This window comes from Emys orbicularis, chromosome 2 (assembly GCF_028017835.1).
Source record: "Emys orbicularis isolate rEmyOrb1 chromosome 2, rEmyOrb1.hap1, whole genome shotgun sequence".
NCBI classification, from domain to species: Eukaryota; Metazoa; Chordata; order Testudines; family Emydidae; genus Emys; species Emys orbicularis.
In genome coordinates, this window is record NC_088684.1 from 266,030,680 (window position 1) to 266,147,640 (window position 116,961).

The 116,961-nt window shown below is 42.1% G+C and overlaps 1 protein-coding gene across 1 annotated transcript; it reads right to left on the reverse strand.

The window, feature by feature from the left end:
- Positions 1-35,235: 35,235 nt before the first annotated feature.
- Positions 35,236-92,444, reverse strand: MKX (mohawk homeobox). Its single transcript, XM_065399976.1, has 7 exons — positions 92,383-92,444; positions 92,013-92,299; positions 89,130-89,289; positions 77,650-77,803; positions 76,051-76,386; positions 35,539-35,572; positions 35,236-35,422 (listed from the first exon to the last, which is right to left on the reverse strand). Exons 2-7 carry the CDS (start codon positions 92,192-92,194, stop codon positions 35,236-35,238), a joined length of 1,053 nt encoding a protein of 350 aa, XP_065256048.1. The 5' UTR covers positions 92,195-92,299; positions 92,383-92,444.
- Positions 92,445-116,961: the final 24,517 nt, after the last annotated feature.

Sequence of the window (116,961 nt, forward strand, 5' to 3'; positions counted from 1 at the left end):
GGTATTCTCCATGCAGGAAGCAATGTAGAAAGACACCCGGAGACAGACAGGGGAGAAGGAGACAAATGGAGTATTGTATTCCGAAACATGCCTCCGAAATGAGCTCATTTTGTTTACAATGAAGTTTAATTGTAAACAGTGTTTGCACAGAATGCCCAGGGTTTACATTATTGGTGACAGCAGTTGTTAAAGTTTACGGCACTGAAAGTATTTGATATTTGTCAGAATTCACATCCTGCTCCAATACGCCTGAAAGTATTTCAGAAATCACATCAAAGCTGGCTTTTGATTTGTTTTTTTCTGGAAAGGTAGTAAATATCTGACAGGCTGGCCTGGAAACAACTTCAGCTTCATAATTAAACTTTCAATGGCAATGATATTTTCTACACTTATGCATTATTTCAGATCTGTAAAGTATAATGTCCTCTCTAGCCTTTCTGTGAGGAGCTGAAACTTATCAAAAAAATTCAACTAGTTCGCTATCTAAGAGCTGGTTATTATTTCGACACTTGTTATAAGTTTCTGAATGGCAGTAAAGCGCTAACATCAATGAACTACAGAACTAGAAGGGACTTTGAGAGGTCATTTAGTCCAGTCCGCTGCTCTCAAGGCAGAACTAAGTATTATCTAGACCATCCCTGACAGGTGTTTGTCCAACCTGCTCTTAAAAATCCCCAATTATGGAGATTCCACAACCTCCCTAGGCAATTTATTCCAGTGCTTAACCACTCTGACAGGAAGTTTTTCCTAATGTCCAACCTAATCCTCCCTTGCTGCAAATTAAGCCCATTGCTTCTTGTCCTATCCTCAGAGGTTAAGAAGAACAATTTTCTCCCTCCTCCTTGTAACAACCTTTTATGTACTTGAAAACTGTTATCATGTCCCCCCTCAGTCTTCTCTTCTCCAGACTAAACAAACCCAATTATTTCAATCTTCCCTCATAGGTCATGTTTTCTAGACCTTTAATCATTTTTGTTGTTCTTCTCTGGACTTTCTCAGGTTTGTCCACATCTTTCCTGAAATGTGGTGCCCAGAACTGGACACAATAGTCCAGCTGAGGCCTAATAAGCATGGAGTAGAGCAGAAGAATTACTTCTTGTATCTTGCTTACAACACTCCTGCTAATACATCCCAGAATGATGTTTGCTATTTTTGCAACAGTGTTACACTGTTGACTCATATTTAGCTTATGATCCACTATGACCCCCAGATCCCTTTCTGCAGTACTCCTTCCTAGGCAGTCATTTCCCATTTTGTATGTGTGCAACTTCTTGTTCCTTCCTAAGTACTTTGCATTTGTCCTTATTGAATTTCATCCTATTTACTTCAGACCATTTCTCCAGTTTGTCCAGATCATTTTGAATTTTAATCCTATCTTCCAAAGCACTTGCAACCCTTCCCAGCTTGGTATTGTCCGCAAACTTTATAAGTGTGCTCTCTATGCCATTATCAATAACCTTAGAAAGTGAAATAATGTTACCTCAGCATTCACAGTATTGCCCATAGAGCCTCTTTTCTAAGTAGTGAATATAGACACTGAGCAGGGGCTGCGGATTCCCATTTGAGGTGGGAGGGGCTATGGAGTCCCCCTCACCTGACCTTCCTCCCCCTCCCAGGCACACCCCCTAGAGTAACCTGACTCCCCTGACCCATGAGCCCCCACACTCACCCTGCCCAAACCTAAGTGAGAGATGGTGTGACCTGGCTCATGGGGTCACAGCGTCAGACAGGTTTGGCCCAGCCCAAAAGTGGGCAGGTCATTGCCCTGATGCTCCCTATACCCCTGTTCAGCTCAGAAGCCTATGCTGAAGTAATATTACTCAAGGCAAAACTGGAAAGTGTGTAAGCACAAGCACTGTTTGCATCAGGGTTAATCTAACAATAGAAACCCTTGTCTGTATCTTAAAGCCTGAATTACCTTCACTGGGTTTAATTAGCGCTGGAACTTTCTGATACTGGTTTCTTCAGACTAATTATCTGTGGAAGGACTGATTCATCAAAGGATTTAGAAGTGGTACCAGGAGCCTAGAGATGACAGTCACGCCTGGGCAGGGGGCCAGTATGAATTCTATACACTGCTTAAGTCCCAATTTGAGCCAATTGGAGGGTTATTCTGAGGGCTCACAGAGTGCAGCCTTCTGTTGGCCCTCTGAGCAGGGGTAAATTTTACCCAGGTGTGAAATCACCCATTGTAAGTTCTTTGGAGCAGGGGCCTTGGATTCTGATCTCACATCAGTTTCACATATATTGACTTGATTGGAGTTACTCCAGATTGACACCAGTGTGAGAATAGAATCAGGCTCCTGCTCCTTCATTTGTATAAAATACACAGGACACTGCTCGCACTATATGCATAAGAATTAATAACCTTCCAGATAAATATAACGTTGCCGTACAGTTCTGTCAGACTTGTAGATCACAAAAGCTAACTTCTTATCGTAACTTGGGCTTCCAAATTTAATAAACAGGAAACAGGGTTCAGCATTATTACAGAAAATAAACATTTGTAATTAGCCTCAGCAGCCACTGGATGTCAGTAATTGCTTCAGCTTTAAGAGTATTTTTTTGAAATATGAAGGGATACGCTTTCAAAGCTAGTGCACCCCACACCGAACTGGAAATGGGAACTGCAAGTGCGAACAGATGGTTAGACAGAAAAGCACAGAACCAGATGTTCAGATTTGTTTCAAACTGGGTGCAAATTCACATGCATGTAAGTTTGTATGCAGTAATTTACAAAAAGAAGGGGGGGAAATCAAATACATTTCTGATTGACTCAAGCATGCATAAAAAAATGTATAATTGCACTGGGTTTCATTTGCTCAATTTAGGATTTAAAAGGCAGATAAAAGCTTGTGCCGCTGGAAAAAATGTTGCTGTAGTATTGGATATATGGAAGGAACAGAGCTGAGAAGTAAGCAGTCATTTTTATTTGATTGATTTATTTATTACTATAGTCACCTGTCAGAGCAGAATGGAATTTTAAATGCAAAGCAAAAAAAAAAAAAATAGAACCACATAGCAAAACAAAGCAGTACAAAAAGTAAAACAAGCTTTCTCCGATCTTTACCTATCCAGTACTCTTAGATATCAGACCAAATCCTGCTCAGCAGTATGAAGCCTACATGCATGAAGCCTGTGTGCTTCCAACAATGGATTGATGGACAAATTGCGCCAGGTGGCACTGGGAGAGCTAGTGAACACTATAAGATTTCCCAATGTCTTGTACACTATAAAGCCCCTAAGTAACTGTTGGATGATTCACTAAGAAAATCAAAATTCACAGCACTCAATAGCTCTCAGAATTCCTCATTGCCTTGTACAGGGAGCCTCGCCTATGGGTATGTCCATGCTGCACCTGAGGGCAAGCTCACCAGCCCAGCTCCAGAGACTTGCACTAGGACACTAAAAATAAACATTGCAGCTTGGGCTAGGGCTAGAGCCCGCTCCTCTGCTTAGGCTTCAGAACCCAAGTTCCAGCCCGAGCCGCAGTGTCTACACAGCTGTCCTTAGCACATAGTACGAGTCTGTGGACCCAGGCTAGGAGGTTCATTCCCAAAAGTCAGGCATTGCAGCGCCTATGTCCCTTTGTGGATCTGGGCTCACGTGACCAGGAAGTGCAGTACAGTAGCAACTGTGAATCATTAGATGGCCACAGATTTGTTACAGCAGATTAGTGTTTTAAATGATACAGATTCATATAAAGTACGAGATAAACAAGAAAGAGATTAACCTAACTTTGACTCTCTGGAGTCCCCCACATTGCAGTCAGCCACCTGCTTTGCTAATAAGCCACAGGTTTGTATCACATGAGCAAGAGTCTGACTGGGAGGAATGCAAGGGAATTCAATGGTAGCCTTGCACATCTGTTATAAGTGTAGGCATTTCATTTACTTGTAGTTTTAGCAAACTAGAAGCATACTGTAAGAGATACTGTCTTAAAGGCCTTCTTTGTATAACTCTTAACAAAGGGTCCATGAAATAACATGCTAATTCTCCTTAAAATGGCTTCAGATAGTAAGGGCTATATAGATTATTGGGAGTACAAGAGTGGATAGCAAGAGACCTCCTTTACTGAAAATAAAGATTCCATTCATTTTACCATTACCCTTAGGGTGACCAGACAGCAAGTGTGAAAAATCGGGACAGGGGGTGGGGGGTAATAGGAGCCTATATAAGAAAAAAGACTCAAAAATCGGGACTGTCCCTATAAAATCAGGACATCTGGTCACCCTAATTACCCTATGTGTATTAAGACAGTATACAGCCTTTAGAACAAATGATGCAGGCCATAAAACCCAACAAAGATCATCACCATGCTGTGACGGGTTACCCCCCTGCCCCTGAGATGCAACCTGATGTACTGGAGTTTAACATAGGCTATGTCTACACTACAAAATTAGGTCGAATTTATAGAAGCCGGTTTTATAGAAACCGGTTGTATGCAGCCGATTGTGTGTGTCCCCACATAAAATGCTCTAAGTGCATGAAGTCGGCGGACCGCGTCCACAGTACCGAGGCTAGCGTCGACTTCCGGCGCATTGCACTATGGGTACCTATCCCACAGTTCCCGCAGTCTCCGGCGCCCATTGGAATTATGGGTTGAGATCGCAATGCCCGAATGATGCAAAACAGTGCCGCGGGGGGTTCTGGGTACATTGCGTCAGGCCCCTCCCCCGCCGTCACAGCAACGGCAGACAATAGATTCGCGCCTTTTTACCTGGGTTACCTGTGCAGACAACATACCACGCCAAGCATGGAGCCCGCTCAGCTCAGCTCACCGTCACCATATGTCTTCCGGGTGCCGGCAGACGTGGGACTGCATTGCTACACAGCAGCAGCAGCTAACTGCCTTTTGGCGGTAGACGGTGCAGCATGAGTGGTAGCCTTCATCGGCGATCGGGATGCTGGTAGCTGTGGGGCTGGCAGCCGTAGGGCTGCATTGCACCAGCCCCTTGCCTTTTGGCAGTAGATGGTTTATTACGACTGGTAACCGTCCTCGTCGGACAATCATGGATATCAGTCATAGTATATTATTTTCTGCCAAGTATTGTCTGCTGAGCACCCAGAAGAGGCTGAGGGCGATCTGGGTGCTGGCAGACATATGGCTGGCACACGTGGGGCTACATTGCTACACAGCAGCAACCCCTTGCCTTTAACCGTCCTCGTCGGACAATGATGGCTATCCGTCGTAGTATACTATTTTCTGCCAAGTATTGTCTGCTAAGCACCCAGAAAAGGCCGAGGGCAATCTGGGTGCTGGCAGACATGTGGCTGGCACACGTAGGGCTACATTGCTACACAGCAGCAACCCCTTGCCTTTTGGCAATAAATAGTATATTATGATTGGTATCCGTCATCGTCATACTGGTAAGCGCCCAGTATTTACTGCCAAGCACCCAGAAAATGCCGAGGGCTATCAGTCATGCTACACTGTCGTCTTAAGATGTAAAAAATAGATTTGTTCTGTATTCATTTCCTTCCCCCCTCCCTCCGTCAAATCAACGGCCCGCTAAACCCAGGCTTAGGAGTTCAATCTCAGGGGGGGGGGGGTGCATTCTGTGTGACAGTTGTTTGTATTTCTCCCTGATGCACAGCCACCTTTCTTGATTTTAATTCCCTGTACCTGTACGCCATGTCGTCACTCGCCCCTCCCTCCCTCCCTCCCTCCTTCCCCTGGTCTTTAGATACTAGTTTCGCGCCTTTTTTCAGACCAGACGCCATAGCTATCACTGGGATCATGGATCCCGCTCAGATCACCGCGGCAATTATGAGCACTATGAACACCACGCGCATTGTCCTGGAGTATATGCAGAGCCTGGACATGCCAAAGCAAAACCGGGACCAGCCGTGGAGGAGGCGATTGCAGCGCGGCGACGACAGTGATGAGGAAATTGACATGGACATAGACCTCTCACAAGGCACAGGCCCCAGCAATGTGGAAATCATGGTGTTACTGGGCAGGTTCATGCCGTGGAACGCCGATTCTGGGCCCGGGAAACAAGCACAGACTGGTGGGACCGCATCGTGTTGCAGGTCTGGGACGATGCCCAGTGGCTGCGAAACTTTCGCATGCGTAAGGGCACTTTCATGGAACTTTGTGACTTGCTTTCCCCTGCCCTGAAGCGCCAGAATACCAGGATGAGAGCAGCCCTCACAGTTGAGAAGCGAGTGGCGATAGCCCTGTGGAAGCTTGCAACGCCAGACAGCTACCGGTCAGTCGGGAATCAATTTGGAGTGGGCAAATCTACTGTGGGGGCTGCTGTGATCCAAGTTGCCAGGGCAATGAGAGACCTGGTGATATCAAGGGTAGTGACTCTGGGAAACGTGCAGGACATAGTGGATGGCTTTGCTGCAATGGGATTCCCAAACTGTGGTGGGGCAATAGACGGAACCCATATCCCTATCTTGGCACCGGCGCATCAAGCAACCGAGTACATAAACCGCAAGGGGTACTTTTCAATGCTGCTGCAAGCCCTGGTGGATCACAAGGGACGTTTCCCTGACATCAACGTGGGCTGGCCGGGAAGGGTACATGATGCTCGCGTCTTCAGGCACTCTGTTCTGTTTCGAAAGCTGGAGGAAGGGACTTTCTTCCCGGACCAGAAAATAACCATTGGGGATGTTGAAATGCCTATCGTGATCCTTGGGGACCCAGCCTACCCCTTAATGCCATGGCTCATGAAGCCGTACACAGGCAGCCCGGACAGGAGTCAGGACCTGTTCAACTAAAGGCTGAGCAAGTGCCGAATGGTGGTGGAATGTGCATTTGGGCGTTTAAAAGCGCGCTGGCGCAGCTTACTGACTCGCTCAGACCTTAGCGAAAAGAATATCCCCATTGTTATTGTTACTGTCAGCATGGGAGGCAGTCTGTAGTTCAGTGAACATTTCGTCACGCGTCCTTTGCTTCCGTTTTCGAATATTCACTAGCCTCTGTGAAGGTGAAACATTTGCAGCTGGTGGAGGAGAAAGGAGAGGTGGTTAAAAAAGATACATTTTAGAGAACAATGGGTACAGTCTTTCACGTTAGATTTTGCTGTTCACATCACACAGCACATGTGCTTTCGTTACAAGGTCGCATTTTTCCTCTTATATTGAGAGCCTGCAGGTTTGGTGTGAGAGATCACTCATGCAGTGCCAGGCCACAGATTTCAGCTTGCAGGCAGCCATGGTAAGACACAGTCTTTTGGCTTTTTTAACCTTGTTAACAAGTGGGGATGGTTTAAAACAGTACTGCTCTCATTAACCATACCAAGCACCCGTTGGGCTGGCCATTTAAAATGGGTTTGCAATGTAAAAGGAGGGGCTGCGGTTTCAGGTTTAACATGCAGCACAAACCCAACTAACTCCCCTCCCTCACACACCCAATTCTCTGGGATGGTCACTTCACCCCTCCCCCCCACCGCATGGCTAACAGCGGGGAATATTTCTGTTCAGCAGAGCAGGAAGGGGCACCTCTGAATGTCCCCTTAATAAAATCGCCCCATTTCAACCAGGTGACCGTGAATGATATCACTCTCCTGAGGATAACAAAGAGCGATAAGGAATGGATGTTGTCTGCATGCCAGCAAACACCGGGACCATACGCTGCCATGCTTTGTTATGCAATGATTCCAGACTATGTGCTACTGGCCTGGCGTGGTAAAGTGTCCTACCATGGCGGACGGGATAAGGCAGCCCTCCCCAGAAACCTTTTGCAAAGGCTTTGGGAGTACATGAAGGAGAGCTTTCTGGAGATGTCCCTGGAGGATTTCCGCTCCATCCCCATACACGTTAACAGACTTTTCCAGTAGCTGTACTGGCCGCGATTGCCAGGGCAAATTAATCATTAATCATTAAACACGCTTGCTTTTAAACCATGTGTAATATTTACAAAGGTACACTCACCAGAGGTCCCCTGTGTGCCCACAGGGTCTTGGGTGAGTTCGGGGGTTACTGGTTCCAGGTCCAGGGTGATAAACATATCCTGGCTGTTGGGGAAACCGGTTTCTCCGCTTCCTTGACTCCATCACGGTTACCTGTGCTGATGAGCTCTGCATGGTCACCTGTGCTCTCCACGCTGGGCAAACAGGAAATGAAATTCAAACGTTCGCGGGGCTTTTCCTGTCTACCTGGCCAGTGCATCTGAGTTGAGAGTGCTGTCCAGAGCGGTCACAATGAAGCACTGTGGGATAGCTCCCGGAGGCCAATAACGTCGAATTCCGTCCACACTAACCCAATTCCGACCCCCTAAGGCCGATTTTATCGCTAATCCCCTCGTCGGAGGTGGTGTAAAGAAACCGGTTTAAAGGGCCCTTAAAGTCGAAAGAAAGGGCTTCGTCGTGTAAACGTGTCCAGGCTTAATTCGATTTAACGCGGCTAAAGTCGACCTAAACTCGTAGTGTAGACCAGGCCTGAGTCACTCCTGCTCTACTAGCCTAGATTCCCTCTCCCTGTTGTGCTGAATTAGGCTCTCTGGCCTCTTGCAGTGCACACACACTGGTAGAGCCACGCCCAACTGCAGACACAGACTGAAGTCACCTCTGTGTGAGAGGACTCACCCACCACTCACGTGCACACTCCTTTTGGGAGATAAACCCAAAATAATACTGTCTTGCACTGTATAGAAAAATCTATACAACATAAGCTCATAAACTTTCGCCATCTTTCTCAATGTGAAGAGAGATATGCACCACTTCTCCCCCCCCCCCATTAGAAATTATATAAACTGGGTTTAATAATAAACAACACAAATTTTATTAACTATAAAAGGCAGATTTTAAGTAGTTAAAGGGAAAGCAAACAGAACAGAACAGATTACTAAGCAAATAAAACAAAACAGCAAATTAAGCTTGATTCACTAAAGAAACAGGTTATAAAATGTAATTTATCACCCTAAATGTTGAATTAGGCAGGATGCAGAGTTTCTGTAGCTCAGAGTTCCAGTTATTTCTTCTTACAGACTGGACCCTTGTCTCAGTCTGGACTCTCCCTGCCTTTCCCTTCAGGTTAGTTCCTCTGTCCCTTCAGGTTCTTTCAGCAGTCCTTCTTCTTGAGTAGGCAATGGAGGAGAGTCCCATTTGCTTTCCTCCCCATCCTTAAATAAGATTTACATAAGGCGGGAATCTTTTGTTTCCCAAACTTGACACCCCCACTTCCCCTTTTTGTGGAAAGTTACAAGAAGTCTAAGATAATGTTTAGTATCAGGTGACGAGACCACCTGACCTAGTAGTGTCCCCGTTATGTCCCAAGACGCCTCTCAAGAAGGAGAGAGATTAGTTCCTTCACAGTCTTGTTGTTTCTTCATAATGGCCATCAAATCTGATGGCCTGTCGTCTGGTGGGCGTCTTCCAAATACACACCCTGTTGTAATTGTTACATAGTCCATATTCCTAATTTTAGATACAGAAATGATACATGCATACAAATTGGATAATCACATTCAGTAAATCATAATCTTTCCAATGATATCTTACATGAGCCATCTTGCATAAAGTATATCTCAGTTGTCATATCCATATCATAAGCATATTTTCATAAAGAATATGGAGTGTAACATCACACATGCTTCATCTCTGACACTGACTCTTTGATGCTATTATTTGTATACACTGTTCTAAGATTAAAGTTCTGGTTGGATTATTTGCCACAGTCACATGTCTAATTGCTTGTGCTACAAGTACTAAAGATCTTTTGTCCTAATGGTCATCATTCTATTTGTGGATCAGATTCAGTCTGACTGTCACGGGTTAGAAATGAATATGTTGGCTCTGTTTTCCATAGTGGCTATAAATAATACCATAATTATGACATAGTGTCTCACTTAGTAGTAGTGGCCAGTTCTTTCCCATGTACTATGGACATGACAAATATAGACAATCAGAGCTGGTAAAAAACCATTCACTTCACTGAGAGTTGAAGACACTCAGCAGCTCACAGGATTAGACCTTAATGCATTTCCTTTAGCTAATGACTCTAAGGAATGGGCTAATGAACTTTCACTGCTGTGGAGAATGTGTTCTGCTTTGATATTTATGAATAACTTATATGTCTAGAGGCACATTTAAAAAAAACTGATAAATAAAATACATGTACTGTTTATGTTATTCTATGCAGAAAACTTCAATAGCTTATAAGAGCCATATTTTTCTTGATGTATTTACTGGAATTACTAAGCATCTAATGAGGGTAAGGGAAGGGGTGAGGAAAGCTGGCAGGTGTAGAAATAAGATGAAAGATTTTCTGCAGGTCCTTTTTTTATACTACCAAAAAATAGCTCCCAAACTGTATAAATCCACTTCTTTAGTCAAAAACTCAACAAGATAAATAGTTCTCTCTCTTTTTTTAATGGGGCTCTGTGGTAATTATTACCTCTAACCTTTTGGTCTGGTAGCTTTGACAAAGGCCAGCAGATTTATGTTTTAGAGCAAACTACTCTGTTATGTTCAGCAGTTCATAAAAAGTAAAGTTCCCTTGAAAAGTTCTCATATGTACCAGCTCCCAGGTGCCTTTGAGAAGTAATATAATGTAAAGAACAAGTAGTGCCTGGAATATTTCAGTGATGGCTAAGGCAGGTTTTAGGATAATTTACTTAACTAACAACAAGAAATAATCTTTAAAGTAAACACAGCTCTGATGCTGCTGTAACCTAGCCTGGCAGTGTTCTTTGCCTCCGTCTATGCAAGTAGCTCCTGTTTCTCAGGTTGAGTTTGTGAGCCCACAATAGTGTGACACTGCATAGTGTCTTCTAGGATGGGAGCAACTTTAAGCTTCATGCAGAAGCTTAGCCCCATATAACCCAGTACCAGGCAAAATTCAGAATACTCATGCTTAACATATTCACATATGTACTGTTCTCTCGATGCACATACATGGCTTCCATTACTGGTAATGGAAGCTACACGCATGGAGTAAGGGATGAATTTACTCCTAGGCAATTGCTGACATGCAGGTACTTTCTGATCATTCTATCCCAGGTGCCTCCATTGCTCTACATCCCCACCTGCTTAAGTGCTTTACAATCATTCTCCACTGCTTTTCACCTTGAGTAGTCATTTGCACCTGCGCAAAGTACGTGCAAAGTGAGTTGACACTTACTTTTTACAGATGCAAATGATTACACAAGGCAGTCCAGGCTCACTGAAGCTGCCCTGGACAGAAGTTGCACTGTCTGTTGAAGCATGAAGAATACGTTGAAGGTAGTTGATGGAAATTCTCTACATGAAGGGATAATGGATATGCCATGAATTGAGAGAGAGAGAGAGAGAGAGATTTCATTTATTTTAGTAAAGGTTTGATATTTCTTGGATCATGGGGTAACAATTATCAAATAAATAATGGGGAAGTGTCTGCCTTATATCTGATTTTTTTAAAACAACTTTATATTTAGTATTGTGTTACAATGAAGGGAAGGGAAGTTGAAAATAAAATACCAAATCCAAAGGAGGTTATTCACTTGGAAAAACCCACAGACAATGCAATTATTCCTAGCAGCCAGATGTGTAATAGTTCATTTTTGGAAAAGATCATATCCCTCCCCCTGCCAAATATTAGTGGCATGGAGAAATAAAGTCTGGGAAATCACTCCAACGGGAAAAATTAAAGACAGTCTTACATCAAGATCAAGTTGGTATTATAATGTATGGGTACCATTTGGGGAATTTCTACAAAGTAAATACACAAATAGTAATAAGGGGTTAACTAAATACAAATGGGTCTGTAATGGTAACAAATACAGGTTATTTATGAATAAGATTTAATACTTATATGGAAAGTTCATGCATGTTAATGATAAATTTAAAAATACTAATGCCTGCATTGTTGTATTGAAAATTTTCTGCTCTATTCATAACATCACTTTAAAGAACAGGGAGGCTGCATCGTTACAGGTTACTAATGGCAATGGAGTCTCTTTTATTAAGGTCTTTGATTTGAATTAGCACAGGCTGATAGAGACTGAAATTGCTACCATCTCATGGGCCTTCGTGGTGGCTTCAATCCAGTTCCCAGTACAGGGATATCCACACACAACAAACCATGACCAGCACAACTGGGACTCATGCCGGCAACCTCAGCAGAGAGTAGGGTGACCAGATAGAAAGTGTGAAAAATTGAGACTTTTTTTTCTGGAGGCAGGGGGAATAGTTGCATATATAAGATTTTTGTAAAAAATTTAAAATAGAATATGCACATAGGCGCCTACCTTGTACTGTAGGACTCCCTGAAGGAGCCCTGCTGTGCAGCATTGAAGAAGCCTCCTTCAACTCCACGTGGCATGGTGCGGCTTGGGCTCCTTCAGCCCTGCCAAAAATCGGGACAAACGACATTCCAACTGTACTTTGATCGGGACACGGGACAAAGTCCCTAAGATCATGAGAATCCTGATTTTTATCAGGACATCTGGTCACCCTGCCAGACAGGCAATTAAATGAATGGGCCTGAACTAACTTTCCCACCCATATAGGTAGGAGCTGAGATAGACTAGCAAGGCAGCGTAGGAATGATTGCACTGCACTACCTGTGTTGTACTTGTTCTGTGGATAATAAACAAAGAGCTTCAGTCTCAAAAGTAACCAGTCAGGCATTCTCACCAGCATTAAATTCAATAATTAGGAAAACAATCACTGGAGGGTTAGCTGAAACTGATGCAAAGCAGCTTGGGTGGGGGAAGAGAGGTGGAGATCAGGAGCTGGCCCAAAGCTTTTACTTTGTAACTCCCCTGGAATGAGCGCCTTTTAAGATTATCCATTTAAAAACACGCTCGCTAGTTTTTCCCTAACAATTTACTTACAGATTAGTTTTTATAAGCTTTCCATGGGGGGAAAAATGATAATGTGACCTAAAATATTTCTCTTGCAAAAATGGCCAAGCTACAGTGGAAAAAACCACTTCAGCCACATAAAGATGTGATAGCTATAAAAACAATCCTAGCAACTTGCACAGCTCTCCACCTGCAGCAGCTAATTAGGAGAGAGGCTCCAGAGCCAGCTCCTGCAGCATTAAACCCTAGGAAAGGAACGCTTCCTGTCTGTATGCAGGACGGGATTTAGGGTCCAGTCCTGGAATCATCTGCTGCAACAGGCCTGGGGTGAAAGGCAGCTGAAATCACACTTCCTGCTTGCAACTGGATGAGAAGTAGAAGAGCTCCCATATACAAAAGCAGTTTTAGAAAATGGCTAGTCATTTATGTGGTCAAGTGAAACAAAACTCAGGGATATCATAGAGGCCTCTTAAAAAGTAGGGGGGTCCATTTCCTTTGGAGTCTGAGGGAATATACAGGATTCCTAGCCCTCAGCTGAAGCTTACATATATTCAGAGGGTGCTTCCTAGCAGTTCTTTTTTCTTTCACTATAGACAGATCTTACATTTCAGGTTATTCTCTGTCTAGAACATGGGGGTGGATTTTGTGGGCATGCAGAGCCACTGCAGACTACCACAGCTCAGGTGATACCTCCTCTTCAACATTTAAGCTTTCATTTAACACAAAAGTTGAACTTGTATCCCTGCTGGTTGTAAGGAAACTCCTTCAACCACACCCCTAACACAGTGGTGGGTCGCAGTTACTGGCCTTGCTTTTTCTCTCATTTATTCTGGGTTTACACCAGTAAAACTCTGCTGACTGCAGAGAAGTGAGTCTTGGCTTTCATTGGTGTAATTGAGTAGAAAATCTGGCCTACTGATTATTTCTGTTTGTTTGCAATCAACGGTGCATTAGGTGCTGTAGGAACAGGACCCCTGCCTTAAAGCATTCAATCAGGGAGTGAAAGATGCCTAAGGTCTTGTCTATATTCAGCTGTTCAGAAAAGTTACTGTGAATTAAGTAAAGGTGTAAATGTAAATTGGAAATTAATTAAACTGCATTAAATCCCTCTGTGGACATTCTTATTCGAGACAGATGTGCCCTTAATTCAGTTTAACTTAATTCACTTTCTAGCCATAAGTGATAGAAAATCACCTGCAATTATTTACACCTTCAACATTGCAGGAACAAAATGAGAGGCTGCTTTTCAAATTCAGACCCATTATGTGCCTGACAAGTACATAATCTTCACATAGTTCATCAGCACCTCTAATCTAAACTCCTATGTATTGTGTTCAATAGGGTATGCATTTTTCATGTGTGCAGCGTACCAAACAAACTAGTATTTTACTTATCAGAATGTAATTAAAACTTCCACTAATTATTTCAGTCTGAAGTCTACCGTACCAATGGTTCTTCATATAATCACTCAAAAAGCTTTTATTGGGGAGCTAAACAGTTCAGTCACACTAATTAATTGTGTTTTTTGGACAACTGCAACCACATAAGTGGAAAGATGGTTCTGGTACATTTCCCACTGCATCGCTTTCCACATATCTGGAACACATTTCCCCATAATACTCATTAGTGTGCAGAGAAAAGAGCTGGAAAGGCACAGTACAAGGATGGCATTCCTGAAATATGATTTGAGATTTCTACTGGATCTGCGCTGTTTGCCAGAAATTCAAATTCTGGCAAATAACTTAGCCCTTCTAGGCTGTTTGCCCAATAGGCCGAAAGAAAAAAAAATACAGCAAGCCTAAAAATCTGCTAATATTTATGTACCAGTGTGTGACTCAGTTGTTTTATTACAGAGTGAGAGTGACATGAGAAAGAGGGATGGAAATTTTGTGAGTCTAGAGGGAAAAAAATTAAGCATTTGAGTGTTACTGTTAGAGTTTTAAGGACTTTAATTAAACCACCCTGAGACTTACAAGTTTGAAGAGGCCAAAAGCAAAAGTGAGCACGATTGCTCTCTAGGGGTTTTCAAAGCTCTACTTTCTACTCAAGTCCACAAAGAGGTACAAAGAAAGTGTTTTTCCCACTTGAGCACTGTTGTTTGGTGATTCATGAAGCTTGCTCCCCTGACTGAAGTGGACATCTCTCAGTTACGTACCCCAGGGCTGCACAGCTCCGAAGGGAAAGATAGCAGACTGAAAGGGGTATTACAAATTTAAAGGGCTTGGGGGGCCCTTAAACTTTTTAGATCAGCAGGACATTACTCAAAATATAATAAGAAAATATTCTTGTGAGTAAATAGATTGTTATACTCTATGGCATGGAAAAGTAAATAAAAAAGGCTGTCTTGGCTAGAATCCCTACTGATGGTTGTAGGCTCACGTTCCTGTTTCAAGGTTTCCATGCTGTCTCTACATTTTCAGGCCCTCAGCATCTCCCTGTCTTTCCTTATTAAGTTACATATAATAAGAGGAATTAAACCTGTGCTTAAAAACCCACAATCTGCTCTTCCGGTTTTGTCTTATTCTTCCTCTCCTGCACCTGTGACCCCTGTGCTCAGCTGCCAAGTTTCTGGTCCTAACTATCCTGCTGGTAGCATGCCACAGAAGGGAGTGAAAAGATAGTTGTGCCATATGGTTCAACCTGTTGGGGGAAGGGATAGCTCAGTGGTTCGAGCATTGGCCTGTTAAACCCAGGGTTGTGAGTTCAATGATTGAGGGGGCCACTTAGGGATCTGGGGCAAAAATCAGTACTTGGTCCTGCTAGTGAAGGCAGGGGGCTGGACTCAATGGGTCCCTTCCAGTTCTATGAGATAGGTACATCTCATTATTAACCTGTTTATGTTCCAAACTTATTTCTCAAATGAAGACAGACTACAAGAGCTAGAGGTCAGCAACAAACACATTTCTCATTTATTCTTTGATGGGCATCACATGGGATTAGATCCTTAGTTGGTGTTAATCAGCAGAGGTCCATTGACACCAATAGAGTTATGCCAGTTTACACCAGCTAAGGATCTGCACCTTAGTTTTTATATACAGTGTTAATGTGAAATATTCACTCTATGCAAAATTATGCAGTCACTATATGTAACATATTCCTCCCCCCCCCCCCCAGGGAATGCTCTAATATTTGAATATTATTAACAAGAAAATGGGGGTTGACTACTATGAATTCTATCCTAGACCAGGAAGTATGATGTACCCAAATGTCTGTAGAGGAACTGGAACTTTAACTGTGGCATGAAGTATTCAAAGCAAATATCACATGAAAGTATCAGTTACTTTTGAAAACATATTGACAAAGGGCCATCTGCTGACACTGATACTAGAGATGTCTCTGGAATGGAAGAACTGATAAACACGTATCTAAAACCTGAGCAACATGTCTCTGGCATGTGAGGCCATTTGTGTGCTCATTGTGCATGATACTGGTCCCCGTCTTGCTAAGGGATAACCAGGAACCCATTTAAGCTGTATAACATAGTTGTGAGCTATTACTTGTCCTGGTGTTGACTTGTATCTCCCAAGGTCAATCTGCACCCGTTGTTCTTGTGCCTTATGAATCATCCCCAATAGTTTCAGTAAATTGAAAGACATATGCAAATATTCTCTAACTAGAAGTACTGGGGACTCCATTGTTGTGGTGTGAGCTGGTGTTTCAGTAGCATAACAAGTTAGCTAAGCCTTTATGCATAAATTGGGTTTTTCTCAATGAAGAGGTAGCTGCATGGTGCGATGCTGATTTAATATGACCTTCTTCCCCATTAAACTGCAAAAGAGTTTTGAACTCAGAAGATAGAAATAAAATTCCTTTGTCACTTTGTGGTTGTCCTGGCAGACTGACTGAACATTTCACATACATCTTGGTAGTACACTCAATAGACATGAAGGCCATTACACAGATCTCTGGCCACTTTGAATAAGCATCAATGACCACCAAGAACATATGTCCTCCAAAAACCCCAGCAAAATCCACCTGAATATCCTGCCATGGATTCTCAGGCCATGATCACATATGTGGTGGTGCCAGTTTCAGCATATTCTTTATAATCTGATTCACAAGGAAGAAGGTTTTTGCCCTTTCTTCAATGGAGTGATCCAAATGAGGACATCAAAAGTGACATCAGGCAGTTTCTTTCAGATGCATCCTTTCAGTATGTCCAGCACGAAGCTGACCCAGCATCTGTTGTTTTAAGAGTGGTGGAATAATAACTCAAATATACTGCAGTAAGTATGTGCTGACTAAACTAGAATCTAGAATAACAGGGCATTTGTTTTTCTGATCTTCTAGTGTGTTCCCTTGCAAAACCAGTTATGCAACTGGAGAGTATTGGCTCATTCTGAGTGCTTTCTTACTTATGAATCTGTCTTTCTAATGTGCCCATCACCATGAAAGCTGAGTGACTGCAAAATTACATAAACCAACTCTAATGGGGGCATTCATCTCTTGAGCACCTCCTCGAGGTCCTTTTTTCACCCTGGTACCCCCTGCAGGTTGCCAGCTGACTTTGGCGGCTCTTCAGCATCTTGGCCCTCTGGCCAAATCACAAAGGGGTGGACAGGTAATAAGGAGTCCATCTTTGCATTCTACAGGCAGCTAGAGATGTAATAGTTTGTGAAGCTCAAATACAGACATGAAAAGATGGTGATCTCAGAAGCACAATTCTTTGTCCATACAAATATTGACACCATTTCTACACTCTACGTAGAAGTTCTAAATCTTCCCATCCAATTTGTTCAGAGTTGCTTCCTGTCTTGTGTCCTTGAAGTTCTCTCCCAGTTCCACTCTGTGTGGGGATATATTACACACCAGTCATATTGGTAAACTGAGATCAAAACGTGTTTAATAAAATTACTATTTTAGGATTTGTGTTATTTAAAATTTATATTACAGTAGCACATAGAGGGCTGATCTGTATCAAGGGCCCTATTGAATGAAGTTCTGTAAATGCACAAAGAAAGAGAGAGAAAGGGAGACCTTCTGACATTTAAAACTACAAGTTCAAAAACAGTTGCCCATCCCAAACAGTACAAAGTGCATTTCCAACTGCCCAGCACTGAATAAATTGATCCAGATTGCTTATAAGAGTATAATATCTAAACTCCAAATGAAGGCAAAAAAACACTAAAAATCTAAAAACCTGAAGAACATGGTAAATATCACTTGTCAAACAATTTGTCAAAAAATCACCCAGGCACCGAAAACACCACACCCTGTCTTTCCCTACAGTAGGAGCATAAACATTAATTTAAAAAATGATAGTGCTCAAAAGAAGCTTGAATAAATGTCCTGGAACAACTTCCTGCACAACTACTGAATCAGGCTTTACCATGTCCACAATGAGAATGGCAATCCCAGTGCTTGCAGTGGTACCATGACTCAGAAAAACCTCCTATCTCCTACACAGCAAACCAAGAACGTATGTCTCTCTCTTGAAAAAATGAAATGTCCACTTTTTTGGGGGACAGGTACTCAAAGAAAGCCATACTCTTTTTTAATGTCCCTATACCTATTCACATTCAGAGAGCCGCATACAAAATTATTCACCAGACCAATACTCAACAGAAAAAATAAGATGGACAAAGAAAAAAAAACCCCCAAACCTCAAACAAAAACATCAAATTCTCCTATATCCATTAATCCTCAACATTTCCATTGGTCAAAGAGACATACCCTTTGGTCACCAGTTTTTTCATCTGTACTGTTTCTGTTTGTCAAACTCACACACACAGAGACATGTCTCATCGCCTACTGAGCAGATAACAAAAACAGATTAAGGCCAGGAAACCAATCAACCACCTCTACTCCACATTTCCCCTTAGTCTCATCCAGAAACTTACCTACCAATAATATCCAGGGTATGTCCCCCCTCAGGCAGTTCAGGACCCAAAGACTCTGTGAGTTTGTCAGCCCCGCAGTTTGAGTCACCACTGACCTCAAGCGGGGAACCTCAGAGAGACCAGAGGTGAAGGGGCTGCTGGGACTGAGGTGGCAAAACTAATACCTGAGAATTTTCCATGCTCCCAACCAAAGGGCAACCCTCAGCAGCACGCTTCCCAACTACACTGAACAAACTAGCCCACTTTGCAGCACTCTAAAAAACTAGAGCCCCCTCTGCCTTCAACAGCCATTTTTTTGCTTCGGGGCTTCACCTGCAAGCCAGAATCCTCAGTCCAGGCCCTGGATTCCATAGCAACAGGCTCAGCCTCCATTTTGAAGTCAGTCTCAAGCCAGGCCGCTGAGTCAGGAGCCACAGAACCAGTAATGCCATCTCCCCCGGGACCAACATCCCCAGAGACATCTGGCGCCTGTTGCGATCCAGTTTCTGCCAGAGCCACCTCACCCTATGTTTTACTCTCAGAAACCCCCACATTCCCAGGGTCACTATGCTCATGGGCAGCCTATCTCTTCTTAGGGCACTGATTGACCAAATGTGTCAGACTCCCAAAACAGGCCCTGTCCTCAGTGGCAACAAACACAGTGTAATTACACTCCCGAATCCTATAATTCAGGGAAACTTTTAACACTTTGGAAGCATTGTTTAATACCACATAAACCTGCCTATGAAAGGAGAAGACATGCCAAACCTCTGGGGTTTTACAGCCCAAAGGAATCCTCGTGATAGGGCTAGTGATCTTACCATAACTCACCAGATCTCTAGCCAGCTCCTCATTTCCTAAGAAAGGAGGCACATTAGAGATAGAGACTTTAACAGCAGGTGTTGAGAGGGGCACTAAATGGACAAAAGCACCCCACCCAACAATCCCCTCCACAACCGCCTGCTCAACCAGCCTAAGTGTGGCAGCACACACAATAACAGCCTCTCTCATGTGGGAGGCATACCTCACATGTTTAAACCCAGTCACTTTCCCCATAGCTAGAACCCACTCCTCCACAGAGGCAGAGTCTGGAAGCAAACTCTGCAGTTCATGGCCACAGGTTAAACCCTCAGACACCACACAAACTGAGGTCTCTGTCCCCCTGGGCTGGCCATGACAGCCCAAAGGGGTGACAAAAGGCTGCTAAAACAAAAGAAAACTGAAATTAACCCCACAACAACCACAAAACTAAACACACACACCATAAAACAAAACCCCATTTCTGCAGCAGAAAAAGCACAGCGAGAACAGCAAAGCACACCCACTCCCACAATCCTTAGAGCATTAGGTACACAGATACTGTGACTGTGTAGGATGCAGCTGGAACATCAGAGGAACAGAAACTTAGACTATGTCTTCACTAAAAATGCTGCAGCTGCACCACTGTCTGTCCCAAAGAGCTTGCATTATAAAATGATGTACAACATACTTGGAGTGCAGTGGTTGGAGATAGGGCCTTAGGTTTTTCTTTGATCTAGAAGAGTATTTAGAACTGTAGGTAGATGAGGAATGAAGAATCTATAGTAATTCAATAATCCCAGAAAGGAACTAAATATATTCATAATTTTCAAGAACGGGAACATCCACCATGGTCTTAACCTTTGTGGGTACCTTGTGAAAACCATTAGAATCACCCATATGGCCCACATATTAGGGAATGCTGGAAAACTTTGCATTTGCCATTATGAACTTTCAGACTATAATGCTCAGCAAGATTATGTACAGATTCTTGGCATGTTAACTTTCATTCTGACCAATGACTAGCCAGCTAGTAGTGTATCCCCAACTTTCCTCTCCAAAGCCCTCTGAAACAAAGCTGGTTCCAGAAGATAAACAATAGTGCCAGGGTATCACTGTAAACCCTGAGATTTTCCCATCATTTGCATTTATAAGTAATTTTGGCACAGGCCAGATATGCTAAGCTTTTCACCTACAGCAAAAGAAGCAGAGATCAGAGGAAGTGGATTTTAGTCTGAACAAAATACTAGCTTTATAGTCACAATGGTGTCGCCACAGATTGGAATGATGGCATAATGGGGAGTTGCCCATTTTCTCAGCGAGTAAAGAATTCATGCCTTGATCAGATGTTTAAGATCTGTTTCAACATTTGGTCTGATGACCTATGGGTCTATTCTCACCTTGCATCACCTGGTTAGTTGTCTGACTTAATGTTCAGCTCTACAGAGATGCCTTTCATGTTCCCCAATTCCCTCTTAAAAGTAGCAAATGTTTCTGCAGCACTGTGGTTGGACCTTGTAACTGACTCACTGTCCTGAAGCGCCCCCTTCTGGCATTATGCAGCATTTCCACAACTCTGCCTCAGCTCTCCGTTGAGATTTCAGTTGGCCAGCATTGAGATGACTTGGCCCCCTGGCCATGGCCCACTCTAGTCCCAACCTTCTGCTACACTCTCTCCAGGTGTAGCCAGGCTCTCTGACTCTAATTAACCGCTTCTTCTCCTGTGTGCAGTTTAGAAACCCCGTCACAGACCTGTTTCACCTTTCATCATTTTCATGCAATGTTCTAGCCAATTGGTATGGTTCTTTTGGACCAGGAAGGATGGATCACCCTTCATTACAAAGAATGGAAATCTAGTTGTTTGTGACTGTTGAACATGAGAGGCAATTTGTTTTGCAAATGATGTAGATCACAGAGGAAGGTGACTGACTTTGCTATAACCACTGCATCGGATAATAGAATTACTCACTGCCAGCCCATCAAGTCTTTGCAACATGCCAGGTCCCTGATTCTGATTTGACCCATCTTGTCACATCAATAACATTCTGAAGTAGTTATATGTGACGTGAAAATTCTGCTAACTTGTGGACTTTGTTAGATACATTCACCACTTGGGATTCTCTTGCAGCAATGTCCATGACCTTATGGCATGACATACCACGCTCAGACAATAGGCACTTGTTTCTGTATTGCTTAACTACATAGCCCAGCCTGTCATGAAGGGCATCAGTTAACACTGCGTCCACCATGTTTAAAACTGCAATAAACTGTGAACTTTTTCCTTCCTTTTCTTGGTTTCTTTTATGTAACCAGAATCCCTCAGCAATCACCAGTGGCTCCGGAGCTTTATAGGATCTCTGCATGTGCTTTTGTTCCTGATGTGTCTGTCTGCATCAGACTCCATAATAGAGTGAAAGTTTTTATTTCCTATGCTGTTCAGCACAGTGAATACAATCTGGTCCTTCAGTAAAGCATGTGCAGCTACATAATATTCAAAAATATAGGCGCTCCACATTCTCATCAACAGATACCTGCCACTATGGTGACTTATGTTCAAATCAATACACTTTATGGGGCCAAAGAGCATGTACCAAACATCTCTGTGTCTCATGATCTGCTCAGTTGCACCTAAATGAAAGGTTTCCTTGCTTCTGGAAATTTAATATTTCGCTTTAAATATGCCTCTCTCTCTCTGTCTTTCTCTCTCTGTGCCTCCTTCCCTCTTCTTCAAGTACTTTGTTTTCCATCAAGGAGCACGTCTTATTTCTTACTTGGAGTCTGGGAGGCTGGAGAAACAGAGAGCTTTGCAGTACTAACTCTCCTGCAGGTAGATTTGCCCAGGTAGTGATGTAACAAATTGTTGTCCTCCTTAGTAGAGCTGGGTGAATAATGTATTTTTCAGTTTTCTTGCAATTCTAAAGAATCAAGAACAGTCTCCTTTCAGGTTGTCCTGAAAATGAAAAATTTCCAATTTTTGGCAAACCTAAAAATAAATTCATTCTGGGTTGAACGAAAAGTTTTGTTCAAATCAAAATGAAATGTTTCAGGTTCAATTTTGACCATTTAAAAACAGTTTTGATTTTTTTTAAATAAAATTAAAGAAAATATGAAAATGTCACAATGAAATGTTCTTTTTCAGATTATTGTATAACTAAACGGTTCAATTAAACCAGCACAATTCATGAAACAGGTCAGTGTTGCCAAATCTGCATTTTTTCAATGAAAAATGTCTCCGCCAAAAAAATTCACCTTCCTTCTTAACACTGTTAACTTTGGAAAGGAAATGTTCTCCAATAAATGAATACACCAGCTATGAGTTATCAATGCATTCGTCTAATAGTCTATTGAGCAACAGACATTAGATGGTTGCTGCCATCCCACAGTTTTAAGGTAGACTGTTAGGGTGGACTATCCATGTTGTGACTACCAATACATAATGCAACCTCAACCAAAAGTGGGGCTTGGCTATCTACCCCAAGAGATCAGAGTAAGGGTGTGGGTGTAGATGTATGTAACTCTCTGACCAGTGCATATTATGCAGTCTGACCCACAGTGCCCAGGTGCAGTGCCAGGCTGTTTAGCTCAAGCTGTAGAGACTCAGGCTTTTAGCTCTGGTTGTTTCTGGTTCAATCTTCAGTGTGTTGGTCAAAGAGGTTAGAGCCCAGGTGAAGGGGCCATGGCTGCATCTTAAAGCACTATGCCTTATGGTTTTCACCCACCCGCCATGTGGCATTCTGAAAAGGTGAAATTCACCTCTGTGCAGAGGGCCATCATAAAGTTTGTGCACCACTTACATCCATCTCTAACATTGTAATAGGCTATATATGTCTAAACTGCAGCCATCTTGAGATAAAGTTCCTACGTGAGCAATGAGGGGGTCATCATAGTGGACTATGGAAGACAAGAAGCCCAGAGGATTAAAAAATTGTTCCAAAGATTCTTAGTAATGTATTTTAAAAATAATAATCCCAGAGCTTGTTTTTGCTAAAAATTGAAATTGATGGGAAATTTCCATTGAGTTCAGTAGAAGCAGAATCTGGCTACATTTAAGACTTCACAACAGAAAAAGAAGTTTTTATGCTAACTTTTTATTTGTGTAACTGCACACGCCATGTTTGTTCAAGACCTTTAAGACATGGCCTTGAATTTTAGTCAATTAAGAAAAAAAGAATGAATACTAGACCACTTCCAGTTTAAAAAATGTAACTAATTGTCCTTGATCCGCAGAAGACTTTTTTCTTTTTGTTCTTGTAAAACAAGTTTAAAAAATTACACTTGGCGTTTAGTTTCTGTGCTACCATTTTGTTGCTTTGAGGAAATGTAGCAAAAAGTAGCTAAGTATTAGTTTACATAATAATGTTTCCACATGCCCATATTTAATGTCCAGTTGTAAATCCATGTTCCACTAAATCCCACACTCATGCTGGTACATGTCCTTGTGAAACAGATACAGGGGATATTTCATGTTATAAATTGGGTATAGAATTCCCACCACAGTTGCCCATGAGGAAATTGCAAAAAGGTTTCAACTGCCCTCCCTGAATTTTTGTTTCTAAAGGGGGCCCTGAGTAATGCTCCTCAGACTATATTTAATGTAGTGATTTATTCATAGTAGTTTGCACAGCAAATGCTTTTATTTTAAGTTGCTTTGGTTAAGATAGCATTTGTGGAAATGTATTTTTATAAGAAACAGGTTTGTTTTTTATATAAAAGGGGGTAGAGTGCATATAAATATGTATCTAACATTGTACCATGCTACACATTTCAAACAAAGTGACAAACACTTTGACCATTTTCAGTAAGAGCATAACTTAGACATAGTTATATGGATCTTCCTATGCCATAGAGCCAGCCTTGTTCAATCTTCTCTGATTAAAGTCTTTATACTACTCATTCACAGACAACCTACTAAGCTGATATCTGTTCCAAGAATATAGCCAATGATTTATAAAACTTTGACATTTCCAAGTTTTTCTTTACAGGATATTTTTAAAGGTTTTGGTCACTTTCAACCATGTTTTCTGAATTGACAGTTTATGTTGGTTTCACTACCAATAAAATATTGCAACAAATCTATGGCCACCTGGAACTTTATGGGTACCATTTTGCTGCTCACCATGACCATTCAGAAATTCACATACTAATTTGGTGGCGGTGGTTAGCATTTTAAGTGCAGGCAATACCCACCTCTTTGATCTGTTGTCTTGTGCTTTCTCCTGCTTCCTCCTTTGCTCAAAGTGATCTTGACCCTTACCTTCCGGTCTGGAAGGAGAAATGCATGATCTCCTGGCATTAAACAACAAGCCCTGTAGTTAAGGGTGGGCAGTATTAGAGACTTCTGTGCTTGCCTTCTTCATCTTCAAACTAATCATGCCTACTTTTCATGAACCCAGGGAGCAGCAGGAGCCCTGAGTTTGCTCCCAAATCCTTGTCTCTCTGAAGGCAGCGCAACAGTGCTACAAAGCTACCATTCAACTCTAGTAACATTGTGCTTGGTGAATTTGTTAAACACAAAAACCTAAGTTTTTGAAAAATAGGTGTGCAAAGTTAGGCTCCCAAGTGCACATTTTGGCACCTAAATAGGTGGCCTGGTTTTAAAAAATGCTGAACAACTAGAAGTTTCCAGTGACAACCGTGCAAGCTGTGGAGTATTCAGGACTTTCAAAAATCAGACCATTTATTTAGATGTCAAGTTGTGTGTCACAGTTGAGGGCAACTGCACCTGTATTGCCCTTGTATAGTCCAGAAAAGGCACCCACCCTTAGGCTTCCAGTTCCCCAGCCATCCCCTCTCTTGGGCGGGGACACATGTCTCTCTCCCTCCTGACCAGGGTATTGCCAGGCTGCACAGCTCCCTGCCTTCATGGTGAATTCTCTAGCAAAGTCAGACTGTCTAAACAGGACTACCTTACTTTTTTCCACAGAAAGGGCACAATCGGCATACTTTGACTAGTATATTGGGTTGGGGGGGGGCAGCTCCAGCCAAGTCAACAGGGCCATGCATGGGGGACAAATTCCACACCTGCCCAAGGCTCGCAGGGCTGGGCCTGACATGGGGGTCACCGTTGGCCTGTGGGGCTGGGCACCTGCCCTGGTGTTTGTTTGGGTCTCACACAGGTATACTGGGGGGGATTTAACCAGGACCATAGGGTGGCTAATGTGCAGGAGCCCCAGCCAGGTGGGGGGGTAGGGAAAGGAGGTGCGTGTGTACTGGGAGGAGTATTTGGGGGGTGCTGGAGGGGATACTTGTGGGGTGCTGGAGGGGGTACCTGCGGCCTCACACTCGAGGCAAGGTGGCAGTGTTGCGCTCCCTGTTATAGTGGCAGGGTGGCTGGTGGAGGCCCCGGATGCAGCACCAGTCCATCAGTCAGCACCTCCCTGCAGGCCTCTCCCCCTCCCCCGGGGGAGGCAGAGACCTGGCCCCGTCACCCCTCCTGGCCAGGCTCTGAGGCCCTGCATTGGTGCAGGCGTCCCGGCCGAGAGGCACTTGCTGTCTCCACTTACCTGGCAGGCTGGGCCAGGCCAAGGTAGGCGGGATTCGACATCTGCGGTTGCGGGGCGTGGGGGGGGGAATCAGCTGCGGCTGCAAAGGTGGGACCAATCAGGCAAGGAGACAGCTCTTTCTGAGCTGCAACATCTGCTCTCAAGGAAAAATCCCAGACATTGCCTCTTATTTGAAAAGTTTGGATGCACAGAGAGCGGACTACCAAAAAAGAGGCAATGCTCGGGAAAACCCTAATTGCCACAGTTAAGTTACCACATGGCTCTTTCTATGTGAGCACATTCTTTAGGGATTACAGAGAAAACATATTGACACATGCTAACAAGCTTACCAGAGATCACCCCTACTCCAACCAGGGCTCTGGATGGTGAATAGTCCTTCAAACCCCACCAGGGCTTGGTCTGTGGTTAGGCGTTCATAACCCCTTTTGCTCAGAACAAGAACCCTTGTGACTGTGAGTTATCCCTTTATGCTGTTTGGGCCTTTTGATCCTGGGAATAGATTACTGGTGGCCAAAGGTCCCTTCTTAAAGGCAAAGTTTCAAAAGAGCAGGGCTGGAAGTGGGCATTTGCATTTCCCTCCTCTCAAGGGATCTAGGGGTTATAGTGGACCACAAGCTAAATATGAGCCAACAGTGTGATGCTGTTGCAAAAAAAGCAAACATGATTCTGGGATGCATTAACAGGTGTGTTGTGAGCAAGACACGAGAAGTCATTCTTCCGCTCTACTCTGTGCTGGTTAGGCCTCAACTGGAGTATTGTGTCCAGTTCTAGGCACCGCATTTCAAGAAAGATGTGGAGAAACTGGAGAGGGTCCAGAGAAGAGCAACAAGAATGATTAAAGGTCTTGAGAACATGACCTATGAAGGAAGGCTGAAAGAATTGGGTTTGTTTAGTTTGGAAAAGAGAAGACTGAGAGGGGACATGATAGCAGTTTTCAGGTATCAAAAAGGGTGTCATAAGGAGGAGGGAGAAAACTTGTTCACCTTAGCCTCTAAGGATAGACAAGAAGCAATGGGCTTAAACTGCAGCAAGGGAGGTTTAGGTTGGACATTAGGAAAAAGTTCCTAACTGTCAGGGTGGTTAAACACTGGAATAAATTGCCTAGGGAGGTTGTGAAATCTCCATCTCTGGAGATATTTAAGAGTAGGTTAGATAAATGTCTGTCAGGGATGGTCTAGACAGTATTTGGTCCTGCCATGAGGGCAGGGGACTGGACTCGATGACCTCTCGAGGTCCCTTCCAGTCCTAGAATCTATGAATCTATGAAAGTATTTCCTAGGTTACCTACTCAACTAACCGTACATTCTTGTCTTGGCCCACTGTTTAAAAGAGTCATATGAAGCTCATAACACTTCCCAAGGGTTACATCAATCATGTCTCCTAGACAATTTACATACAATAACACACAAACATTTGCATTTTTAATACAATGCACTCCTACAATACTTAAACTTATTTCAGCAAGGTTTGGCCAGGAAATTGCCTTAGCTGTCACACTACGCACTTAGGAGACTAACTTTAGGCACCTATATTTTAAATATTGGCCAAAAAAACTTAACTAAACTCTTTTATTTGGGTAATGGCCCTCATCAGCAATCACCTTCATCTCACCAACAACCAGTGGACCAAATTCTAAACCACTGTTTTGCTGCCTCCAGGCTCAGCAGTCATGAAAGGGAAATGTAATCTTGAGGGGGAACCCACAAGGACAATGCAGTCTCTCTGCTCCACAGGTTGGGGCATCTATGAATCTGCTTTCCATGGCTATATATGTTGTTCCTCATCTATCATCCCAGCGCAGGGTAAGGGTTATCTCTGGCTGAGTGACATCTGGATAGCTCATGAATGTGCCATATGCACCCCATAGTTTACAAACCTACAAACAATTCCTATATGAGGCTGCCAAGTAGGGAGAACAGGATCATTAAGGATGAAGATTCCCTCCCTCAGGGCAACTGGGAAGCGGGAAGGAGATAATACAGCTTCCCTAGACTCCCCAAGTGACTCACACACAAAGCATAATTTCGTCCCATCTTCAGGCTCCTCTCTCACCTCCACAGCAGCTTTGTGAATCCCAGGATTGCAACAGACTTCAGAGAGAAAATGGAAAGATCCATAAGGGCTGATTGGCAGGGGCAGGCAGTTCAAGTGCATGAGCTCCTCACCCGCTTCACCTGCTGTGTGTCCCCCAACTGCAGAATGATATCACACCTGTGGCAGACATTAAGGTCAGAGTGCTCCCTAGCTAGTGCAATATATGAGGGGTCTTTTTGAGCTGTAAGTCCCAGCTTCTCAGGAACCAACATTCCCCCCCTTCAGTGTTAAAACTTCTCCTTTATTTACTAAGTGTACAAGGAAAACATGGTTTCCAGAATCAGCTTTGTCTCTCATACTTTTCTTCATGGCTGATGTAAATATATTAATGCGGTTACTTACCAAGCTATAACTTTCCCCAAGCAAACACAGACAGACAGACAAGCACAGATAACAGAGAAGACGGCAGAAGATGGAAAAGGACAAAAAGCTCAGCTGTGGCTGAACTAAAATAGTGTTATCATGTCAAAGGTGGCACCTGTCTTGGATTGGAGGAAGTCTGGTCCATGGACATTCGGGTCATCCTGGAGTTGGAGGTGAAGTCCTGTTGTCAGGAGAAATTGCCACCTCTCTCCCAATAACAGGAACCAGTGGAGCAGGCAATGACCAAATTCAGGACAGGCTAGGTCATATTGAGAAACAACGTGGTCTGGTGAGTCTCAGGGTCCGTAGGTCCTTCTAGAGCAGGGGTTCTTAGGACAAATTTTTTGGTGGCCTCAGAATACGGCCACCAACTCTTGCTGGTGGCCGCACTCACACTTTTTCATAAAATACTTAAATAGCTTTAGGAAAACCAAATAAATATGCACAAATTACAATGATTTGGACATGTATATATTTATTGCTAGCTAGTAAGTCTGTTGTGAAAAGTGATATTAACAAACATACAAGTATCACTTTTAACAGCAGTCTTACTCAGCCCTGGCAAGCCTGGAGACAAATTAAGCCCTGGATGGAGAGTTGGGGGAGGCATTGGGAGCCAGCGGAGATGGGGGTTGGGGGAGGTAGCAGGGGACTGGAGCCTGAAGCCCTGCTACCAGAGCCTGAAGCCTCGCAGCTGGAGGACGGGGCCCAGGGCTGGAGCCCGAAGCCACGTGGCTGGAGCCTGGGGCCTGCTGTCGCACAGCCAGAGTCCAGGGCTGGAGCCCAAAGCCCCATGTCCAGAGCCTGCCACCCCACTACCCCAGGGCTGAAGCCCAAAGCCTGAGCCCCACCACCCCTGGGAAGGCAGGGAACTCACTGGCTGCCTGGTCCTCCAGCGTTGTGCCCCAGGTGACTCCAGAGGGGGGCAGGGCCCAATCCCTGCTAGTAGCCCCAGCAACCAACATCAAGGCAGTGCATCCAGGTGCAACAGGGAGGGGGCCCTCCCCCGCCCCCATCACAGCCCAGGAGGCTGTGGCCGCGAGAAAAGCCCCTGGTGGCTGCATGCAGCCACGGTGGACGCATCCGAGAAATGCTATATAGAGGCCCTCAGGATGCTTCTGGCATATGCCAATCTGCTGCTTCACAATGCCTGGCAGACTGCCTTAATTCCATGGTGTGGAGGGCTACACAATACATACCTTTCCCAATGGACAACAGACAACCAGAAAACATTCAGGGATCCCACAAGATAGCTGACTTTCCATCACAGCAAAGCATGATGGAAGGCACACACATGCCCCTAAATCGTCTTAGTGTGGGACATGCTCCCTAAAAAAGCAGAAAGCACACACTCATGAATATGGTTTTTGTGTTCAAACATCAGCTGCAGTTTACAGAGGTTGTGGCCATAGTCCCCATTTTATGCCATGACTCCTGGGTGTTAAACAAAGTATCCCTCTCTGCACTGTTTGACAGTTGAGCCAGCAAGTCTATGGTCATCCTGAATGAGCAAGCAAATACTATGCACACCACACAGACTCCCACGAGAACACACTGATGGAAAAGTCATTCTGTGTGCTACTTTAGCTCCTTCCTTCCCTCAGGAGACTGAGAGTTTTCCTTGAGAACATGGCTCCTGAACCCCATAGTGAATTTCCAACAGGGTCAACACAAAGAAGTGCAGTGTTCCCAGCTCCACCTAAGTGGCCATAGAGAGGTCACTTGACCTTGTCAAAATGAGAACAAGGCATCGGCATCAGACTGGTACCCCATTAAAATAACCCCTTGCAAATGTTAACAGGGTTTTCCTGATCTGTTCTATGCTACATAATACTGCTGTGAGACCTGGACTACCCTGGCCTGGGGGGGCAGACATAAATGACTTAATGACCTCTGCTGAACAGGGAACAATACGAGAGAAGCTACAGTACTTACAGCACCCTCACCTTTTGTGGGAGAATATGCAACAGTTGCCCCTAGCCTCATGAACGTGCCATTTCTCCGGCATGTATTCTAGACAGCCATACTATTATTGATGTGAATTTTCCATATACACCTGCCCATTATACACATTTCTGATGTCTTGTATGTTTCCAAGTTCTGTGTTTGTTCTTTTCGTTACCCAGTGCTCACTGCATAGCCCCTGGTTGGCTGCCAGCTGGGGTCCAAGAGTAGACGAGGAACACTTTTGCATTTTGCAGCTTGCAGGCCCAATAGGACAGATGATCCTCTACTGCATACCCTATTATGATAGTGGCATTTTGAAAACCCATTAGGCTGTGAGTGCTCACCTAGATTCAGAGCATCCGGGCAGTGTGGGCAGCCAGAGCAAGGGCTACATTTTCAGAACTTCTGGATCATTCTGGACTACAGCTTTGAAAATTCTTGTTTTTAAAAGCATCCATAACAGAGAGCTCCAGTCCCCTGATGTTTACCCCATGGCTTCCTTTGGAACTCATGCTACATAGGCCTTACTCAAATTCACACAGGAAGGCTGTGATAGACCTGGGAATAGACTCCAGGTCTTCACCTGCAAACCATCTTTCTGCCTCTCCAGATAATGTGCCTTTACCGTAAAGGAAAGAAATGCCCCTAATTTGTGGTTATTTACAGCACTGTAAATCAAGCATTTGCCATGAAGTACCAATAAAAATTGTTTAATATCAGACTTAAATAACTAAACTCTCAACAGCAGCTCATAAAATGAGACTTGGCAGTTCTTATGCAGTTATGGTTAAATTGACAGTCCTTTAGGGAGTTAAGATAGCCAAAAGCAGTAATAGTTAAGAACAAAGTGATAGATAGTGCAGTTTGTTGGTTGGACAGTCTTTATAGCACACTGTTGAGCCCTTCACATGTTGAGAACTGTTAATTAGCACTGGGATGGGAGAATGAAGATATCAGTTAATGGGAGACTGTGTCATTCAGTACTATCCTACTGAACTCATATAGCCTTCACCCATATGGGCCTAGACAGAAGAATGAGCTTTGCCATAAAGGGTCCAGTTGCCATCTGTATGTAATAGGATACTTTTCAAGCAGGAAGAAAGATGAAAGGGTAAGCAAGTCCAAAAGAGGCTGAAAGGGAAAGTCAAAATCTGAAGACCCAGAGCACAAATGTAAAAAGAACATCCATTAAGAATCCACATCTCAATTCCCTTTAAAAAGTCAGGTGTGAGAGTTAAATTAGCCTTGAGCAAGGTCCAAGTTCCACTGCCAATAACCACTTCCACTGCCAATAGCCCAAGCTGACATAACAGAAGCATTTGGGGACTTTTCTGTAGCATTAGGCATTCATGTCTCTTTTCCACTTATTTTTTAAAAAATGTATTTGTATTGTGGCCAACTATTTCGCTCTTTGTTAAACAAGGTGAGTTTAGAAATGGGGCCCAAATCAGATCCACAACCCTACATTTTGGGGGACTTTAAACTCTGTCCCCAGACCTGGATCTGAATTTTGCAATCTCTCATATCCTGGAGCAAAACATGCTGAAACTTTGGCATGTTCAAAATCGGGATCCAAATTTTGCAGCATGATCCCACCTCTGGGCTACATTTCTATTACAGTTGTGAAAGCAAGGCAATGCTGCAGTGCAGTACAGGCCTGTGATCCACACCTAGTCACACTCCCCACCCCTACAAGAACGCTGAAGCAACTTTCAAAACTAAATGCCAGAGGGCACTAGGAGTGTTCAGTGTCTTTCAGTCTGCCAGGTGATTAAATCGATTTTCCTGATATTAACTTGTGAAACTCAAGACTGTGTCCTTCATGCCCGTGCATGAGTGTGTCCAGTGGCACAGAACGGCATCAGCCCAGAACAGCTCAGGCTTTATGCCACAAAAAACTGGCATATATGCCGGGGGTGGAAAGTCTGCAATGGTGAAAGTCAGCCACAAACTTCCTTTTGCCACGTGATTCAGAGGCATCCTGGGCAGCCCAAAAAAGTGGCAGCACTGGCTGGGGACGGTGTCTTGTCAGTGTGGCCAAAGAAATGTGCTGACTCAGTACATCTCTGCTACAACCTTCACAAGCTGGACCCCCAGACAGAGTTAATACTAGCTACCCTCCCACAGGGGGACTCCTCCAACAGGCACAGTTACTTTCACTGACACATAGAGGTTAGAATTGCCTTCCTGTGCCAGCTTTGGAGAATAAGGCCTAGCATCTGTCAGAGCATAAGAAATGGCAGCATCAGAGCCATCAGCATGAGCATGAGACTGTTCAGGGGAAATTCCCATGTGAGACTCTGAAATCAGATTCTGTGTACTCTCCTCTCTCTAGCCCAGCACACTATGCCAGGAGGATCAGTCAGTAGCCATGACCTCGCTGGGATGCAGTGAGCTGCTACATTCAGTCACTCATCAAGGTGGCTACTAACAGACAGGCTACAATTCCCCTCCTCCCTCTGCTTATCACATGCTGCCCCCATTCTAACAACCCCATAGTACTACATGAAAACAGAGAGAACATGGAAAGAGAAATGACCATTTATTTCAAAAACAGCAAGATGTGGTTTGCAGTTATTTATTTTATTAAAATGGTTACAATATGTTGAAACAAAAAAGAGCAATACTTAATAATGTTTGTTTTTCCTACATCATAAATAATTATTGAGTCTCCATTAGCTGTTGGCTCAGCATTGATCATGATCCTTGTTATTTAAAAAAAAAACACACACACACATACAACCTATTAGCATTTATGTTTTTAGAAAACATTTAAGCAGCAACAGAAAAAAATAAATTAAAGAAAATTGTAACAAGAAATGATGCAAGTATTTGTTAATTGTAAAACCTACTTGATATGTTTTTTGCAGGCTATTCTTTGTGCTTTGATCGTTTAAAAAAAGACAGACATGTTTCTAAAATGGCTTGTCTTCTCCAGTTTATCCCAGAGAAGTCACTGAAAGTACTTTTCATTTTTAACAATATGACAAATATTGTTGTCATTTACTCAAATAAAAACACTGAGAATATATCTAACAGAATAGTTTGACAAGACAATCAATTTATTGTCACAAAATATTTAATACCAGAATAACTTATAATAGTATGAACAAGAGTGAAGTATTTACTTTCTGTTCTTAGTTACAAACTCACATTATTATGACAAAAATCCAAAAATTCAGGTATCAAAAATTATTGTCATGGAATTCTAAACACATAATGATGCAAGTTAATAAGAGGTATACTTCAACTGTTCATACAGTCATGACATATGTTTCCTGCTTGGCACTTTATGTCAATGCAAATCAGCAATTTAGAAAACAAAGTAAAAATATATATGTACAAAATATTTCCATATCGATCATTTCCACTGTACCCTAAATAAACCCAACATAATAGTATGTTACATCAGGAAGTGTCCTAGAAGTCACAAAAAGGATATTTGCTATATATCTTGACTATTTTAGTGCAACTGGAACAGACTATGCTTGTAGGGGAGTTTCATTATTGGCCCAATCCTGCTTCCACTGAAGTATACGGGAGTTTTGCTGTCAACGTCAACATTGCAGGATCAAAGAGCTAGCAATAACCACTGATAGGTTACCCACAGGAAAAAATATCCAAACCCTAGGAACAATCAGCTCTTTTCCAGTTTTCTATAACCGATTCAGTACAAATTATATTTGGCTTCACCACTGTTTATTCAGCACTGGTTAGGATATTGTTGTATGATTCAAGAAAACCTAGCACACCAAAAACAAATTTCTGCTTTTACATTGATTATATCACTCAATAGCAGTCAAGTTTAGAGACTTAAAATGTTATTTTTAAGGCATGATTTAGCATTGACTTTAAACCCTCCTAAGATACATGCTGATATTTTTCAATGTTTCATGTCCCAGATGTTTTTAATTTGGGGTTTAACTTGGAGTATATATAGTTTTGATTATGTCTTTTTTTCCATTGAAATGTGAATTGTCGATCAACTGTCCTTATTTGATACAGTATGTACAAAATAAAAGCATTTGGACATATTAAAGTAATAAGAGTTTCCATTGTGGAAAGTTATTGAGCTCCAGTACAAATAACAAACTGTACTGTAGGTTTAGTTTGGTACCAGAAGAGATTGGTTTTGTTTATGTATATAATTACTTCAATAAGTCAATAGCAAAGCTTTAGAAGGATGAAATCCAAATTGACTGAACAGACGGTCTTGCTGCAACCTTCACTATAAATCTCTAATTATCACAATGTCTGTGTGTACGTGTGCATTCAGATTAATTTGAATGACTGAAATATTCCTAAACCTGTATGTTTTCTACAGTATTGCACTTTTCAAATGAGTTATTTTGGTATTTTAACACACTGCAGATACAGGTAAGAAACATGCACAACAACCTCATGGTCACTTTGACAAAACACACTGTACAATTTTTAATAATACTGTGGATTTTTTAAAAAAAGATTTAACATTTTCATTAAGATTCACCAGTCATCAATTTGTATAAGTCAAATACACAACAATTCTCTCAAGGGCTTCCAGCATAATATGTTCAGCCCATGACTGCTAGGCTCACTTGAAATAATATACAAAGATTAAGGTTAATGGCATTGTCATTTTGAGGCATAACTGTGTTGTACTATGCCCACGTTATAGCTTATTTTTTGAAAGCAAGGCACTTATTGTTATAGCAATGCAGACATTTTATGCGCACTTTGATTAACATAAAATAAGTTAATATTTTGATAAAAATGGACTTTATTTTATAATTTACATGCCTTTTATAGAAGCAATTGAACATTTTATTTAATACAATGAAAAAGTCTGGGTCTGAGAGTGCATTTTAATTTTTTAACTGACATAGTGTAAAAAGGATCTATTTTCAATATTTGCTTCATACCTGTGGATAGGATTTTAGTGAAAACCAATGCTGTGAGGAATGTCCATTTGACCAAAAAATGTAACAATTTCTCAAAACTGCTGAACTAATGGCACTTTAACAGTCTTTATTTCTGATATATGTGATGACTTTTGAATGATGCAGCTGGTAGTTCCCTGCAGTTTATCTTTTCCTTGGGCAAGGTTTGTTAGGGCCATCGCTGCATTGATCTCCTTCCAGTATGTTTCATCTTTGCTTGTTCCTTTTCTGTTAGCTGCGCTAGATTCAAGCAACAACAAACATTTACATGTACAGATTACATTTCTACCATGACATGTGACCAGGGTACAAATTGCACAGAAAAATTCAAATGGCAAAGACAGCCCCTCACTCACCTTTCACACTTGTTGGGTCCATTTTCCAAAGTTTCTGAAAGCAGAGAGAAAATCCTATTATTGTCCATTTTGTGCACAGGATTTCCCAAAACATATCCCAGACCCAGCATTAACTTGGCTCAGGTGGAAATAAGACTACTTTTGAAATGGAGATTAGTCTTTGATGAAAGTAGTTGTATAGATATCCAACAAGAGAGCCTGAAATACTGTGGACCAGATTCACTCAAGGGTCTTAGCCAGGAGGAACTAGCATAGACCCTGAGCAAGGCACCAGGTGACAAAAAGTCCACTTTGAGAGGCTGTGGCCAGGTAAAGACACAGGGGTATCATAACTAGCAAGTCCCCCAAAGTAGGTAACTTTAATGGGGAGGGATCTGCTCTCTAGGGATGAATTCCTCCTGGAGCACAGTGTACCAGGGTTGGGCAGTAGATGTAATTCTCCCAGCTTCAACAAAGGTGACTCTGGCCCTGGAAACTTACTTATAGGTTCTGGTGGGATGGAGCTAGATGTTAAAAAAAATAATCCTGAGGACATCAGGGATGATAAGAAACATGAAAAAGCAGAACCACAGTCCTGTACAAATCTAAGGGTAAATTTTCTACAAAACAAAATTTCCACTGACAAGACAGTATGTGGTTTTAAATGTGACCCTGACCCAGTCTGCAACTAAACCACAAACAGCGATTTAAGAAGGACACATATTTACATAACTAACAAACACACATGATCAGTAGCATTTAGTGATTTTGTTGCATCACAGGCATTTTCTCCTTCGCCCCATCCAGGGGATTCTTTTCAGAAAAATTCTGAGAGGGGAGGGGAAAGTTGCATCAGCATATAGAACATTATACGTGATTATGCTATATCCTGCAAAATTTCTGGGGTGCAACAAGTGGCACATATAGACCTATGAAACATCTGCCAGGCAAACCAAGCTTTGGGGGGCAACTTGCCCCTTAGCAAATGACACCCTTGCCCACTCAAGAATGACAATTGTTCATTCAAGGAAGTTCTCCACAGTAACAGACAGAGGTGGATTTCCAATTAGGCACAGTAGGCACATGCCTAACAGTGCCGGCGTTCCCTGTCTGTATGTCTGGATTCCACAGAAGACATAATGTGACCCTGACCCAGTCTGCAACTAAACCACAAACAGGGATTTATATATTTGGGAATCAGGCTGATCACTGGTTGCCAGCCACCATGATAATTCCAAGGATGATCTTTTCTTTAAATAGAGCTTCCATCTGAAGGGATCCCAAAACACTTTACAAACTTTACTAGGTAATTGTGCAAACTATATATAAAGGATCACTTCATCCGCCACTGGAATGCAGCCACTTCTGTCATGAAACCCGGCATATGTTTATCAGCATAACACAGCACACAGCACATAACAAAAAAAAGTTCAGGATGGGAAGTGAAGAATATGATATCTAGCTGACATTGCAGGAGAAAAGTAAGCTGTCAGGAAATAATTAAATGAGTTAGAATTTGGCTAGTGTGCCAAACTTAACAAATACCCTCTCCTCTTCCAAAGTGCCATGAGTTTCATAAATCTTCCCAAGTGGTCAGGGACCTGAGTTTTCTATGTCTTTCCAAGATGAAATGTCCAAAAGCACAGTGCCCCCTAGCAGTATTTTAGGGTATTGCTTCAGTACTGGACTCAGCAGGGAAAATGTGTGATCTGTACAGAGGGAGAGAGTCACAGAGAGAAGAAGAAACATTTGATTTGGTGGGATGTATTGAATCATCCCAGTATAACAAAGGCAACCTTCTTAACCCTTTTCAGAGTGGTAGCCGTGTTAGTCTGTATCAGCAAAAACAACGAGGAGTCCTTGTGGCACCTTAGAGACTAACAAATTTATTTGGGCATAAGCTTTCGTGGGCTAGAACCCACTTCATCAGATGCATGAAGTGAAAAATACAGGAGCAGGTATAAATACATGAAAGGATGGGGGTTGCTTTACCAAATGGGAGGTCAGTCTAACCAGATAAATCAATTAACAGCAGGATACCAAGGGAGAAAAAATAACTTTTGAAGTGGTAAGAGAGTGGCCCATTACAGACAGTTGACAAAAAGGTGTGAGTAATAGTAGGGGGGAATTAGTATTGGGGAAATTAAGTTTAGGTTTTGTAATGACCCAACCACTCCCAGTCTTTATTCAGGCCTAATCTGATGGTATCCAGTTTGCAAATTAATTCCAGTTCTGCAGCTTCATGTTGGAGTCTGTTTTTGAATTTTTTTTTGTTGAAGAATTGCCACTTTTAGGTCTGTTATTGAGTGACCAGAGAGATTGAAGTGTTCTCCTACTGGTTTTTGAATGTTATGATTCCTGATGTCAGATTTGTGTCCATTTATTCTTTTGCGTAGAGATTGTCCAGTTAGGCCAATGTACATGGCAGAGGGGCATTGCTGGCACATGATGGCATATATCACACTGGTAGATGTGCAGGTGAACGAGCCCTGGATTATGTGGCTGATGTGGTTAGGTCCTATGATGGTGTCCCTTGAATAGATATGTGGACAGTAATTCTTTTCTTCTTATTCATTTATTTTCTTTCATTTTAAGAGAATAGGATGGGGGTGAATATGCCCCGCCTTGTAATAAAAAAACCTATGTGGGTAGGTGTACAAATAGAAATGGGAAAAAATAACGAATGTCACTGTCATAAGAACACACACTCACTCAAGCATCTGTGAGACTTTTACTTTAGGAAAACATTCTTGTGAACAAAAAAATTGCTTGTACAAACATTTGAGGAACGTGGCCATGAATGGTGATCAGTATTCCAATTCCACTGTTGATTTCAATGAGTATTTGCAAATCTTTTTTAGGAGTGTTCATCTAGATATAAATGAAAGTGACTTGCCCAAGGTCATACCAAAACAGTACCACAGCCAAAAAATAGAATCTAAGGGCTTGTCTACATGAGAAGTTTAAATTGCACTAATTTTAGCTAGAATACACTCAAATAACCTGAGTATATACAATGCAATTCTAGTCCTCACTCACCGACACTTACCATTATATGATGCTATTGTTTTAAATAAAAATAACTTTTTAACTCAGTCAGGGTTTGTTTTCAAAAACAAATAGATTTATTTAAAATATTTGCCTCTAAAATTGGACTCTAATAGAAATATCATTGATTATTTTGCAAAGTTCTTGCTAAAAATTGATAAAAGAGAAAGATTGTATAATGAACTCCAAAAACCTTTAATTTCTAGTGTTGTGGCCCTTTTTGCTGCCAAAATTTCTTTGCTTCTACTCCAAGTTTCTACTGCACTTCTTGTCTTGCACTTCTATAGTAGCCAAGAATCTCAAAGCACTTTAGAAAAAGTATTAATTAAGCCTCACAACAATCCATTGAGGTTGGTAAACATTGTCTCCATTTTATAGATGGGGACAATGCAGCACCAAAAGGCTAATGAGCCCGTTCAGCCAGGTGATGAGTGCGTTTACCTCCCCCTGATGTCAAGGGGAATTGAGGGTCTCTAGGACTGCTCAGCACCTTGGAAGATCAAGTCTTTAAAATGACTGGACCAAATTCACAAAGCAAAGTTACATTTTGTTTGTTGTTCACCTCTCATAATTTGTCCCATAATTTGAGTATTGGACATAATGTCTTTTGACATTCTATGTATCTGAATACCAACTAATCAGAATATTTTAACTGCAAAGGCAACACATTGGTGAAAACAACTTCTGAATGTAAAAAAATACCCACAGAACGCTGTATTTCTGAACAACAAAGGAGATGGTGATCTTGAATGCTGAAAGCCAGAATATACAATGTATTCCTGAAACTGGTGCCTTTTCCAAAGAGACAGATCCTTTTCAGTCGCAATGGTAAAAATGGCATGACACTGGCACGGAATACTATCCTTGACAATGGTATTTGCAAGGAATGAATTAATAATGCCAAACATACGAAATCCCATTGACCATACTGAGGTGAGCACTTGGTCACCAGCAATGTACAGACTGAGCATTTTAATCTTGACCCATAACTACTATAAAATAAACTTGAACTGCAGATCCCAAATATGACCAGTACTTTATTCCTAATAGCAGGGATACCCCAGATTTACCCTATTCAGTAGCCATAAGCATAGGAGCTATCTTAATTTGCATAAAGTAGATCTGATTGCAGACATCTTTCTCTTTACTATAGAGGCATGACTCTCCTTTTGGTTTGATCAGGATGGAGCAATACATACTGGGATCTTAAGCCTCAATGAGCCAAGCTTATTTACTAAAAAATAATACAACTACAGGCTGCATTGTAGAGGTCTCTGGTCCACATTTGGCTTTGGTATAATATTTTGGTTACCAACCCTGTGTAGCTTGATAAAAGAACAAGCCAATATCATGTCATGCACTATGTACAGTATTACCAAATTATAGGACCTCCATAGCACTTTACATATGAAAAGCACTGTATAAACAACTATGTCTTGAAGAAGAACTCCAAAGTTTGTCTCTCTCACCAACAGAAGTTGGTCCCATAAAAGACATTACCTTACCTACCAGGTCTCTCTAATATCCTGGGACCAACACGGCTATAACAACACTGCATATGTAAAGATAAATGTATAGCAATACATACTACATGACAGGCACCTGCAGTCATTATCAACTGCATAACACTTTCTATTGAATTCCAAATATCACATTGTCTAAATGTCCTCCCATTTCAACTACATACAATATTCTTCTTCTGTGTGCTACTGAAAAGGTACTGGGTTAAGTCTCAGAGAGTGATGCACTTCAGTGATGGGAGGAGTGATTTCTGTGTACACTTTGGAAAATACTTCAGGGTCCTTGGGGTGAAAGACAATTAAACAGCAACAGTCAGAAATGCCTTTTTATTATGTGTTTGTACTGTGTCTAGTACAGGGTACGCTGGCCTACAACTGGGGTCTCTAAGAGCTACCACAACATAAATAATAAATAATTATGAATGTTGTTGTTGTTGTTGTTGTTGTACCTTCCTTTCTGCTGTTCCTTTCTGCTCCCAACTGCACAAGCACTCAAGAGGGTTAGATTCTGATTGGCCAGGAATGCTTCATTGTGTTCCCACCATGTACCCAAAGAGACTAGCTAGGCTGAATATTTGTTCCCTGTTGTTTATAGCAGGAAGTACCAATAAATCTCCTACCAATGGGATCCTATATACCTTTCCATTAATAGAAGTGTTCAGTATAGAGTAAGCATTAAAACTCATAGCATTCAGTGCCAAGATTATAGTTACTGGACAATAATAGCTCTGTAATGCAGTATGGTGTTTTTCAGGAGTCACATAATTATCACTATTAATACATCACACATATAGTCTATTCTGTTTTTTATATTAAAAGTTCTGTAAAAGTATTAACTCATTAATAATCCTGACAACACTCTCGTGAGGTAACTGTTATTATCTTCATTTGAACAGATGGGGAAAATGAGACGCAACGTACTGAAAGTGACACTATTCACTTGAAACTTCGTCAACTGCAAAAGAAAAGTTAAAAGTCATTTATTTTGGTTACTGTGCCTGCCCTGAGCCCTCCTACCAGTTTTAGTACTTTCATCAGCACAGTTGCCTATTTTAAAAATATTTTTTCTCTCCCTTGCTACAGTGTGAAAGACCCACACAAATTGAATAACTCATTACACAAGAGAAACAGGGAAACTGGCTAGACAGAACAGGCTGTCAGGTGCACTAAGTCAAACTGAGGAAAGAGCAAGGTTTTTTTTCTCCAGTGTCTTTCCATTACATTTATCTTAGCTGTTACTTGTAACAGCATAACAGGCAAAACTTTTACAAACAGAAATGTGGTTTTTTAAGTTGACAGTGTCCCTTTACATGACTTGTCCAATGCCCCAGAAGGAATTGGTGTAAAAGCCAGGACAGGCATACAGGAGCAGTCCGTGCAACTAGGACAGACCCCAGCAAACTAAGGTCTCCTTATTTTGACATGCTTGCAGCAGTTTCGGTTATTTTAGAAACACTCATAGGCCTGTCTAGTTATTTCAGTCTAGCCCCAGTATGGAAAGAGGCTGGAATTTAAGAACAATGCTTTCAATAATATAAATTACAGCTACAGCTTAGTCTTCATTTTGATCTGACAATATTATTCTTACAGCACGTACTTGTGAAATTATGAACAGCTTCACCAAAGTTCCCTCTAGTGAACAGCTAAAGAAAAAACTATCAATTATGCTGCGTCCTGCTTAAGAGACGCACATCCACCTTCCCTCCTATTTTATGTGCCTTTGTGTGCCAAACCCTGCTTTTTTGTTATCATTTAGAATATGCAGAGCAAATGGAGCTTGCAATTCAAAGGGGAAGGGGCGTGTATTAGAGGATGGAAGAGAGAAAAAGAGAAGGTTACAGATTATTATATAGTGAAAACAAACCAACATGGAAATTGAGACACAGGAAGTCAATCTCATGTGACTGAAACATATTTAGAATGTATAGATTCCTTATGAATTATACATTCTCTATTCCAGAAATAAAGACATCTCTGATCAAAAGGGTCTCTTTGGCCCTAAATCGTGAATACTGCAAAATATTTGCTGGGTTGACAAAAGGCCATGTATAACGATCTTCATTTTAAAATTGGCAGCAGCACTCAACTGTTTCTCTTTCCTCCTCTTGTGCACTGTCTTTTGTTGGTTTGGGAGACCCTGGTTTCACGTGTGTTGACCAGCATTTTCAAAACAAGCAAAAGAAAGAAACAGAAGGAGGAAGAGGGATGAGGAATAATAGGAGTCAGCTGAATGAAAAATAAAGTTTACATGTGTATGTAAATTAGTGGTGATGTGATATAATTCTCTGGGTTACAGACATATCTTGATTGTATAATGCTTTTCGAACCACAGTTTAATGGTACATGACTTAAACAGCAGTGTGAGAAAGCAGAGGGGAAAGCTGGGTTAAGTGGAGTTAATATTATTATATTAATTTACATTGATATAGCTCCTTTCCTCCCAGTGGATCCCAAAGTAAACCATAAACCATTCAACATCACTAAAATTGAGCCACCTTTGGAGCACGAAGGTAGCAAGCAATCAACGTAGAGCATGCTACGCCACAGAATGGAGAGACAATTGTAATCATGAACACTAGGCCATTCTCCTACTCTTACAAAGAGTGTCATTTAATATCCATGCAGAGCAGGTAGTACCTTCTGAAAGACCCAAACTCAATAAACAGCAGTTCATCTGGCATGAGTGGAGGAAATGTGAGTTGACCCGCCTCTGTGCTCAATCAATGGAGACTAGGTGTTACTGTTCTGATCCTTCAACCAAGAAATATACTTTTTTCTGGAGGACTAATTCTGTTCAGCTAATGGGCCATTCTATCAAACTGCTTTGTAGAGCATTTCTGATCATCTTCTGACCCCAGAAACTGGTGCAAAGGCTTCAAAAAGCCTTTTCCCTTTGTGCTCCCCTGCTCCATGTCTCGTTGTTCTACAGAAGCCCCATGACAGATAAATTACAGAGGGAGGAGGGTAGAATGGAAATCTCACTCTGAATCTGACTGCTTGTATATAGCTTGTTTTTGTTTTTTGCAGTGAAGAAAGTCCCCCCTCACCATCTCCCCATCATAAGCATCTGCAAATTTGTAATCAGCAGAACTACAAGGAACAAGGAGTAATGGTCTCAAGTTGCAGTGGGGGAGGTTTAGGTTGGATATTAGGAAAAACTTTTTCACTAGGAGGGTGGTGAAGCACTGGAATGGGTTACCTAGGGAGGTGGTGGAATCTCCTTCCTTAGAGGTTTTTAAGGTCTGGCTTGACAAAGCCTTGGCTGGGATGATTTAGTTGGGAATTGGTCCTGCTTTGAGCAGAGGGTTGGACTAGATGACCTCCTGAGGTCCCTTCCAACCCTGATATTCTATGATTCTATGACTGCTCAAGGCAGTTTACAGCCTAGAGAATCTGGCCTGTCTCCACCTGGAATCAGAATTAAATGTTTCTCCCATGGGGAATTTTCTATCTGCTTTTTGGACAGGGTTGATCAGATTTTGAACAGACTGGCTGCCGCTGACAGAATTATTTATGTTAGGTCAGGGGAGAAGCGCTGGTTGATTTACAGCCAATTTGCACTGCCAGAGGAATATCAGGCTATGACCTGTGAACTGGACCCACGTCCATCATACTGGTATAATCTCCTGAGCATATACTGGGTTCACACTTGGCAGAAATTTGTCAATGCCTTATTTTGTGGAGCTGGAGGAGGAAAGATGCCAGAAACTCTCAAATGAATGACCTCTAGCCCCATGCTCAGGAGACCAATTCCTTAAATTGATGTTTTCACTGATGATTAACCTCTCTGTATGCTAGAGAGTTATTGAGAAGGCTGTGATGAAGTAGCTCCAGCAACACCTTGCCTCAACCCCCTTTCAATCTGATTTTAGAACTGGCTACAATATAGAGACTGGACTGGTCTTCCTGGCTAATAATCTCTTTCTGTCACCAGACAAAGATACAGATACCTGTACTGTCCTTCTTAGATCTGTCAGCTGCTCTCAGATTTATCTTTGGACACGGGCAGGTGGAAGAGAGTTGTGTTTGAATGGCCCCATTACCGCTTTATGGAGAGATTCCAGAGAGTGGTATTGGGACATTTAAACATAGATTTGTATTTATTTATAGAGATTTTTTTGCTGTGAGGAGTTGCTCATCTGCTCTGATAGTTCTCTCATGTAGGGTACCACAGTATCGAAATCTGTCAGTCCCCCTCTCTTGATTCAAATGTATATGAGGCCACTGGAAGAGAGTGAGACAGTGTGGGCTGCAGTGCCACCAATATGCTGATGACAGTGGGTATGGAGATTATTGGATATAGGCCTTACTAGTTATTCATATATTTGCCAACTCAAGACTGAATAACTGCAATGTTCTGTGCATGGGAGTACCTTTGTAGACCACTTAAACTTCAGCTAGTGCAGAAACATTTTTTCACATGGATCATATTATACCTATTCTCCACAGACTGCATAAGCTACCAGTTTGTTTCAGGGTGCAAACCCAGGTGTTGGTATTGATCGATTCTATAAAGCCCTACATGGTTCGAGTCTTGCCTGTTTCAGAAATCACCTCCTTTTGTGCACCCAACTGACAGCTGGGAACAGTGCTGCTCTGAATTATCATCCCTAGATTTGAATGGCTGGGACAAGGCATTCTCTGAAACCTTCACCTCTGGAATTCGCTTCCGGCTCTGGAACATCAGACCCAAGTATGTTAACCTTCAGGGATTGGTACAAGGCCTATCTACTCACTCAAGTCACTGGAGACACAAGAGCACGAAGTTTTCTCTGTGGAGTTTATAACAGAGAATGGGAAGTGTTGATCTTGGTGGGGAGCTGTCAGCAAACTGAGGGTTGTAAGGAGATTTTAAAATGGGGAGTGGGGAGAGAGTGAGAGTCCATGAGGAGAAAGGGAGTAAGAGGTAAGAAGAGAGGATATTTTCTGGATGTATTTATTTTCTTTATTTTTAATATTAAAATATCCCCTTCCCAGCCAAGATCCTCATAGTACTGCAGACAGACATGTTCAGATTTTCACTCTATTTGAAAACTGTAACTAGGAGTTCTTAAAGATTAAAATAAAGCTTTTAAAATAAAAATGTTAAAGTTAAATGCAGCCAGGGTAAGCTCTATTATACTCCATGGCAAGCCCCAATTGTTTTTCATTAAAAGTGAGGGATAAAGGAGTGGGTTTCAAAGTCATTTTTCAACACTATGTTGACACTACGGCAGTAAAATATGATTTTGTTATGCTAGTTGGCTGTGGGTTTGGGAGCAGACCCTATATACACGGTATAATATTATGATATAAATGCATACACACAGGATGTTTTCAGACTCCTGCCACAGAATTCACAAAAATGTTGCACAGAATTCCAGGGCCCCTGCTCATAACCATTCCCCTGAGCTGTTCAGTTCTCTCACATCCCCAGTCAGCCCTCCCCAACAACAACAAAACATGCTTATACAATGTACAAAAGTCATTTAAGCTGCAAGTTACCCTATTATCAGTCCATGCATCAGAATTTCTAACCCAGTGCCAGAACTGATTCCACGGTGTACTTATCCAGCGTTACAGAGTGAAACATGCAAGTCAGAAGAGGGAAAGGAGTTAATTGTTTCTCTCTCTTGCATACACCTGATTGAAGAAAAGATAAAGGAGCACTTGACATGATCTTTCTAAATATAAATCCACAAAAAATGTCCATTTCAAAGGACAATGGGATGTCAGTAATAGTTTTTACAGCCAAATGTTCAAAACTGTCACCTAAGTTGTGCCTAGACATACATGCTACCTATGCAATCACATAGGAAAGGCTTAAAATAGGGCTTCAGTGGTGCATAAACAGTGCAAGGGCAAATTTCACCCATATACAGAGAACCTTCACATGCACACATTGACCCACCCATCACAGCACTTTTGAACCAGTTTCAAGAGGGGAAAGAGCTTAATGGGGCCCAACAACTTGTTTCAGATCAGAGAAGGGCAAACAACAGATTTCTCAATTCACTGGGAGTCCCAAAACACAAGAAATAATTGTTTTGAGTTGACCTGAAAGGAAATTTTTTTGAAATTTCTGGTGAACCAAAAAGTTGGAAAAAATCTGTTTTGGGCTGAACTAAATGGTTCATTTGGTCCAAAACAAAAGGTTTCAGTTTGATGGAAATTCATACATGAAAAGACATTTTGAATTAAAAAAAATCAAAATGCTTCATTGCACACATTTCACAACAAAATGTTTTGATTTTTTCAGAATTTTGTTTTGTTTTGTTTTTAGCAGAGACAATTTGGCAAATTCAAGGAGGTAGTTCAGTGCCTTAGTCCCCCTGGGATCTAGCTCAGAGTTCCTGTGTGACGCTGGGCAAGTCACTTAAACCAACATCTCACAGGGGGTCACTGATTGTGTGTTCCTCATTTTCTAAGCATCTGACTTGGGACCCTGGGATCTGATTTACAGAAGTGCTGAGCACTCACAGCTGCAACTAAAGTGAATGAGAGCTGTGCTTTGAGCATATAAAATGCTATATAATGCTAAGTACTCTGAAAAATCAGGTCCTGGGCATCTCAAACTGGGCACCCAATATTAGGAGATCTCTCTATGCCTCAGATCCCCATCTGTAAAATGGGGATAATACCACACCCATTGCCTCACAGGGGTGTGGTGAAAATAAATTCATTAATGTTTGTGAAGCACTCAGATACTATAGCAATAGGCACCATAGAAAACCCATGAGGAAACCAATCATTCTGTTTTCAGAGCAGGGTTTGAATAGCATGCAATAAATAAGGCCTAGGGCCACACATGATGAGGAGAAACAAAATATTGAACAGCTCTTCATTAAATGAGCACCATCCATCCTATGCACTGAATGAGGAAGGACTCCTGTGGAAAAAACGGTATGGTTTTGAATAACGGTTTGAATGAGTAGCGATGGACCTGGTCGGACCCTTCCCAAAATGTCAGGCGGGCTACCAATATATCCTTGTCTTGATGGACTACGCCACCCGCTTCCCCGAGGCTGTCCCCTTAAGAAGTATCACTGCCCGCACTATTGCAGCGGAGCTCGTGAAGATCTTCGCCAGGGTAGGCCTCCCTCGGGAGATACTCACTGACCAAGGGACCAACTTCACCTCTAAGTTGTTCTGTCAGGTGTGTGCCCTGCTAGGGATTAAAAAACTGCAGACCTCGGTCTACCATCCCCAGACTGATGGGTTAGTCGAACGTTTTAATCGGACCCTGAAGGGAATGTTGCGACGCTTCCCCACCCAGGACCTCCGCCAGTGGGAACAACTACTCCCCCCTTTACTACTGGCGGTTCGGGAAGTTCCGCAGGCTTTCACGAAGTTCTCTCCGTTTGAGCTCCTCTATGGGCGACGACTCCGTGGAGTGATGGACCTCCTGAGAGAAACTTGGGAACGTACACCATCCTCAACGCAGGGCCTCTTACAATATGTCTTACAGCTGCAGGGGCAGCTGGCCCAGGCGGGTGAGCTCGCGTGGGAGAACTTAAACACAGCCCAGAGGGCCCAGAAGCAGCAATATAATCGGGGCACCCAGGCCCGATTATTTGCCCCAGGGGACCGAGTCCTCCTCCTGCTCCCCTCAGAGGAATCAAAACTTTTTGCCCACTGGCAGGGCCCGTATGAAGTCCTTCGCCAAGTGGGGCCTGTCACTTACGAAATCCGGCAACCTGATCACCGGAAGGAAAAGCAGATTTATTATGTAAATCTTTTAAAACCCTGGCAGGAACGGGAAGGACTACTAATTGCCCCGTACCCGCCTGAACCAGACCTTGGGCCACAACCCCCCAAAGAGTCCGATAATGGTGAACCCCAGCTAGCTGAGACGCTCACCGCCGAGCAGCGAGAACAGGCCCTCTGCCTAGTGAAGGTGTTCCCCAGGACCTTCACCATGAAGCCCGGACGGACAACGCTCGCCTACCATGCAATCCAGACCGACCCCGGGGTAGTGGTCCGAGAGACAACCCGGCCATTGCCTAGGCGAATGCGGGAGGCCGTGGAGGAGGAAGTCCAGGCCATGTTGGGGCTGGGTGTTATTGAGCATTGTAAGAGTGAATGGCGGAGCCCCGTCGTCCTCGTCCCGAAGCCAGATGGGAGCCAGCGGTTTTGCACTGACTTTCGGAGAGTCAACGCCATTTCAAAGTTTGACGCATATCCAATGCCCCGCGTCGATGAGCTCCTTGACCGGCTTGGAGAAGCCTGTTATATCACCACGTTAGATCTCACCAAGGGGTACTGGCAGATCCCCTTGGAACCTCGATCCAAGGAGAAGACCGTGTTTGCCATCCCTTCAGGGCTGTACCAGTTTACCCGGATGCCTTTCGGCCTCCATGGGGACCCAGCAACCTACCAGCGCTTGATGGATCGGATTTTGCAACCACAGACCAAGTATGCCACCGCCTACCTGGATGAGGTGGTCATCTATGGCAGCAACTGGGTGGAACACCTCAACCAAGTAGCGGCTGTCCTCCGGGACCTCCGCACCGCCGGCCTCACAGCCAATCCAAAAAAACGCCGAATCGGGAGGGGAAGAAACCACTTATCTGGGGTACACCCTGGGGCGGGGACAGGTAAGCCCCCTCATCGGGAAGGTCCAAGCACTCCAGGAATGTCAGGTGCCGACCACGAAGAGGCAGGTGCGTCAATTCTTGGGCCTGGCTGGTTATTACCGGCGGTTCGTACCCCACTTTGCAACCATTACAGCCCCTCTGACAGACCTCCTGACCAAAGATAGCCCTCGCAGAGTGTGCTGGTCCGACGACTGTGAGGAGGCCTTTCAAACTGTCAAAGACCGCCTGTGTAGCGAGCCAGTACTCTTCAGCCCAGACTTTCATCGTGATTTCATTGTTCAGACTGATGCCTCCGGCGTGGGGCTTGGGGCGGTCCTCTCACAGGAGGTGGATGGGGAGGAACACCCTGTTGTTTACATCAGTCGGAAGCTGTTCCCCCGGGAGCGGAACTACTCCGTCCTTGAGAAAGAGGCCCTAGCTGTGAAGTGGGCGGTTGATGCCCTCCGCTACTACCTCCTCGGGGTCCCCTTTATACTGGTTACAGATCATGCACCCCTGAAGTGGCTCAATAAGATGAAGGACGTGAATGCCCGCCTTCAGCGATGGTATCTTACTCTACAACCCTACGCCTTCACGATTCGCCATCGGGCGGGACGGGACAACGCCAATGCAGACTTTCTCTCCCGCCTGGGGGAGGCTGAGGATGCCAGCTCCGAGGTTAGGGAGCTGGATTTGAGGGGTGGGGTATGTAGGGACCCAGGGTGGCTGCCCTCCGAACCTGAGGGTAAAGGGCCGCTCTCTCAGCCTGAGTGGGCGGGGCCAGGCCAAGGGGAGGGGTGGAACAGGAAGTATAAAGGGCGGGGCCCTTAGCTCAGTCAGGGCAGCACCAGGGAGGGAGGCAGACGCAGACTGCGGGCTGCTCCCTTCAGACCCTGCTGCCATGCCAGGGGAGGCCCTGGACCAGCGGAAACCTCACCTGGAGGAAGGACTGGGGCTGCCAGGACTGCCCGCTGCCGAGTACCCCGAGGGACTGGAGGAGCCGGAGGGGGAGCTGGAGCTGCCAGCAGCCGAGGACCGGGAGGAGCTGGAGGAGCCTGAGCCACAGGGGGAGCTGGAGCTACCAACCGCTGACTACCCCGATGAACTGGCGGGATCAGAGGGATTCGGATGAGCAATCGGGTAGGAAGTAGCCCAGGGACAAAACTGCACCGTGGTGAGTCTATATAGCGGAAGGACCCCACGGACTCAGTGGCGGGACCCTCGTCCTGACACTGTCAGGGCCCTGGGCTGGAACGCAGTGGTGTAGGGTGGGCCTGCGTTCCCCTACCCGGCCGACCCACATCGGGACCATAACCCCGACAGGGCTTCCCTGCCTGAGGGGCGCTACTGACCTTTGCCGGCGCTCCCCTGCCTGAGGGACGCGCCACTGACCTTTGCCGGCGCTCCCTTGCCTGAGGGGGGCGCCACTGACATTTGCCGGCGCTCCCTTGCCTGAGGGGCACGCTACGGACCTTTGCCGGCGCTCCCCTGCCTGAGGGGCGCGCTACTGACCTTTGCCAGTGCTCCTCTGCCTGAGGGGCGCTACAGACCGTTGCCGGCGCTCCCCTGCCTGAGGGGCGCGCTACTGACCTTTGCCAGCGCTCCTCTGCCTGAGGGGCGCGCTACGGACCGTTGCCGGCGCTCCCCTGCCTGAGGGGCGTGCTACTGACCTTTGCCGGCGCTCCCCTGCCTGAGGGGCGTGCTACTGACCTTTGCCGGCGCTCCCCTGCCTGAGGGGCGTGCTACGGACCTTTGTCGGCGCTCCCCTGCCTGAGGGGCGCGCTACTGACCATTGCTGGCGCTCCCCTGCCTGAGGGGCGCGCTACGGACCTTTGCCAGCGCTCCCCTGCCTGAGGGGCGCGCTACGGACCTTTGCCGGCGCTCCCCTGCCTGAGGGGCGCGCTACGGACCTTTGTCGGCGCTCCCCTGCCCGAGGGGCGCGTGCCGGACGCTGGCTGGCGCTCTTCCCGCCACTAATTCCCCAGTGGCAGAGGCGTAACTCAGGCCGGCCAGTGACGTTGTAGCTCTCCACCGCCCCCTAGCGGGTCGGTGGACCGACCAACATCAATCACAGGACCCTTACTAACAGGCAGTGCTACCAGCCCCGCCTATAAGTCCCCAGTACATTATATTGTCTGGGTATGTTTTTAACCTAGGAGAGAGCCTAGGATACAATATAACCAGCTAACACAATTTAGAAGATCCTAAGTTGTGTTTTATCTTCTTTGTCTCCTCCGCTCACCACAACTTTTACCTTTATCTTTTCTATTAGACGTTTCTTCCCAAATCCAAATATTCCCAGACACCTTCCAAACAACGGGTCCTTGGAGAATTCCACAAACTGGAATGTTTGTCGATGTAGATGCTATGCTTTTGGATGAGCCCATTCTTCCCATTAAATGAGTGAATGAAAAAGAATACAGCAAACAAGGTAAACTAGAGAAGGATATTGCAGCAAAAAGGAGTTTACAAATTTTGTCCAGAGTTCACGAGAAGCAGAAATACCTCTGCTCCTCAAGGTCTCCAACCACTTGCTTGAATGCAAAGGAAGGTTTGGGTCTGTCTTTGTACCAGGAGATTCCCTCCCTTCAGATGTGAGAAGATGGAATCCCCATGTGGAGTCTAGCATGGTGCAATTTCAGTGTGCCATCAAGAAAGTGATCTTTGAAAGAGCTCTCAAACCCAGCTATGGTGGTGGGTGTGGTATCAGGAGATAGATAGCTTAGCTTGTGTTCTTGAGGAGCAGAGGAATCTTTACATTTTAAATGTTAACTTATTGGAAGTTGTAAAACAGATGAGGCCATTTTACTCCAGAATAGTGTCTAATGTGTAGGAGGCCTTAAAACAGTAGTAGATAGATTTGTATATGACACTGTGAAGGCTTTGGATCTGAAGAGCTCTAAGGAGAACTGAATGGTTCTTTCGGCAAAACATTTGAAACTCTCTGTGATGAGGTGAATGAGAGTAAGGAGGACTAAACAAATATTTGTACTGAATGCCTTGTCAGAACTATGGGAATTCCTTCTGATAGGATCTATACTTCTAATGTTATTGTTTCTGACAGGCTTACAGACTTTGCAGATGTTTGTTGGCTACTAAATCATTCTTTAAGAATGTTGGCACCATTCCTAAGCCTGACTGGTCTAAATGAGAAGAGGTTTGTTACACAGTAGATACTGCTGCTTTGAGAGAAAGTGATCTTGAAGAAACTAGCTTTCAGAGGAGGGTGGAGGGTGTGAGCTAGCGGTAAGAGCACTGGTCTGGGAGTCGGGATTCCTGGGTTCAGGTCTGAATTATGCTCCTGACTGTGACCTGGGTAGCCTCCCAGTGGCTCAGCTGACCTATTTGTACAACGGGTATAGTAACTGCGGATATTCAAACCCAATGGCATTTGGGGGTTTGCAAGAGACTTGCATTACTTTAAAATGAGTTTGAGGAAAAGTTGCAAAGAGTTTTGTCTGTTAACATTGACATAAGACATGTACGGACAGATTCTCCCTCTGCTGAGATCTGCACAGAACAGGAAAAGAGTGGGAAAGGGCCATTAGGCAGCAGCTTCTGACTTCAGCTGGTCAGAAAGTTTTCATCAAAATCTTTTTTCAGTGACAAATGCTGTTTTTATCAAAATTCAAACATTTAAAAATGTGTTGATTTCAATGAAAACTCCTGGAAAAAAATATATTTCAAACTGGACAAAAAAATTGCTTCACAAAATTTTGCAAAACTTGAATTTTTCAGAAACTCCATTTTATGGGAAATTTTAAAAATATTTGATTTTGTTTTGAACCAAACTGAAAACAAATTATGAAATGTTAAAATTTCCCACCAAACAGAAATTCAGACCAGCTCTGTTATGACTCCTTCATTTTCAAGCTCCCCTGGCCCTGGTCTAGGAACTGCTCTAAGCTATGGTCCCTAAAATGAATTACACACCTCTCATACCCTTCCTCACTCAACTCCTCACTCTCCCCCAGCATGCTCTCAGAAACAAGAAGAGGGGCAGTTGTACAGGAGCCAGCTCCATCATCCCTACGTTATCAGAGAGTCCCCACTACTATCCAGTGCAAAGGGGCTGGCTATCCACTGTACAAATTTAAAATGTCTCTATGGACAATTGTTCACAAGAACAGGACTTTTTACAAAGTCAAACACCGAACAGAACAACAGAGGCTCCTAACTTGCAAAACTCAAACAAAAACATAAAATCATTTTCAAACAAAGAAATGAAAAAAACCCAACTTCTAAAACAATAGGGTTATTAATGGGATGTTGTTCTGATTAGCTCTGGGACTGTCTGTGCTCTAAATAAAAATCACTCTCCTGATTGTGTGAGATCACTCAAAAAAAATATTTCATTTGAAGAAACTGTATTGCCCATTTGAAATTGAACCTAAATTATAATAATAATAATTATTATTAATTATTACCTAGGTCTTAGATAGCAGGTGATAAAACAATAGTACATAGATTGTACATACATACATAGATGAGGCTGTGCTGGTACATGGAAAACCATAGTAACAAGGTTTTCCATATACCAGCACAGCCTCATCTACCTGACAGGAAGACTGTATCAATCATATTTATTATTAAGTATGGTTCTCAGCAAGCTGCTCATTGCCCTGCCCAGTGCAAACTAGTCCACAACTGAGTCTGAAGAGCGATGCACATCCGTGATTCCCACTGAAGTCTAGCTCCGTGACTGGGGGTCATCGCCCCTTCGAATCAAGCACTGTGTTATCAAAAGCAGCACCTAACAACAATTTCTTGAAACTAGACCTAAAAACTGGATATGATTTAAAGTCTTTGAAAGAATTGGCACTTAGTTGCCATAGTGATCAGTGCCTCACAAACATGAGATAAGGAGACTGATGATAATAATAATGTAACATTTCTTATATCTTTGTATTACATTATCACCCAAAGGCTCTATCAAAGGCAACGGGGTTACACATGGGTGCAGGGGTCTGCCAATATGTAACAATTTGGCAGATCGGGGCCTTACACTGCACATGCATTTTTGCTGCAAAATCAGCTAATATTATTTTTAAATGTATGATCTAGGGCAAAACGAAAGCTTTATAGAACCAAAAATGCTTAAAAATCATTACAATCACTCCTCCTGTTGTATAAATCAGAAATCTTTGTCTAAGTAATCAGAAATTAGCAGAAATCAGAATATCTATTTATTTTTCAGCTAAGCTTCTACTACTTCATTTTTTTCAAGACTCTTTGAACTGATAAATAATGTGACTTTTAAAATCAGATTTGTAACAGCAATTCTAATTAAGCACTTGATAATATAAAAGTGGCAAATTACCATATGAATACATTTTTAAATTGTGCCACTCTCTCTACGAGAAGATCAAGCTATATTTTCTTTTTGTACCTTGAGGCAAAACAGGAGTTGTGGAAAATGTTTATCAAGAAAGGTAGTCTTAGAAACCCAGCCAAAAAATTTTCTTCGAGTTTTCATGTTATTTTAAGAATGCTAAAAAGTGTGTGTGTCACACACATATATAATTTCATACGGAATCTTAAACATGTTTAAGTTCTACAGAAACAGTAGAAAGTTTTCTTTCACATACATTGAATTTTAAATTAGTGTGTAACTATGTCTTTAGCTATGTTATTGTTCCTTGTTTCAGCAGGTTATTCAAGATGCAGTCCACTATGAAACCACTCTGATTCCTAACAATAGAAAGGATGCCCTCCACCAGGTACATGCATATTGTTCATTTCTGCTGCAAAGAAAAATTTAAACAAACCAAATTTCCAATCAACACTTACTCATTTGAAACAAAAAAAATTCTCTCTCATTGAAAGCAGATTGTAGTGAAGAAGCAGCAGTCTTCAAGGTCGTATGATGTTGGCAAAACTAAAAAATGCTTGTAGTCCAACTTGCCTATGTTCAGCTGTGTTTACTTAGTCTTAACTCGACAAAGTCTGCCTCTAATTATACATAGCAGTCATCGGCCCACAGATAAATAGATATTACACAAACGTTTGGAGGGAATGATATTTGGCCACTATAATTTTTGGAATAATTTACTCTGTATCCTGAACTTAAAGCACCAAAATGTTTCATAACGTTTTTGGGATCCAAACATAAATATTTCCACTTAACAAAGTGATTGATCTCTATGACCTTTATGAATTTACATGACATGTTACTCACAAACAATAATTCTATAGTTAGGAATCCTGCATGTTTGTAAAAGGTGATTTTAGGTAGAGGTAGGGACTGATCCTAACTGAAGTCAATGGCAAGACTCCCATTGGCTTCAATGGGCTGCAGCCCAGAATTTGCAATGCAAACTGAAAAGAATGTCGCAAGAGAGATTACTTTAACTCAGTTTTAAAAGACATCTCTGTAACATAACAACATGCATGCAAGTATATATTGCTCAGTTATCTCCAGAGAATAAACCCCTGATTAAAGCTTATGTTAGTGGTAAGAAGCAAAACCTCATTGCAGTGCCTAAGTTACATATGTGTACTGCATATTAAATATATATTATTTACTTTGCTGGCTGTTATTTATACAATGAAAAATTAGCATACATTGCTCACACTCTTGGATGCTATAATCCAAACTAAATTTTCTCTTTAGACCAGGCAGATTTTGGTTTGATGACATTTACATATAATGCTTGTAGTTAAGTAGCCCTGGTTCTTCTTTGAAGTCAACAGGAATTTTGCAATATTAAAGACATTATTTGGTCCATGTATTTTGTATTATAAATTAGTTATTTGAATAAATAAATACATTATAATCCTTAGCACTCATTTCCCCACTGATACCCTCTGCTATTGCTAAACCTGTACCAATCCGTACAAACATACCTGAAGAAGAGTTTTAACCTCAAAAAGTGAGACATGCCAGAGACTCCTTGAAGTCCACTAGGGACTTCAATATTGCTATTGATTTTACGTGCAAGGGGTTCAGACACTAGGGTGATGGGTAGGAGGATAAACTGTAGATAGGGTGGGGGAGGGGTGGGAAGCGAGAGAGAGAGATTATTGGATTTTATAAAAATTAACATGCTTTTGAAAAATTATCTTTTTGATCAGAATATTAAATAAAGAGACAGCCACTGATGCAATAAAAAGCATATGGTATTGATATAACCAGCTTGTCTACCTCTGACATCTAAAATATTCAGTTTAAAGAAAATTAAGACACTTGTTTACACAGTTCTAGCTCTGTGTTTACAGGACTAAAATGAATGTTTCTAGATGGGACGATTATACCCCAGTCATTTCCTCTCATTATGCCTTGATTCACAAATGAAAATTGTTATAGAAAATGGAATGTGTTTTTGGATGTGGGTAGCTGCAGAGACAGAAAACAGATTTTTATCATGTGGAACAGCACAATGAATTCTTTCTTTTGAGGCTATTTTCTTACAGAGACTTTATATTAAGACCTTATTAGGTTGTGATGCAAATCTGCATGCGTTCAAGAGTGTGCCAATTACTCAGAACTGAAAAAGACTCAAAGACCAACTGAATCCAGGAAAATGAAGCAGCACAGAAATCTCATCATCAGCCCAACCACATGACAAAAACAGAGGCATCTCCAAAGCCACTGATAGAAATGCCTGCCAAAAAGAGAACGACTGCTGCAAGAAAAATAACTTTCACAGCTTGGTATCTAGGTCTTGTGACTGCTGTCCAAACAAGGAGTAGAAGTGGTACTATATAATGTGGCAGAATAAACAGAACCACCCACTCACCACCACAGATTGCATTTTTAATTCAGATAATTTATTTCTTTTAAAAGTGATATTTTGGAGCCAGGGAAGAGGGAAGGGAGAACAAAGGTTTCTGTGGATGTTCCATTTAAGTTTAAAATTATGTCATCAGGAGGTCCTCCACACTGAACATGTTGTGCTGGTTTCACTCACTGCTGTGCCACGAGAAAGCTCTCTCCAGCAGGATCCATCACTGAAAGAGGGAACAGAAGGCTGCAGAATTGCATATACACGTAAAATGAATTATATGGGAATGTAGGATTTGCCATGCCAGATCAGGCTATTGGACCATCTTGTGTGCCAATAGCCAATACTTGATGTTTCAGAGGAAGGCTAAGATCCTGTAATGCTCCTTACCAACTGTCCAAAGCCTGTGGAATAGGGTAGGTGAATTTTCTTCCTGGGCCTCATAGATGGCGGTCTGAAATGTCTTAAAACAAGAAATTCGATTTGCAGAGGTGACAGAGAGAAAAGGAAGTATGGGGTAAAGTTCAAAATATTTGGAATATTGGGTCAGAGGTGCATCCAAACATGTCCAAACCACCTTACAGTAGGCTGAAAATCAGGCTAAAATTTTTAAGACATGCCACTGTGAGAGATTTCCAGTATCTCCAGGTTTGGGTTCGGTTAGGCCAAGAACACTGTGAGTACAGCATTTATCATAGTATTTCAGCACTTCCACTTCCTGCCAAAATCAGGAAGTACAGACGTACTGGAAAATTAAAAGAAAAAAAAAGAAGTCAACAGAGCCTTTTCCAAACGCCAAATAAGATCAGGTTTGTTTTAAATGTTTGAGCAAAGATTTGTATCTATTCTTATTGTATCCTGACCAGGTCATACCATCTTTAGAGAAAAAGTGTGCTTACTTTGATCCCGTGTTACATGTAAAAACAGTGCAGATATGCAGTGAGTGGACTCAGATTCCTGCTAGAGGCTGGGTGGTGAAATACATTTCTTAAATGCATGTCCTTTCATGGAAAGTGCTGTGTAAAGAATGAGGCTACCTTTGCATTTACCCCATAGGAAGGTTGACATTTTCTATACTTGCCTAGATTTCTTGCCTAGATTTGCCCCAGTGAATCCCCAGGCCTTCCCCAACACTTCTACCAGCTCTCTGCCCTCTCCAGCATTTTCTCTTCCTGTCTCCCTCCCCCAACACTTCCCTTTCCTTTTCCTCCTTTTTTTCTCTCCTTCCCAGTGCTTATTTCCCATTCCTTTCTTCCTTTTCCCAGTCTCTATCCTTCCCCACCAGCTTCTCACTATTCTATATTATCCATTCCTTATCTGCCTCCTGGCCACAATGCCTTTTTCTCCCCCTCTGTTCTTTCATCCTTCTCGTCCTTCTTCCCCCACTTCATGATATCATAGAGATGAACTGACACAGCAGGAGGCCCAAACAACATGCTACCTGAAGAGTGAGGGTAAATCCTGTAAGTCCACAGTCAGTGCTGGAAGGAAGAGGTAATAGGAAGCTGCTGTTTGCAGGGTCCCTGGGCCGGGGCCCGGAGTAGTGGGCAGGCTTCCCCCCCCCACTAGCTGCTGAAGGAGCGGCCCGGCTGTGGACTGCCAAGCTGCTGTGAGGAGTGGCTGGACTCTTGCTGGAGGAGTCCCCAGGAAGGGGGGGAAACCGGATGGTGGCATGGCCGGAGGGCTGTGCCACGAAGCAGATGCCGAGCGAAAGGAGCCATAATGGGTCTGCAAGCGGAGGTGAGGACGGGAGAGCCACCATCACCCGAGAGCGCACCCGCTAGGACTGAGCTAATTCACGTAATGCCCACCAGGAGGTGCCAGAGTGGTGAGTGACCCTGTGACACCTTTCCATAACACAAGAACAAGAGGTCACCTAATGAAATAATAGGTAGCAGGTTTAAAACAAATAAAAGGAAGTACTTTTTCACAATGCACAACCAATCTGTGGACCTCGTTGTCATGGGATGTTGTGAAGGCCAATGTATAACTGGGTTTAAAAAAAGAATCAGATAAGTTCATGGAGAACAACTCCATCAATGGCTAGACCAGAGGTGCAACCCAATGCTCTGGATGTCCCTAATCCTCCAACCATCAGAATCTGGGACTGGATCAATCGAAATTGCCCTGTTCTGTTTATTCCCTCTGAAGCATCTGGCACTGTCCACTGTCAGAAAACAGGATATTGAGCTAGATGGATCATTGGTCTGACCCTGTATGGTTATTCTTATGTTCTTCCAACAGAAGTAAATGACTACACCACATAGTGCCCTGGATAACTTCCATTGATAGCAATGGGAATTCAGCACGTGAATCAAGTCATTATACACACTTGCTACCAATTCCTCTGCTGGAAAGAGAGTCTTGAATATGTACAGGATTGTAACAAAGATCTATCCTAAATCAATACCCTGGATGACCATGGAATATGGGATTTTCTTGCACTGGCCACAACAAATTAGAGTGGGAAACAGTTCAGATAAAATAAGATACAGCCTCAACCTTCACCCAGGATGGAACCTAACACAACCCAAACCTTTGCTGAGGTCAAAAGTGTTAGACAAAGCTCTCTCTCGCTTTTTTTTTTTTTTTTAATTAAAAATTGTTAACCTCTATACTCCTTCATTTCTGCTGGGTCTTAAAGCAGAAATATTAAAATACCACAAGAGAGGTTACTTGTGTGGTGTATATGACCAGGCCAACACCATAAAGTAGTGGAAATCTTGTGAGGCAGCCTTTCTGTCTTAAATTTCAAACAAAGGAGGAATCAGACTCAGTCTTGGCTTAACTTCACTTGAATCAGTAGAATTACGCCATGAATTAATTTGGCCCAGGAAGTTCAGAAAAATATAATATGCACTGAACTTCTGAACCTTTTGAGGTCTGCCCATCACTACAATAAATATTTAATCTCCATTAGAAACAGGCTGAACAAAAGACATGCATAAAAGAATCATGTTTGTACCCAATACACTGGAAACTACTCTGGAACATTTTTTTCATGGTGAAAATATTACCCCTGTAACACTGCCAAGCCTTAAGTTCTGTTCCATCTCCAGCTCGTGCTACTTGGGCAAGTTAAATCAGTCTAAGGACTAGTCCAACGTGCACACCCAATTTTTCAAAATTTTATCTGTTTTCTTTGCCTCACCACTTTTATTTCACTCGCATGCTTTTTTGCTGCAGCTGGCTTTCCATCCTTTCTGCATCCAAGTGCCTGCAAGGTGAGCATACCAATTCCATGTAAGGAACATAAGGGAGAGAAGCGTTGCATGATTTTTCTGTGCACAGTAACTTGCACAACATTTGATAATACACAGGGATTAAGTCATTCATGAATAGGGCCCAAAGGGAGGAATAACTCCAGAAAAACAACCCTCCTTACTGGTAGAACAGCATCCAGAAATTCACAGTCATTACTGCCACAGTTACAATTTGTAGTCTGTCTGGCAAAGTAAGGAATCTAACTGCAGGCTCTGTGGTTTAAATAAAATGTATCTACAGCAGTTTGGATCAATGTTTAAAAATGTTCCATGTTATTTTAGTCCAAGGACAAGCTTTTAAAATTAAAAGAAAACTTTGGCTTTCATTATAGATTAAAAGTGAAAGTTGTTTAAAAAGAATGTGTTTTCTGAGCAGAACAGTTACAGAAACTGTTTGAAATTTAAAATTCATTCTCCTCTCCCAAGTGTGAGGCAACATTACCCATAAATATTTAAAGCAAATGTGTGAAAGTAATTAATTTATAAACAATATTGAGGATGCTTTTGCCATTGCTGTCGTGGATCATTGGCGTAATCTTACTTTTTCCAATGTTTAAGTTTTTATGCTGAAATAAATGTAGGATTATTCCAGACTACAACGAAGCCACAGCAGGAAAATTTACCTATTTTCTTGATTCAAAATATTTACTGTTAGGTATATGCAATGTAGCATGTCACCACTACACACATTAAAGTAAGGGTCTTATTCCAGATCCAAGTATTGGCAATGTGGTCTCAAAATACTTAGGTGCTACAATGGAGAAGTTGCTACTCTTGGGATGATTTTCAGCAACAATGGCCCATCTGAAAATCATTAGTGCATAGCAGTGGATTTTCCACATGTTCATATGCTGGACAAGCAGGTTGCCCTTGAAGTATTGTTCCCTGGGGGAAGAAGGAAACCTAGCGAAAAGTATTCTATTGTCAGATCACTATTTAACTATAGCCAGACAAAAATATGGTCAAGCATTCAGTTAGCTGTGCCAGACTGCTAATGAAGATGACAAAGGACTGAGATTCAGAACAAAGAAGGCTATAGGGGAATGGGAGGAGATTTCTAAAAAAATAGAAATAGGACTAAATATGTAAATCTCCTGTCTTTCATAGCACTGACCTTTACTGTTATAAGGCCAAAACTTTGGAAAGGGTATTCTCTTTCTTTGTGGAATATCTCGGTATTTGAAGTACCAGCTAGAAATGATTGAAGTAACCCTATATAAAAAGGGTAAGAAAACATCTATGTAGTATTTGACATTTAATGCCCCATTAATCGATAATTTGGCTTGAAGGAGAAAAATAGTTGGCAAAAAGGAATGGAATTAATTCTTTAGCTCCTTGTTTTTACTTTAAAAATTCCCATCAGGCCTCACTTAAACAAAGAACTTTAGTTTTCCACTGAAAAGACAAAAAGAAAATCTTGCTTTAGTATGTACTGCCACATGCTTAACTACACAGTAAAATAGTATGTACTTGGATTCCAGTCACATTTCAGAAGTGTAGTATTTATTAGCTACTCTGTTGCCAAATTCCACTATTATCATTTTATTATAACTAAGGTATATTTTTACTAACTAAATTATATTTTAGTTTTATATTTTAGTCTTTAGTTTAAGCACTTGTAGTTTTGAAGTTACTGGAGTGTAACATATAGATGATACACAATATATCACAGGAAGTTGAAGTTTTATTTTTCTTGCTCTCTATAAACAATTACTATGTGTTTGTAGTCCGGAGCATTTGACTTTCATAAAGCCCTACTGAAGCTCTAAAGACATGTAAGGTTCTGCAGAGCATGTCCCTTAGACTGAGCCAACCTCAGGCTGAGCTTGGCAGGGAGGGAGGGGGTGGAGTGTGAAACTTGAGGGGGGGGTTCCAGGTGTGGGGGGATGAGGCTCGGGGGGGGAGGGGAGGTGGTCCAGATGCACGGGGATTGGGCAGACAGGGGGAGCAGCTCCCTGAACAGTGACCCCTCCCCCCACCTGCACACCCAGAACCCTCCCTCCACCGAGCCCCTTCATATCAGGAGCCCGCCGCACCCAAACCCCCCCATGAGTCCCCCAAACTGCCATCCTGCCAAGCCTCACCCCCTGCCTCAGGAGCCCCCTGCACCCAGACCTCCCACCCCATTGAGCCCCAACCAGCTGCACCTTGACCCCCCTGCCCCACCAAGGGCTACTCCTCCAGCCCCAACGGAGCCCTAACCACCTTCACCTGGACTCCCCTGCAGAGTCTCATTCCCCCTGTACTCAGAACTGCGCACCGAGCCCCTGTGGATCCAGATTCTCCCCCTGCACCCAGACCCCCCACACATAGATTGCGCCACACAGAACCCTGATACTCTTGAGGGAATTCCACACCAAAAAAAAAAAAATTAAAATTCTGCAAAGTTCTGCATATTTTAATTGTCAAAATAACACAGAAACACTAACATTATAATTATACCATTTTGAATTATTTTGGTAATTTATTTCAAAATACTTGTCAGCAAATAATTGAAAATGGTGTGATTATATTGTGTTATTTTAACAAAAAATGCAGAATTTTAAAATATTGTGCGCAGAATTTTTAATTTTTTGATGCAGAATATTTCATTAGAATTCCCTCAGGAGTATACTACACTCTTTACTTAACCCCAACTCTCATTTACTTGAATGGATATTTGGGGTAAGAAAGAAAAGCAGGATTAGGCCTATAATAGGAACACTTCATTGTAATGGTGAAGCATAATAACCTGTGGAGAGGAATAAAACATCAGGGCAAGATTTCCTAACCAATAGCATTTCCTTTAGCTTTAGGAATGGGTAACAATTAAAATGATCCTAGCTGAAGTAGTTAAATAAGCAGGAAGACAATGCAACAGACTTTAATATTGCAGGAGGTGTTATCACAATAGAGAGCCAAATAAATAAATCTACAATATAGTGGAGTGCACTAGTTACATGTACAAATTCAATCTCCTGACATGTCCAGAGTTCCATAGCGTTTATCATATACTTCCAGTTAAAAGTATTACTAAATATTCAGTACTGTTGAGAGTCAATAATGATGATGGTATGGCAATTTAACCAATAAATATTACTCAAGTATGAGGACTCCAAGTTGTCTGACAAATCAATGATATACGTTTTTCCCATAAAAGAAACTAAATGAGCTAAACTGTGCTTTCATTTACCCCTGTACAACCACATTGAAAACAATGTTTTACTGCTGTCAGGAACTCCACTGAAGTCAATGAATGTTTTGTCAGCAAAAAATAATAAGGGACTAAACCTTCCTGTACAATGATCTTATCTGACAATCCAAGGAAATTATTAATATTATGTCCTAATCAATGGAGACACCATCTAAGCAACATAAAAGAGAGAAAAGTAGGAGAGCAGTGAATTTTTGTACATCACTGTAATGCATAATATACCATCAACCAACACTGCATTCACCTGAGATGTGGGAGTCTCTACTCCAAACCAGACAGCGTAGGGATTTGAAAACAGGTCTGCTAAATCTCAGATGAGTGCCTGGCCATTGGCTTTAACAAGGGACGAAGATCAATCTCTATCGATCTCTCTCTCCCTCCTCTTCCCCCGCCCCATCACAAGAAAAGAATGGCCTGGCTTAGACACCTAACTCCAGAAGAGGGTCCACAGCTGCGAATCCCAAGCTAAGATAGGTTCCTACATCTGGCCTGTCAGTCAGGCACCTAAGTACCTTTGTGGACCTGGGTCTTAAGCCCTACCCCTTCCTCTGCATTTAGATGGCTCCCTGCTTGCTGGCTTCTGAGAAGGTACCTAGCTCTCCAGAGCACCCAATCCAGGACTATGAATTGCACTGGATGGTAGAGCGGCTAGAAGTTAGGCATTGCAATGCCTAAGGGCTTTGTGAATCTAGCCCAGGGTGACTATTTTTGTTCAGGAACCTAGGGTGAAACTCTGACCCCCACTGTCAATGACAAAACTCCCATTGACTTCAGTGGAGCCAGCATTTTACCGTTTGTCTTTATATCTGTCCAGAAAGTGTCTAGCACAGCATTTCTCAAATGCAGCCACCAGGGAATTTTTCTGCAGCCATGACAGCCTCCTTGTGGGGGGCAGGGCAAAACAACGGCCCCTCCCTGTAGCGCCCAGGTGTGGATTCTGGCTGCTTTGGTGTTTGCTGGCACCACCAGCACAGGATCAGCATCCTCCACACGCAGCCTCCTGGGGGCTCCAGGCAGCGGCTCTTCAGACATGTGGGGCCAGTGTGTGTGATCAGCAGGCTTCAGGTTTCAGCCCCTGGGCTTCAGCCCAGGATGGTGGGGCTCGGGCTTGGAAAAATTATCAGAGTGGCCACCAACAAGGGTTGGTGGCCGCACTCTGGGGTCACCAAAAAAATTGTTCTGAGAACCCCTGGTCTAGCACGCTGCTAGCATTAGACAAATAATAATATAACACAGAAAAGTCTGCTAACAAAAAGAACTTGAAGCAGTTCACTCTTCCAGTGCTAGTTTATGAAAAACCCTGATTTTTTCAGCAAGCTGGATTTAAGATGACAAATAGTAGCTGAGAGAGAAAGAAGGAAGCAGACAAAATAAAGGGAAATAGAGAAAACAACATTTAACTTTAACTTCAATAGTGTAAATCTGTCAAGAGTCACAAATGACCACAAGACTCTAATATTCCAACTTTAAGCTAGTCTGAGATACCACAGCTCAGGCACTTGGCTAGTACTTCATGCTGGAAAGAGAGTTTTTACATTTAGAAATGTAAAACACTGTAACATTTAAGGAATTTTGGCTTCAGTCAGCTGGCCATCTTTCCTCCCAGGTTCAGCTGACAGATGATTTTGAATGTTGCTTTGCCTTCTGTGCATCTGTTGTCTAAATCAACTTGGAGGTAGGAGGGAGGGATTGAAAACTGGCTTTTAAAATAATGGTACATTTTAGTGTCATAACTGAGCATCTTGGCAAAGCAGTTCTTTCTAACCTGAAAAGTCAGTGCAATACCAAAAGATTTGGTCATCATAACCTTTGCCACTAGCCATGGGTGAAAGACCTAGACACTGAAAGTCTTTCATATTAAGGTTCAAGGCTTGTGAAGAATTAAGGAGGAGATCACATTTCCTGACTCATTAGAATTTTGCTTTAACCGTTTATTTTTGTGTCCCTTTTCAGCTGTTCTAACCCTCAAGCTTTTCATTTCATTCTCTTTTTGATTTAAGTTGTTCTTACTTTTCCAGGTTTTCTGCAATGCAACTTCCTTTTCCAATTTAGTCTCTTGCTTTAAACTTTTGTCTCTCTGGGGTTTTTTGTTTGTTTGTTTAGCTGGTTGGTTTGCTTTGGTTTGCTTTTTGTCTCTCATAAAACTCACTCCCATATACCTTGTTGTGAACTGAGTGTATATTTCAGACACCCCCACATTATGTAAATATGTGTGGTTATTTCTGCAACTGCTTCTTCAAAAAAACTCAAAAGGCATCAAATAATATCTAACATTTATTATTCATGGAAGTTTAGAAATCTAGTCTTTCTTGAAGGCCTATATCTTTGTAACGAGAGAAAAGCCAAAACTGGAACCTTAAATCCCACCCCTTTTGAATTTTGTAGAGGGATGGGATGGATAGACTTGAGTCCAACACTGGCTCCCTGTTTCGGTTATGGTTTTTGGTCCAAAATGTAGAAATCTCACTAGAACTGGTTCTCATGAGTTTCCACCTCTCAAGATGGCAGAAATATCACAAGATAAGTTGATCTGACAAGTTTCCCACCATTATGAGGGTGAAGCCAATGAGATTTTGCAGTGAAAGAATATAAATCAATTCCCAGTCTAAACCTAATGCACACACAGATCAAAGCTCTGCTTCCTCAATCTATCGCTACTTGCCATTGGTGTCAACTCTCTCCTGTAAAAGTCCATTTGTACATGTATGTAAGAGCAGAAGTCTGGTTTCAATAACCTACTTCCATCATTATGTTTCAGGTGTTCCCATTATGACTTCAAAATTTCTGTTAAGCACATAAAGCAGTTTTTTAAATTATGGCGTGGCTTTCAAAAGCCACAAACCTACAAAGGGCAATAGGATTTGCTATATCATATAAGATTATTGGTCCAGCTACTCTGGCAGTGTCCAATACATGACATTTCAGACCAAAATGGAAAAAAATATAGTGACTAAAACTGATTTTGCAGTGCTGTACTGAAGAGATTTTTTAACTATAATTAATTTCTGCCCTACCATTCAAACTTTAATTTTAAAAAATCAGTTAAAAAAATTGGCTCCCAAGAAAAGCTATATGAAACTATCAACTATTAATTTCTCATGAATTTGTATATCTAATCAATAAAGAAATTTCACCATTTTCACCAGTGAACACAAGTTTTCACCATGAGAAGTATTCAAATGATATCTTGGGGCAACAAACTAAGGCGGTTCACACATTTGTCAACGAAGTTAAAATATTTTCACAGCAAAATGACAGTTTTTCTTTTTCTCTGAAAGAAGTATGTGTATGTGAGAGAGAGACAGACAGAAAGAACCCAGAAGAATTAAAGAAAAAACATTTTGGTTTTCCCCAAACCATTGAAAAAACAGTTTTTCTCAGTTTCACAAAGGGAATAAAATGTATTCACACATCTCTACTCCTGGTAAGATGCCTTGAGTTTTATTGTTCCATCAACACATCAGGGATTTACAAGTATAACTAAGGATACGTCTTCACTACAGGAGGGGGTCAATTTAAGATACGCAAATTCAGCTACGTGAATAGCGTAGCTGAATTCGACGTATCGCAGCCGACTTACCCCGCTGTAGGGACGGTGGCAAAATCGACCTCTGCGGCTTCCCGTTGACGGCGCTTACTCCCACCTTCGCTGGTGGAGTAAGAGCGTCGATTCGGGGATCGATTGTCGCGTCCCGACGGGACACGATAAATCGATCCCCGAGAGGTCGATTTCTACCCGCCGATTCAGGCGGGTAGTGTAGACCTAGCCTCAGACTGGTATTATTGGGATGTACCTGCTTAAATCCACTACACCCAGATACGAGAATAAACTCTCATCTATGCCAAGTTTCAGTCCAGACTGAATTTTAACAGCCGGGTTATAAAGTCTTGGATTAAAAAGGATTTTAATGGAAACACCAGTACAACCTTAAATATAGCAGCATCAACAGCACCTCGCCAATCCAATAGACCATGGTACAAGTAGAATTTACCAGTATGTCACCAGGAGTTGTTTTATTTCTATCAAACAGTGGAAACAGAATGGAACACACAGAAACACCATCCCAGGTATGAAGTTTCAATTCAGAGTTTTTTCCAGAATGAAATGAATTTTTATAGGCTCCCCATTCCTTTCAGTTTGGAATGCTAAAAATACCTCCCTCTTTCATTCCACTCCTGCTAACACGCCCATCCTGGAATGGATGTTCAAATGACAGTTCCCCGTATTGTGCATGTTCATTTGGGTGCATTTGCACACCTGCATATACATTTTGGTGCATTAACATATATGCACACAAGATGAGTGGAATTTTTAGGTGTAAAATTCACCAAGCAAAAAGGTGTTTTGCCCAGGACAATTTTATTACCTATACATGCAGATGTTAGTGTATGAGTGGAAGCTTCCATGAGTGATGAGCCATTGAAAATCCAGTATGCAAAACAGGAACATTTCAATGTCAGGCACAACAAGAAAGTTGCCAGTTCAAGCTCAGCAAAGCAGCAGTTTAGTCTGTCTCCAGCTACAGATTTGTACTAGAAAGTATAATCTCTCTTGTCAGTGACAGAGTGAAGCATGTGATTTCAAAGCCAGTCCCCAAGGAGCGGAGTCACATGTTTTTATCTGTGGAAATTTGTTTTGTTTCTTCCCTTCACATTTCACTTGAATTTTCTTTGTCTCATGTCATATTTTTCACTTTCTTTGGCCCAACTTCTCCCTCCTGCCCAAATACCTAGTAAAAGGGCTTTGCATTAGGGCTTCCCAGGAGTCAGAAAAAACAGATTCTCCTCTCCTCCCCCTCCCAGATGGTAAAGCATCAGTGGAATGGCTCTGTGGCCACTGCACATGCCTGCCCCAAACCTCCCCCATAAATACACAGTGGATCTGCAAAGGTGTCATGTCCCAGCTTTATCCCCCAGCCCCTTCCATGGATCCAAAGGGGAGATTGCTCCAGATCTCTGTTCTGTGCAGCCTCAGCACCATTCCTCCCCAAGCAGCAGAAGCATAGCAGGTCACTTATGCTCAGAGCCTTCTGTTGACTTTCTGTGGGCCCAAGAATTTTTCCCTTTGTCTGCTGTATTAGGAGTCCCTGCTTTTATTGTTCTGTACATGCAGGAAGACAGACAGGATTCGAGGGATGTAGCTTAATTAGGCTGCAACTTTATTAACTTAACTCATCTGGGGACTACCCAGCAATAACTCATATGGTACAGGTCATCATTCCTTTCTTAATCATTTCCACCTGTTTGGGGAGGACTGCTGTCAGTCCTCCCCCTTCCCAACCTGGCCCCAACCCATTGCTGGGACCCCATTGCCCTCATCTTGTACGAGTGCTAAGAGGCTGAGGAAAGCAGGTTGTCTCCCTGCTGTACCAGACATTAGGAGCCGTACCTCCTTTCCCCAGCTTCTTTAGGCGATGCCTTCCCCTGAATCTGCTTCCAATTCCAGTTTATTGGGAACCAGATGCCCAATAGAGTGAGTATGTGCACTGGACACATGCCAAGTTGTGACAACTTGACCCGAACTCCTGACCCTACCCCATCACATCCATGAGCTGCTTTGACATAGACAGAAAACACCACCCCACCCCAGCCAATCTGGCAGTGAGGGAAAAATTCCTTCCCAGTCCCAAAAAAGGTGATTAGTCCAATGCCTAAGAGCAGACCAAAACACCTGATCCTACTCTGAGCCCAGGGTGCTGCTGCTCCAGCATAAAAGAGGGCTCTGTGTGGAAGGAATGGAATATAAATATTCTCCCTCCCCCAGGTGTGCATGGTCCAATATCCCACCTGAGCCCCTTCCAGTCAGCTCCTGGCTCAGGTGATACTCCTCCTTCCCTCCCCTTTTAACCCAAGGGGGGAGGGGCTCTTAAAGATGCCACAACTCCTTTTCTTCCCACTGGCCAGACAAAGCCCCCACATTCAAGATTGCAGGGAGTGCATTTTGGTGTGCAACCTACCCCACCCTGTAAACACCGTGAGCAGTCCTTGCTTAAGCAAGTAATTTCACTCTCTTCAGTGGGAATCACTGACATGAGTAAGGGTTTGCAGGACTGGATATAAGACCTTCTCCACATGAGAAAATTGTACTGACTTAACTAAATCTGTTTCAAAATTAATTTATTTAATTGGTGCAATCATCTGTGTGGACCTTCTCATTCTGGTTTATATCAATTTAGCTTCTGAAGTAGATTTTCAAAGGCACAAAGGGGAGTTAAGCACCCAACTCCATATACTTTCAATGGGAGTTGGACATGTACCTTTCCTTTGTGCCTTTGAAACCCCCCTTTAAATTGATAATTTATTGACCTAAGCTTAACCAATAGCCTAAATTGCAACAAGAGTGCCCACATACAGGTGTTAAACTCATTTAACTAAATCAGTTTCTAAAGCACTTTAGTTAAATCAGTACAATTTTCTCATATGGACAAAACGCCAGTTTCCTTGTCAGTTTCTACACGCTCATTGAATATTTCTTATTTAAATGTTAATTGTCTTACTAATTTCCTTATTATAGTAATTATTGGTCATGCTATCCATTGCTGAAGCTGCAAAACAATTTATGACCAATCTAGCCATCTGTTTGCACACACTCATAACTTCCTGAAACAGTCATATTTTGGGCTGGCCTCTTTTTAAAGGCAATTCTCATTCTTTTCTTTCTTTCTCTTTCTTTTCTGCAAAATCTCTTCAGTCATTTTGGGCAATGGGAGAATGGGAAAAAGATATCCTTTCCCCTTAGGACACACGTTAACCACATGTTTTCAATAAGCCTAGATGGATGAAGTCTGAAACGTGGCAGGGGCATAGTCCTCACTGAGGACTGGAGCATTTGCTAAATTTGAGGGAGGATATAAACATAAAAAGGTTCAAGCAACTGCCAATCACTTTTGGGCATACTCTCTTGGCATTGTCTACCATTTCAGAGGCACTGGCCAATAGTGCTGTCCCATGATGACAGCACGGTATATTTTTCCCACCTGGCCAGACACAGGTCCTGGGCAGGCACAGGGACTGTTGCTTTCAACCTAGTGGTAAGAACATTTGTATGAGGGAAGATGTAATGGTCTCAATTAAACACACTGTTGTAACATCGATGGCAGGAGAAAGCTGTGGCCACACAATCATTGCTTAATCCATGATTTTTAGATCTCTCTGGATTTTTTGTCACAATTTAATATTTTCAAAGTCAAAGTTTTAATTTAAAAATATATCCTTCTCTGCTATAATGATAAAGCCACCACAAATCATGAAAAACAATGTGCTGCTACCCTGCAACAAAACTGTCTGCAACCAAATAACTGGCTTGATCCTGCTTCTATTAAAGTGCATGGGAATTTTGCCTTGCCATCAATGGAAGCAAGAAGAGAAACTGACTAGAAACAACTGTGAAATTGACTTAATTGATTTTCATTGTCAAAACGGAAAGAAATTCAAAAAGTGTGCAAACAGCTAAAGTACTAAAAAGCCAACTTGCGTTTTAAAATTCTCAGTTTGTTTACAACATAAGATATATCTTTAAACTGATATTGCCCATTTTAGCACAGGTAATTTCTTGTTTCTCTTTTCTCTAAAAACAACAATAAAAAAATTAAATGCAATCTCTTCCCAAAGAAAATCTATATTAATGCAATATTGCCCAATCTGATAATGCAAAAAGTAAAGTTCCATTAGCAAAGTTATTTTAACTGTGTAACCTTCAAATTTCAGTTCTATCATTTTGTGCATTAAATACTATATTTGATATTCCACTTCCCAATTTTGGTTCTTGACTACACTGGGGTCTGTAGCTAGGATCTCCTGCAGTTGGTTTTAAGTGACCATTTATTTTAAAGTATCCCCAAGGATTCCTGTACAATTTAGTTCAAACTTGCAGAAATCATTAATACTAGATTTTTTTGCTGGCCCCTCAAGACAGGTTCCATTGTATTCAGGTTATGCTTCTGATTTTATAGCCCATTTTAAAAGTACATGTTCATTTCTGAAAATATTAAATTGAGAGGAAAAGTTGGCAAGGACAACACAGAATCACAGAACTATTTTGTAAGGTACACACACACACAGGCATAAATGACATCTGTGATCATAGGCCGAATCTTATAATATGCTGAGTGCCTCCCGCAAGATTGGGGTGCTAAGCACCTTCAGCTCCCAGGGCAACTCAGTGGGAGTTGAGGGTGCTTACAAAGTGCACAGGATCAGGCTGTGTCAATCACAAACTTCCCAGGAATCAGAAGTAGGAAAAGAGGAAGGCGAGAGGGGGGGAAAAGGAGAGAAAAAAGCAACAGTAATGAAAACACCAGAAACCAAACATGCTCCTGAGTACAAACATCTAAAAATAAAGATCAAACATCTTCAAAATCAGCCAGTCTCTCAAGTTTTTTTTAAGCTACCTTCCTTTCCAGGTCTGCAAGTCTTAATTTCCTCATTATTTTTATTTGTTCTGGCTCTCCTACAGTGCTAGGTAACACATAAAGTAAAATTAATGAAAATCCATCTGTCTCAAGAAGTTTGCAAACTCTCCATCCTGGCATTTCATCCTTTTTATTTTAATTTTTAAATTTTGCTTTGTTTATCAGCCCTAGCTCACAAAATAGTGACATTCCAGGAAGTTGGGTGTTTTTTTAATTTCCTTTAACTGTAATAGTGCAGAAGATTCTGTATCAATAGGTGACCAATAGATAGAGCATTTGAAGAACATATCAAGATAATTACAATGTTAAAATTTTAATAAACCATTGGGCAAAGATTAACTTAGGTTTTTGACACACATCCAGATCTCACTAATATTGTTAGATCTTTTTGTTATATTATTGTACAACGCTTAACACAATGGAAACCTGGCCTCTAGGTACCTCCACAATATAAATTATAATAAATAAGAATAGATAAATGAGGTTCTCAGTTCTTCATATATTTAATGAGTGCATCAGACCAATATACAGTGGAACCTATCCAAAGGGACCAGCAAAAATTGGCTACCTAATATAAATATTTTTTTTAACTAAAGGTTAAACAAAATCATACTGGAAAACTTGAGATACATCATACTAAAGTCAGGAGGCTGATCAATTCTATATATAGTAGATCTGCACTAAGAACTACTATGGACTGATAACTTTCTGTCTTAACTGAACACATATATAACAGCAGATGATATATGTATCCGTTAAGGTAGAAGCTCTTTTTTCACTATTCTATCATTTCATGAGCTGGCAATGGTACATATCATTTCAGTCTGTTCTCCTATTTAACAATGTCAATGATATGTGAGAATGGAATGAAATGGCTGAGGGAAGTGCAAACCAAATACAGAATGTGTAAAAGATTTAAGCTATGCAGCTTTCTGTTTTCTTTTGAAGACTATAGTGGGTATTAAAATGCTAACATTTGGTTCTCATGACCTCACAATAATTATTTAGAGGTATAACACAAAGACATTCTCTTTACAATAGGTTACACTCTAGTCTTGATCTCAAGGTAGGATTCCCCAATTCCATACATGGATCTAGGGTAGTATATGGTCGAGTCTTTATAAGCATATTAATGATTGGAATGGGAAATGGTACAACCCATTTTCCGTATAAATTTTAAACTGCAATTTCTTGTTTTTGTCATTGGACACTGAACTCATATCCGGTTAATTTGGCCAGAACCATTAAGATACACAGGGCCACATTCTGATCTCCATTACACCAGAATATATTAATGGAGTTATCCCAGATATACTGATATAACTGAAATCAGAATGTGACTTGTAACATAGACCAGCTGCAGTTAGTAAACTTTAAATTCATGATTAGCTACAAGAAATTGCTCTTAAGAAAATTCACAATAAATAGTTTGCTTCAAAACATTTTCTTCTGGCATGTTTTCTACCATTATAAACATATCAACTTTGCTAATATTTTTTCAAAACTAAAGTGTGAATCAATTTTCACTCACAGTTTATTTAAATGCCAAATAAATTGTTCTCATAAACTAAAATGCCAAACAGACAGTTTGAAATTCAATTCTTGTCTCCTAAGAATTATTTATTTTATTAACACAAATGATATGGGTTAATAAATGTATAGTAATCCTCACTTTTTAAAAAGTCATTCTCTCACTTTCTTCAATCGGAGATTTATGACTGACATCAGAAAATAATAATCGGCTAATCTGGCATCACAAGAATGGATTGTAGCTATTATTGAGAACATACATACATGTCTGCTACATGATTATTCTGGGAACAATGGAGGGGGGGAATTCTGAAACACTAAAACTTTCTTATTTTAACTCAAACTGTAGCAATCATTTTGGTAATTTCAAATATTTCTAAAATAGCGCTCATAAATGGACTTGAAATAACTTGAAAACACACACATTATTTTTTTCTTATAACAGGCTCTGTTCTTGCATCTCATAACATCACCAGAACCCCTTTAATGGAATTATAAACTTATAGTTTAAAACAGCCTACCTGCATCTACTATTTTATGAGTGGCTCTGTACACATGGGAAAGAGATTGCATGATTTAGCACACACCTGGCAATTTTCTTTCCACAAACTTCTGCTTGTCTGTTTTATAAGTGTAGGTAGAATAAAGTATATCCTAAAAGTTGTTCAGTTCTCATCAAAGACTGTAACATTCAAAAAGTTAATAAAGATATTTAAAAAGATCTTACAATGAATTCCATATATGCCATGGTTATTAACTTTATGGGGAAATATGCTGCTATTCGTACATTACAGCCCAGCCTGTTAACACTGCTACAGTTATAGTACGGCTGTCTCAGCCTTTCCATTAAAGACCCTATTTTTCACTCTTGGCTGAAACTTGGCAAGCAAAACTTAGCCCAGTAGCAAATTTATTACATTTAAAAAAATCATTGTGACCATTTTAAAGTTACAATATAAAAGTATAGAAAATCCAAAGTTTACATGTCTAAGCTGCTGTATCTGTTTTTCAATAACTTCTGATTTAAAAACAAAACTTGGCAGGCGATTAGTCCATAATGTGGACCAAATGCTCTTGGTATGTTGAAAAATAATGTTGAATGATCAAGCAATTTAATTTTTGAATGTGTTCACTATGCATGCACCATTCCTGTTCTACATAAGATTTGATATTACCACACACTCTAAACTCATCATCCCCCTAAGATCTGCATGAAAGGGGTAATTGCTGCCTCCTTAGCACTGTATTCGTCCCCTCATATTCAGTGGAGATCTCTTCACAGGGACAGAGATCCTGAGAAATGGGCAAGGGATGAGAGGTAAAGAGCTACAGACAAGTCAAGAGGAACCTGTGTCTTTCCCTCCCAATCAGTCCAGCTGGGAATCCACAGCCTAGAGCCGTATGAACTTTTCCACAGAGCCCCTCCAAGCCATAGAAAAATGACGACTGCTGAAAGGGGCAAAAGCTGCGTACCGAGTCCCTGGTAGGCCAGCTTTAGCTGGGGAGACCCAAAGCCAGTGGGAAGGCCCTATGCTGGTGCTGGTGGGATCAAAAGTTTGAGGTTCAAAATTCTACGTTTTTCAGGTACGGAGGGCGGGGGGAGCCACTGCCCTCTTCCCCCATCCCAAAAAAACTGGAGTAAGCTCCAAAGCAGAGCTTTTCTCCCCCATCTGTGAGGGGGTGGCAGAACCCAGAGATGGTCCAAATCTTGCCCTGATGTACACCCATTAAAGGGGTGTGAGTCAAGGCAGGTTTGGTGATTCTCTGACAGACAGCCAATTGGGTGACACAAACACATTTTTTCTTTTATTGTTAAGATTAAAAGAATAAATTAAATGTTAAAACGATTAAACCAAGAAACTGAGAGCTAAGCCTAAAACTGCATGAGCTCAGTGTGTGGTGCCTAGGTAGGGCAGCAACAACAGGGCCAAGCCACTTGCCAATGTATGCAGCAGTAGGAGGCGATTAACGATTATAAGCCCCAAGAGGTCATATAACCAGCTGCACACTGGGGCTGACTCATCCTGTATATGGTTGAGCCTGATGTACAAGCGGGAAGGAAGGGATCCACATGGTCTGCTTGGGAAGCAGGTAACTCACAATGCTCCCCCACTCCAAGGATGCCTAGGTGTATTTAGATCCTGATGAGGCCAGGGTGGTACTTGTACCCTAGCACTGTAGTAATGTTCATGTGACTCCTAATGGAGAGAGAGAGAGAAAGAGAGAGGATGGCTGAGCCCCCTAAACACCTCAGGACTTTCCTTCTGGGCTCCCGCAAACTGGGGCACCCACTTCTGAAAATGTTGGCTACATATATTTTTTTATGCCTACCCTGAGAGGGAAAAGATTAAGGAGTGTCTCAAGAGTTCTTTGCCATCCTCCCCCATCTTCAGCCCCAACAGATGTTCACCTCAGCCTCTGGGGCAACAGCTCAGTAATATCCATTTTAAAAATGTTTCCCTGATATCCACTGTAAAATACGGTATTTACACCAGGGTAGCTTAATTTCGTGGACAATCATCACAGAAGTGTAGGACTGGAAAGGACTTCAATAGGTCATCTAGTCCATTCCCCTGCACTCAGGACAGGACTAAGTAATAACTAGACCATTCCTGACAGTGGTTTGTCTAACCTGTTCTTACAAACCACCAATGATGGAGATTCCACAACCTCCCTAGGCAATTTCTTCCAGCACTTAACCACCCTGACAGAAAGTTTTTCCTAATGTCCAACCTAATCCTCCCTTGCTGCAAATTAAGCCCATTGCTTCTTGTCCTATCCTCAGAGGTTAAGGAGAATAATTTTTCACCCTGCTCCTTGTAACAACCTTTTATGTACTTGAAAACTGTTATCATGCCCACCCCCAATTCAGTCTTCTTTTCTCCAGATTTAAACAAATCCATTTTTTTCAATCTTTCCTCATAGGTCATGTTTTCTAGACCTTTAATCATTTTTGTTGCTCTCCTCTGGACTTTCTCCAATTTGTCCACCTCCTTCCTGAAATGTGGCACCCAGAACCGGACTGAGGCCTTATCAGTGCAGAGTAGAGTGGAAGAATTACTTCTCGTGTCTTGCTTATGGAATGATGTTCTGGGATGTATCGGGGAGGATGTTCTGGGATGTTCTGATGATGACAATAATAGCTTATAACTATGTGATTGCACATGTATCACTAATGGGAGTTATCCATTCATATGAAGGGCAGAATGGACACCTATATTCATTTCACCTATATGACATTAACAAACAAAGCCAACTGTTTTAAAATGATACATGAAGAATTCCTTACCTGTCCGGTAGACAAAATTGCCTTCTGTCTCTGATGATGATGGGGACACCAATTCCTCCTCAAATTCGTTGGAACTAAATGAACCAGAATGATTCCTTTGTCTCGTTTTTTCCATCATGGCTGCATTAGTAGCCATGACATGTCTCAATGAGTCATTTAGGTAACGATTCAATAAGCTGCTTTTGTATTTGGGAGGTGACACATAATCCTCATTGGCACTTGTCTCTGGTCTCACTCCTGTTTTTATCACCGAATTTTCAGTTTTAATCACAGTGTGGTGAACTGGTTTGTTATATCCCCCTTCATTGATATGGTTTCTTGGAGGATTTTCCCCATCTGAAGAAGAAAGATACATTATGGTTTATATAATATTTATAGAGTATCCTTATCTGTGCATCTTTAAATACATATAACATGATTAAAGCTAGGCAAATAACATAACTAATGATTTCTCAATTAATTTCACTTTTTTCTGTTCACAAATTGTCCATGAGCAGATCATGATCTTCTCAAATGTTTTAGCTATTCTAAATTATTTTCTGAACAATTTTATAAATAATGTTTGGTATGTAACTTTTATATGAACAATGCATTCCATGCATTTGATATTTGAAATCTGAACAGTCAACTAAATCACATGGTATCTTTCAATACCCTGATTTGATTAGCTTAATTCTTAACATTGTGTTTGCTAAGAATTATGAATTTGAAATTCATTTCCCATGAACACTAAAATATTTGCTTAAAATTTGCTCTTTAAACAATATTCCTGCAACTAAACTTTTATGGAAAGTGAACACAAAAGAAACACACGTACAGATGAAACAAATTCATTTAAAGGCAAACAAATATTTCCATAAATGTTTTGCGGCATTGACTCATTTCTAATATGACGACAGTGGATACATATTTCATGTTACAAAATTATTGGAAAATTATTGAAATGTATGATTACTATCAACATTCAGGAAACAAAAGTAGAGTGCCATATAAAACTTTTTCACAGCACTGCACTTTCATTTTGCTGAGGAGAGGAAATGTGAAGGAATTTTCCAAGGACTGCTTTTCCTGCTATGATCGCACTACAAACCAAATCCTGCTCACCTTACTACGTGAGAAGTTCACCTGAAGTTAATCAGACTGTTTTTGTTAATAAAGTGACCATGATTTGGCCCTACCGGCATATATCACATAAACATAGGAACATTAAGGCCCTTTGATTTCAATTAGACTAACCAGGTCCTTAAAGCTATGCACATTTTGAAGTGTTTTGCTGTACTAGGACCTAAAGGAGTAGGTCTGTTATTTAATTCTCAAAGAACTAAGCATTATTTTGTCTAATAATAACATACAGCAAGGACAAACAAACCTAATGTATGGCCAGATTCTCCCCCCAAGTTAAACTATGTAATCCTATTAACTATAGTGGAGTTACATGTGTATAACTGCAAGCAGAATTTGGCATACAGCTCATGAAAAATAAAGCCTCTGGCACTGAAAAGCTTTTTGTGAAAGGTCGGAATCCTTTCTGAAGAATCTGATATTTTCTAGTTTCACATAGAAACATGGAACAAAGTTAACATAAAAATATCAACAAACCTTCAGAACACGAATCATCACTGCTTACACTAAGTCTTTCAGCATTTCCTTGAACGTATTTGTTGTACAACTTTATTCGTAAAGCCCAGCTGAGATCTGGTTGCCGGACTGTATTCTTTAGGCGACGTCTTGCATTGGCAAACCAGTTTGATACCTACATAAAAACAAATGCAATGGTTTTCCTCAACAAAATTACAAATCTAATCTGCTAATTGTTTTACAAGTTTCAGGTATGCTTTGTGAAAATGTAATGACTGAAATGTATTCACATGCATCAAGGCCCAAGTGTGTGTTAAACTCAATTAATGAGAATGGAGAATTTTTCCTGAGACAGGAATGCAGGATCAGGCCTTCAGTTGGCAAATACTCTTTCTGATGAGTTAGCAAGCACTTGTTGTTAATAATAGTCAGTTTTAATTCAACTCTTCCATAATGTCCCTTTTATATTAACTTTAGCATCTTTGTGAAAAGATAATATACTGAAATTTTAATAAGTATCTCCAATATACTATTCGTTTTTTTAATTAAAGTAATGTTAGATCATCTACTAGTTGACACTGTAACATCTATTCTTAGACTATAAAGTATGTGCATAATAAAAGAGTAAAATATAAACCCGTTTCAATATATTGACATAAATGACTAAATTCTGCCCTTTGCTGTGCTGGCACATTATGACTGATGACAAGAAGGTAAAGGGAGCAGCGAGTAGGGAACATACCACGTTTAGAGTCACTGCAGAAACCTAGACATTGATCTACAGATAATTATCCAAAACAATATTTTTCGAAGAGTAAGATATGACAAAATGGACACAAATTATTTAACACATGTGCTGTGCCTTCTGATATACACTGGCTCCAAGAAGTGAGGCTAAAAAAGAGAGGGTTGCAATATTGTGTAGTACTTTGTGTGTTAATGAAGTGAAAAAGCATGTTACACATACTATAGACTCTGACAAGTCACCTATGTTGTGCAAACATTCCAAACATGATCCCATGTGTTTACAGTGACTTTGAATAGTAATGTTTGCAGTATTTGGGTAAATGCTGACTTTGATTCCACTTTCACTTAAATGAGTGTAAAACTGGAGAAACTCGATTGATGTCAGTGAGCTACACTGGTGTAAGTAAAGAGAGTCAAGCTGCCTACATTCTAGAAATTTGGAAATCTTGATAGAAACTAATCATGTAGAAGGACTTTAGAGTGCAGGTTACTTCTGCCAGGGTTAATTGTATTTTGACTGGCTCTCTTCAGAAAGGATGCAAAGCATCATTACTTGAAAAGCAGAATGTGAGGGATCTCTGGATTGTCCACAAAGCCCTACCCCATTTTTATGCTGTGAGAGTCCTAACACAGAGAGCGGTAGAATAGGTAATTCACACTGATTTCAGCATGATAGCACAGCCTATTACCCTGCAAAGCCAGCTAATGCATGTTCAGTCACCTGTAGCCATGTAGTAATTGTATCAGCAATCATAAGATAAAGGGGTAAGGAATGGATAGCAGAAATGCAAGAGACCTACAGGCCTAGACCTATAACAATAGCTTAAGCAGTTAGCATAAGTATAAGGTCTTACAGCCTGATAGGAGTAGTTACTCAATAAGTTAGCATAAGAAAGTAAACTAACAATGACCTTAAATCACAAGATGGTATAAAGAACAGGAGTACTTGTGGCACCTTAGAGACTAACAAATTTATCTGAGCATAAGCTTTCGTGGGCTACAGCCCACTTCTTCGGATGCATAGAAGGGAACATATATTGAGGAGATATATGTTCCCTTCTATGCATCCGAAGAAGTGGGCTGTAGCCCACGAAAGCTTATGCTCAAATAAATTTGTTAGTCTCTAAGGTGCCACAAGTACTCCTGTTCTTTTTGCGGATATAGACTAACACGGCTGCTACTCTGAAAGATGGTATAAGACTTTGTTTATTGTTTTGTAATAGTCACAAGTGTTTCAAACTGCTGGTAAGTGACCACAAGAAGGCAGTTTGTATCAGATTAGAATATTTTTGGAGGGAACATTATCAGATGCTCAGATGCAGATAACCATAGTAATCCAATTGATGTATATGTTAATAAGCATTGCTTAATTAATATATTCACCTATTGAATAAGGGCACCCCAATATTATGAGGGGGAATAAGTTAAGATATGGTAAAGGAGGGAACAGCTATGCATACATATGCATGAGGACCATCAAGGGCTATAAAACATCTGGTCTCAGGTACAGCCTTTGGAGTTCTTCATCGGCATGCCACAGTCAGACTAAAATATGTCTCAACTTCTAGAAGCTCTCCCCAAGTATATTGCTGTGATGGTGCCAGCCACCTTGACAATATTATATTACATCACTTTACTTGTTGGGATTGGTTTACTTATTGGACTAATTATTTTAATAATAAAACTTTTACAGTTACAGAAAGTCTTCCCTGACTGGGAATGTTGTTGTCATTTCCATGGCCCATGGGGCTCCCAAAGCAGCAATTCTGATACTACTGAGCCTGATCTTGGGACAAGAACCTACCAAATTTCAGAGTGTTCATTGGGGATTCTAAATCAATAACCTAGTCAATTATAGATTCATAGCTTCATCGATTCTAGGACTGGAAGGGACCTCAAGAGGTCATCGAGTCCAGTCCCCTGCCCTCATGGCAGGACCAAATACTGTCTAGACCATCCCTGATAGACATTTATCTAACCTACTCTTAAATATTTCCAGAGATAGGCAATTTATTTCCCTAGGAAATTTATTCCAGTGTTTAACCACCCTGACATCTAACCACCCAATAACTAATCAACAGATCAGGCAACACACCAGATAGCAGCCTATTATCAGAAAGCCGCAGTGTGGATCACAAAGATGGATTTGGCCTAGTTTTGTAATCCAACTATTGCGGTAAAGTATATAAACATCATACAAGTAGTTAGCTAATTATTTTGATCACTAATCCATTTAAGGGTGATTATGAGGAAAATAAACACTACCTGCTTAATTACAAGTAAAATTTTGGTTCAGCTTCCTACCTAGAACTTAGTAGAGACTCGTTAAGCCTGTCACTTTGCTTTTACTTAAATCCCATTTTACATGAAACAGGGCTCCACAGCAAGCACCGTGAGCTCTGGATCAGCACTCTAATGCCACATTCATTGCTTTACAAGCCCTGTCATTTGCTGTTAGGAGTTAGGAGACCAAAACTGTAGCTGGCAGAGAAGACTAAGTAATCTTTGTTCTGCTCCAAGGCTGCTTGTTTACATTCATCATATTGACACAGCAATCATTATAGTAAACCAGAAGGGATGTACTGGAATCCATCCACCTTCTAATGCAGTTAACAAACTCATTCCAGACCGTTCAGATAAAACGTTGGTCACCTGACTTCCACAGGATTTAGTATAATTCTAGATTCATATGTGCAATAATAGAGACTGATTGATTTGGGGTCCAGTTGAATATTTTAACAGTTTGTGCAATGCCTAAGAAAACTGACCATTTTCTCAGCATCCCACAAGAAACATATTGTTGTCAAGCCAGGCCTTCACAGATCACCTTGGTGCTATCAGAGTGCCCCGTACAGCAATGGTGTGACTCTTGCATAAAAGCAATTAGATTTAACTAAAGTGATTTACACTATCAATTTATTGAAAACCTGACAGCAAACACTGTGGATACGTTCTTTCCAACTTTAAACATTTTTCATATTAATATGAATGAACTGTATATTCATATTTTAAGCCTTCCGGTATGAGAGGATTAAATAATAATATACAACTATTAAGAAATAATCTTAACTCAGCGTTTACAAGAGTCTTTTCCCAAACGTATAGTATTACAGATCCTGCCTCAGAAATACACCCCAGCTACTGACTCCCCCTCACATGACTATACACACACATTCTGAATGGAACGACAAGAATGCTCACAAATGCTGAATCCTAAAATACGGTGGGTGAAATCCTGGCCCTGTTAAAGTCAAAGAGAGTTTTGACACTAACTTTAACTGGGGCAGGAATTCATCGTATATCCATATGTGTTCATTCAAATGTTACATGTCATGTGTCCCAACAAGTCTGTTACCTATGGCCTGTGTTATACAGGAGGTCAAGCTAGATAATCAGAGTGGTTCCTTCTGACCTTATAATCCAGGGGTAGGCAATCTATGGCATGCGTGCCGAAGGCGGCACGCGAGCTGATTTTCAGTGGCACTCACACTGCCCGGGTCCTGTCCACCAGTCTGGGGGCTCTGCATTTTAATTTAATTTTAAATGAAGCTTCTTAAACATTTTAAAAACCTTATTTACTTTACATACAACAATAGTTTAGTTATATATTATAGACTTATAGAAAGAGACCTTCTAAAAACTTTAAAATGTATTACTGACATGCGAAACCTTAAATTAGAGTGAATAAATGAAGACTCGGCACACCACTTCTGAAAGGTTGCTGACCCCTGTTATAATCTATTAATCTGTCTGCACATATCATTACCACTATTATTTAGGATTTATTATAAAAGAAAGTACCCTAAACTAACAACACTCAAACACCCATTAAGATGGTTATGAATTATATTACTCTGTGTAAATGAAAAATCTTAGCAAACAAAAAAAAATGATTTGCTTACAAGGCACCGTGAGAAGAAATTTGCATTAGAATTCAACCAATGACTAAGTCTTGTTACTACTGTCTCCCTAATTATGCATAATAATAATAATCATCGTCATAGTATTAAAACAAGAAAAAACAGGTGGAATTACCATAAATATGTTTCTCAGCCTTGTAGAAATTCCCCAGAATGGTCAAAAGTATTTACACAGGCACCCAAGAAATACTGACCCTTTGGCTTTACCTCTGAAAAAATTATTCTAATTTATTGTGCTTTTCTACTTAAGAAGAGCCAAGGATTTAGAAGAGGGATAATAGCCAAATGATCCCTTTCCCCCAAATAAATTATGTCATAGATATGCTTGTGTAAACGGTCATATTATTAAATCCTCAGCAGCACATGACCAGCATATTAATCTTGCTATGGCAAATAACTTCTTATTAAACAATAAAGCCATTCAGATTTCCTTTTGGAAAGAATATGCAGTCATTTTTCTTTTTTATTTCACAAGAATATTTAAACCAAAATTTAAAATAAAATAAATCAAATGCTGTGGTAATAGTGCAAATGAAAACATAACATATTCATGGCAAATTAACAGAACAAATTGCTGGATTCCAAACTGGAGTCTAATCTATGGGGTAAAATGTAAGACGGCTTTTAGAAGTATGTTGCTTTTTAGACTTCTGCCTTCACAATTTTGGGAGTATAATGTTTTGAACTGCTAGGCCAAATACAACCAATGCAATCCTATTGACTTTACTGGGGTTGTTTAGGTATAAATCAGCACAGAATTTTGCCCAATGTGTTTTTTTTATTAGTGATTAGAAATAAAGGAACTTCATAATACCTTCCAAACCCCAGCTCTTCATACAAGTCTGCCTTTATTTCCTAAGTTTCTAGGGACCAGGAAATAGAACAAACCTCCTTTTAGTTTCATAGCACCAACAGACAAAGAATTACTAAAATGATGGAAATTAATTTAAAAAAAACTGGGAGGCAGTGGAGGGAATTAAAATAGCAGGAGACTCGAAAATGGCCCAAAATCTGGCCAGAAAGATATTACCCTAATAATACCCCCTTTTCTGCTTCATATTATCCTGCCGAAGCCCTATTGTGCAAATTCTGCATTTTGGAGGTTTGCATATTTGGAGAGAGTGGGCGAGATGTAGACTGGGCATAGCCTGGGGACAGTCACTCTACTGTATTCAGCATCATCTGCCAGCCAACTGTGGAGGAAATATATGCAGGCATGAATGCTGATCCTGTAAAGTTAAGTAGTAAATTCTTACAGGTTTCTTCTCCATGCTTGCAAACACTATGTGTGGGAGCAGACAGGTGCAGGCAGGGAGACATTGGCAGCACAATTCCACCTGTAATATTCTGGAGTCCAGAACATAGCATAGAGGGGCTGGACTTCAGTGCAGATGCACCTACATGTATGGGAATTATTTGTCATTCTTGGAATCTCTGCAGGGTTGTTGCAAGGTAATCATTCAGGAAAACAATAAATACCACCCAATAAAACCAATTGGATGATTCCCTAGATACACTGTTGGTGGAAACTCAAGGGTTTTCAAAGTATCTTTTGACCTCCCATAGGATTGTCAGTACAGGGTGTGAACTAAGCCTGTCTGCAACTGAAGGTGAAACAGCTTCAGTAGACAATAAGCTTGAAAGACTAGTGAGAACATGACTACTATGAACATAGGCTGATATTCTAGGTGATAACAAAGGATGCTGTAAAACATTGAGAAACTGAATTGATGAACTGGAAAAAAGCTAAGATGAAATGTAAGACTGTTTAGAAAATTTGAAAGAATGCAGTCAGGAGAAAACATTACGTAATGGTTCATGGTTCTTCTACATGTCTTGGCATTTAGTATTACTAGATTAGAAGGGCACTTATACAACACCCTGTTTGATACATCTAAAATGTGCAACTCTTGGAATGAGAAACAAAATTTTCAAACAGATACAAATATATGGCTCAGAATCTGCGCTTTGTTATCCCACTCTCAGTTCAAAGTAACTCCACTGACTTCAGTGGAGTTATTTCAGATTTACACCAGTGTGTCTGAGATCACAACCTGGTTCTGTGTGTTTAATGCTCAAGGTCCAACTATTTTGATCTGGATTACAGTCTTGTTCTTTTTGGGCATTTGAAAAGCATATATGGGATACTGTTGTTTTATTCTTCCAGGTGCAGGAATTACTGTGGATGCCAGACATATATATTTATCTCTCATATAGATGCTATGGTGCTTCTGGATTAAAAGAATACTGCACCTGAATTATGGGAAAAACAGATGGAGTTTCTCTTTGATCGTGTGCTTCTGTATATTAAGATAATAACTGGTTTGCATGATTCTTTAAAATGTGATTTCACATAAAATGCCTAGGTCAAATTCAACCCCAGTGTAACTCTGGTGAAGTCAATGGCCAGGGATTAATTTAGCTCAATATTATTCTTTTACTCTGCATCCTACTTAGAATATAAATTCTGTGGAACAGGAGCCATGTGTCACTCCATGTTTGTACAGCATCTATCACAACAAGCCAGAGCCTGATTAGGGCTTGTGATTGCTACTATCATGTAAATATTAAACAACAGCGATCCAATACAGTTTGCTTTATACAGTTAATTTGTGGCACTTCTAAAGAAAAACAGAAATTTCTCTAATATACCAGCTATGTGAAATGATATTTTCTCCACACATGTATTCTGAAAATATTTTAAGTCTCATGTAAAAATATAGAAATGTTCTAAAAGGTGCAGACCAATAATAGTCATATTAAGCTGTTGTAAGTTATAGTGTTATGTAATCATATTTAAAAATTCAGAGTGATCCTTTCATACCTATTTTTAAAAAAAATCAGATATGTTGTTTTAACTATATCTTCCAGTTATGGCATTTTCCAGGATATTAATATTATTTTGGTCAAAGCAATGTTTCATTCACTAGTGCATGCATTTCACACACATACTAAAGAAGTACCCTCTTCCAATCATGGTTCATAGTACAGTCTTCTTTGAGGGAACATGCAAACTAATATTGGATTCCTATCTCCTTCCTACTTTTCTAATATTTTATGATATTTTGCTACACAATGTAATCTGCTAAGTGGCACCTAATGCACACAGTGGAGTACTGAGGGTCACTACAGAGACATACACACATGCTTATCTTTATGCACCATGATGAATAGTTTCACTACAGACAAGAAAATCATTCAGAGTGTATAAGTCTTTGCAGGATTAGAGCCTGAGATAGCACCACCCCACAGTTGATACCACCCCACAGTTGATACCATGTAACTCCATCATCTAACAGATGGTGCCAGATGAAAAAAGAAAATAAAAGGAAGTAAGATTTACAAATCCTTGGGAGCCAAGCCTATACTCCTTTCTCTTGACACAACCGTCATGAATTTCAGTGGGAGTTTTGCCCAGGTAAGTAAAACCAGATAGGCTCCCATATCTTGCTAGATCTTATAAAGATAATTTGTATATACAGTCTTGTGAAAATGGGAAAGTCAGAATCATTCGATGCAGGTACCCTTTGTGTGTAATGGGTGTAATACCTAGTAGTAGTGATCTGTGTAATTAGGACTGGATAGCTCTTTCCATTCTATCCCATTTTCATATGGGAAATGAACAGCTACTTGTCACTTTCTGAAACATTTGTTTTTTGTGCTAAAAATCTTTCATGCTTAATCGCTGCCTTAAGATGATTTTTTAAAGACTAAGCAAAATTGCTTTTATGAATGAGATGATTAAAAAATATACCCCTTTCTCACAAAAAAGGGAATCTCTTGCAACTTGTGTTTTAAGAGTTCTACCATCAGAATGAATGAAGTTAGAAAGTTCAGGCCTGGTAGGGAAATAGTCCTGTTTGAGAGGAAGTATTAATGGTTTGGTTCTGAATGAGTTAAACAAGTGCTCGGGAGTCCTTGCCTCATTCTTTGTTCCGGAGACCTCTCCTGCCCCCAGCTAGACCTTTCAAGGTGTGAGTGGGCTGAGCCACGGACTTTGCAAGAGACACTTGTCTCAGTCACTAAGGTGAGCACTGGTGTTACAGAGGGGGTAGCCAATTAGTTGCATAGTGCAGAGGGGGTTTTCTTATTATATATATTCCCACAATATTGGAGAGAGACACTCCATACTATGGAAATTCTATTTAAAAAGGTGTTATGAGTATGTGACCGTTTGTTCAGTGCACAAAATTCAAGAAAGGCAGCTGAGGTGACACGTGCGTGTACCGCGTGTGTACACCTTACAACGGAGTCTTTAATTAGGTGATCACTTCGCATTTTCAAATAGGCCAATATAAACCGCACCCAAACTAGAGTACTTAGTCACGCCTCCTTAGGTTTGGGGGTGCCCGCCTGTATTGCTTCCTGTGTGTTAAATATACTAAGGATCCTGTCACACCCAAGCGGTGTCAGGACTCCAGCTCCCTGTCAGCACCTGGGGGGGAGGGATACGTGGCCCTACATTTACACCCCACGGACAGTGTCACACGAGGGAGGCTGGCCGCCCGGCGGCTGTACAGAGCCAGGTTTCAGAGTAGCAGCCGTGTTAGTCTGTATCCGCAAAAATAACAGGAGTACTTGTGGCACCTTAGAGACTAACAAATTTATTAGAGCATAAGCTTTCGTGGGCTACAACCCACTTCTTCGGATGCATATAGAGTGAACCATATATTGAGGAGATATATATACACACACATACAGAGAGCAAGAACAGGTGGGAGTTGTCTTACCAACTCTGAGAGGCCAATTAAGTAAGAGAAAAAAAACTTTTGAAGTGATAATCAAGATGGTTCAGTACAGACAGTTTGATAAGAAGCAAGTGTGAAAATACTTACAAGGGGAGATAGATTCAATGTTTGTAATGGCTCAGCCATTCCCAATCCCTATTTAGCCCTGAGTTGATTGTGTCTAGTTTGCATATCAATTCCAGCTCAGCAGTCTCTCGTTGGAGTCTGTTTTTGAAGTTTTTCTGTTTTAAGATGTGGACTCTCTCCTCAGACCCTACGCTACCAGCACTCCTAGCTATCTTCGAGATATTACTGACTTCCTGAGGAAACTAGAATCCATCGGTGATCTTCCAGAAAACACCATCCTGGCCACTATGGACGTAGAAGCCCTCTACACCAATATTCCACACACAGATGGACTACAAGCTATCAGGAACAGTATCCCCGATAATGTCACAGCTAACCTAGTGGCTGAACTCTGTGACTTTGTCCTCACCCACAACTATTTCACATTTGGGGACAATATATACCTTCAAGTCAGCGGCACTGCTATGGGTACCCGCATGGCCCCGCAGTATGCCAACATTTTTATGGCTGACTTAGAACAACGCTTCCTTAGCTCTCGTCCCCTAACGCCCCTACTCTACTTGCGCTACATTGATGACATCTTCATCATCTGGACCCATGGAAAAGAAGCCCTTGAGGAATTCCACCATGATTTCAATAATTTCCATCCCACCATCAACCTCAGCCTAGATCAATCCACACAAGCGGTCCATTTCCTGGACACTACTGTGCTAATAAGCGATGGTCACATAAATACCACCCTGTACCGGAAACCTACTGACCGCTACACTTACCTACATGCCTCCAGCTTCCATCCAGGACACACCACATGATCCATTGTCTACAGCCAAGCTCTAAGATATAACCGCATTTGCTCCAATCCCTCAGATAGAGACAAGCACCTACAAGATCTCTATCAAGCATTCTTAAAACTACAATACCCACCTGCTGAAGTGAAAAAACAGATTGACAGAGCCAGACGAGTACCCAGAAGTCACCTCCTACAAGACAGGGCCAACAAAGAAAATAACAGAACACCACTAGCTGTCACCTTCAGCCCCCAACTAAAACCTCTCCAGCGCATCATCAGAGATCTACAACCTATCCTGAAAGATGATCCTTTACTCTCACAGATCTTGGGAGACAGACCTGTCCTCGCTTACAGACAACCCCCCAACCTAAAGCAAATACTCACCAGCAACCACACATCACTGAACAAAAACACTGACCCAGGAACCTATCCTTGTAACAAAGCCCGATGCCAACTCTGTCCACATATCTATTCAAGTGACACCATCATAGGGCCTAATCACATCAGCTATACCATCAGTGGCTCGTTCACCTGCACATCTACCAATGTGATATATGCCATCATGTGCCAGCAATGCCCCTCTGCCATGTACATTGGCCAAACCGGACAGTCTCTACGCAAAAGAATTAATGGACACAAATCTGACATCAGGAATCATAATACTCAAAAACCAGTGGGAGAACACTTTAACCTGTCTGGCCATTCTTTGACAGACCTGCGGGTGGCTATCTTAAAACAGAAAAACTTCAAAAACAGACTCCAACGAGAGACTGCTGAGCTGGAATTGATATGCAAACTAGACACAATCAACTCAGGGCTAAATAGGGATTGGGAATGGCTGAGCCATTACAAACATTGAATCTATCTCCCCTTGTAAGTATTTTCACACTTGCTTCTTATCAAACTGTCTGTACTGAACCATCTTGATTATCACTTCAAAAGTTTTTTTTCTCTTACTTAATTGGCCTCTCAGAGTTGGTAAGACAACTCCCACCTGTTCATGCTCTCTGTATGTGTGTGTATATATATCTCCTCAATATATGGTTCACTCTATATGCATCCGAAGAAGTGGGTTGTAGCCCACGAAAGCTTATGCTCTAATAAATTTGTTAGTCTCTAAGGTGCCACAAGTACTCCTGTTATTTGTACAGAGCCAGTGAATGGACGACGCCGGTCCCTGATTCTGGCTGCTCTCCCTACCAGTGCGCGGGGAGGGAGGGGCGGGGTTACCTGCACCAGGGTCATCTGGGAGCCGAGGGCCAGCAGGATCTTCTCGGTCTTGGTGGGGTAGGGGTTGTCACGGTGCTTGTACAGCCACTGCTTGAGCGGCCGGGCCATGTCCTGCAGCGCCTGCCGCTTGTGCCGCACCTTCCCGCCGCTCTGCCGGGCCCTGCACAGGGAGAGAGCGGCCCGGCCGGTTAGTAACTCGTGGGGGTCCTCTGCCAGCCGCCCTCCCGGCTCCACAGCGATCGCTGCCGCGCAGGGGCCCCGGAGCCGGAGCTGGAGTTCACTGCCTGAGAGCGGAGGACACGGTGTGTGTGCACACGTGCGTATCACACCGCACCACTGATCTGTAGCTCTAGACACGTGTGTGTACACACACCGCACTATGCAGTACAACCAGCGACAGGGGCCGGGGCAGCTACAAAATCTATAAACCCACCCCCGCGCGATGTCTTATTTGTGTGTGAACATTAACATACTGTACAAGTATGTATGCTTGTGTGGGTGTAACACACAGGGACACATGCACGCCACTGCACATGCAAGCCATATATTTGCAGCAAAGGTCCTACAGCACATTCTGGCAAAACAAACAAGCAAAAAACTCCCATCCCACTTCATCATGGTTTTCTAACATGAGTGAAATTAATCCCAAAGAATGATGACAAAACGCTACGTAACAATACTTATACTGATTGTCACCTAAAAAGTAATGTGTTCAGCAACCTCCGTGTCTGTGCATTAAGACATGGGGCCAATTGCCTACAAGAAAATAGAAATTGCATTCTACTACACCCACTACTGTGCTCTGCATATTGCAGTTTGAATGTTTCCTCCACTTCGTCCGAAGAAACAAACTCCTCAGATTTCCACGACGAAGTAGGAAAACTGTGGAAACGTTTCAGTGAGACGCACAAGCAGACGGCTGACCTTGGGACAGCGAAGAGGGGAGGGAGGAATTTAAAACAGACAAAACAGAGATTGCAATATAAAAATATTTAGTGCCTGACATAAAAACCCAATGTCCTCCTAGCACACAAAAGAAAGGAGGTGGCAAAGGGCTACATATAGCCGCGCTGAAGTATTAGATTGCTGAGTAACGTGAATTTCCACAAAGTGTTTGGTACAACTTTAGCGTCCGTTATCAGATGTATGGTATTCGGCATCTGCAAATAATATTTTTGGTAGGTTTGTAATCGGCCTTTCCAGCAGGTTTGCGAGATCTAAGGAAGCCTGTCTTGAGCACATTTAGCGTTTGAAAATATTGCAGCACCCCTTCCCTGCCTGGCTTACATCTGTTCTATCGCCACCAGAAATGTGTTCTTCTGTCCAACACGTTGGGAATGTACACTTACAAATCTGGCTAATCTCACTGAGTTAATTTGCCAGTGATAGACAATCCATTCACGCTACAACTTTAAGATGTTAAGCAGGTCCTGGTTCATTGGTGCACAAACCCTTGTTAAATCAAGAGGTCAGACAATCACTCTCTTGAAAACACACGTGTCATTTCCCAAATTTGCAGGCAAATATCAACATCTCGGATTTGAAAACAACTAAAACAGGAAAAAGTGAAACGCTAGTTTAAAAGATTAAAAATGCTTAAGGAAATAAAGAGAGGAAACAATAAACCAAATTCAGAAGAACAAAAATTCAATCGGATTAAAAACAGTCCAGGATATATTCCCAATGAAATGCCTGCTACATCGTTAGCGGCTGCTACAGGGAATAGGAAGAAATGTGATTTTGGTGTTGTAGTTCCAGACTTTGTCAGAAGGTGTCGCTGTCTGGCCTCGCCAGCTACCTCCCATATTTTCCGCATTCTCTCGCCTGTTTCCTGGTCTTTTAAAATACTTTATTTAAAATCTATGTCTGAATCGGCTGGTAATAACATTTTGATGAAACATAATCTCTGCCCCACCAACCAGCAATGCAGTTAGAAGTATGAGCTGATGCAATCTTTAAGGTGGAAATTCAGCAATAAAAATAGCTCTTCAGCAGTTTTCATTTTCCTTATCTCTTTTAAAGCCTTAATCCTTAATTTGTAAATTTAACCAAAGATTAATCACATCAACACTACAAAGTATATTTTATTAGACTTTTCAACTAACAAAATCTATTATTTTCCCTTCTCCTACACCACCTCCCTTTTCACCTGTTCCAGAACAAACATTAAACATCTGATGTTTTATCGTCAGGTGGATTTTTAGCACAACTCTGTGTCTAATACCAATATTCCCGGTCTTTGACGGGCTTTAATGAAAGAGTAATTATTTTTAAATCCTCTTGCAAACACTGTAACAAAAAGAAATTATTTTCTTTAGCTCAGCCAGTAAATTTAAAACAAAAACAAATTTGAAGATAGTTTGGTTTACACTGTTAGACTTTCTTAAGGCTCCATTTGCTAAAAAGATCTCAAGATGTCACTTCCTAGAGCTTGTGTTTTATAGCTGCCCTATCTGGCTGATTTAATACAATGCCATGAGAAAGGATCGTTTATAGAGCGGCTTTCCTTATTGCTGGTCTGTTATTGCAGAGTTAATATTTGAAAACAAACAGGATGAAGACTTATTTTACCCCTTTTTGTATTTGTATTTTTAAAAAGTAGGAGATCAGTAATCCAAAAACAGAAGTACTGTACATTCTTTCACACATTCCAGTAAAATAAGATTGACACTGCATTATCTACTACCGGAATTTCCACTATCCAGAGCTGTGGAATTGGAATCTCAAGAGATTAAGGCTTAAAAAACATATTCACAATAACCAGTCAAACAATCGTTTGACACCGCTAGATTCAACACACACAGCGCTTGCTTCGCTAGGTTCTGTTGTTATGTAGCGCTGCAAGAGTAACACAAATTACAGTGATCAGAATGAGGGCCATACCCTGTCCGCCTGTTCCGAAGACTGAGGTTGTCTTTAATTGAAGGGCTGTCGGGAATGTGCACTTCGGGATGGTGTGGGCTGTCAATGACCCCCAGGTAAGGTCGGCTGTTACTTTCCCTTTCTTTGGCGTTTTCCTCAAAAAGCACTTGGCTGTTGAATTTGTTAAAGACTACGGTGTTCATGGTGGGGGGCTGGTGGTCGGCTGCAGTCTGCCTGGTTCTTCAGTTGCAGCAGACTCTGGTAAGTGGGAAACTTGCAGCTTGGATGTCCAGATGACTCGGATTGTGCTGGAAAGAAGAAGCATCGGGTTACTCGAGGAAATCACTCATATCATAGTAATTATTTAAACACGAAAAACATCGAGGCGAACTTGGCAGGGAAGGAGCTGTCTGCTGCTGCTTTTGCTGCACACGGTTCACTATAGGTCTCCATGTCCAGTCTGAATTGTTGCCCAGGTTGTGAAGCTGCTCTTTGTGTGTGAGAGCGAGTTTGTGCGGTGGGTGTGTGCACAACTACGTTCTGTGTCCCTGATTATCATTGGAATTCCTGCCCCATCATCCCTTCTCCTGCTGTAAAATCTCCCCCACGGGGTTATCTAAAAGCCTTCACCATCCGCGGGGCTCCCCAGGGTGTCGCAACAGCCTGGAGCTTCCCCTCTCCTCCCCCCAAGGGAATAAGGACATACATTGTTTTAATTACCGTAAAGCCTGGAGGCTCGCTTTTAGACAGAGGTTACTCGCGAGGAAGAACTACAGCGCAGGGCTCGTTGCTAACTAAGCTCCGGAGCCATAAACTCATCTCCTGGGAACTCTGCGGTGTGTCCCGCTATCTAGAGCTCACAAAGGCTGGATTGTGGGGCCCTCCTTCCAGAGGTTGGGAAATGGCCCTTGCAAACGGGACCCGAGATCCTCAACACACAAACGCAGCCCGGGGGACAGAGCGCTCCGATCGCCCGGACACACACAGCGCGGGAGCCTCACGCTGTCGGGACACGAGTGTTTCCCGATTCACGGTGTGAGTGTGGGTAAAACACGGGCGATCCGCGTCCAGCGAACTCCCCGGGCGAGAGCGGGGCGAGGATTTAGGATCAGAGGAGATCAGGTGGAGGGGCAGCTGAAGCCATAGAGCCAGCATGGCCCCGGGAAGGCAGCATGTGCATGGCACCCATGGGTGCTGGAACTAGGGGTGCTGCTGCACCCCCTGGCTTGAAGTGGTTTCCATCATATACCGGGGTTCCAGTTTGGTTCAATGGCTCTGGCCACCCCCACTATACACATTGTTCCAGCGCCCCAGATGGCAGTGCCCAGAGGAGAAGGGCGGGAAAGGGAACGGGTTACAAGCTTTGGTGTGTGGCCCAATCTCTGGCTAATTACATCCCCCCTCTGGCACTAAGGCGAGCCTGGGCTGTTTAAGAAGCTGGAAGAGCTGCGGGAGGTAGCGCCGCTGGGCGCCCTTTTCTTGCAAATCCCAAGGCTTATCCATCAGCTCGCGGGCCAGGCAGGCAGGCGGACCGGTCCACTTAGCGCCATGAACTCGAACGACACGTTCTCGGAAAAGGGCGATGTTTTGTCTGGTGTCAAAGCCTATTTGACCGACCCCTGAGGCGATGTTTGGGAGAGTCTCGCGTGCCTTGGGGTTTGTTTTCAAAGCTGTCCCCTACCCATTGACTTCCTCCGCGACCCGCTCACTGTACCGCTCTTGTGTTGCAAAGAACAGCCCCCTTCCCGCTGCTGCTCCTGCCTCCCCTGCACCCGCCCCGGGAACCTGCAGCCCAGCCAGCCCGCCCTCGCCAGCTGCTCCCGGAGCTGCTGCGCGGAGAAATGTTTAAGTTACTGTACACAGAAATTAAAACGGCCACTGTCAATATTTGCAAGGATGCCATTCAGACATTATTTGGCTGCTGCGTGTGAAATATGACTAGATGTCTGAATCCACTGGCCTGGGACGTGCACACTGCTCTGAGAGTGTTTGCACACAGATACACATATCACAATTACACCGCTTCGGATTTTCCACAGCTCCTCCTTGCTTCTTCTTTAGGAGCTGCTCTGCCCCACCATCCATAACTGTCCTTTAAACGCGGTAAAAGGATCCAGCATCTGTTCTACCCCCACAGGGTTTATTTGCCGACGTGCTTATTTTGCCGGCCGCACGATTAATCACATTTGCTTTCCTGTCCTAACCCCCAACAGAAAGCAAAGGCGTTTCCATGATCCAGCCGAGGTGTTTTCAGACATTGAGGGGGCAAACAACACAACTGAATCGAACAAGCCAACTCTCCTGACACGGATTTTAAACACAAACTATTTGCCAGGGGTTTAACGGCACAAAATTACTTGCTAACATAACGCACTGGTGCCCAAGGCACAGCTCCCAGGTGTATGTATCCAGCACAGCTAGGTCCATCCCGAGCTACAACCGTATCCCCAGCACACATGGATTTTGCTTTACTTCCCCAATAGACAGGTCACATTCCAGAGCAAACTATCCTGCTGTTATCAGTCCCATCAGACAACACACACACACACGTGTGACTAACAACACCGGAGAACCGAACCCCGGGAAACCACCACCTCTCCCTTTCCAGCAGCCCGGGAAGCGCTCAGCTCAGCCAGGCTGTGCGCGCGGCGCTAGCCCGGGAGACGTGCTCGCTAGGCAGGAGCCAGGAGGCCGGTTCAGCCGGGGGAAGGTCCCTCCCGCGGGGGATCCTGCTCACACTGCAGCTAAGCAGCGGGTCAGAGCCGGGCTGCAGAGCCGCGCCTGGCCCGCCAGCCGCCGGGAGGCGAGGAGACAATACCTGATGCGGGCGGGCCCGCGGAGTCCGCTCGGTGGGGAATAATCCAGCTGGGTCCCTACTCCCCTTCCTACTCCAGCCACATGTTTGCTACACACACCGCCCGAGCTATGACCACACCGACCGCGGCAGCCGCTCCTCTTTATTTACCAAGCGGCAGGCACGGCCAGGCCCCGGAACATGAATCCCGAAGCCTTCTCATGTTTCCTAGCTGCGGAGCTCAGCCTGCGAACATCCTCCCATTGCGCTATCCACCTTCCGGGGCCGTGCAGAGGGGAGGCTACCGGGCTCCTCGGCGATTCTCCGCGGCGTCAGGCTGCAGAAAGACCTGCCCGGCGGGAGCCTCTTGCGCCTTATTTTCTTCTGGTTTTTGCTCCTAAAATCCCCGGAAAACCCGCCCTTTCCCCCGTCGCTTGCAAAGGAGCGAAGCCCCGCCGCGCTGCACGCCTGGCTCCCGGGCCCGGGGGCCCTCTGGGCCACAGGGGTCCTAGTTCTGTCAGCCCGTCCGGGGACACGGTAGCTGTTGTGGTAGGGGTCGGACAGAGATTAAGCGGGGAAAGCCGGCACATTCATCCCAGCCTGTGCTTGCTACCATCCAAACACCTTCAATACACAAGGTAACCCAGCAAGGTTTACCTGGCTGTTTGCTACGCAGGTGGAATCTGAACTCCTTCGGAGCAGAGGTGGGAAACCCACTTACAACTGCCCGGGTGAGCGCCGGGCTGGTTAACCTGTTATTTTAGACAGACAGGCCGAGTAATAGCCAAGGAGACATCAGCTTTCTTCCTCTGCTTCTGTCCGCACAGGAAATGTTTTGCAGCTCCAGCTGGCTAACAGCTGCCCTAATGAGTGACATCACTTGGTGTCACTGTGATGTCACAATATAATGTACAGGTAAGGCAGTCACCGCTACCTGCTTAACAAGTAATACAAGCACATTAAAATGACCGCAAAATATGGATCGAAACTCTAATTTTAAAATTAATTAGACTGTTACATATTCTAGGAGAATTGGTGGGGCAAGTGGGATGGCATTTCGCGAAGCAGAAAAAATATAAGATATTCGAAGCAAAAAAACCAAACAACTTGCCACTTTTTTAACAAAGTTTTTAAGTGCCGGCTTTTAAAGGCAGCTCTCAGTGTACAAACTGCACAGAGTTTAAACTAGGAGCTTTCTATCGTCGTTTTATTTTTGTTATCCTACACTTTTCCATCTTACCTTCCACTCTATTTTCGCATCAATAGTAATGAATAAATAAAGACGCTGGCTGTTTTATGAATGGGGGCATACTTTTAAAAAACGGAGCCTGTACATTATATTCGATCAGGGCAAACTGTTGCAGCCTTACTGAAAAGCATGCAACTCAGCGATTATTCACTGCCTCAGGTGAACTGCTTATGACGCGAAAGTATTATTATAATTGTATTACAGTTAAACAAAACTCTAAAGCGAAACACTAGATCAGGAAGGAAAGAAGAAGAAAAAAACTTCCGAAGGCTATACCTCAGAAAGAGCAAAATGAAAAGACAATATAGAAAGTGTTCATTTTCAAACATATTTTCCAGTTACTGCCTTATTTCCCTTTATAACACCGCTTGAATTGTAAAAATAATCCCGGACCCGCAGAATAACACGTGGAATTATTTACATTTGACGGTACATAATTAGGTTGTAATTCCATAGTGGTATTTTGTTACTAAACATAAATCACCAGGAGAAAGATTCCGACTGGTTTGCTAATGTCATCTGGGACCCCGAGGTAGAACTGTAGCCCGGAGATGGCATATAGACTGAGAGCAGATCACCAAAATGGAATTATGGATTTCAGTGTACTGTGCTGGCGTCTGAAAGGTTTAATTAAAGATGGTAAAGAATATTTAAACATTCTGTGTGTTAGGAGTAAAGGCTATAGGCTTGACAATGATTTTTTAAATCGTGACTACATGACTTTTGATAATACATAGAATGATGATGCCCAATACAGTAATTCGATTTATTAATCTGGAAATATGGATTCTTTTATGGATTCTTTCATACTGATGTCAATGCTAAAACGTTAACAATCCGTGCTGGTTTTATTCCCAAGGAGTAGACCCATTTATTTCAGGGGATCTGAGATGGTTTACCAAATAATTATGCGATTCATCTATCAGTTGTTTAGTAATCACACTAATGTGATTGTCACAATTAACAAGTACATGTTCATAAACACATGTGTGCCCACAGATTATATAATACTAAGAATAATGAAAAATAATATGGTTTGGACTTTAGGGAATCTCACTATCTTTGATCTACTTTTGGAGGGGTTGCTTGTTCTCTTGTTTTAAAAATGTAAATATGTTGTTAAACTTGCTAATGAATCGCCTTCTATTTTCAGGACTGTACTAGAGGCATGGTGTGCATCTTAACTACTTGTGTAAACTCACTGGAATATAGATTTATTATTTGACTTATGACTTATAATTATTCACTTGAACATGGTTTGTAATTAACTAGCACATATAAGGGGTGAAAGCTCACCAAGAAGCAGGATTAGACTTTATAATAATCATATTTTTATTCTTTTTCTACAGACCTTGAATTTCATCTAATAGTTATATGAAAAACCAACAAAGCCAATTTTGTAATGTAGCCTTTATCTACAAATGTCACCAAGGAGCTTTTGCCAGACTTTAATTGTAAAGAAAGTTTATGCACATTTGGTCCACTATTGAGAACTGTAAAATAGAGATTTGGATAATACTGATACCTAGTTCATTCTGAAGGAGCTCCATAGTGAAGTTGTGACAGGTTCTCAAGACTTCTTGTCCTGTTTTATCATGGAGGTAATTAAAGCAAAGTGAAGAGAACCCTCACAAGTGACACTTTAATTCTACTTGTAACAAAGTTCTAAAACATTATTAAAGCGTGATTGAAAAGCTAAGCAAAAATATTTACTTCTAAGTTAAAGACTCACTTCCCTGTGTTTTGTAAAGATGCTGTTTTACTAAAGGCAAAATTCTTTCTAGTGGAATCATTTTTTCCATTAGTGCTTTCAAAAGAAATTCTTGTCATTTAGGCCACATCCCCAGTCATCAGCAAGTCTTCCAAAAACACACAGATGACAGAGTCAGGAGACTGAGTGCCGCTCTCCCAATTGGTCATATTAATCGATAGATGGACAGTAGGTTAACAGAGAACATCCTGTATGGCTGATCGCAATAAAAAATATTTTTTAAAAAAATCAACATTTGGAAAGCAGCGCTGGAAAAATACCAACAGGCCCTGTAGGGAAAAATCTGCCAAACAGTGAGAAGGAACTGCAGGAGCAGTTGGCACCAAAATACCTTACAAGCCTTTAAAGTAGTGAGATCTATCAAATAATCACATGTAAATTTCACATACACTCTCCCCCTCCATATTTTATTTCTTAGATCACATTTGAAAAGCTTTAATGAAAACAAGATTTCTATTTTTGGAGCTTGTTTAACATTTAGAATGTGATACAAAATGTAGGCTTTATGTTTTTAATTAAGGTTACTTACCCAACACTGCACGGAACAGTAAGTCTATAGCTGTTAGCTGGGCAGCGAGCTCACAGCTCAGTTCACTCACACTTCAGAATGTCCCTAGAGGGATGGCAACAGTGATATTCTGTCTCAGAAACTATAAAAGATTACACAAATAACACCAGCAGTGAAATATTAACTGTATCTAAGGGCCGAAATTCATAACAGGATGGAATGACTGGGTGTTTTAGGATATAGGTCAAAACCTGAACAATAGTTCTGAACTCAAAATGGGCATCTGTCACCTAGAGTCCCACTGAGAAGTTGATTCTATATTTAATGTAATTGGAAATTTCCATTCATGACTCAGGAATGACCCTTTTGGTGACTAGAGCTCATAGCTGGAACCCAGAGAAGTGTCAGGAGAGCATTTTTTAGACATGCGTTACTCAGAATGGGCTCCATAGGGCCTGAAAGAGGCACTGTGGGCCAATGATATTTCCCATTGGAAGCACCAGTAAGTGCAGGCTAGAGTTCAGAAGGTGATTTGCTTTAAAGACTGAAATAATAGAAACCTCCAAATCACAAGCCCTGCTGTGATACCAGTGGCACTGAACAGGAAATGGCGAGTACTGGCTAGCCAAGACCCTGGGAAACCCCAACTGCTGAGCAAGCTCCTGAGCACATTGAAATCATGAAGAAAATTACTCAGCCCAATTACTCAGCTTTCTCCTTTTCTCTTTAGTGCTGCTCTGAGAACCTTCTTTTTCAATGATGTGGCAAGCTGAGGTCACGCTGAAGTTTCCAAGTGGCGGGTCTCAAATGCAGTTTTCCACTAATTCTTTCACTTTCAACCGTACAATCCAATCCAAGGTCCACTTTTAGTCTAGCAACAATGATCCTTCCCCTTCCACAAAATTCCACTCATATTCCTCATTTTGAGCTACAATTTTTAAAATGTTCTATTTCAAAAATATCACCTTGGACCAGATCCTGAAAGGTATTTAGGCACCTAATTCCCATTGATTTCAGTGGAAGTTCAGCACCTTTAAGAATCTGGGCTCTTCTTTATGTACAATTTCCTTTCAGCTGTAGATTCCTACACAGTTAACATATAGGTTTAAAATTCAAGGAATTTCCCTGTCTCATTCACACACACTGTGCTACATGATTTTGGGTGGCTAATAACTAACTATCTACCTGTATTTAAAGAGCCTAAAGCCCTCATGTAGGTGAGGGATTGTTTAGGATAATACAAACAGAAGCCTTATTTACTTTCCTACTCAGAACAGGTGTTGACAACTGTTAACAATGATTGCAGATGAACCAGCACTGAACATGTTTCAGCTGTAAATGTAGAGAAGGAAAAACCTGGTTAACCAAATTAACTGAAATGGTGAGAAACTGGGCTTGCCCTTGTGTGACCCACGTTTAACGCTTCAGTTGTAATCATTCCGATTGCTACTGTTTGGTAATCTAGACAAGGCCTCAAGAGCAAAGGGATGACACTAAGTAAAGGTAAATTTAAGATATGTTTCCTAATAGTGAGACCTCATTAGACTGAGGAATACTCTGCTCCTAAAGGAACTGGTGGAAGCCTCATCTCTTGAGACACCTGAAATCAGACTGGATCAAGTTCTAGAAAATATACTGTCACAGGCGCTGTTTTTCCAAGTTGCTGGGGGGTGCTTGACCCCCCACTCCACCCCTTCCCCAAACCCCCGTCCCGCATCTTCCCCTGTTTGCACCCCCGCCCTTGCTCCTCCCTCCCCCCCCAGCACCTCCTGCATGCTACTGAACAGTGATCACCAGCAGGCAGGAAGTGCTGGGGGGGAGGGATAAGAGCTGATGGGGGGCAGGGCTGCCGGTGGGTGCTGAGTATCCACTATTTTTTTCTGTGGGTGCTCTGGGGCTGGAGCACCCACAGAGTTGGCACCTATGTATGCTGTACCAAACAAAGGGAGCAAGCTTGCATTGGTAGGGAAATAGGCCACATAACCTACTAGTCTAGGTTAGTTTGGTTATCACAGATGATGTCAATAACAACTTTTTTCCTGATGTGATCATGGTGGACAGAAGTCTGATACATAAGGAGAACAACTGTTTTATAGGTCCATTCAAAAATGCTAAGTCTGACTCTGGGGATATGACCAAATCCTTAGAAAAATATGTTCAGAGCCTCTAGGAGTTAAAGGGATATTAGCAGGGAAATGGGGGATCTCTGCAGTTTCATGAGGGATGTGAAGGATCCATCTGAAAAATAAAACAAAACCTTGCATTTTTCTTTTTACAGACATTGGACCAAACGAATTAGTAAGAGGAGGATGTTAAGTGGGAAACTATATTTGAAAAGTGAATAAACCAATATAATTCATGGCTGTTTTTAAATTAACTTTCCTGCTGACTCTGTGGCCAGATGATATTGTTAAGCTGCAGGTTAAGGGAATGTGGAGCTCAAAGAAAAATGAAAAGGCAAAAAAGACAAGATTGTCCATCTATGACATTCTGAAGACTGGCAGAATTAACTGTAAAACAAAATCCTGTGTTGTCCAATTTTAGTCAGACTAAATTAATTGAGCGACAGATTAGAGACCTAGCAGAGACTTGCTCTCAGAATAACTCACACTATTATTTCCTACCAGGAAAGACATTAATATAAAAAAACAACTGAAAGTAAGATTCTGCAAAATTAAATCTGGAAGAAACAGACAATGTCAGAAATGAAAGCTGAAAAGAAGAGCTGCCCCAGATTCTTTTAAAATGCAGGAGACCACTTTGTGTTAAAATAGTATTAACTGGAAACATTGTGTAAGTGGTTTCAGATGTTCGACATATCAGAAAAGGACTCTGGAAGATCCTGCTTCCTTGTGATCCAGTGTTAACAGTCACTCTAAACCTAAGAAGCGAATGGCAGGCTCCCTGGGTTACTTGAAAAATTACAACCTAAGGCTGTTAATTTAGAATATTGTAACCACAGCAATATGATGCTTCCTGTTTATTGCCCTTTCTGTCATGGATAGCATGGACCTCTGATGCAGTCAAGCACTGCTTTTCCTCTCATTTTATCCAGTCATGTATTCAGAGGTGGCCATCACTTCCCTACAGAGAATAATGGACAGTAAATAAGATAACTCTTATCTTGCTAAATACATAGTCCTTTTCATCCATAGATCTCAAAGGTGGGTAAGCATTATTATCCCCATTTAGAATTTAGTAGATTAAAGCAAGAAGACTCAGAGACTTGATCAAGGTCATGTAACAAATCAATGGTAGATCTAGGAAGAGGACCTTGGTCTGCTGATGCCCAGCGTGGTACCCTGGACCCAGCTGCCTCATTGTCTCAGGACAATGGCCAATCACTTGGTGATCGGCTTAGTGCTTTCTTTTTCTCTACATTCTGGGCCACCTCTTTTGTTCATTGCATTCCTCAGAGTTCCCATTCCCTGGACAAATTATAACAAATCATATCCTGTGTGGATCTTATTCTACTCCACAGAAGCCAATGTTTTCTTGGCACTGACTTCAATGGACACAGGAGCAGGCCTTGTGTGAGATGCACTGTGCTATTGCAAGACCTATTTGCTCCTCTTCTGATATGCACGTTATATTGTGGAAGTATTTTCTTCTGAGGACAGCCATGCAGGCAAATAAAATCCATGCTTTTACTGAATGTTTGCTAGTGTTTTACTTGGAATAGCATCAGGCAGTGACAGTGGTATAATAAGTGTGTAATTATGGAGAAAATCAGATTGGCAAGCGATTCTGTGCAATGATCACCAGGGCATTGTGCATTTCATATTCTTCTACTGGAATTCACTGTACAGTTATATTTGACAAGTTACAGAATAATTCAATTCCAACTAATCCAGCATCTGAAATGGCAGATTACTGCCAGACATTTCCAGACTGACTGAGGATTTACTGAGGATTCACCATTAATTGGTATGTGCCACAATGCTAAAATTACCTAGTGCTACTTTGAAAACTTAAGGTTAAATGTTTAACAGTCTATAACAATAAAAATTCATTTGCTTCATTTCAGACATCTGTGCAAAAAATAAACATCACACATCATTTTATAAAATTCACTAATATTTATTCTGGTTCCCAATCTAGTTTTACTGAAAGGGATAAAGTCAGATATTTGTAGGGTAACCTATACCACTGGCATGACTTCACCAATATAATAAATACGGTTGCCAAGCTAGCATTTTTAATAATCAAAAGCATTATAATAGGTTTCAAGTTGTGAGGGACTTTTGTTGAAGCCTGTCTTTTATACACAGGGATAGACATATATGTTAGGGATGGCCAGAAAACAACAATTCCAGTTAGCAAAAAAAATCAAGGTTTCAGTATTTTTCATTCCAATGTGGAGCGGGACCTTTTGGGAAATTTTGTGAAAACAGAAGCACACAAAGCCAATAGGGTCTGAGCCTGGGATGTGGGAGATGCAAGTCTAAATTCCTGCTCTGCCTGATTCACATCTCCCACATCCAAGGGAAGTGCCCTAACCACCTGGCTATTCTGAAATGGTCTTTATAACTATCGATATAAAAATTTTAGTCTACATGCTTGACACCTCATCTGTCCTCTACTCGATCTTCGTGGGACTTAGTCTACCAGTCCAAGCTCTTCAGCATCTTTAAATAGCTGCAATATTTATAACAGAACCAAAACAAAACCTGTAATAGGTGGCTGGCTTACAAGAGTACTGATAGGCTTGTGGTGAAGATATGGGAGTGGGATTCATTAGGTCTTGGTTCAATTCCCAACTCTATGACAAATTTGTGTTTGACCTTGGACAAGTTGCAATCTCTGCGCCTTAGCTCTTCATCTACTACAAGGGGATAATAGTTGTTTTTGACTGTGCCTAACACAGTATGTGCCAGATCATGGGTGGAGCATCTAGGTGCTACTGTAACATTAATAATACTGACAGAGAAATGTTTCCTCCTTCTTACTTTATACTGACAATACTCTTCTCCTGGCATCTGCCCACAATGTCTCAATTTACTTACCCTCATCCAAAAGTTTGGGCAGTGTGACAGGACAGCTGCCCCTCACTGGTTGACAAAGGGTTAATAGCAGCCCTTGGAGCAGCTGCACAGAACCCAGCCAACCAGAAGCAGGCTGGGCCCTATAAGAAAGGCTGCAGGACAGAGAGGAGCTCAGTCTCTCCCTGGAGCTTGAGGGAGAAGGACTGGCTGCCTGTTGAGAGAAGTGCTGGGACAGAGACTCAAGGGAGTAAGTGGAGCTCCAGCCTCGCTGGCTCCCAGATGGAGGCCTTGATACAGGGGCCAAGTAGGTGCTGGGCTACGGGGAAGTGGCCCAGGGAAAGCAGGTAGTGGCAGGGGGAAGGAGAGGCAGTGAGTGGCTGCCAGCTGTAGGGTCCCTAGGTCGGGGCCCAGAGTAGCGGGCGGGCCTGTCCCCCCTCCCCCTTTGCCCCACTGGCTGCTGAGGGAAGTGGCCTGAGCGACGGGCTGGACTAGGGGCTGCAGTTTGCTACTGCGGTGAAAGGCCAGGTGAAGGACTGCCGGTTCCCCCGGAAGGGGGGAGACAATGGAGTTTGGGCACAGTTGGAGGGCTGTGCCCTGAAGAGGATGTTGTGGTCCAGGAGTGACATGGGTCCCCACAGACAGTGGAGAAGCAGTGACAGAGTGAGACACCACAAGAGGAGGGCGCCCTGCTGATTGACAGAGCTAATTCCCAGAGCAACCAGCCGGACTCACCACGGTGGTGAGCACAACTCGTTACAGGCAGTTATCTGGTTACAAAGTAAACTGGACTAAATCAAAAATAACGAGGAGTCCAGTGGCACCTTAAAGACTAACATATTTATTTGGGCATAAGCTTTTGTGGGTAAAAAACCCACTTCTTCATGCCCAAATAAATGTACTAGTCTTTAAGGTGCCACCAGACTCCTTGTTGTTTTTGTGGATATAGACTAACACGGCTATCCCTCTGATTCTGGACTAAGTCAGAAATTCTCCCAGCTTCTATGTGTAGATATAAATTTCATATGGATTTTGAGGGCTTACAATGGATAAAAAGGGTCATAATATACTTAGGCATGCTTGTCTCCCAATCACTGAATAATATAATCAGAAGAAACCTCCCTCCCAGTCCCTCCACTTCTTAAATTCCCTGATTATTGTAACCAATGAGCAGCTTTGTCAATGCTTTGGTTTGAAAAATGTAGAAGTTTATTCTGAATAAACCTTTGTCTTAAACTCCATTCAGTGGATTTCTGGTGCTGGAAAGCATGTGTCAAGTCAATCTGCATTCTAGACACCGTGCTGTATTATGGTTTTGTGACCTGAAAAAATAATCCCCAATTGTTTCCAGGTGCTGTAAAGCTTGTTTTGGGAAGGCTAATCTGGGTTGTTTGGAACCACGGAAAGCACTTTTTGGGACATCAGGACCCTATTCTCCCTGTGTCAATCTTGAAGTCAGACAGTGCAGACTATACTTTTTCCAGTATAGGAAGACCAATCCTGATAGTTCTGAGATTGTGTAGGTTTATAGAAAGCTTTTTCTAAATGTCTCTAACTATGAAAACCACTGGGCGCCCATGTGAAAAGCCTCTTCCACATGACTTGCAGTCATGTAAAGCCTGTCCTAGGTAGTTCTACCTTCTGGTTTACATATGATCTTGATTATTTAAAATCCCAAGTTGAAGCAGACCATTTATTGGAGTTTGAGAGCCAAGTTTAATAGAAATAGCTATTCAAATAAATGGAATGACAGGCCTAGCTAATTAATCTGTTGTGCTAATGGTTGTACTGTCTCATTTTTAATATAACTGAATTAATGTGCCATTCAAATAGTTGACAAGTCACATGCACCATTCTAAAACAGACATTAAATCCAGAAATACAAAATGCTGTTTGTTTTTTAAAGCTATTGCCAGTGTTTGAGAGAGATTCTTCTTGGACTAATACCCAACAAGCTGTAATGATCACATAGTCTAGTGCTTATCCCTTTTGTTTACAGATCATATATGTGTATTGTATAGGTTACAAAATGATAGAAATAGCAGTATGACTAATGCAGAAATTGCTAGCACCACCTGTTGGTGAAAATGGGAACTGCAGGTGAATGTAAGATCAGGTTGAACAGCTGGGGAGTCCTCATGACTCCCTTTTGTGATCCCAAAGTAGTTGTCTCATGCAAGAGCTCTATAAGATCCTTAACATGTTTATAAACATGACTTTAGACAAATTAGAGCCACACATCCACCATCCCCCAGTACACTTATCCACATCCCCCAGAATGTTAGGTCAAATCCCAACATGTATCCACACTGTGAATGAAGTCCAGAACTCCCTTAAAGGTGGGTGGCACAGTGCCAGAACAAGATGTCACCTACTAACAGACTTTAACTGAAATGCTTTTACATTCAAATGCCATTTCTTATAACACAAAATACTCGTGCGCCATATGAGCTAAGAGAATGGCAGCTTAATCACAAGGCATTTTTTCCCCTCTGTTACCTAGTAGGTCTTTTGGGAGACTTGTGATTATAGTAGCATTGTGATTGTGATTATGGTAGCATTCTGATAATCAAGCCCTTGGACCGCTACCCCTTCCTACTTCTGCATGTGGGCACCAATGATACTGCCAAGAATGACCTTGAGTGGGTCACTGCAAACTACATTGCTTTGGGAAGAAGGATAAAGGAGTTTGAGGCACAAGTCATGTTCTTGTCCATCCTCTCTGTTGAAGGAAAAGGTCCAGGTAGGGACCATCGAATTGAGGAGGTAAATGCGTGGTTGCGCAGGTGGTGTCGGAGGGAGGGCTTTGGATTCTTCAACCATGGGATGTTGTTCCAGGAAGAAGGATTGCTAGGAAGAGATGGGATCCACATAACAAAGAGAGGGAAGACCATCTTTGGAGGCAGGTTTGCAAACCTAGTGAGGAGGGCTTTAAACTAGGTTTGCCGGGGGTTGGTGACCTAAGCCCGTATGTAAGTGGGGAAGTGGGATACCGGGAAGAAACACAAGGAGGAGGGTGCAACAAGTGAGGCCTCCTGATTCATACTGAGAAAGTAGGGCAATCGGCTAGTTATCTTAGGTGCCTGTACACGAACGCAAGAAGCCTGGGAAACAAGCAGGGAGAATTGGAAGTCCTGGCACAGTCAAGGAACTATGATGTGATTGGAATAACAGAGACTTGGTGGGGTAACTCACATGACTGGAGCACTGTCATGGATGGATATAAACTGTTCAGGAAGGACAGGTGGGGGAGAAAAGGTGGAGGAGTTGCACTGTATATAAGGGAGCTATATGATTGCTCAGAGCTCCAGTATGAAACTGGAGAAAAGCCTGTTGAGAGTCTTCGAGTTAAGTTTAGAGGCAAGAGCAACAAGGATGATGTCGTGGTTGGCGTCTGCTATAGATCACCAGACCAGGAGGATGAGGTGGATGAGGCTTTCTTCGGACAACTAATAGAAGTTTCCAGATCACAGGCCCTGGTTCTCATGGGGGGACTTCAATCACCCTGACATCTGCTGGGAGAGCAATACAGCAGTGCACAGACAATCCAGGAAGTTTTTGGAGAGTGCTGGGGACAACTTCCTGGTGCAAGTGCTGGAGGAACCAACTAGTGGTCGTGCTCCTCTTGACCTGCTGTTCACAATCAGGGAAGAATTGGTAGGGGAGGTAGAAGTGGGTGGCAACCTGGGCAGCAGTGACCATGAAATGGTTGAGTTCAGGATCCTGACAAAAGGAAGAAAGGAGAGCAGCAGAATATGGACCCTGGACTTCAGAAAAGCAGACTTTGACTCCCTCAGGGAACTGATGGGCAGAATCCCTTGGGAGGCTAATATGAGGGGGAAAGGAGTCCAGGAGAGCTGGCTCTATTTTAAAGAAGCCTTATTGAGGGCGAATTAACAAACCATCCCGATGTGCAGAGAGAATAGCAAATATGGCAGGCGACCAGCTTGGCTTAACAGAGAAATCTTTGTTGAGCTTAAACACAAAAAGGAAGCTTACAAGAAGTGGAAACTTGGACAGATGACTAGGGAGGTGTATAAAAATATTGCTTGAGCATGCAGGGATGTAATCAGGAAAGCCACAACACAATTGGAATTGCAGCTAGCAAGGGCTCTAAAGGGTAACAAGAAAGGTTTCTACAGGTATGTTAGCAACAAGAAGGTGGTCAGGGAAAGTATGAGACCCTTGCTGAATGGGGGAGGCAACCTAGTGACAGATGATGTGGAAAAAGCTGAAGTAAATGCTTTTTTTGCCTTGATCTTCACAGACAAGGTCAGCTCCCAGACTGCTGCACTGGGCAGCACAGTATGGGGAGGAGGTGAGCAGCCCTCAGTGGTGAAAGAACAGATTAAGGACTATTTAGAAGAGCTGGACATGCACAAGTCCATGGGGCCGGATCTAATGCATCCGAGGGTGCTGAGGGATTTGGCTGATGTGATTGCAGAGCCATTGGCCATTATCTTTGAAAACTCGTGGCAATCGGGGAGCTCCTGGATGATTGGAAAAAGGCAAATATAGTGCCCGTGTTTAAAAACGGGAAGAAGGAGAATCCGGGGAACTACAGACCGGTCAGCCTCACCTCAATCCTGGAAAAATCATGGAGCAGGTCCTCAAGGAATCCATTTTGAAGCACGTGGAGGAGAGGAAGATGATCCGGAACAGTCAACATGGATTCACCAAGGGCAAATCATGCCTGACCAACCTGATTGCCTTCTATGATGAGATAACTGGCTCTGTGGATATGGGGAAAGCAGTGGACGTGATATATCTTGACTTTAGCAAAGCTTTTGATACGGTCTCCCACAGTATTCTTGCCAGCAAGTTAAAAAGTATGGATTGGATGGACTATAAGGTGGATAGAAAGCTGGCTAGGTCATCGGGCTTAATGGGTAGTGATCATCAGCTCGATGTCTAGTTGGCAGCTGGTATCAAGCGGAGTACCCCAGGGGTCTGTCCAGGGGCTGGTTTTGTTCAACATCTTCATTAATGATCTGGATGATGGGATGGATTTCACCCTCAGCAAGTTGGCAGCTGACACTAAGCTGGGGGGGAGAGGTAGATGCGCTGGAGGGTAGGGATAGGGTCCAGAGTGATCTAGACAAATTGGAGGATTGGAGTAAAACAAATCTGAGGGTCAACAAGGACAAGTGCAGAGTCCTGCACTTAGGATGGAAGAATCCCATGCACTGCTACAGGCTGGGGACCGACTGGTTAAGCGGCAGTTCTGCAGAAAAGGACCTGGACAAGAAGCTGGATATGAGTCAACAGTGTGCCCTTGTTGCCAAGAAGGCTAACTGCATATTGGGCTGCATTAGTAGGAGCATTGCCAGCAGATTGAGGGAAGTGATTATTCCCCTCTACTTGGCACTGGTGAGGCCACATCTGGAGTATTGTGTCAAGTTTTGGGCCCCCCTACTACGGAAAGGATGTGGACAAATTGGAGAGAGTCCAGCGGAGGGCAACAAAAATGATCAGGGGGCTGGGGCACATGACTTATGAGAAGAGGAAGCCTGAGAGAACTGGGCTTATTTAGTCTGCAGAAGAGAACAGTGAGGTAGGATTTGATAGCAGCCTTCAACTATCTAAGGGGGGTGGGGTTTCCAAAGTGAATGGAGCTAAGCTGTTTCTCAGTGGTGGCAGATGGCAGAACAAGGAGCAATGGTCTCAATTTGCAGTGCGGGAGGTTTAGGTTGGATATTAGGAAACACTATTTCACTAGGAGGGTGGTGAAGCACTGGAACAGGTTACTTAGGGAGGTGGTGGAATCTCCATCCTTAGAGGTTTTTAAGACCTGGCTTGATAAAGCCCTGGCTGGGATGATTTAGTTGGGGTGGGTCCTGCTTTGAGCAGGGGGTTGGACTAGATGACCTCCTGAGGTCTCGTCCAACCCTGATCATTTATGAATTGCCTGCCTCTACATTTTCCCACCAAGATCTGGGATTGGCTGGCATGGGTACTAATGCTAGCAGTGACTATTATTTAAGGATATATCAGCCTCTTGAATTCTATCTGAGTAGCTCAGCTATGCATTGGACATATGAACACAGTTGTATCAAAAAGGCGGTGGTCTTGCGGTCTTGCCATGGCTCATTGCAAGTACTTCAAATTACTTTGAAGCGCTCTTCTGTGTCAAGGTGGAAAATGTTTCACACATTATATGATGACTATTTCCAAAGGAAAAGGAATACCATTTAACCCACATCTAACAAAAACTATCAAGTGACTTGCACCTTGCTACAATTCCGCTTCATTGAGCGCTCTGTGGGAAATAAAATGTCACATCATTACAAACACTTGGGGGGGGGGGGGGGCAATTCTGTCCTTATACACAGGAACCTATATATCCCATACATAACTGCTTTCAGATATATATATATATATATATATATATATATATATATATATATATATATATAACAGCAGGTATGGACTGATAGATCTGAGAGCAGGTTTAGTTGCCAATCCAACAAACACTTATGCATGTACTTAATATTGCACAAGTAAGGAATCCCATTAAAGTAATACAATTAAACCTGGAATTAAGTGTTACAGGATCTGGATTTTAGTGAGTATTGTCTTTGGATTGTTTCAAAAACAAACTTACAACTCATCTATTACCAGGGAAGGGGGAGACACCAACAACAAATTAACCAGGGAAATGAAAGAAAGGGAATCCGTAGTATAAAAATGGCAGAAACAGTTTGAATAATATAAAAAATAATATAAAAAATGACCCAAACTTTTGCCCAAAACTCAGAATGAACCAGAATTATTCTTTTAAAATTGTACTTGAATGTTTATGCATATCTTTGCTTCCTGCCTTTGGCAATAACCAGAAGGAACTATTGGAATAACATGCTGATTCTAGTTCACATCTAAATAGGACCAAGAGGAATGGTGGCACTTCCTCCTCTTCTTCCTTCTCTTCCACATTGCTGACAGGGCACTAGTGCAAATCCTGGAGGGCAGGGAATCATGCCACTAAGTGAGTTGAGTGCTACTGAACAGTGGCAGATTGACAGCCTTGGAGAAAGAAATCCCCTATTTAGTTACTGAACAGGTACAGCACAGGCAATGGTAGTGCAAGCTCCCTCACATGGTCACAGTAATTTGTCACAACTCTGTTCCAAAGGGTCAGTGTTACTATAGTTACTAGACCCAGGCAATCGCTGGCCTAACAATGGTGCTAATTTCTTCCAACTGTTCTCTATGAACTGGCTGGAGAACCCCAGGTAATTTCATATAGGTTATCAAACAACCACCCCATAGCGATGACTTTTGGTTGATATCACACTCAAATGCATACCTATCCCTTATCAAACGGCTGAACATCTATTATCAATCTTCTTTCTCTCTTTCTGTCTGATTTTTTTTAACGGTTTGTCCCAACATGTGTTTTTTTTCCCCTCCATTCACTGGAAGATTTAATGATGTGTGAAAAACCATGAATACTCTTTGAAAAAGTTCTGGGAAATCTCCTTACAGTACATCAGTGGCAGGAATAAAGCAATGGAGCGAGGTGAATATGCAATGCACTGTAACTGGAGCCAATGTAAGATGTCTTTCTGCCATTAGAGAAATGCAAAGAATCCTTAATGACGACAGGATCAGGCCCATATATGTCATTTGATATCCAATGCAGAGCTTCGCACACATGGGTTTATGAATCTGTTGAAGGGGAACCAGATTTGTCACCATAATACAATTGACCACTCTTTGTAAGAAAAGATCAAACAGATGAACAACACTACGCACCATATAAATTTGGATAAAACATGTAATATGCCAATAAAAATAGCAGGAATAGGAGAGGAACTTGCCAGCCAAAGGGTGCCTTGTATAGACCACAGAAACAAGACTAGAAAACTAACACAAATCAAGGCAATCTTGTTCATAAAAATCCTTAATATAAAATAGGGAACACCACTGAATTGGTATCTAGAAGATAATGTTTAAAATCCAGTTACAGAAATACAAAACAGCACATTAGGACTAACCTAATAAAATAGAACAGATTCATAAAACTGGAGCAGTACTTTGCTAGTTTCAGCATCCTGATTGGGAGAGCGAAGTACTGAATAGTGTGGCACATTACAGTTTAAGCAGGGTAGTAAAGCATAATTGGTACGCCTTATCTTTTTCTTTGTGAGAAACGCCATATAGTCTAATAGTCACCTTAAGATAATGGTTCCCTTTAGAATGCAGACTTTTGGGCCACATTCTCTGCTAGCATAGGTCCAGTAACCTCAGTGGTATTACACCACCAGAGATTTTGTCCCTCTAAAAGGTAAATATGTCACCGAAACTCAGAGGACTAGTTTGTTTCAGTGTCGCTGAGCCACACAAGATTGCCTCTCCCCGTTTTCAAGCAGCCTGAGGAGTATGTGGCAAAGCTTAAGAGGCTACAAAGACAAAAACCACAGCTTACCGCTGGGGAAGAGTTTGCTTATGAATTCAGAACTATACTCTGTACGCAGACAGTCTATATGGAAAGTTGAATATCATCATTAGAGAAACATGTAACTTGTTTTCCTTTATGTTATTCTGCTGCTGTTTATAAGGCAAAGAGAACTTCAGTAGAAATAAATGTACAAGGAGCAGCCACTTAATTTATTATGAGAGAAAATTCTTAATAGTTCAACCTACTGGAAAGACTCATTTATTCGACACTATGGCAGGCTTGGCACCTCACCGCCCCTTTAGGGCGGCAGGGGATGTGGTGTCGGAACCTCGCCACTCCCAAGTTCGTGTGCTCGCTTCTCTGTGGGCAGCCTGATGTGGCCTAATGGCCTCCCTCCATGCAATCATCCCTTAGTTGGGGTCATGTGCCCTAATGGCCAGAGTCCATATAAATCGCTCCCAGCATCCAAGCAGTGTGGCCCAGTGGCCAGAGTCCATATATCCCCCCCTCGCAGGCGGGATAGTGCAGCCTAGTGGCCAGAGTCTGTGTAACTTGCCCCAAACATCTGGGCAGTGTGGCCCAATGGCCAGGGTCCATATAAATTGCTCCCAGCATTGGAGCAATGCGGCCTAATGGCCAAAGTCCATATAATCCCCCTCGTTAGCGGGGTAGTGCGTCCTAGCGGCCAGAGTTCGTATGATTCCCATGCTTGGCCATCCCGACTGGGGGGTGGGAGGGACAGGTGGCTGGGAGGGGTAGGGGGACCCAGGCCCACCCTCTCCACCGGGTCCCAACCCAGGGTCCTGGTAGTGGCAAGTTCACCTTGCCTCTGGCTCGGCGGGGAGCTGCCCGAAACATGCCGAGCCTCTGTGCGGCTTAACGCCATTTTCCTCTAAAGTTCCCCTGGGTCACTTCCTACCATAACTTCCAGGTCCTCCATTTCAGGGGGTCCTCTGGTCTGTTCCCCTTCTGTTATGTACTCCATCTGGGCATCGGGGTGCATCCCAGCTTGGCTGGCTTCCGGATCCTGGAGTGCAGGCTGTCCCTCCTCGGGAGCTGGTGGCGTGCCTCCTTCCCCTTGGACGGTCAGCCCAAACTGAGCAACTCTGCAGGCTTTTATACCTGTTCTCCAGTTGAAGCATGCCCAGCAGAGCCTCAGGGGCGTGGCTTCCTCTGCTACGAAGGAAGGGTTAACCCCTGCGGTACCAGTAAGGTGCTGCTCTGCCCCGTCACAGACACCCAGCATCAGCAGCTCACTTCAGGTATCTTATGAGATGTGAAACAAAAGAGCAAATCAACTGCTTTCAGAAGAAGTGATCAGCTGGCCTACAACAAATTTAAATCTTATGACAGAGCCTTGTGATCTTCAACCCCCAGCTTTCATTATATTAAGGGACAATAATTCTGGTGACAAACTAGCATAAAGAAGCAGCTAGTACAATACAAAATATGTTGCACCCAGGACACACATTTTATGTTTCCTTAACAACTTAGAGATAAAACTGTGTGTGTCACTACATATGCATTTTTCATAAACATGAACTTTAATGAGAAATGAACATAAAACTTACATTTAAATGTGTAGTTTGACCATCCTGAGACAATTAAATAATTGATAATGATTGTCACCAAGCAATAAATCACACAGCCATAGAGTGGTAAAAGAAAAGCTTTCTTGTCTGCTGACAGATGTTTGGAATGAAAGACTTGGTTTTCCTTTAAGATTCAATAAGGAATTACATAAAGGTGAAAGATTCTTTCTGCTGCTTTCTCTTACAGCAAAACAAATGTAAATAGATAGCAGGCTAGGAAGAGATATCAGAAGTTGCAGCTGAAAAAAGGATTGAAAATTTAAAAAGCAAGCTGGGGAGGTCAAGAGCAAGGTGAGCAGAAGATGCATGCGACAGAGATGGGCATTTTTCTAACAATCATTCCATTGTTATAATTAAAATAACCATTTCTTGTGTAACAACTCCAGACAAGAGTCTTCATTTGTCAGTCAATATGACCTAAAGTTTCAAAGGACTAGATTCTTACATGGGTGAGGACTGCTAGGAGAGAGATTATCGTGCCTTCCTAACCTCTGAATGGCCCACAGAATTGCAGTCCCTGTGCTTAGTGATATACAGGGACTAGAGCTAGCGCTAACGTAGATCTGATCATTAGAGGTGTTCAACATGTGGCCAAATCCTTGTGGCTGCTCTAATTTGCACTGGGGGCTGTTCTGGCTCCTGGATGCCCCCACGCTTGGGGGAAGTAAAAGTGATTGAGAACCATCTTTGTGTAGTTCCTTTTCAAAGAGCTGCTCTGTTGGGATGCCTGCTCAGTTCAATGAAAGATGTGGACGTCTTTAAAAATGTATGTGCCTGCACTGCACAATATGTGCAGAATTCAATTGTTCTTAAAAATCTAATCTGTTTAAACTAATTATGTAGAATCCAACAGGTTTGCACAAATGAGAGCTATGTTTTTAATATAGTTACTGTGACTATGTAGCTGTTCTGCCTCTATTTCAAAAGGCTTCTTCTCCCTGTATAGAAAAGAACAGCTTCAGGAATGCTAAAGGAAACATCACAAGTAATACAGCTCAAGGCTGGGATTACAAGTCTGATTTAAATGAATGACTTCAATGGAACTACTCCCATGTGTAAGGGCTACTCATGTGAGTAAGAGCTTCAGATTTGAGCCCTGTAACAGTGAGAATTACATTTATTTTCAAAATAACTAGATCATAAAATTAAGTTTACATTTAGATTTTACACCCTTTAAAATTTGATATAAAACATTAAAGACTGAAAAGATAAGTCATATCAAGACCAACTATTCTTGACAGATAGGTTTGCTTCCCTTTATACAGTAAAATATCCACTTGTGTTATACTTTTCATAAGCAAGAAAATGAAATTATTCTCAAACTATTCTCTCCCAACCTCCCCCTCACATGACTAAAACATATTTGCAAAAAATATTTATTGGATAGATATATTCTGTGTATAACAAAGACTTTATTGTGATACCAGAAGCAAGATAGAGACACATCTATTTAAAAGTACTTAGCAAGGCCATTGGTGTAGAAGGCATCACCAACAGAATTTGGAAGTTCATGATGCCATGCAAAGGTTTACATGTATGTAAAATTGTTGATTAGCGGACTCACATTCTGATCTCCTTTAATACCAGTGGAGTTACTTACTCCATATTTAAACCACTGTCATGGAGCTCAGAATCTGTCCCCAGATATCAGAGGGGAAGCCGTGTTAGTCTGAATCTGTAAAAAGCAACAGAGGGTACTGTGGCACCTTTAAGACTAACAGAAGTATTGAAGTGGGCATTCACCCACGAAAGCTTATGCTCCAATACTTCTGTTAGTCTTAAAGGTGCCACAGGACCCTCTGTTGCTGTCCCCAGATATTTTATTAAAACTCCTTATACCTTACTAAAGGGCAAATGCTGTCCCCTGCTCTGAGTGATGTGGAAATGCTGACTGCTCTGCATTGGGAAGGCAGAGCATGGACTTACGCGCAGGGAACTCTGTACTCCCCTTCGCCCCTCCACCCCCTGCAATGCACCATGGAGTTCTACATGTGTGGTGGAGGAACAGACAGTAGATCCTCCACTATGCAAATCCACAGATGCAAACCATCTACACAGGGGATGTGTAGGGATCAAAACTGCCACTAGATTCAATTTGGCTGTAAAGGGGAAAGTAGTGCAACTGCTTCACATTATATCTCCGGGTTAGGGTATGAGACTTGTCTTCCCTATAAAGGAGCAGGTTTGGGTTGTTGGGTTTCAGTGAATGTTCACACTAGAGTTTCTAGTTCATGTATGGTTTCAGAGTAGCAGCCGTGTTAGTCTGTATCCTCAAAAATAACAGGAGTACTTGTGGCACTCTAAGGTGCCACAAGTACTCCTGTTATTTTTAGTTCATGTATGATTTTGTTGACAAATTTGGTGGTGCCTGCATTAAAATATGAACAAGAATATCATTTTAAAGTGTCTAGACCCCAAATCAGGAAAGTACTTGACTATATGTCTAAAGTTGAGAATTTGTTTAAGCACTATCTGGACATAAGCACATGCTTAATGCTTGCCTGAACCAGGGTCCACTGATTAAACTCACAGAGGCCTTCAAAAACCTAAAATCAGCTCAAGATGCAAGAAATTTTGTTTGTTTCAGGCAATGAATGTTGATTGTTTCTTTTAATTAATAAAATGAGAAACAATTATATTACACCAATCTAGCTATAGTTAATGAGTCTGTGGATACATTTAAAAGAAAGTAATAAATATGAAAAAATTGGGGTTTGTAAGAATGTCTCCATTAGAAGCCAACCTCATTCAGTAGCTGCAATTTTATATCACAAGGCACAGGGGAAATTAATTAAATTTAATAGACACTGTAGCTTCTAGACTAGGATGTGCTGTACTTTAAATCATCAGCATTGAAAAGTATAGTAATACAATTCATTCAGAAGTAAATGCTTGACAGTAAATGCAATTATTTTAAGATTTTTTTTTTCAGGTATGACAGAATTGTCTGCACTTATAATTCAGGGTCACAGTCTCATACTACTGCTTATAAAGGTTGTGGGGCACAGTACATGCAAAACCTGGACTACTCATGGGTTAATTAATTGCCTGAATGTGTTTCAACAATTGTTCTATAATCTACAATACCAATTATATTTCATTAAAACATTAAAATAAAGAACTTGATTACTGAAAGGAAAGTCAATAATTCTGAAGATAGTTTTATGTAAAATAACAAAGTGCTTCAAACATTGTTGTTCTAAATTTAAAAGAATAGTTGAATCCCTGAGGCCTTGTCTACACCCAGCCGCTAGTTCGGCGGCTGGGAATCGAAGTTCCGGGTTCGATTTATCGCGTCTGGTCTGGACGCGATAAATCGATCCCGGAAGTGCTCGCCGTCGACTGCGGTACTCCAGCTCGGCGAGAGGAGTACCGCGGAGTCGACGGGGAGCCTGCCTGCCGCGTGTGGACCGCGTCTGAACCGCGGTAAGTTCGAACTGAGGTATGTCGACTTCAGCTACGTTATTCACGTAGCTGAAGTTGCGTACCTTAGTTCGAAGTTGGGGGTTAGTGTAGACCAGGCCTGAGAGATTATATTTATAATATATAAATATAACAATATTAGTATAAAATGCTCACTCATCTTTATTTTTTCTTAATTTACTGCTGTGAATTTTAACTATTGAGTTAATCACATGTATTATCTATTACTTATATAATTAAATATTATCTT

What these genes read in the sequence shown, in the direction of transcription:
- MKX (XM_065399976.1), bottom strand. Translation starts at nt 92,194, where the DNA reads ATGAACACCGTAGTCTTTAACAAATTCAACAGCCAAGTGCTTTTTGAG. An exon ending in CCCAGATGACCCTGGTGCAG is followed by an intron (nt 77,804 to 89,129) that starts GTAACCCCGCCC and finishes GTTTTTATGTAG; the next exon opens with GTATCAAACTGGTTTGCCAA. An exon ending in TGATGATTCGTGTTCTGAAG is followed by an intron (nt 76,387 to 77,649) that starts GTTTGTTGATAT and finishes TTTCTTCTTCAG; the next exon opens with ATGGGGAAAATCCTCCAAGA.